Source organism: Electrophorus electricus, chromosome 7 (genome assembly GCF_041902795.1).
Source record: "Electrophorus electricus isolate QZ-2024a chromosome 7, ASM4190279v1, whole genome shotgun sequence".
Taxonomy (NCBI): Eukaryota; Metazoa; Chordata; class Actinopteri; order Gymnotiformes; family Gymnotidae; genus Electrophorus; species Electrophorus electricus.
In genome coordinates this window covers 21,241,712-21,365,989 of record NC_137503.1, presented here as the reverse complement: position 1 = coordinate 21,365,989, position 124,278 = coordinate 21,241,712, and the positions used below count along the sequence as shown (strand labels likewise).

Below are 124,278 nucleotides of genomic sequence, written 5' to 3'. Positions count from 1 at the left end.
ATCAGTCAGTCAGAGACATAGGAACACAGGAATACATAGGATCCACCACAAATCAATTATAAAGAAAATAAAGAAATAAAGCAATAAAGGAATAATAATAATAATAATAATTTTAAAAATCACATGTTCCTACCCATTTCTACCTCCTGGTCTTAGAATGAGGGTAGAGCATTTAGATAATCAGTTTAATTACTTTCCTGGTTTCTAGATGTTACAAACTACTAACTTTAATATATTGTCTAATTGGTTCATATAGGATTTCTGATAAACACAACTAGCAGTGAGTAACAATTTGTTTACAATTAAGCAACATACAGATGAGGTAATATGAGTGAATAATACAAATTAATGAAGGACAAGTAATGAACAGAATAATGTAACAACAGGCATTTATAAAACAACAGGAGCATACATCACAATTTGGAAATTATACTAAAATCACTATACATTATTGGTTGATTATCTGACATCAAAGTAGATTAAGTGGCTACTTTGTGAATATATGGGATGAGCAAAGTAACTGGCCCTGTTAGGAATTTGAGTCTAATGGAATTTATGGTCTTCCTTACTATACCAGGATGGTAAGAGCTTTTCACCTTGCCATACATCAGTTTATGATCATTAGAGGGAAGGGACCAGGTCATCTTGATAGCTGGGCCATTTTTTGCTCCAGGCACCAGTGTGTCCCAGGTCTGGTCTGTGGCCCAGGGGTGGTAGAGAGCCCTGCTATTGACTAGCTCAGAACTTCATCAGGGGAATTTATATATATATTACACTTTACACTTTATACTTTGCTTGCACAGCTGATGAATGACCTCTGTCTTTGTGTACTTCACAACAATTTAGATTTTATATATATATATATATATATATATATATATATATATATATATATATATATATATTACACTTTATTATATATTGCCATGGGACACTCCCCCCCACCAGTCACGTGGTACGGCCTGCTGCGTGCAGGGGTTTCATGCTTGTTTGTGGCCACACCCCCATGAGGGCATGCACCTGTACGGGGTTAATCATTAGTGTTTGTTAGTCTATTTAAACCCCTGTCAGTGCGTCCCTCACTGTTGGTCATTGTTTGTTTGTTAGTCGAAGCTTATGTTAGTATCCATGTTTGTCTAGACTGTGTTCATGTTACAATCATTGTTGTTAGGGTTAAGTGTGTTTATTTTCTCTGTTAATGTCATGTGTGAGTGCCACCGTTGTCTGTTACATATTGTGTTATTAAATGTTTCACAATGTCGAGGGAGTCTGTGTCTCCTGCTCCATGCCCTGCGGCACTCAGGCATTCGTTACATATATAATTTGCTTGCACAGCTGATGAATGACCTCTGTCTTTGTGTACTTCACAACAATTTCAATTTTATATATATATATATATATATATATATATATATATATATATATATATATATATATATATATATATTAATAAAGGCATTTTAATCTAATAGATTATGCTTCTAAGGCAAATAGAATTTGGGATGATGTTACAATATATATGAATTCATTTCCAAAAAACACAGAGTTCCTCACTTTACATGTGCTCTGCATATAGTATGCATCAAATCTATAATGAAATTTTTGTAGAGAAATGCTAATGGATTCATGATTGAGTTGCAATTCATGTTGATTTAAGATATGTAATGTTCAGGATGCATTCTGAATAATAATCTTTATTCCCAAAGCTAAGACTCTAAAAAGTGTAGTCTTTCTATTTAAGTAAGATAATTGATTCACTGCTTCATGGACCTGTAACATAGTTCTCCACTACAAAGAAAGCATCAGAACTGACTCTACATCCAACAATTACCAGGAAATCTTTAATCACATCAGCAGATCATCCTCCCCGGAATATTAGTCAATATGTTACTCAACTTTTACTCATTTTTTCATCTTATAAAGACTCCTGTTCCACTTAGTCAATGTGAAATAATGCCACTGTTTATCTATTGCTTACCAAGTGTTTATATTCTGGTTTTGGATTGTCGCTCTGGATTTGCTTGCTTGCGTACTCTTTTTGTTCTGTTAGTTTATGTATTTTGGAAAGTGTTTATTAATATGGCTCAGACACCCCTTCTGCTTATTGCTTCTTCCTGGCATCTACCCTGTTTGGTACGTCAGATATTAAAACTGTTAAAGCGATTTCGCAAGCATCTGTTTGTTCACGACACATTACAGGAACCAGAAATTCACTACTTTTAGACTCTTTCATGACAGCTAACTGACTGCTTTAATAGCTGCCTGATTCATTCCAATGGCTCCAGACCAGAGAATGCAGCATTACAGGAGACTAATCTTAACACAATGGTACATTTCTTTAACTCTTAGTACATGGAAAATATTATGGCTGGAGACCATCAGTGAAGAAGTTAATCCATCCCCTAAAGTAATCTTTTTTAGTTCACAGCTGTTGGATCCACTTATTTGGCATAATGCAGAAGGTACTTCTACTTATTTAAAACAGTGGCTTACGGGCATATTACACAGGCCATTAGAGATATTGCAAACAACACCCTAGTGACCTAACCTAGGCACCCTGTCAAACATCACATCTGGAAAAATGACTACCTGACTCCAAGGTGCTGTGTTTTCTCTTTGATGTCAGTACCTGTTACCATAGGGACCAGCAGGGTGGGAAGTCCTTTTACATTTTCCTTGGACTTCCTTGTAGTAGCAGTATTAGTAATAAAAGTAAAAGTATTTGAAAGATTTGGACATTATAACCCACACTGCAGTTTTCCCTCATTGAACCCCACGTGTGAACTAGCTCATGAACTACCAAACACTCCTTGAGTCCCTGAAACTGAACTTAAGCTTAATAATCTTTGTGCTGGCTGTACTGGAACCAACATAGATGCCATGAAATATTATTATTATTATTATTATTATTATTATTATTATTATTATTCATTTCATCCATAAATCTTCCTGAATATTTCATAGTCAGAATCTCACAGTTCCATTTTTCTGAATCATATTTACATTTATGGCATTTGGCAGATGTTCTTATCCAGAGCGACTTACAGATTAATATCAGACTAATTGCTTCATTGTGAGGTTGTTCCACAAACCACATTTCCTGTTTTTGTTTCCTGATGTAATCCTATGTCCATGTGCTGCCCCGAAGACCGGAGGGAAGAGTTCTTGCAGGCTAATTTAAACTAAGTTACCCATAGCATCTGCAGGGATCTAGATAGTGTGCATGGAACTGGAACCCATTTATACAAAAGCAAGAAACTGAAAAGGACATGTCCACTCTAAAGCCTCTGTTTTATCATTTTCATCAGAGATAAAACAGAATAATATTATTGTATTATCTGCAAGGGTCACACATGTTGGTTATTGTTTTGAGGTAGCTTCAAGTGCTGTGGGCAATGAATCTGTAAAGCTGCACTGGGGGGCAAAGGGAGATAAATCTCTGTACTGCCACACAGGAACCCTTCTGTTTCATAAGAGCACATATTTGGCATATAATAATTTATTTCAAGACTGAGCCACCAAATAGGGTTCAGTCCATATGGCAGCATATGGATGTTTGTATTCAAAATGTAAAAAATAGTACTTTTACAAATTTGTCAGTAATTTTACATTACAGACTTCAAAATTGTTTTCAGCATTTGGAGCCAAAAAAATAATACGCTGAAACAAGATCAACCGTGATTTGTGTCTCTACCCTGGTTAGATATTGCTGTGTGATTTGGACTATAACACCATAACAGAACATTTATTTGTGACACAGAGATATATTGTGTTCCTACCTTATCATATGCTACATGCAAGCAAATAGATAACAGAATTTATGTTTTCTAGCCCTCAGAGTGCAAACAGAACCTCTGTAGGCAAAAGGACAAAGCCAGACATGCAATTTTAAAACTCCTTAAAGCCTCCTTTGAATAGTATAATCTTGCTGAGAATGAAAGAAAGACAAAAGCATGAGGCGACTGCTGGGATCCCAATTATCAACATACTGGAAAGCTTCCAAAGAGAGTGTGAAAAGATCCAGTCCCTAATAAAACATTTATAAACTGAACAAATACCAATATCATAAATACAAACCATTTATTGACCTGGCATCTCACTACTTACTCAATGTTAGTTTTCTCCCAATCAAGTGCATATTGTGATTGAATGAAGAGACCAAGAATTCAGTTTCTCATGCTAACACCTCAGAGTAATGTACACTTTCCCCACAAACAAAAACACAATCTCTTAGTATCCACACAGATTGCAAATGCAGTGCACTCGTTTTGCAAAACTCTACACACACTCAGCTGGAAACCTTAGATTTAAGTGTAAGCATAACGATATAATTTGTAGAACCACATCAGAAACAATCAAAAATAATTTTACCAATGGGCCAAACATACATCACTTGGGCAAAAAGTAAGCAAACATTAAACAGTGACTTGGAAAAGCATAGAGGCGAAGAGGACGAGGAAGAGGAAGAAACCACAACATTACAAATAATGTGACAATCACACAATATTATACCCTCTCTTTACAGCAGACAGTTGTTTTGAAGACAGTGGTTGGTTTCTGAAACAATTCATCTGGAATGTTTTTTTTTCTGTATTGTAACTATTAAGTAATCAGGTGTTGTTATCTATCAAAACTATCTTTGATTTCCTTTATATGCATACAATAAAAAAAAAATAAAAGTAAAAAGAAGATTGTTGTTGTAATGACTTGAGCTGAGAGGAAAGATCTTTGTGTTGTCTGCCTCACACAGGATGTAATGGGGAGAATGTTCCACCCCACAGAATGCATTGCTACCCTCTTGGGTTTCTCTCAGAATAATTTCACATAAAATAGCTACACTCTTCTTTTGTTAACATTTGGTTGGAAAAGTACTTCACAAAAATCCTGTTTAGTGCACAAGCCGATGGTAACTTCTTCAGTTATGACACTGTATGCCTTTAAAGTGCCCATAATGTGTCATATGACCTGGTTTCCATGCTTCAGCTGAGAGACACTACAGGAGGCATATTATGTGCTTGTCTAAGCGAAACAGGTAGTTCCTATTAAAACTGCTAAACTTCCTATAATGCATATTTAAAACTAAATGAATACTAAAGTAGAATCACTTTAAATTGTGGATAGATATTTGCATTCTGCATTCTTTTCAGGATTTCCTCCAGAAGGCAGATGGATGATATTGCTCCACACAGTCCAAGCATGTGTGGGAGAAATTGTGATCAAGCTCCAACGTGTCAGGCACATTGAGAAACCAGAGAAGTATGAGGTGAAAACTCACAGCTGTGCTCATTGAGTTTATAAATTATAATCCATAGAAAAACCACCAGGAAAAAACTGCAAAATGCAGAGCAATGTCAGTTAAAAATCCAGTACACATAAGGTGACAGTTATTAATACAGTGTGAAACATTAAATCATAAGACATTTCTAACATTTTGGCCATTTAGGAGTACTAAATGTCCTTGGGGGATATGTGAATATGGCCCCTACTCTACTCCTTAAATTGGATGATGAATAACACAGTCCTATTGACATTTGGCGTGGGATTTAGTGCAAGTTTAGTAAGACCTGTCTCTAATCTAACACATTAGATCCTAAACTGGATCCTAAATCCTGAATAAAACTTAATAAATGCAGCTTTAAAATTAAAAGTAGATTTTTAGTTGGTGGCTAATGTTGTGGGTGTTGAACATGATAACCATACATCTATAAGGGTGAAACAAACCTGAAATACATATTAAAATGAAATACAAATTGAAATGAAAACTGGGTTCTGTTTTTCAAAAATCATCAGAGTGTTAAGACAATCTTAAATGGGAGTGAGTGTTTCGTCATTTAAAATGTATCTTTACAATGCTTTTGGGAAATCCAGTCCTGATCTCTATAGCAATAGAAATAATAAAGTACTGTAATAAAGTGAAATTCTTCATATTGAGGAGTTGTAAATGCTGTAAATATTTCTATTAGATCCCTGCAAGATTGTCAGTGCTCGAATTCGTAACATCCTGAATTACATTTAGGTGGTAGCATTTAGAGATAGTATGTCAGTGAGGTAGCATAACACTTTTCTCAATCTTTACAGTATTAGTCATACTGCACTGTGGGCTAGAGCACGACTGATGGAAAGCAAGAGCAGATCCAAGCTCCTTATGACGACAAACTCGTAATGCACTTATAAGAGGGTCTGGCAGCTCTGAGAATTCTTCAGTGAGAACAGGAACAGTCAGACATCCCATCTGAAGTGAATTTCCTTTCATCTTTGGATCTGGAATTTGGATTTGCTACTGTGTGATATAAGGTACGTCAGAACAGCTGGTTGCTGAAGTTCTATTTCATTATCTATGCAGTTGTATAGCCCTATTTAATGTTTTACAGACTTATAGTATTTTAGAGTGGTTTTCCCAAGTTACAGTTTTATAGTACCACCGTATTGCAGTTTTATATTAATTTCTTGATGTTCAGTGAATATGTTAAGCCTAAAGAGTTAGATCAGAAAAAGATTACCAAGACAATACAGGAGAACCAAAATTTGACACGTGATTTGACGTAAAAAAAGGTTAAGGTATAATTTGAATCTGTTTTTTAAAACTGAAGATAAATAATATTAATCATGAATATTAATTAATAGTAATAATATAAATACTAATCATCATATCACTACCCCATGCTTGAGCAGGAGCCATATGCTTTCTGCTGAAGCAGTGTTCTATTTATAGTTAAAGGTATATATTGTTATATATCAACTTAAATCATTATCAGATTTAACTTCATGAATTTCAGACATATTTGGACATGAATAAACATTTTGCTTAAATTCTTGTTGAAGATCTATAATGTATTCAAATAAATGAGAGTTTGTTATTATTTTGTTTATTTTTTTAGGTCTTAATGGAGTTAAACTCTTCTGCAGTCCTGGTTCCTGTTGTGGAATCAGAGCTGATCATGGATAACTGCAATTATACAGAAGGCTGGGCCTGGCTCGTCTCCCTCCAGCCTGGATGCCTCGTCCTCATCAGCATTATTGGAGTGCTAGGAAACGGCCTCGTTCTCTGTGTCTTCTGCCTACAGAAGAAGCCCTGCACTGTGGCTGACATCTATCTGGGCAACCTGGCTATGGCTGACCTGGTCATGGTGCTCTGTCTGCCATTTTGGGCAGTCACCATTGCTCAGGACTACCAGTGGAACTTTGGCCAGGTGCTTTGCAAAGTGGTCAATATGGCCATCTATATGAACTACTTCTGCAGTATACTCTTCTTGGTCCTGGTAAGCATGGATCGCTACTTGGCCCTGGTGAGACCCCTAAGTGCCAGCCGACTTCGACAGCCAGCCTGGGCCAAACAAGTCTGCCTTGGCATCTGGGCAGTGGGTGTCCTGCTAAGTATTCCATCCCTGCTCTTCCGAGTTGTCAACTACATTCCAGAACTAGACATGGAGGCATGCTACTTAGTTTATCCTCATCCCAGCTGGAGGATCCAGAGGAACCTAACCACCAATGTGCTTGGCTTTGTGATTCCCCTGTCCATAATTGCACTCTGCACCCACCAAATGGTAAGAGTCCTTAGAGACAGCTGTGTGGGATCAATGCAGGGAGTAGGGGTGGAGAGGAGGTCCGCTCACCTGGTGCTGACTGTGCTGGCTGTATTCCTCATCTGCTGGACACCTTTCCAGGTTGTGCGCATCTTGGACACTCTGGATTATTTTCAGATAATACCAGGGTGTCTGTTTGTGCACATTTTAGACATCAGTGAGCAGGTCTCCACCTACCTTGCTTATGCTAACAGCTCTATTAACCCTTTCCTGTACGTGGTTGTGGGGAAACATTTCAGGAAAAGAGCTAAAGGAGTGTTTAAAACACTCCTCCATCCTGGGTGGAAGGACAGTGCTACTAACACTACTTTTGCCAGTAAGTGCAGTGACAGCCAAAAAGACTCTGGTGTGCTTAAAAAAAGGGGTGTTTGGTAACTACAGCAGGGTTCTCCACATGTCCAACCAAGCAGTTAGAAGTGCAGCCCAACAATAAGATTCAGAGTTCTACTGACTTCTTTAAAGACACAGCAATGTTTATCCAAGCACCTTCTAAAGAAGTCTCTCAGAGCTGGTCCTCACTGTGTGGTTGTGTCTTAAGCTTTGTAAATGCTCCACTTTGTCACTACAACTACTGCAGTGCAGTATGTGATATATTTAATTGCAGTTATTTAATGTTTATATACTTTATTGTTGTAATGGATCAACCAGTGAATCAGCAATTCATTATTAGATTGCTTACTGTTTCAGGAAATAATATAACTGTTTTGACTGTTTCAGGTTAAACAATAAGGGCACTACTCAAAATGGGGTATGAATTATGTGACTTACCTTACATTGTAATAAAGCTGTAATAATAGATGATAATAAAGTTTCTCAGTGTCTTGGCATTCCATGGTGATCTGTACGTTCTGTACGTTAGACTCATAACTGGGCATGGACCAAAGCCCTCAATGCAACTTCACATGCAGCCAGGGCCTAAAACCTGACCACTGCTCCATTATTAAGGATAATTAAGGACTGCTCCATTATTAAGACAAAATAAAGAATTTTGAAAGGTTTTCTACCCAATGACTGGTGAGTCTATACAGCTAAGAACTACACACACTATATGTATAAGACTTGGACATTTGTAAAGCTGTTTTTTGGCAACATCTTTTGCTATATAAAGTGCTATATAAATACATTTGATTTGTTGTGATGTTTGCTAAAAGTTCTGTGATTAGTGAAGAGATAAACAGCAGTGCAGCTGTTTTGATGACCATGAATGTCTGGAGCATATCAAGTGCTGTGGTGGTAATACATCAGCCAAAAATCCTTTCCTGACTTTGTTGTGAAAGTTCTAATTTCCAACTTTTAAGAGTTGCAAACAGAGTTGACAAAGATGTTTTTTGACCTGGTGAAACTGAAGCTTGAAAAAAGATGACGAGAGAGCCAGTGTCTACACCACAGGCTAACAGACATATTGAAGGATACAGAGATGTTCAGGTGTTCTCACATGCTGCTGCCCACATATGCCAGCCACTGTTAAACTCTTTTGTCATCCTGGCTTTGCTAAAGATTTTTATTTCATGATGTTGGAAGCAAAAACGGACTAATCCTCCTTATAACTGGTGAATGCATGATTCGTGTAAAGGCATCCAGTCCCTCCAAGTTGTGTTGTCTTTCAGTTTGTTCAAAATTACCTTTCACTAACATGTACAAGGCTAGCCTTTTTTCCTGCGTAAACATCCAGTGAATACCAGGTCATGGGAAATGAATAAGATTATATCTTCCTAAAGGCAACAGGAACTGTGGTTAAGTAAATGACCTATCCCATCATTTAACGATATCATCATTATTATCAGTATTTCTGTTTGAATGCAATCATCTTTTATTATTGGTTTAAAGTCAGTTTATGGGAATTAGAGTAAACAAAGTAAAGCAGTACAGGACTTTTGCCTCCAGATGGTAGTATTTGATTATACTCAGTCTGTTTTACGTATATGCTTGCCATGCATCTAAGAAATAGCTGCAAACTGGTGGCTGTGTAGTTGTACTAGTTAAAAGCATGAATTAATAAACATAAGCAGAAATGAATAAACATAAACAGCTGGTTAAAGGCTAGGTCACATGGGATCCATTTTGTTTGCTTTAAAGGATGTTAAAGATGAGTAAAAACCTTTATCCCAAGCTATTTTTAGGATGAAATTCACAGGGGCTAAAATAAATGTAACATAATTTGATTAAAACCTAGTCAAAAAAGGTCCAAGAAGACCACTTTTGTATTTTTCTAATATATTGAGCTAAAAGCTAAAATCTTGTGAACCATTATTAGAGTAAGAATGTAGATTTCCAAAAAATAAAAAACCTAAAATGCAAGACATAACATATAAACATTTTATATATCATTGTTTTACTGAACACCTGAACATTATTATGTTTGTGTCAGTAGCCTCAGGCTTCAAGCACACTGCTTATATTTACAAAACAGGATATTCAGTTCACGACATTCTTTACCTGCCTGGGCTACAGGCAAAACTAATTGACTCATTTGTGTGTGTCCACTCTGTGGGAAGGATGAAAGCACTCTACATGTCTGCATAATAGATCCCAATCGATTGTAATATAACTGAGGGGGACCCATAATTGAGAGGAGAGGAATGAACCCAGAGACCTGCTTGACTGCTTTGAGGACTATCAGCTTGACCAGGTCTTCAGACTCCAGTCAAACTTCATCCTGTCTTTTCACATTCCTTTTTTTCCCCCTTCATCACAGCGAACTGAGATGGCAAAACAGAATTACCTTTCATATAGTGCCACCTAGTGTTCACAAAGGTTACTTAGTTTGGTTTTTAATAACAACACTAGTATCTATTTATCTACTAATTGCATTGTTATGCAGTGTAATAATATGCACATGAGTCATAAAATACTCAATGAATAAACTGGCTCTTAGTGCACAAGAATTGTTACTGTTCATGTAGTTTTACTTATGCAGGATTGAGTCTTTTCCATTAGCCACAAACACTAACTTCTTTGTCAGGCAAAATCTCTGTAGCTTCCTGGTATATACTGTAGTGATCTGGAGCTCTGCAGTTTTTAAAGTTTCTAAGGAAACACTTTAAGTTGGGATTTTTATATTCCTGTTAAAGATGGACACATGATGTTTGAATCCAATCTGTCCAGGGGTGGAATTCCACCTGAGCAGACAGGCCCAGCAAGAAGGGGGTAGGTGTTGCCATAGCAACCATACACTGGCAGTCTATTGCAGTCATATTGGAATTTGGCAAAATGTAATCTTTCTTTTTTCAGGCTATATTTTTTCTGTACAAAACCATGCATGTGTCATCTCTCTCTGACCGATAACATAGCCTTGGCAGAGGAACAAGCAAAAGTTAACAGAAGTTCTAAATATAGGCTGGATAATACCTTATATAATTTCTGAAACTTCCCTCACTCTCCTACTATACATACACTGTCCCTTCTTTTTTACTTACTGTTGCTGATGTTCCCTGATAAGCTCCTGATTTGCAGATCTTGAATCACAAATGGGTAACATTGAACACCCAAACATTTCCCTGTAGTTTTGTTTTTTTTTGTTTGTTTGAATGTTTGTTTGTTTTGTTTTTCTTTTTAAAACAGCATGTAAGAGTCACACTGAGTATTTTATGGATGCCCCAGGTGATAGCAGCAAAGAAGAAGAAAACCTTGGATATACAGCTGTGTGATAGAAAGAGAGAGAAACAGACATACAGACAGAGACAGGTAGAGAGAGAGAGAGAGACAGAGAAATTCAAGGGGAAATAGAAAACGAGAGGAAGACAGAGGAAGTCACCCACTGACTGGAACGGTATGTCTTCATATGCAGCAGCAGTCATAATATCAAAGTCTGACAGATCATACCAGTTCTAATGAAACATCCCATCTACCATATTCCAGTCATCACTGCTCTGATATACATACCCATCAGCCAGACAGCACTGTATAATGAGAAATTCACATTTAGCAAAACTTATTATAGTGCATTTCTGGGGGGAATTTTTTTTTTTTTTTTTTTTACCCAGAACTAAAATCTTCCATTCACAAGTATTAGAAACCCTTGGTAGCAAATTTGCATATTAACAATTATACCAAAAACTTTTAAGGTAGCAGTAATCAAACATCTTATCAACATACCTAATCTTGATTCCAGTGAGCTTTCACATTACAGAGCTATTTCAAATTTTCCATTCTAACCCACCTCTTTGGTAGTAGGTCCTGCCTGCACACTCTCCTCTTGACCACCCTCTTCTTTCTAACCTCCCTGTACTTCTTTTTTACAACAGCAATAAATGTCAAACTTGTCACCCACTCATCACCCACTATACCCTGCTTAACATCTTTATCTTTATCTTTGTATTTTAATTCTAATAAGTTTCAACTTACTTTTCTTTTAGCACAAAAAGTGCCTTATTTCTCCTTCTTTACTTTTGCTCATGTTGGCTCTGTGAATAAATCTAATGTGAGTTCAAGAAAGTAGTCATATATTTGAAATACTCAGCCTTCAGTACACATGGATTAATATTGCTGAACTACCCACCCAGGTAAAACCCCTGAATTCCTGACTGAAAACAAAGCAGGTACCTATTGTAAAAACTGATATAAAAAAAGTAAAAGACTAACTACACCACCACAGCCACACCAAAGACTATTAAAATGAAACAATAAACTCTACACTGATATCAAAATGTATCTCTACAAACTCTATATTGACTTACTGCTCATGACTGAGCACCAATGTTACCTAACATTTTATATACAATATTTTATTTTCTAATAAAACGGCAAGCCAACACTGAAAATGAAAGGCCAAACTATCAGTTAATGTCAGTTAACTGAAACTTCAGGCAAAAGTTAGAACTAGATGATGTTTGCATTCATCCATTTGCAGTTGACACAATATGATTCAATAAAGTGTATCAAACAAGCTAGATAGCTAGCAACTTATATTAACATACAGTTCTTTCTCTGGCTTGTGCAACTGCAACCTTCATGAAGATGCAAACAATGATAGGCATGAGGCAGGCAGATTGGACTAAATATGGTATGGTCCACTTTAGGGGTCTCTGAAATCATATTACAAAATTCTTCCAGGCATAAATATTGGAAATATTTTGTAATATTTAGAATTACAGGTAAGAAGAATAGATATGTTCTGACCCCGCTGAACTGTTGCTTTTACCTCTTTCTGGGGGATTCAAGAACTTGGATTAGGAGGATCAGAGCCCGCCCCCCCCCCCCCCCACCCCCCAATAACCCCTGTAATTTGAACCATCACTTACCCTCTTCATGAGATGAAAAACCAGCAGCTGGGTGTCACTGAGATGTAAGTGAACAGCTCACCTCCACCTCTGTCTGTACTCCTGCTAGCCTATGTTTATATGTTTGCTGTGAAGACTGACTAGAAATTACTTTTTGGTTCGCACCGATTAATCTGAATACTTCTGTGTAATGTTTATGCTCACTCAGATTCTTTAATCATTGTTGTATATTTTATTAGTCATTTAACTTAACTTACTATTATAAATTACATTTACATTTACATTTATGGCATTTAGCAGACGCTCTTATCCAGAGCGACTTACAAAAGTGCTTTGTCATTTACTCATAGAATATATCCAAGTACAGTATAGTAGGTTAGAATTAAACATACCAGTGAACTAGAATACTGTAGAATACAGGGATGAATGCTAATACCTAGAAGTGCAAAATACACAAGGTCTATCTTAAACAATGATAAGTGCTATAAACAATAAGTGCTAGAGTTTGTTAAAAAGCATAAATAATGCCCTACAATAAGTACTAAATTAGTCAGTCAATAAGGGACCAGTGTCAGTTGTCCTTTAAATATTCTGCAAATAGATGAGTCTTCTAATTACTATTCTTCTAACTCATAAATGCATAACTTCATTCAAGTTGGAGTTGTTAGTTTTCCCGTTTTAGCCAGAGGAGATTCTCCTGACCCTTGGTTCATCTCAAGGTTTCTTCCTCTAGCTCTCAAGAAGTTTTTCCTTGCCACTGTCACCTTTGGTTTCAGCTTTGATACAGTCCTTTGGACTTTTCATTAGCCACCTGGACCCAAATTCTTTGTAAAGCATTTCAAATATTTGAACTTGTTTGTTATCAATATGCTGACAATGTTTTTATACTGTACAGACATCTGGGTAGATTTCTAACATGAAGTAACTCTTAGTTGGAAGGGGTTGGAGGTCTGAAAGACAGTATCCTTCTCCACTACCAAAATTCCCAGTGGAACTTCAGCACTGTGATCATTTGGCTCCTACACAAGAGATATAAATGATAAGAGTTGTCATGCAAGCAACTCCACAAATGGTTAAATAGTTTCAAATAACTAATGGCTGAATAGGACAGCTGCCACTTGTGTACCTCATAAGGGAAGGCAAAATCTAAAAAAGCTTTTGTGAGTATAGCCAAGCATTAATAATAAGCAGCTTGTTCGTGGATGTATGGATCATGTCTGAAATAGCACCAGGGAAAATAAATGTAATTGAAATGTAATGTATAATATGGAAATTTCTCACATGTAACTGAAGACTGAAGAATTTCTTTTGCAAATAGTTCAAGAACAAAGCATATTCATACTTAAACAATTGTTGATCCTCACATATCACTCATTAACTAATTAATTTCATGTTTATTGTTTAAGATGTAGACATATATATTTGTCATACATGTAGAATATGTAGGAGAAGTCATATTCAGCTCAAAAAGTCTGTTTCAGTTGTATGCAGACAAAGAATGCATTTACTTCTAACGCTAAAATTAGTTAGCATATATTTTAACAACCAAATAATAAAACAAAAACAGCACATACAGTCACAGCCAGGGAATATAAGGTTGCTTTCCAAATGCACAATACAGCTGCAGCCTCAATTCTTGCTGCCACTTCACCTCTCTTTTGTCACTTTTGTCAAGTTTGTTGACTGAGAGCAGCCGAGTGCTAATGTTCCAGGGTATCCTCATGCTTGTGTTTCCTTCTAGCTCTATCCTTTTAGGTGTGCTGCCATAGCTATATCTGACATCTTTGTGCATCTTTGCACATTATAGTTCCCTAATTTACACAACCCTGTACCTAGACATGCCTAATAATCTAGTCTGCCAAGGTACACCTAGCCCTGATGTCATGATGTTACTGAGCCTCAACCCTTCTCAGGTGCCATGGCTACTCCTACCAACCCTTGATGTCCCCTGCTGTAGCCCACCACAACTCCATCCCAGCCAACTATTCTCTGTTGACCTTAATGGATGTTCTCATGTGGTATGGGTTTCAGACACATGCACACCATCTAGACCAGACTAGGATGTCTAGAAAACCAAACTAGACACTAATTGCTTTTTTTTTTTTCATTTTATTATTATTATTTATTTTCCTTTTAAAACTGTTACTACTGTGGTGACTGTTGTTGGCCAGAGGAGGATGCCCCCCCCCCCCTTTAAGTTTTGATTCCTCTCAAGCTTTCTTCCTCATGCTCTAGGGAGTTTTTCCTTGCCACAGTCACCCTTTGCTTTCTTACTGGGGGCTTGGACTTGGACATTTGTAAAGCTGCTTTGTGAAAACATCTGTTGTAAAAAGCACTATGTAAATACATTTGATTTGACTTGATTTGTTGAAATTAACTGCAAGTAAAATTAGCTAGTACTGGTAATGTTAGCTACTAGCTAGGAGGCTCCAAGTAACAAACACATATTAGCTAAATAGTATGACAACCTTTTTTACATGGCGGTACATTTTATTTTCCTGTCTGTGTCTTATAGATATCTACAATATCTCTGTCAATCCCTTTATCAGGTAAATTTCACATTTATATTTCATCAAGAAGACCTAACTCAGAAACTAGCCAGCTAGCTAATTCGATTGCTTAGAGACTGGATAATCTACACCTATAGCTAGCATTTACATATACATTTAAAGCATTTAGCAGATGCTCTTATCCAGAGTGACTTACAAAAGTGCTTTGTCATTTACTCATAGAATATCCTAGTACAGTACAGTAGGTTAGAGTGTCAGTTGTCCTTTAAATATTCTGCAAATAGATGGGTCTTGAGTCTGCGTTTGAAGACTGCAAGGGACTCTGCAGTCTGGACAGCAAGTGGGAGTTCATTACACCATCTTGAAGCCAGGACAGAAAATAGTCTCAATGCTTGTCATCCATGAGTCCTGAAGCAAGGCGTTTTAAGCTGAGTGATACTGGTCATTAATTGGTTATGTTGGAACTGTTGAATGTGACCTTCTTAAGTATTTTGATTGTCTGGAACAGAATGGAAAGAATGGGATCCAGCGGACATGTAGTTGAATTGCTGGAATCAGGAGTAGAGAAAGAGGATAAGAGAGGAGAAAAAAGAAGCCAGAGAGTTGGTTGTAGGGGAATGAACACTGGTTGGAAGATTGAGAACAGAGGAAAAGGAATGGAGGATTTCTACAACCTTCTCCTCAAAGAAAGTGATAAAATCCTTCGGAGTAAGAGATAAAGCGGAGGGGAGGGTTAAGGAGAGAAGAAGAAATACTGAAGAGCTTGTGTAGGTCAGATACTGATGATTCAAATTTTTCTGTGTAGTAGGATGGCTTTGCTGATGTTACTTCCAGTGAGAACTTCGAAAGGAGTGACTGGTATGAGCTGAGGTCTGAATCTAGGTGAGTTTTCCTTTACCACCTCTCTGCAGTCCTTAGCTTTCTCCTGAGTGTTTCTTGCAGGAGAGAGGGCACAGAAGATTAATCAATGAGGAGAGTATAGAAAGGAAAGTTTTAGTAACTGTATCCAGGGAGAGAAAAGAAAGAGTCAGGGTGAGGAAGGGTGGACAAAATAGTAGAAGTAATGGAAGAGGGAGTGATGGAGCATAGATTAACAAAAGGAGGAAGAACACATTGAGGACGTATGGGTGGAAAAAAAAGGGAAAGAGAGAGAGAGAGAGAGAGAGAGGGAGAGAGGGAGAGAGGATACAAAGTGATGGTCTGAGAGGTGGAGGGGATGTCTGATGTTGTGGTGGTTCTGGTGAAAATGAGGTCCAGAACATTGCCTACTCCACAAGTCGGAGGAGACTGGTCAAATGACATCAACAGCAGAAGGATGCAGGAGGAATGTAGCTTGTCTGATGGAAGGTTGAAGTCACCAAGGAGAATGAGTGGGTTTCCTTCAATGGGGAATTGATTCAGGAGGGCATCAAGCTTGTCAATTAAGTTATCTAGGGAACTAGTCGATTGGGAACAAATCTAGGGAATCAATTTATTTTGACCTGTTGTTTCTCTATAAGCTACCATGATGCCTTACCATAAACTAGCCAATCAGAGCAGGGTTCATTAACGACATAAACCAACTAAAAATGGGGGGGGGGGGGGGCGGTAAAACAACTGCTTGTTTAATATTAGGGCCAAATCAGGGTGAGAATGGGCATGTAAAACCACATCTAGGCAATTTTTTCCATTGCCAAAGTCACACGCCTTCTACATGGACATTAGAGAACATTTTTAAAATACTAAATAAATGCATTCTATAGCACCTTTAAGATTATTGAATATATTTGTGTCATTCTTGTGTCATTCTGTTTTCTTTTTATTAAGCTTGAAATAAATTGCTTAAATGGATGAGCTGTCCCTGGTGCTATGTATAAGTGGGTCTTGCAGTTTGCTATCAGTATATTATTTTGACAATAATATTTCTGGCTTTGTTTCATTTTGATTGCAATATATAAGGATTTGCAGAATTTTTTAAGTTTGTATGTGTTCAAGCATTTTAGACCAGATATTGGTTCCTGAAATGTGTCTAAGCAATTAAGAAAAACTGTAATATAGCACACTATATATATATATATATTTTTTTTTTTTTATTTTTTTTTTCCACAACAATACATTTTATAGAACCAGTGAGTTCTATTGTGACTGAAGACTGGTTTACATTAGGAAGCACCATGATCAGCTGTGTATCTAATATAAATATAATTCTTTTGGAGCAACTTCACTTTCTAACACAAATTAATTTCTTTTACATTTTTAAACCTTTTAAATCAGAACATTGAAGTAAATTTAGTGTACAGTTATGGCCAAAGGTTTTGAGACTGACACAAATTTTAGTTTTCACAATGTTTACTGCCTCTGGGTTTGTTTGGGGTTTTTTTTTAGATCCTTTTGCCAGTTTATATGGTATAGTGAAATACATTTATAAGCATTGCATACGTTTTTTTTTTAACATTTTTATTTTAAGCAAAGTTTAAGCAAAGACTTAATAATTACAGTGTTGAGCCTTCTTTTTAAGACGTCTGTGATTCGCCTTGGCATGCTGGATATCAGCTTTTGGGTAAAATCTTGACTGATGGCAACCCATTCTTGCCTAATCAATGCTTGGGGTTGATCACAGTTTCTGTATTTTTGTTTGTCCATCCTCTTTTTGAGGGTTGACAACAGGTTCTCAATGGGATTGAGATCTAGGGAGTTTTCTGGCCATGGACCCCCATTGTTTTGTTCACAGAGCCACTTGGTTATCACTTTTTCCTTATGACATGGCATGCCGTCATGCTGGAAAAAAGCATTGTTCATCACCAAATTGCTCCTGGATTGTTGGGAGTTGTTCTTGGAGGATGTTTTGATACCATTCCTTATTCCTGGTAATGTTCTTTTTGAGCAGTAAAAAAAACATATGAAATGCCTGAGCAGTAAAAAAAAAGCTTATGAAATGCTTAGAATTAAGTACTTCACTATATCATATAAACATCTGACAAAAGGATCTAAAAAACAGTAAACTTTGTGAAAACCAAAATTTGTGTCAATTTCAAAACTTTTGGCCACAACTGTATTTACAGTTGACATGCATAGCATTGTATTTGCTTTTTAGATAATGTGGTTAGGTGTATATTATTTTTAAACAGTATCATTTATGTATTTACCATTCTCATGTGCATGAATAGTTTCATTCATGCATGTATGGCTGAGTAGTGAAAATATTTATTTTCTTTTTGGTGATTTGCTGCAAACCTATCTCATATTCCAAAGAAGGGAAGTAATTTGTGGAAGGCCATGGATGACTTATTTATATACATGGAAACTTATTCAGTTTCAGGTTCTATAGTTTGCCCTATCATTGTAAGTTTTGATGCTTGATGCTGCTGTCTGGGTGGGAGGGATGACATTAATCTTTTTCATCTTTCTTTACTGATGTTACTGATGAGGGAAGTTATCACTAACTAATGTGGGCAGCACATTGAAAAGATGTGGTGCTGGGCTTTACATGTGCTGACTTGAACCCTCCACTCTTGGTAGCTGATAGAGGTAAAAAATTGTATACCTAAAAAGTGCACCTACATTATAAATTTTGATAAAATTGTAATTAATTTTACAGAGAGACTAGATAGAAGTAGTTGTAGCAATAAGTAAGTGTGTGAGTGTGTGGTTAGTGCCTCAGTGCTGTCATTCAGCCCTTATGTGTTGACATATATGAGTGACAGTGACTTTGTGCTTTTATTTCCTTACACACTTGTGATCAGTTATAACAATGCTCCAGGCACCCAGCAGGAAGGACACACACACACACGCACACACTGCAGCTGTCTTGTTCCCAATCACCTGCTTACTAAACGTGAGCACCTGTGCCTTGTTTTGTTCTCTCCTTATTTAAAGCCCATAGACACTCTCCTCAAGTACTGCACGTTGCTCGCCTGTATGGTGCTAAGAAGATGCACATCTGAGCCAGCATCAATGTCATTGTGCTATTAGCCATCATTACCAGCTATTGTTTTATTTTCTTTCTTATGTGGTGTTGGCTTGCCACTGTGCTGTTTATCATTTACGTTGTGGAGGATAAAGACCATCTACACCTGCACTCACACCTTGCTCCCTCCCTGCTATTGTCACAGAATGTGCAGACAAAATAGGGGAGCCCTGTGAGTAGTTTAGGCAGAGCTATTGGTGGTCCAGGTAATCACAATTGGGAGTCAACAATAAGAACTTGGTGAGCTTCGGTCCATGGTTGATTGTCTCACCTGCTATATAGAGAGCCTCTCTGTGGCTATAGGTGCCTGGGCTTGTGAGCACATGAAACTCTTGGCAGCCAGTGGGGTGCGTCACTACATTGCCACCCCCAAGTTCTATGGTGGGGAACCAGAGAGTTGCAAGGGATTAAAGCTTTCATTGGACTACATTTCGCCTACCAGCCCTGCTTGCCAGAGCATGCCAAAATCAATTCATTAGCATTTTTCACTCTAATGCAGTAGAGGTTTTTGGATTTGCATTTAATATTAACAATGTATATAGTTTTAGAAAATGTTTTATATTTAATATTGATAATGCAATATAGCAACTCTGCAAACTCCACAATTTTCCACAACAGATCTTTTCAAATGTTGAATAAATTCTCAGAGGTTTCTCAGTTAAAACATAGAGGTCCTGTGGAGATGAACTTGAAGTACATTCTTCTATTGTGTTTACCATGTGTTCCCAGATCTGAAATTGATCTGATTTCACATGAACCTTCCTAAAATGAGCACTATTCTTTAAAAAGGAAGAATTGCATTCTGCTCTAGCTGTAGTCCAATCTCACCTCTCCAACTGTACTAAAATTATAAATAAAACAGAATAAATTAGTTTAAAGTACTTATCAATTCATTAATGTATCTGTCTGGACAAGACAGTCATGTGGTAATACAAGACTGAGTGCATGGGTCTAAATATAACAAGGTTACCTTGGTGGCTGCATCACTAGTCAGAATACATTTGAGAGGCTTAGTCATGTCTTACAGTGCAAAAGCAGAATGCTGGAAATGAAGTTTTAACATAATCAAATGGGAATGCACTGTTTTTGTAATTATTCAGCTTCAAGTTTTTCGTGTTTGGGTTATTGAGGAGAACACTAAATATGGCATACAAACTAATGAAGTTCACCCTGTTTTCTTCAGGACTCTTTCACAAACACAAACAACAATGGGGTGGTGCAACTAACACTCTAGCCCTGTAATTTTTCAAATACATGAACTAGCGCTGAAAAGCAGGATGTTTAATTACTCCCCTTCCTCCAACATGTGTATATACCAACACTGCAAGTAGTATTATACAAATATTCCCCACATATCATCACGTCAGGTCATCCAACACAACCAATTTGACATCGTTAAAAAAGCATTCATAACAGGGATGGAATGATCACGGTATATCAAGATGGAGACTCGGTGGTCTCTTTACCACTTCACAGCTCACCCCACCAGTCCCCTTTTGGTAGACAGGGAAGCGAAGTTGGTAAATCCCTCAGCCAAAATTCCATCCACATTCAATAAGAGGAAGAAAAATATCCTGCTCCTTCAGGTGTATATTCACTGCGCAAAAGTGAAGGGAGAAGATGCAAACTTTGCCTAAGTAAAGTCCCACAACCTGATGCTTCTGTGTGTTCTAAAAAAACCCTCTTTTCTGGTTCCTGGGATTCCCTGTTTCATTGCTAGTCCATTTGTGATTGTCCCTCCCATTGGGCGATCAGTCCCAGCTACAGTCATCTGCTCTGCGAGGGACGAGCCCTGAAAACATGTACTATGCCCCCCTTTGCAGGGTATGCGCTCAACCAAAAACACACACGAAAAAAAAAAAAAGGAAAAAGGTTGATACATATATACACATTATTATCATATGTGATCATTACAAACTAATGTCTAATCTTGGTTCACCCTGTCAGGTATAAATCTTTATTGAGCTCAAAATGTGTTTACTAAAGCAGAGGTTTTGCTTTCTTAGCTATTTTTGCAATCATTTGGTTCAGGGGCTGTTATATAAATGGGCCCCTAAATCATTACAATATTCTTTTCCGATAAACTTTACAAGCTGGGTTTGTTTACCTACAGCTTATAAGACAATTCTCTTTCTTTAATGTGTTTGATTTTATCTCAATTTTATTCTCTATAATTAATGTCCATGACCTCCAAAGCTAGGATCTACAGACAAAACTCACATATGGAAAAAGAAAATGTGAATGAAACTATGAAAAAAAAAATTCAAGTACAGTTTACTATCAGCTATGCCTATCTTAACAGGCAGAATGTAATTGTTACATTTGTGCACAATTCACATTGCTGCTGCAGAATGAAGTCCAAACAACCGTGTCATTCATAACAGCAGGACCATAAGAACTGCAGTCTCTTAACCAATCACAACCCATCAATTATTTATCATTCCTCTCAGCATTGAATTCCTAGTCCTTCCTCTTTCTCTCCCATTTTTTGTGGTATTTGTGGAACCTTTACATGCATCTAACAGTTTGCAACACACACCTTACTGACTTCTGGAAAAAAATGCCTTAACACGGATGAAGAGACAATGTCACAAGCTAGAATGTACTAACCTCATTTCTTCTTACAGGTTTTTTCTTAGATCCCATCAGTTTTATTACAAATTACAAATCAATAAAATAAATTTTAAAATATGATGATAAAAAGCCTTGATCAAGTTAGATAACCAATAAAATAACAGACAGAAAATCGGCTCTAAAAAATAGAAAAGGGTTTCCCCCAAATTTCATTGTCCAGTCTTTCAACTCCAAAGCCAGTCCAGTCATTCCACTCCAGCAGACCTCCACTTTGACTATTTAAACATCCAGCCATTTATGTAAGCTGTGCATAGTGATGCAGAACAGGGGAAATGGTAAAAACAAACGCAGTTAAACAAAGTATGACTAACTAATGGCTTGAGATCCTTAATTAAACCTTGCATGTACATGTCTGAATGTTCTTTATTCTCGTCTGTGACAAGAAATGCTACTGGATCGGGGGACGAAGCCAAGTTTCCACACATGACAAACATCTGTAAGTACATATTCATGTCGTATATATTAGGAAGTAGAGTTCAGATGGGAGGATTAGAAGATATAAATAGGATTAAAGGCAAGACACAGGACTAGTTTTCTACCTTACTGTAGCCAGTGCTACTAGGAACACCATAGCTGTAAGAAAAAGAAAAAAAAAAAAGGCCCTGTACCATTAAGATACTCTGCAGGAGCAGCATTTGCTTTAAAGTCTTGTTTGGTTCATTGTCAGGGATGTGTTATATGTGCCTCTGTGAGCAAATCATTTAAGATAACTAAGGCTCTTGTGTGTTTAATTTAAGGAAGCAGTAAGTCATTTTTGTCTAACGATTCTTAAAATTATGAAACATCCATTATACTGAAATCTAGTTGCCTGGATGTTTCAAGGGTTTTGTACCACCCACCGGCGACTTGGGTGTTGATAGCATCTCCACTTTTTGGGCTGACAAACTGGGGATCACACCAGATGGGTTGCCTGTTTCTAGAGCAGGCCCTGGTGGTGCTTCCTTCTCTCCTCGTTTGGGTGCATGAGCAGGCACAAAGGCTCTAGGGCTCCAGGTAAGGGAGTTTGCATGCTTTAGAGCACCATCTTTGGGTGACGCCAGGGGCTTTTTGCTCTCAGAACCTGAGGTAGGATCTTCATGGAGGTCCTCCTCCACCTCCTTCAACGGATCCCCAGAGCGGTCACATTCCATGCTCGACCGGAGGCTTATGTTGTCCTAATCCTCACCCTTGCCGTAATCCATGGGGAGCAAGTACGACCCTGCACAGTATGACCCCCAAAATCTTACAGGGACACTGTCCATCGTTGTAATGGCAGTGAGTGTGCCCACCAGGATGGAAGATTCCCCTGTATGGGCTACACTGCTTCTTTCCCTTCTTTCTATTTGCCTTAGCTTGAGGCATCCCCCAGCAGTCCATGTTTCTGTGAAGTTGGGAAGTGAGGCAGAATGCAGAGATAAGCCATGATTTAGATGACACAGACGTTTATTGACACAATACTGAATGAAACTGAAAACACAAAGAACACTATGTTAACAAGGCAAACTCAATAAACGGTTAAACACAATAGGCGGTATATGCACATGCCACACTAGAGACACGTGCAAACACTGGGTCAAACACAGACAAAACTGATAATGAAACATTAAAGACACACACTAACAAGGATGATAACAAAGGACAGGTGTACACATGACCAATCAATAAGGGAGAGGTGTGGCAACGTAGACACACACACACAGACACAGACATGGGCAGGAGTCAAGAGGGCTGTGCCCTTAAAGCCAGGAGTGCTGCATGTTTAAATGAGTTTGATCTAAACCAGAATTAGTCATCTGAATAAAGAAAAGGATATAGCTATTTATTAGCTCTTATATTAACAACAGCAGTTACGATGGGTATGTTTGTTAGTTCAACACAACAGAGCATCTACAGTGGCCTCTGACACTGATGCTATGTGAGCACATCATACACCACAAACACACATGGCTGCATTGTACCCAACACAATTTTGGCACTGACCACAGTTACCATGGTAACCCCACTGCGCTGTATTGTGCATTATGGCAAAAAAATGTAAAATCTTAAAAACTCACTTTAGCTCTGTGTGTGTTTCTCACACAGTTGCTTAATTCTCTCTCCCATAAGATCAGAGAGATAACATTTCATAATCAGGATGTAGGGAAAACATAAAATCAGTAAGAACCTGTGTTTGGGTTATCATTGGAAGACTGAGCAGTGTGACTGTCAGTTGAACAGCCCTCCTGCATACTGGTCAGAACTGAATTGGCCAATTGGGATCAGAGCTCAGATATGAGCTCCTGCTTCACTGCTTCTGCAGCCTTCCAGTGACCATACACTATGTCCACACTGCAGTTGAGCACACAACCTTCATCATCAGTCTGCTTTTATTTGTTGGTTTGGAAAATGAGGTAAATGGCATTTAAATTTCCTCTAAAAAATATTCCAAAAGCAGGATCTTTGTTGTCCAGAAACATATTATATATTAAATGCCACAGGTCTCAGCTTCATCCTGCTTACAAACTATAGTCAATTATATTATAGCCAATAAACATGGTGTTGGACTCTCCATACCACAGTGAAGTGAATGTGTTTATTTTTTGGGAGTTAGTAGCTTACCTTAGGATGGGAGTCAAACTATAAATGTGATGTAACAATAGAACTAAGACAGATGGTAACAAATTAATCCACATAGGTTAGGTTTATTGATAGAATAATCCAGAGTCCATAAACAGGCATGTGACCCATACCTGATACCAGAGCATATAGAACCAGTCGTGGCCAAAACTTGAGACTAACACAAATTTTGGTTTTCACAAAGTTTGCTGCTTCAGTTTTTGTGGTGCAAATTTGAATTAATTGTTGTAAAGACAATATATAGAGATTGTGAAGAGTGATTAGATGAAATGCAATTAATTGCAAAGCCATTCCATGCCATGAAAATTAACTTAATGACAAATTACTGCATTCCAGCCACTGCATTTCATACCTGCAATAAAATGGCCTGCTAACAAAATTTCAGTGATCTTCTCAATATCTCTGGAGAAACTGTTACTGAGGACAAGGCAGCTGATATCACTCTGTCATGCTGATTAGAAGAGTAGACTGGTTGCTTTGAAAGGGTGGTGGTGCTTGAAGTTTTATTCTGTTAACCATGGTTACCTCTAAGGAAACACATACAGTCATCATTGCATTGCATGAAAAGGGCTTCACAGGCAAGGACATTGCTGCTTGTAAGATTGATTTAGGTGGTATCATTTATCAAGTCAAGAACTTCAAAGAAAGAGGTTAAATTGCAGTGAAGAAGGCTTCAGAGTGCCCAAGAAAGTCAAGCAAATACAAGGACCATCTCCTAAAGAGGATGCAGCTATAGGCTTGTGTCACCACCAATGCAGAGCTTGCAAGGATTGCTTGGTGTCAAGAAGGGCAGCAAAGAAGACACTTCTCTCCAAGAAAAACATCAAGAACAGACTGACATCATGCAGGAAGTATATTGATTGGACTGCAGAGGACTGGGGTACATTTATTTTATCTGATGAAGCCCCCTTCATACTGTTTGGGACATCTGGACAAATGATTGTCTGAAGAAGAAAAGGTGAATGCTACCATGAGTCCTGTGTCATGCCAACAGTGAAGCATCCTGAGACCATTCATGTGTTGGGTTGCTTCTCATCCAAGGGAGTGGGTTTGCTCAAAATTTTGATTAAGAACATTGCCATGAATAATTAATGGTATTAAAACATCCTCCAAGAGCAACTTCTCCCAATGATCCAGGAGCAATTTGATGAACAACGCTTTTTCCAACATGACGGAGCACCATGTCACAAGACAAAAGTGGCTTGGAGAACAAAACATTGAAATTTTGGGTCCATGGCCAGGGAACTCCCCAGATCTCAATCCCATTGAGAACCTGTGCTCAACCCTCAAAAACAGGGTGGACAAACAAACACAGAAACTGATCAACTCCAACCACTGATTAGGCAAGAATGGGTTGCCATCAGTCAAAATTTTGCCCAGAAGCTGATATCCAGCATGCCAAGGCAAATTGCAGAAGTTTAAAAAAAAAAAAAAAAGAAGGGTCAACACTGTAAATATGAAGTCTTTGCTTAAACGGGATGTAATGCTTAGAATTGTACTTCACTATACCATATAAACATCTGAAAAAAAATCTAAAAAACTAAGGCAGTGAACTTTGTGAAAACCAAAATTTGTGTCAGTCTCAAATTTTGGCCACGACAAGGGCAGGGACAGGGAAAAATGAGAGAGCAGTCCAAAATTTACAAAACCTGAAAGCAATCCAAGAGAGTGAACAAACCAGTAAGGGATCAGGCAAAAGCTAGAATCAAAGACCCCAGGAGAGCCCCCACAATACATATGGCCTAAGCATGGCAGTGTGGAAGTGAAACCATGCAGACTATATAGTCAGGTGCAATAAGAAACGAGTGAGAGTACTTATTTAAGGGAAGCAGATCAAGCGGGAGAGCTGTGATTGATGGATCATGGTGGAATGATGGCTGGGCAGGTGCATTCTGGTAGAAGTAGTCTGAGGCAGGAAGGGGTTGATATCAGGGCTTGAAGGGAGTGTGCCATGTAGCAACACATCACCAAATCTTGGATCCTAATAAATAACTCAGAAATAACTCATATATTTCCTATTCATCTGAAAATATGAAAATCATAGTGCAGATGATCAGCTTTGGAAACACATTTTATGAAGTTCCTGACACATAATTCATATACTTATGTTGCTCCAGAGACAGCTTAGAAATATGAAGTAAGTGCTGCAAGAGAGGAGATTTTTATATGCTGCACACTTCAGCACTCGGCAGTCCTGTTCTCTGAGTATCTGTTGTTTATTGCTTCATGTTCTACCTACATGCTTCCATTTCACAATAACTTACAGTTCACAGTGGAAAATCTAGTAGGAAGAAATGTTTACAAGATTTCTTCTGACATAGTTGCATCCTAAGACAGTGCCACGTTTTAAGTCAGTGAGGTCCAGAGAGTGTGAAAGTATATGTGAGCAACTGAAAATACACGAATGAAAGTGTACACGAGCAAGTCCAAAACAAAATGCTGAAAAGATATTAACTAAATGTTTATGATTAAATATAAGTTCAAAACAGGAATCTTTTTCCAGGTTCCCTTGCTTTCCAAGTTATACACTGGGATATCGGTGTATAGCCCATTTACATTGGGCTAAACCATTTCAGTAAGCAGATATAGTACAGGTTATTATTAAAAATGGATCCATATCTTTCAAGTAATTAATGTTCACTGAACAGTTTGTACTATAGGTAAGTTCCCATATTTAACTAGCCAGTTGTAATTCATATTTTGTTTCTTTCCTGTAAGTTGTAAGTACATTTGTACATTTTCATTATCTCTTACATGTATTTTAACTCTTCTCGTGCAGTTTCATTCTCTCACGTCCTCACACTTCTTATCATATTTAGAAGGCCATACAATATATTTAACCCAAAGAGATGTAAACTGTTGAGTATGCTGAGTGGCTGCTGTAATGTCCTGCTGCTGGATGAAAACACAGGAGGACCTTTTATGAAAGAAACGGTAGAGTTCGGGTCCAGTAAATCATTGCCCCAATTGTACATTAAGTACATTAAGTTCAAAAATTAAAAGGAAATCAGAAAAGCCTCTTTTACCTCTTTGAATATGAAGATATAATATATATTTGAATATATAAGGCTGTCAATGGCCTTATAAAAATATATAGAAGGCACAATCTTCAAAGAAAACCATCTGAAAATGAAAGTAGCAATTAGGATGCAAAAAGTGTTTTTTTATATATATTTTTAAAAGATTTTACCCAGACAGTAAAATTGGCAGTTTTAAATAGACCTTTTGGAGTTCATTTAAATCCAGTTTTACACCCACAGAGCTACAGTGGAATTAACACTCCAGGAGTACCAAATATAGTGCTGAAACTCTCAACTCCCTTAAGAACTCTTTATGTTTTAAATGACTAGAATGAAAGCTGCTGCTTCTGCTCCTAACACGCTAGTTTAAGATGTTGATGAGGAGGTCATCTGTGCTCAGAATAAACAGGAAGGCTTTCTGGTGTTAATAGGGCAAGTGGAGGGGGTGGGAGGCTGTAAGACAGTGTCGTCTGTTGTGTTTTCACTTGCCAGAATTCTTGTTGCTGACAAGGCCTCAGGTAACATATTCCAACTTTAGAGCTGAGAGTTTGTCTGTATAAAGAAATAGCTTAAGGCATAGTTTAAAGCATATATTAGAACTTCACTTGGACTTTTTTGCATTCATTTTGAAATCAGTCTTATAGGCTCCGGTACCTCCTGCTGAAACAAGGATGAATTTGAGAACATCAAAGACTCACACTACAGCTTCCCTAGAACTGACAGATTTAAATTCATTCAGGTAAAGTCAACAAATAGCTGTCTGATGTTTTCATATGTTTCCATACAGGATACCTCATCAAACACTTTAATTTTGGCTTAGCCTAATATTTACTATTCCCTTAGCCTACCTTGGCTGAAGACACACAAGCATCTATCTCAACACATTTATTCTTTCAAGTTAATTTTTACAATGTCACAAGAAGACGAATGCTGAAAGAACAATGAGGTATATCAATCCTACACCAACCCTATTCAGTTACTGATATATAATTATTATATCATGTTTACAGTAGACTACAAGAAGATGTTTGTTTCTCTGTTTTAATTAACATTAAGTACTGATAATTGCAGAAAATAGGTCTACACACAATCATCCAGTGCATGGTATTTCTGTAGTGGATCTGTTCAATCAGAGCATAAATCCTTATTTAAATACTACTGCAGACGTATCCATGCATGTTATAGATCTGTGGCTATGTGATAGATTTATAGAAGGAAGGCAATTATCATTGTTATATATATCACAAAATTCATATGTTGAAAAACGAATACATAGCATGATCAAATGAACTATATGGCATTGTGGGAAATCTGGCTCACTTAATTTATCCAAAACTTTCCTGTAAGAAAATATACACTTGATGAAGTGCTTGCACTTTGTTGCTCTCCAGTCTTTCAGTTTTCAGTGTATAGTGGGAGATGGTCACTGTCTTTTGTGTGACTGTACCATCTGGAACAGGGAGGAGCTGCTTATGCCCTCAGGCCTCCTGTCTGGGTGAATGAGAGAGTTCACTACAGCCTGAGAGGGTTCAGAGACCCTGCTGGCTTTGTTATAGCTCTTTCTACCTGTGTAAATATCTACCGAGTCTCATTGTAACAAGACTTCCGCCTTCAGAGATGTTGCATAACCCAAAATGCAATTTTGATTTTAACAGACAAACTAAGGGTTACTTAAACCAAGGAGAATAATATTCTGGTTTTGAATAAGTAACTTCAATGCTTATTATTATAGTGAAGATCACATTTGCTCCTCTCAACACACCTGCCACAATACCTATAGACTACATACCCCATAATCCCCCTGTTCTTTACCAGTCCCCTGCATATTTACATTTACAGCATTTAACTAATGCTTTTTAGTATGTCTGAGTGCAATTCAAGTAATGTACTTGGTAAGGGCCTTGCTCAGGGGCCTAACAGTGGAAACTTGGAGGGGCTTGAACTTGCAATGCTCAAATTACTAGTTAGCTCAGCCACTGAGCTACCACTGTCCCCAGGTAACTCACAGGGGAAATCAATGCACCACTGTGCTTTGATGAGTTTTTCTTGAGTTTTTAAGCCATTTTGGTTTTCTCTGTTGTGTTTTATCTTTGACTGTTTATTCACTATGATTTTGGATTGCCCCTTTTGTCTCTCAGTACCCCCACCTTATTTTTTTACTGATCATGTTCTTGACTCTAGTTCAGCCTGTTTACTATGACAATAACTTTTTTTAATTTAATTTCCACATACTAATTACCATTGTTTCAGCCAAATGGCCTTATTTCAGATATATAATGGTCCTTTGAACATCACCATAGTTATTCATCATTACTGAACGACAATTCGCAAGTTCTACAGTTCTTGATTAAGTTAAATCTTACCACAGAATTTGACCTATAATATATAATAATGTTATGTGCTTTCTTTCCCACCAAATAATTGTCATGACTAGTTTTATACTTTTTATATGATAGAATCTGTTCAAAACAGCCTTCAAACTATTGAAGACATTTTTTTTACATTAATGCTCTGACTATGCGTGATTCTTTGTTAGGACATTTTCACCCTGATGAGCTGTTATTTAATAACCCTGGTTTTTGCATCATTCTCCCCACTAAAGGTGTTATCAGTCTTTTGAAACCTGTTAATTAACACTCAGACACATGCAAGATAAGTGTCAGAAGGTGGGACCTTCAAGTGAAAAACTTAAAACTTAAAGTTTTGTGAATCATGCAGTGTTCCCATCCATTTTTCCTTTTTTTTCTGTGTGTGTTGATATGTCTGCTTAGTTCCAGTTTGATTATCTTGGTTACATTCCTTTGACCTGATATATGGTCTGGTGTTGGGGTGGCTAGACGTTAAAGCCATTGTCCATCCTGGCTAGAAAGAGATAAGTGGCCTGTGTATGCTATCAGACTTCAGTTGCTAATAACCCCCCCCCTTCCCCAAACAGCCTATTTTGGCTAGTGGTGTGTGTTTTTCACTTCACCTTTTTTTTTTTTTTTTTTTGTCTTTCTGATGGACAGGAGTTGTGGGCCTAAGTGGGTAATAGTGTGGTGTGTAATATTAGGACCCACAGAGAGTAGTTTCAAATCACCACAATGAAAAACTATAGCACAAAAGGATTATGTAGATTTAGTGCTTCAGACAATGGTTGAATGCTTCCTGTGAGACCTTGAGGATGCCATGGACTACATCTCTCAGCATCCACCTGTCAACAGCTCACCCATCACTCCACATTGATCCACCAATCACAACTCTCTTCACCACTCATCCTCTCATGATTATTATTCATTCTCACCTGCATCTTGTTTTGTTTATAGAGATTGTTCATATCTGTCACCTCATTTTAAAGTATTATAATTTGTTTTATAGTATGTGTATACCAAGCATTATCACCTGCATCTGCCTGTATGTTTCTGGCACTGGACTATTTCCCATTCGCCCTCTCATCTACCTTGCTTTTCACACTGGTTACTGACCCTCAACTGGATATTGACTATATCTTTGGACAGACCCTGTAGTATATCCAGCAAGTTATTTACTCTGCAAGGGTCTGAGTATTGTTTGTCACATTGTATGTTTTGCACACAGAACAACAAAATACCATATGCAAATTACAATGCACAACCCATTATTACAAATGGATTATTAAGTTTGTAAGCTGTTACATGTGATCCATCGTAAAATTTATTTTCTGGATGGTAGAAGCCAATGAGACTGGGCAAAATTTAAGCAAATTTGTTCTTGTGTTTTCTTAAGGCAAGGACTGCCATGCATATTGAATGTAAGTTGGTATCTGTCTTGAGATGATCCAAGGGTTATTCCAAATTCCCTAATAGAAAATAGTGTAGCCCAGTATGATTAGACTGCACAATAAGTCTTTGACGAGAAATACTACCTGATAGGGATCAGCCCACACAAAACTAAACAAACTACATTTACACTCACACAGACCAGTAATAACTGTCTCAGACGCTTGATCTAAAAGACAAATTAACTGTTGAAGATGAACTGCCGCTCTTACTTATGACATGAATAATAGAAATCTTAAATAATAGCTACAATTACTAAATAATGATTTATTATTACATTTAGGAGTGTCCTTAAAATTGCATTCGATTTAGACAATTAAAAATGTATGTAAAATGACTGTATGCAGACCTTGTAGCTCCCAGGATGTAACTCCAGGGTCTCCTCCCAACATTAAACTCATCAGTCAAATGATCATAAAATACGTGACCCTACAACAGGAAGGTGACCATTCTTTCAGTATCTCTAAATAGCTCTTTTCAGCAGATGGAAAAACAAACTGAAAGAGTAGATTCATCTGTCTCAGGAAGGTCACTATTTCAGAAGAGTAAAGGATATGTCTGTCATAAACATTGCTTCATTGGCGTAATACAGATAAAGTCAAAGCAAAGTGCCCATGAACATAAGTGAAACAATTCCAGGCCAGAGGTCATTCAGTAGTTTTATTTCCAAAAGGCACTCACTACATTGAATATAATGGTTGCACATACTGTGAACAACTTCCATTTACTGAGAATGTGCATCCCACTTCTGAGCTGTAACATGGACATTTAAAATATTTATCTTCAGAAGCATGTTGTGGTACAATCTCTACCACATCATGATAATATTAGCACAATAGCATGCTTTAAGTCTCCATGTCTTTAAATGATTTTTAATGCTCTGAACATTTTTAAATCTTGTTTGCATCTTCATCACAAACATCAAATCCTTTGCTGCATTCACACTAATATACTGCAAATGAGAAGACCATGTTGGGGTGTAAAGCTTAACAACAAGCACATTGCATCACAGCCATGTGATTTTAGTGACACATGTGTAGATGTTTGCAATAGGGAGGTACTGATATGCTCCACTTTGTGTAAGGGAATTTTTGGTGTAATACAATATGATAGACACCATATATATCAGACAGTGGCATTTAAATTTAGCACAAACACAAATTTAGCACAAACACAGGTATGTACACACTCATACAAAGACATGTTTTACAATAGTTTTACAGTTTACTGATATGAATTTCAAGTCAAAATGAAGTAAAATGAAGCTCTGGCTTGTCAAAGTGCTAATGTGAAAATGATTTATATGTAGTTTGTATAGAGAGTGATTACACTTAACAGAGGACACACAATTTTGCCTTTAAACCAGACTAAAAGGTACATCAATCCTGGTCTGTTCTGATGGCATGGTTTGACTTGTTTTTTCTACCTTGGCTTGGCTTGGCTTCCATTCCATTGTCATAAGCTGTGAAGTCACACAGGTGCAATGAAACTGGTGCAATGAAAGTGACTTTTTTTGAGTGTGAATGCAGCATACATTAGAGGTACTTCACAGAATAACTAGGACAAGACCATAAGCCCTGAGATTTTATTGGTTGTACCCATGAAATGAACAGCAAATTGAGGACAATTAATATCCAAGACCATGCACATACAACATTTTTTAACCTTGGTGAACTCTTCAGATTTTTATGCTGATCTTTGGGGAAATTGAACTTGGAAAATACACATAATAAATCTGTGTGGATGAGTCTCTCCCTATGTGTTGGAAGGACACTTCCAGTACTCTTGCTTTTTTGGCTAAATGATCTTAGGGTACTGTGCCAAAGTCTGTTTAGAAGGAGAGCTCAGAATAAGTCATTAACGAGTGTCTCAGACCAATATACATGTCATACATTTGCTACAGTTTGAAACTGGCATTTCTTGACACTTTGAAAGAATGGTTTCTTTAGTCCCTTTTAGCACAATTCAGTGATCTGTTCCTAAGAACTGGCCATGGTCTCCATCAGGCTTCTTGTCATGATATTTATTTAATCAAGTTGTCAGGACACAGCAGTTTGACAAACATCAAATGTGTGATTTTCAGATCTCCTGTAAGGAAAGGCTGAAATAAGGCACTTATATTTTCCTAAAACAACTTTCCTCCTCTGTCCAATTTAGGCATCCATTTGAATTTGAAACTCCTCACCATCTTCAAATGTCTTCTCACTCTCTACTTCTTTGGTCAGTGGTGGCACCATTATGAATCCATTTTGAGATTTGGGGCTCTCCACAAACAGTGGCAAATTGGTCAGACTGGTGTTGACCTCCTTTTCCAACTCTTCTTCCTCCATTTCCTTCTTCTCTTCATCCATGGTACTGTTCCCACCACAGAATGAATCCGTGGCTCTGCGCCCATCTCCTGGGATGTTCCTCTTCAGATCCCGGTTCTTATTGCGTTTGGCCAGCTTGGTGACGGAGCCAAGGCGGTTAAAGATGTTGTCCTCAGATGATGCCTGGTTGGGGTCAATGCATCGGTGCTCACTCTGCTCCACCCGCAGACGAAGGTTGTTTAGCTTGGTGTCAATGCTTTCCTGGGAGGAGGTTTTGAAGTGGTTGGTGTCCAGGATGTTGAAGGCAGCTCTTCGCTCAGGGGAGAGCATGTCTAGAGAGTGGGCACGCTGGTCCAGGCCAAGCTGTCGCCGTTCCATGCTCCTGATAGTGGCAGCTCGCTGAAGTTTGTCATGGACCTCCACACTAAGGCGACGCCGCGTCTCACGGAACTCCGCCCGCACATTAGCCTTCCATTCTGCTGCATGGGCTTTGATCTCTCCCACCTGGTAAAACAAGGCAACTCTGAATCCCATGATCAGCAGTACAAAAGATTCTGTCCCACACCAAGCAGGACCAGATTAATAGCTGTTTTTTTTTTTTTGCATTGGCTGTAGTAATGGCAAAGCTTATGCTTTTTTACTGGTGCTGCTAAAGATATTCACCTCCTCTTTTGTCTTCTTGGAGAGGACCCTCAGCCAATCTCCAATCATGCTCAGTACAGCAGCGAAGTAAGCCAGCCCAACCAGGATCCAAAACCACACAAGAGGCTTGTACCATTTATAGTACTCTATTCTTCTGTTTCCTCCTGCAACACATTCAAGTGACACATTGATTCAAGAACTAAGAACACCATTCCACATGTGCTCTAAATTAAATCTCCTGTATCCAAGGGGTAATAAAAAATACCAGGTGCCTATGAGGAGCAGTGTTTAACAGCACAATAAATTCTGCAATGGAAATTCGGTCTATAGTTGCAATAAACCTTGTCAGGTCTCTTTTATATCAATTTGCTAGCATGCACATTGGTGGCAGAGTGGCAGTTTACTGTAATATGGAAATGCAATGTGCAAATCTAATTTGAGAGAGCTTTAATTATAAATTAATAATAGCTGATGGCATTATGATGTCCTAGTAAAGCAGTTAATTATTATATAGTAACCATGACCAGTCTGAGCACAGAATATACTGTATAATAATTTAGAATGTTTCTACCTGCAACATAGTCACCGATGCCGACAGTTGTCAAGGTGATTACTACAAAATAGATGGCCTCGAGTGCAGTCCATCCCTCTATATGTTTAAAGATGACAGCAGGGATGGTAACGAAGACAATGCAACCAGCTAGAATGAAGAGCAGTGTGGAGGCCACACGGATTTTTGTCTGGCTGATCTGGTTGTGATTATGCTGGCGGTGGGGGGAATAGGCAGACAGAATGAGGGATTGGACAGTCAGCATGAGACATCAGACAGACCACAGAGACTTAAAACACCCAGTGTAAAAAGTGCTTTTATTCAGTTGGGGTCCATGGCTGCAGTGACAGTGAGCCCTAGGTGTTACTGTTTGTTTATGAGTCATGGTGACAAACTTGGTTATAGCCAGCTGATCATATCAGACCCCAGCACAAACACTGAGGCTCAGGTCCCAGGAATAAATGAATGCTGTTTCTGCATATTATAACAGGAACAACAGATGTAAATCATTGGCTTATATCACAGGCAGGAAATTAGCTGGATATTGAGTTAAAGGACAGCAGTTCACATTGTATTAACAAAGATGATTTAATCTGTATTTGTAAATTCATACAGTCATGCATTTTTTATGCCCATCTTCCCCTTATGGGAAATTACAATCCAAAGTATGCAAACCAAAATTTAGAATATAGCACAAATTTAGATAATGTTGTTCACCGATATAAGAATGTACTTGTTACTGGGTCTGACTTACCCTGAACATTTTCTCTACTTTGGCGATCATCTTCACAAAGATAGTCCCAAGCTGATCACCAATGCCAGCTAGGAGGAAACCAAAGAGTGGGATGCCAAATATGGCATAGAGGATACAGAAAATCTTCCCACCCTCAGTGCTCGGAGCAATGTTACCATAGCCTGGAAGAGAAAGCAGATAAAGGGGATACAATCAAGCTTGTTCAAAATCATGGAGCATGTGTTGTCAACAGATGTCCTGACTAGGCAGGAAATCACATAAAAACATGAGTAACCAAAAGTGCTTTGAATTTTAATCTTAGTTGTTGGTTTAGAAAATTCTTGTTGTATATAGATATTTCCATAGGCATAATATATATGGGACATATTTATAATCCCTGTGTAACACCCAAACAGAATACCAACAGGGCAGGGGCTTATGTTCAGACTTCTTTTGAATGAAGAAGTCTACTTTCTGCTCTAATTTTTACTCTACAGTTATGAATGTGCGGGTCTAGGTGTCTTTTGTTATACCCATATGTAACTAGATTCCCTCCAAATCTTAATACCTCGTGCATCTAACCAACCTGCAAACTGGAGGTTTATCACTTACCAGGTATCTTAACCATCAAAATGTAGTTATTATCCACACATAATACCGAATATCAATTGAATAAAGAATAGATTGACTGATTATCAGTGAGTATTTATAATTCTCTTAGGACTCCAAACCCCATGATATTTCCCCACACTCAAACCCCCAAAAACATATATAGCAGGCCTGATTCGGTGCTCAGGAATACTGAGACCAAAAACACGATGGCCTCTTCATTCTAACGAGTGAAAATAACATTAACCAGAATACTGTTCTGTCAGCAGACTTGCATCTAAAACATTCATATGCACTTGCTCCAACACTTACAGAATTGAAGGATTAGACAACCCCTAAGTTATCACAGTGTTGTACAAAAATTTGTTTACTGGATAAGGAAACTCTTATCTTACCATTCTCCTCATAAGTCTTTACTCCATCCCCCTCTCTTTTTCCCTCCAAAAAAACCCTTAAAGACCCAGTCACACAAACATGTCACTACTTCTACATATAAATAAATACATAAACCACTATTAAACACATATTTTTAGCTGTGCTACACCCACACCCTGAAAAGGTATAAAACTGTGTATTTTATGTATCCCATAAAATTTGTTGTTGTTATATATATATATATATATATATATATATATATATATATATATATATATATATATATATATATATATATATATATATACACAGTGTGTATTATCATGAATACCCTGAATATCACTTAGGATCAGCGCTCAAAGTGGGCCACTACTCACTGGTATGCAATATCTGTAAAAACATTAACTAGTGAGTCTACATTCTGTTTGAGTGTCAAAGGGCATGATGACTAATTGTACATATGCAGTCTAACATCTATCTCTGTCTCCTGTCTGAGATCCTGTCCACTAGTTGGGTGTCAAAGCTGATTTAAGATTGCACTGCAAATCCTGTCACATCTCTGTCTGTAGATGTCATTGATCATGCAGATGTCCTAGTGTGCTCTTCTGTGTGTGAGAAATGTGTGTGTGCAGGGCACAGCTAGCAAGCCATTGATAAAGGTGAGGTGATGTGGAGTGGATGAAGGAATGTTCACTAGAGATAGACATCTACAATGTTCTACAGTCCTAATTGATGTTAAAAGCAATGGTCAAGTTCTGAGTGTCTTGTTGCATTACAGTCTTACTCTATACATTTTGGTTTGTACTTTGCATGGTGTCTGGTATACCACAGAAGCAGCATTTAACAAATACAGTCCACTTGTGGTATGGTACATGAGTCTAAAAAAACTACAGATTTGTTTTTTGTATTGTTTATATGTAGTGTTTGTATTTTTTGCATGTACATATGTCTACCAATGGGTTGGAGAAAATTGTAAAGTGGAAAGAGACACACCTATGGTTGTGATCACAGTACCAGCAAAGAAGAATGCACTGCCCAGATCCCAGTAGCTGAAGTTGTAAGTGGTGTCTCCTATTGGACTCACTCCAGCACTGAATGCATCTATGGAGTGCTGGAGAGGGGGAAAGACAGAGAGAGAGAGAAAGAAATAAAAAGATAGAGAGAGAGAGAGAGAGAGAGAGAGAGAGAGAGAGAGAGAGAGAACAGAATCATTATAATCTGAGAAAGACCATATAATTGAAACGTGGTATTAGAAAAAATGACTTGGGGAAAGTAACAGTGTGCAAATATTCTACTTTTTCCACTTTTGCTCTATTTCTTTATTCAACAATTGTCCTAAGATACAATGGATGTGCATGCATGCTTTTGTGTAAAAAAGGCTTATTCCAGAAAGAACATACTGTAAATGATGCTTTTCTGTAGTCCAAAGACAACTGTTTTTCACATGGAGGAAAGCAATAATGAGTGTATGACAATGAGATGATTTGCCATCTCCGAGATACAGGGAGGCACCCAGCGGGCAGGTGGGCCAGGTGCTGGCACTGCCTCCTCCACTCAGCCCGTCAAGTTGTCTAGGCAGCAGATGGTTGACAGAGTGTGCCGAACAACAGGAAGCCATTCAGGTGTGAGAATTGGCAGGGGGTGAAGCTGAAGGGCAGGTAAACAAGGGCAAACCTGGAAAATTTCATCAGTCTAGACTAGCGACACTGGAGCAGCAGCTGCCTACTGCCACGTGGCACTCAAACACAGAGTTGGTGACCTCAAGGAGAAGAAGTAGCCAACTGAAAAAGGACACAGCATAACTTGGTTGCAACATTTGCCATGTTGACAGGCTTGTATTTCTTAAAATGCCTCATCTACAAAATTGTGATAGGAACTGCAAAGTGTTTAAAGCACTTAAAAATGTCCTTAGTAAGACGAGCACTTCACCTAAAATGTGTTTCTAGTAATGAAAGGATGTTCAAAGTAAAAAAAAGTAGCCAAAGGATCTGTAAATAAGAAAGGCATTTCAACCTCTAAAAGATGGTACATTTACTGATACGAAATCATTTTGAACATAACATCAGCCACTGTAAATTCAGTTAAGGGGCTTCAGAGGGTGAAGCCATCATAATGAGAGACTCAGTGCTGGTTGAGTTTTCATGCAAATCACTCTGGCAGACAGAGTTTGCCTTTTTGAAAATATTCACTGATGTATGATCACTATTGACCAGATAGAGCTGTTCTCTTTGGATTTAGCTCTGAATGACTTCATGCTCCCTTAAATGAAATGTTTTTCACTTCACACAGAAATCCCACAGTTCCACAATCCAACAGGCTGTGCTGATCTGGGCTGTGTTTTGAACTGGAATCTAAATTCAGAATACTTTAAATTGCATTCTGAATATTTATGATCAATATTTACATTAAAAAATATACTGTTCCCTTTGTATGACATAGCATTGACCTTATAATGAGAGAGCATCAGTTATTTTTTTCCTTGAGAAGATTTAACCCCAAGCTTGCAGACTATGCAAGCATGTCTCTCTGTCTCTCTCTTTATGTCTCTTGATTTCTGTATGTCTCCCATGGTGACTTTGGCAGAGATCAATCATAACTTAGTGGCCAGCTTGAGGCATTGCACCAATGTCCTACAAGTTATATTTCAGGTGGCATTCATGGCTCCAGGAGTCTGGACCAATATCAACCTTTAGGAATCTCCTCTCCTCCTTTTAGAACTCTTTGGATTTTCTCATTACTTTCGATAATAGGGCATACATAAGCATTTTACACAGTGGTGTGCAGTCAGGCCCTTCCAATTGCACACCACTAGGGTAATAAAAATGGGTATAATTAAAAATTAGAATTAATTAAGAATTAAAAGCGTCAACCTATTCATCTATTCATATGCACAACTTTACATATTCTTGGCTATCCAAGGACACCTTTCTATCTAAAAGTGGAACTAATCAAATCTGCTCATTGGTCTATTAGCAAAATACCAGGAAATCTGACCAAATAAATTTATGATTTTCCATAAGGGGCAGATCTATAGCAACCATGCTCTCAGCATACTGAAGGTGCTATGGCATCATTAGTAAAATGTCACTGTTTGTGTACATACAAGGGCAATATTTCATTGTATTAGTAAAAGTATTTTTATATCTCAAATTTCAAAGGTGAATTTTTTTTTTAAATGTTGAAACAGCAAATATGCTACACTGTCAGGGTATCTACTATTCTATCAGGAGAGGAGAACGAAACAAGTGGAAATTATTGAAAAGATAAATTCACTGTGTCACAAAAAGATGTTAATGAGTTTTAAAAAAGTTCATCTTATTTTCTACAAGCCCAATTAGATTGCTTTTATTTAAATAATTCTCAGAGGGCATTTATCCAATCGAGCTAAATCGCTAGAATATGGGGAGAAATTTCAACCTTTTTAGTCTTGAAAAATGAAGACAAAATAAAAAAGTTAATCCATGATTTGTCAGTTAATGGTAACACAACAAATGAGAAACAAACAATTGATCAAGAGGTTTTTAATTGTTATTATTCTCTCTATAAATCTTAACTCAATGAGATTAAAGCTGCAGTAGGTAACTCATATTTGATAATCTGTGAAAAATTCAGGCTCTCCACTTAGTCCTCCTAATGCCATTTGCAAGAAGTCAATGAAAACAACCGATCAGAGTCAGGGGGAGTGTCTGACAGAGTGTCAATCACCGCTTGTGCAACAACAATTTAACAAAGATTATACAGAAGATTACAAATGAAGAAAAGCAAGCAACAAAGAAAGAAAGACCAAACTCGAGATAAAACAGATAAACATCAGTTTCAGACATGGAAAGAGCTATCTAGGGAACTTGCCATTTTTGCTTGAAATTTCTGCTTGACAGGTAACCAGTTGCCCCAGTTTCATTTTACTTCTCACTAGGCGATGGTGGCATCCGTGTGGCCTTTTGTGGGTTTTTTTTGTTTTCATTCATGCCTCATCCAGGAGCCACATGCTGCACCTCATTCACCTGTGTGTTGATATGTAGTATTGTTGCCTCTTTATAAGCCAATCCAATACAGAGAGGATGCAATGACGCCAAAGCCACCACTAAGGGAGAGGAGCCTTAGATAGAGCCCTCTGCAGCCCACCACAGACGACCAAGGTGTTGGTGTCCGGAACCACATTGTTGCCAGGGAGAGGAGTATCCTGGAATTTTTGGGTGGGGCGGTAGTAGGCCCCTGGCTCCGCTCTCCACTGGCCAACCATTGCATTCCTAATCGCTATGTGGGCAAGCTGGTTAATCTGGAAACCATCCAGACCCTGTCTCTGTTCCTGCAGGCACCAGCATTGTGGTTGCTGCTTGACTGATGTGATGGAGTCCCGTCGATGCAAGAGGGCACCATCTCCGCACATGAGTAAAGTGACCCAGTTGACGTCAGGAGAGGATGTCTCCGCACCCGATCAATGCAAGGTTGCATCATGCACAATCAATGAAAGGGGACCCAGCGCCTCTGGGGCGCTCCTAGAGCGGCTGGCAAAAGGAGGACTGTTAGGGGAGGTGGCACATCTGGAACTGGGGCAGACGTGCACTCCCGTGTGTCTACTGGGGCCAAGGACACATCTACAGTGCCTGCGGAGATAGCAGGTGCTGCATCACAGCACCTTATGTTTGTTTGCAGGTGCATCACGCTGCGGGGAGCATACCAAACTGACCCAAGAGAGGCAGGGACTCTGCCTTTCTCCCTCATACGAGGAGGTCTCCCAGGTAGGCGGTTCCTAGCCCGCATTCTGTTAGGTGGGCACTGGGCATTGCCGAGCAGTGTCTGTGTGTGTGTGTGCACGGAGGCCTGGGGTTATCCTGGAATGGGAAGCGTCGGGAGCCGCATCCCTGAGGAGGGGTCACCATGGAGGACTGCTCCCCCCCACACACACACATCACGTGGAGTATATCAGACTGCCCTGAGAGAGACAGGGACTCTGCCTTGCTCCCTTGTTCAGAGAGGACTCCCAGGCTGGTGGTTCCTGGCCTGCCTTGTGTTAGGTGGGCACCGGGCATTGCCGTGTGGTGTGTGTGTGTGTGCACGGCGGCCTGGGATTCATTGTCCGGGCATAGGACACTTTGGGAGCCGTGCCCCTTGGGAGGGGTTTCTGTCATGGAATGCTCCTCCCCCACGAGTTACGTGGTATGGCCTGCCTCGTGCAAGGGGATTCACATGTGTCGTTTGTAACCACTCCCTTTGTAATAGCACACACCTGCATGGGGTTTAGTGTTCTGTGTCTGTGTGTATATAATCCCCTGCTAGTGTGTGCATTGTTGTTGGTCATTGTTTGCTGATGTCTGTTAATGTTTGTTTACCCACTGTTTATGTTGCTGTAGCCTGTGTCCAGTTAATGTGTAGTCATGTCCATTGTTAATGTTGTGTGTCAGTGCCACCGTCGTCGTATACGTTCAGTGTTAATAAACGTCTTTCACTGTCGAGGAAGTCTGTGCGTCCTGCTCCACACCCATTAGCACTCGGGCCATTACACTTTTTGAGCACACTTATGTTCTATTCTGTTTCATTAAACTGTTTAGTTGGAGACTGAAGTCGCATTTGCTTCCTTATTTTTTGCCCATTTTTTTGCCCATGACAGTGGTAAAATATCTTGGAATCATTGATATACATCTTTGTTGGAATTCTCCTATGTAAATTTGAAAGTCTTTCTATCTATATGCCTGTGAGGCTATATATATATATATATATATATATATATATATATATATATATATATATATATATATATATATATATATATATATATATATCTTCAAGTCTTAAAATACATGAATTCCATTTTATTTAATTTCATACTGAGTAATAAAACTATGTAAGAAAATCCCAAGAAAAATAAAAATTATTTCTACTGATTTATGTTTTTGTGTTATGCTCAGCAGAAAAGTGGCAGTTATTGTCACTATATGTAATTTAATTGACTGAAATACAAAGTAAGCATTTCATGCCAGTTCTGTGAGCCACCAATCTGTAGGAACTGTCTTGGCATTTTATCAAATGCTTTAGAACAGACGAAACGCAGCATGCATCCCATCCAGAATGGCTTTACCTTTGTGGTGAGAGGCTTGAGTCACCAGCAGCATGGTGAGGGTCTGCTGACTCACTGCTCATCCATACTCCTGAATCACAGCGTACTGCATTGATAGTGAGCCAAATCACACATAAAAGGAAGTGAACACATGGAGGTTCTGCCACAGTGACCTGTCCTGCTGCCTGTGGCTCCCTGCCACCTGCATCAAAGTCAGAGTGGCCATAAGTCAAATAGATCCTGACACAGCCACACCTCTGACACAAAACCACAGCCATCGCTGCAGCCCAACACTGCAACTCTTTTAGTTTCTGCTAAGCAAATACACAAATGCACAATGATACAGTTATTTATTAGATTAAGGGTGTTCAGACAGTAAACAGCTTTGTAAGAGGGGTTAATTCTGCCCCATCCCACCTCTAGAGGGATTCTCAAAACCACTTAATGGGTAACTGATTCATCAAAGTGAAAACACTTAATTTAACTTCCCATTGCTGCTAACAGCTAATAATCACTGCATAGATCATATAGGATTCTGCTATTGAATATGTAAACATGGCAGAAGAGTTAAACCATCACAAATACACTGTTCAGCCAGTGGAATGTCCTTCTGGAAGGTTCTTCACTGTTCCTGCAGCACATGGGGGACCCTGATAGGATCAGACATTAACTGCCTTGATGTTTATGCTGGTGTTCTCCTGGTGGTTTCCAATGGCCTCAGGGTTGAGCTTCACATTTTTGAACCCAATGGGTTTTAATGAGACCAGCATTAATCTCTCTGCTGCTGCTGCTTAGTTTTGAACACTGAATTGATATTGATCTGGCACATGATAAGACCATGTTTCCCTACTACTCTTCTCTCAGATAAATGATGCCCTGCAGAAATAGTTAATAAAACCCATGTTTACCTTAATGTGATTAATAGACTGGGTGCTGAACCACTACATTGTAGCAGTGAACAGAAACTTGCAGTAGCTTGCATGACTTCCTTTTCATTTAATGACGTGTAGTTTTTGTGGGGGTGGATGGTTGTTGTTGTTGGGTTTTTTAAGGAAAAAAAATGAATACATGCTTATTTGATGTCCAGTGTGTCTTATGCTGTACAATGGTGTTTTTCTGCTGCATGCATTTAATTTATCCTCAGCTGCAGCAGGGAGTCTTTGCAGCACTGAGTTCAATAATGGTAGGTCAGAGAACAGGTCCTAAGCATTCTATTATACAAGCCCCAATCACTGAAGCCTAAAAACCCTGGAGCTAGCGGAACAGCATGCTGAACATTCAGGCAAATAATAAAGCTTTAAAAAGTATGTGCAGAACCAGGCTGGTGCTGGGTGGAACCACAGGTAGTGAGCTTTCATTTTGCATGTTTAGCTGTCTTCCTTATTACAATGAGGAGAGTTCATGATGTATTTTGTGAAACCACATTCACTCCACAGTAGAGATGTGAGAAGGTGTGGCTTGTTAATACTCCCTGTCTCCCTCTGTCCCTCTCTCTCATTCTCTTATCTGCATGGACTACCACAATACATTAATAAACACATCCATAATGCTGCTGCCTTCCAATCAATCAATTTAATGTGAAAACTGCACATTAACTACAACAGCTTTGCTACATTACAACTGCCTCTACTCCCACCAAAGACTAAAATCAATACCTGCCTTACAGGAATCAAACTATCATTTTCCCTGCATTAGATGCTGTTGCTCAGGTCTGGCCATTATACATCAGTAAGCTGTAACTAGTTTAATGTTTAATGATGCTATTACTGATGATATTGTTCAGAAATGCTGTTTTATCAGAAAAGCACTTAGTGTGCTGGAGCTAAATAATGAATACTATTTTATAGAAGCATGAGTGATAGCTGTCAGTGTTCATTTAGGCCAAACATACCGCCTCTGCCCAACCAAGTGCACTGAACACAATGCCTTCATCCCACCCACCAAACTGAGCATTGTGTTCTGTGTTTCATCAGACACTGCTCTTTCCAGCTTGTTTCTTGTCTTGTTTCTGCCATACTGCCATGTTTACTTTATACTTATTTTTATCTGCTGACTCATTTAGTACTGCAAATTGAAAGAGTGAGGCTTGGATTAGCACCAGATTGATAGAACTCTTGTGTTACACTACACCTTAGACCCCACAGGAGACACAGATTTCAGGTCTAACAAAACAGTCACCATGGTTACCCCACGGGATTCATGGTTAATGTCTAAGCAGATTCATACAGTTATCCCACAGGACAAGCACCCAGGGTGTAATGGGATAGTTCTCATGCTTACCTTAATGAGCTCCTCCAACTCATTGGGTGTGACGCAAGGGTGCTTCTGGAGGAACGCAGCTTTTTCTGCTGTGATCGTGTCTTTTTGATTGCTCTCGAATGGTTGCTCCAAGGCACGGAAGGCCAGACCGCCAGCCACCAGGTAGGCCACCACTACTACGAACACAGCCAGCACCGTCTTCCACTTCATGACCGAGAGTAGGGCAGAGCCATCCGCCACCGCCTCCATGCTAGCCACCATGCTAACAGGCCGTGATACAGAGAGACGTGGCAAGGAGCAGCCCATAGGGTTCTGCATGGTGGCCACACTGGCCTGCACCAGACTAGTCTGCAGCATGCCAGGCTGGACCTTCTTTGGAGCTACCAGGTTGGTCTGTACAGCCACTGCAGAAGACACACAATCATAAATTAGGCTGGTGTGAGGCACAAAGAAATGAGACTATATCTTAAACACATGGTCAGTGTGAAGTCTAGTGTGACTAACAGTAATAGGATTATAAATTAAATAAAGGGAAGAGTGTTTCCATCAGGCATGTATGAAATTAATTTCACCCTAGGTACTGTATAGTAAATTTTGAGTCAGTGTAAACACATGACATGAGCACTCCACCAGCCTGCCTAAACACCTCTCCACCTGCCTAAACACAACTCCACCACATGTCCTCTCCAACCTAACTAATATTAGCTGTTCACATTAATGGATATCCATTCCTTTGCTACACTCTCTTTCTCTCTCTCTCTCTCTCTCTCTCTCTCTCTCTCTCTCTCTCTCTCTCTCTCTTACACACTAGAAGCCACTAATTAAAATTGCTCCCTTTGAAGTTGTGTAAAATGTTAATGAGCAGCTTTCTAGCATCTAAAGTGAATTCAAAAATTACATTTCACTGTCCACCCATTTTCAGCAGTCACTTCCAAATAACAACATCGTTTGGGGAGTAAAGTTTTGTATTTATGGTATTGTATTACACTGGAATTTCTTGAAACTGCATGAGCATAAGGTTTTGCTTGTACTGTACTGTTGCTTGTACTAAGTACTGTTGTTTGGATTCTAAAGATTGTCAAATGAATTTAAGCAAAACCAGCAGAAGAATTCTAATTCCTAAGAATTAGCCACCAGTTGTCCAAACATTTAGTAGTGTCACGGGAAGCTGAATCTGTCACTGACATCCGCGCGCAAACAGTAGATTTTTTATGGCAGAAAACTGTTTTTAGCACCTATACTGATCTCCAATAACTGTAATTTTCAGTGAATACATGTTATAAAAACTAGAAACTATGCATTACAGGTCGGTTGTGCACGAGTAAATTTCCTGGAGCGGCAGAAACGTGAATTACATGTATGATTTAGCGGGTCTCCACCAAGCTCTACAGCATGATGAGGTAATGTGTACGCTTCATTATGCATCACTCGTAATACTGCGTAACAGTCACTGGCTGTAAATATCTTAAGGTGAAAAAACCCTCGTGCTTATAAATTAATGTTTACATTTGTTCGGGAATAGAATTGCCAGGCTTTGAAACCCACACCGTAACCACGAAAATGAAACTGCCAGTCGTGTGCCCTGAGAGTTCATTGTAGAAAAACTGTCCGCATCGGCGCAGAAGCCGTGCTTCGAACTCGTGCACGAGTCAAAAACGCTTCTCTAAAACCTCTTAGAAACGCGGCAACCAGTGCCAGTCTACAGAGAACTGGCTACATGTGCTAACCGCGCTAGTCATATTTTTCATTAATGCAGCAAAGCATACAATGAAGCTACCCCGTCTTAACAAGCATAATCAATATTTAATATTTGTCGATTGAGTTATATGTTTTGTCATACTTTGAGTTATATCAGTTCACATTACTAAAATATTTCACTGCCTTATATAGTAATTAATGCTGCTATAAAGGTTATACCAAGATAAAAGTTGTTCTCGCGCTGCGACACCTTGTACAACATGAATGCCAAAGCGTTTTTGTTCTACTAGTAGAAAATACATCCTGTTTTTACATGTACACACTCCCAGTACAGGGATATGTACCCACCTGGCGGAGGACTCCAGTTGCTCCCTGGTTTCCTTGGGTTCTCCGTTGGAAATTTCATCGTGAATTACCGAATAATAAAATAACACTTTTAAAAATCTGAAAATAAAACAATTGGTCCTACAGTCGATTTACTATGTGAGTTTTTAATCGAGCCCAGACTGTGTAATGGAACGGGTGAAACCCCAACTTCATCTCTGGATTGGTTGGTTTAACGGTTCAAGGGAAGGAAGATGGTGCTGTGGGTAAGATAACTGTTCTCTGCGTCTGTCTCTCCATGGCACTTCTAGGAACAAGATAACGTACCACCTGTCTTTAGCTGTACTGTCTCTGCGTCTCAGTCCATGACCGCGGGTGAAACAGAAGTCCTTGCGCTGTTGGCGGCAGCGACGTTGAGGTTCGTGCCTACATCTTCCAGATTCTCCCAGAAGCCGCAGTCCTGGAATACTACACAGTGGGTTTCAGTGAAAAGATTTTGCGCGTGTCACCTCCTCAATCTCACCATCTTTTGCCGATACGCCAAGTGGTGAAGTGCTGCCAAGGCAGAGTGATTTTGAGTAGCTCATGCCACTCCAAGTTCAAATACATATAGACAAATTGTCTGCGCAATCTAGATTCTGCTCACAGAGGCGGCCATTGTTCCTCGCTTTGGCAGCTTGGTAGCTAAAGCAATCGTTTCTGTCTAATGTAATAACAGGAGAGGCTACAGGAGCCAGATATCCGCTGAGTGGAATATCTGTGTAGACCGCTAAGCCAGAAAGCTCCCTGCGGCAAAGCGTTCCTCCTTTTTCTCCTCCTTACGTAATGTTTTGTTTTGAGTTTTTGTGTGTCATTTCACGCCCCCCCCCCCCCCCACACACACACACATACACACACACCATTTTAGTTTCTTTTTTTCAAACAAACAAAAACACCTACGATTTTTTTCATGTTCGTGGAGCATTCACGAATCTCAAATACTTAGTTGCTGCTTTCAGTTATCTGCTGTAATGCAGACGGAGGGCAAAAAAACAAGTGTATAAAAGGCTCACATGTGGCTTTTATTCAGGTTTCAACATGTTTGTGGTAGATGATAATTTTCAAAATAGACATTTTTGTGTGTTGTCAAAGTAATATTTTAATGAAATTTACATTTGACATTTCCTGAGACTCTGGCAGTTAATCATATGTAGTAGGAGTGATCCTATGAAATCACAGTGAGCAACTGTAACAGCATGATCTGTATAGTGCAGACACAGATAAACAGGAATGTACTGTACTGTTACAGATGTTGATGAAGTAGATGGAAATGTGAGGACTATGATATGCCTCTATTGCTTTTCTTCCCAGGGGATCTATAGGTTCAGTCTGGATGTTGCTTAGCCTGAGCTGATGAAAAACTCCAAGCTCACACTGTGCTTGTTGTTACTTTCCTTGGCTGTCAATTTAGTCAATGCTGTTCACTAATCATTGATGTCCTTGCAGATGTCACCAAAATGCTGCACTGTGGGAATTCTGTTAAGAATTACTATTTGGGAATATTCAGAATATTTGCATTCCCTCTGCACTGCAGTTGAAGCACTATGAGACTGATTTTCTTTTTAATTTTTGACTTGAGTTCAATTAAATTGAATTGAATTGAACTGAACTAAAGTGAATTGAAGAAAGTGTGGACAAATAAAAGTGACAGACTCTGTCAGCTTTTAGCCTGGTAATAATCTAAATATTGAAAAAAGCTCTTTTTCTTATGTGCTGGTTGAGCACCATCTGCGAGTAGCATTGCCATAGAGATGTGTGGAAAGGAAGGGGAAAAGCACTGTCAGAGGGGTGGATTTACAGGAAGTGTATATATATACAATAGAAAAACAATGACAGTATAATGAATGGGCCAGTATGAAGAAATGGTATGTTTACATTACTTCTGATGAAAACAAACTAAGCAAACAAAAAGAATAAGTACACATTCTAAACAGGGCTATAGCCTAGCAAATGATCACCAAAAACGACAAATGCTTTGTCATTTCTGAAATAAATGGTTTATTTATTAGTTTGTGCTTTTTTCTCTTACTGCAGTTTTCAACTATAGCCCCCACTTTCAAAGGTCCTAGAAAGCAGCATCATTCAATACATTTTACTAGATTATCTGATGAAATGCTAATTGAACATTAGAATTTAATAGAAAGCTAAATTGCTGTTTTAGTACACTCTTTCATGAGATGGCAAAAAAAAAGATATTCAAATGTGTTATTTGTAACTCATTGGTGTGAGGCCCCATGCACGCTTGAGGCCCCAGGATGCAGACTATACAGCCTATACAGCCTATACAGTTAATCGGGCCATTACATTGCTCCATCGTTCTCCACCCATACCTCCTGCTTAAGCAACCTCAGAACTCACAGTCACAACAAAGACAGACACACAGGGTTAGCTATAAGGTTTAAAAAATTATGCAAAACAAAACTTGTCATGATTATTTTTATTTCAAAGGCCAGTATGCACTGACATATCCTGAAATGCTGAAAAATATGTTTGTTTGGTTTTTTTAAGGTCTCTGTACATAAACACTTCCCTTTTTGGTGGGAGATTGGAAATTAATGTGCTCATTATTTATTAATTATACCATACCATACATTCATATTTTCTGCCACTTTGCATTGTTTGTAAGTAGCTATGTATGGTAGTTCAGAGAGTCAAATCACAATAGTTTTTGCAAAGCAAACAAAAGTTGAAAACTACATTAAGCAAGAACACAAATTCATGAAGACAGAACACAATTACACAATTTTAAAACAATTACAAAAATGCAGCATGTGCAAAAACTCAAAAGCTCATATTGATGAAACATTAAATGACATCAAATTACCATTAGGCCAGAACACAACAGCACTAACTAAAACAAAAACCAAAAAACTCTGCAGTTAAGGTCACTCTCAATAGAACTATCAAAACAGAAGCTGTAGAAAAATAGAGGACACAGAGAGTATGGTAACCTGAGCTATAGGTTCTGAGATATGTGTTTTTTAAATGCTTAATTTTTGTAATGTTATGGTTTTGTGTCATTTTATTTGCTGTCATTTAGATCTATTTGAATATGTGCACATACATCCACCTGCACTAGTCATTAACCATCTCTTATTAACTGAAATGAGGAACTAAGGGAGGGGAGTCATGTTTGTATTTATGTTAACTAGCATAATCTTCTTCTCTGGTTAGTTCATTTCAGAATGGTGGTGGCAGTAGAATCAGCAGAGAAGCCCAGGTGTCTCTGTTCTCAGCTACTTCCTTCAGCTATTTCTGAGGGATCCTCAAGCATTCCCAAGCCAACCGGGAGATGTAATCCCTCCAGCAGGTCCCGGGTCTACCCTAAGGCCTCCTCCCAGTATACCTCTGGTGGAAGGCCAGAGGAGGCATCCTTATCAGATGACCGAACCACCTCAGCTGGCTCTTCTCAAGAGAGAGAAGCAGGGGCTCTACTCTGAGCTTCTCACAGAGCTTATCATGGAGAGTGAACCCTGCTACCCAGCAGATAAATATGTTTGTGTCTGCTTGAAATCTGCTTATTTCAGCTGCTTGTATCCTTGATCTGGTTATGTTGTTCATTACCCAGAGTTTATGACTATAGGTGTGGGTGGGGACAAAGACTGATAAATTCAGAGCTTTACTTTATACACTATATTGCCAAAAGTATTTGCTCACCCATCCAAATCATCGAATTCAAGTATTCCAATCACTTCCGTGGCCACAGGTATATAAAACCAAGCACCTAGGCATGCAGACTGCTTTTACAAACATTTGTGAAAGAATGGGACACTCTCAGGAGCTCACTAAATTCCAGCATGGTACCGTGATTGGATGCCACCTGTGCAACAAGTCCAGTTGTGAAATTTCCTCACTACTAAATATTCCACAGTCAACTGTCAGTGGTATTTTATCAAAGTGGAAGCAATTGGGAACAACAGAAACTCATTCATAAAGTCGTAGGCCACTTGACAGAGCAGGGTCAGCAGATTCTGAGGCTAGGTGTAAAGCGTAGGTGTCAAGTTAGATGGAGGGGGGATTATGGTGTGGCATTGTTTTTCAGGAGTTGAGCTCAGTCCCTTAGTTCCAGGGAAAGGAACTGTTAATGCTTCAGCATACCAAGGGATTTTGGACAATTTCATGCTCCCAGTTTTGCGGGAACAGTTTGGGGATGGCCTCTTCCTGTTCCAATATGACTATGCACCAGCGCACAAAGCAAGGTCCATAAAGACTTGGATGAGTGTTTGATATAGAAGACTGGCCTGCACAGAGTCCTGACCTCAACCCAACAAAACACTGCTGGGATGAATTAGAGCGGAGACTGCAAGCCAGGCCTTCCAACATCAGTGTCTGACCTCACAAATGCGCTTCTGAAAGAATGGTCAAAAATTCCCATAAGCACACTCCTAAACCTTGTGGAAAGCCTTGACAGAAGAGTTGAAGCTGTTGTAGCTGCAAAGAGTGGGCCAACATGATATTAAATTGTAAATAAATCTACAATACACATCCTAAACACTAGAGGACACTATACTTCATTATTTGTACTAGACGTGCCTAACCCTGCTCCAGAACATCTTCCTTCCTGTATAGTTTATTTCCAACCATTAGATAGCACACCTAAATCAGCTAAAGAATATGATCATCTTCTTAAATTCCCATGCGTGTTAGACTACTTTGGGACCCAGTGGGACCTGCAGGGTTTGGTAGCCCTGATCCACATGTTACTGATGTTATCTATCTATCTGAGGATCCTCACACAAACTACATTATCCTCAATTCATTGCTTTTCTATATTATGCTAATTTTTTTTTTTCTTTATTACAACACAGCTGAGCCTGGAATTGGAGAGCTACAGTCATGAAACTGTCTTGTGTTTTGTTTTTGGGACTGATCCATCTCCATGGTAACATTGATAAACTAAACATACAATGTCAGATCTATTCCTTTGCCCTCTATTGCCTTGTCTGAATCAGAATCATGCTTTATTGGCCAAATATGCTCGGTCATACAAGGAATTTGTTCTTGGTTACAGTAGCTCACCATGCACAGTTATGAGCTACTGTAACCAAGACCTAAATGATAAGTTTCTCTGAATAAGGAAATGTATACAAAATTATGAAACATTGGAGGAACATAATTTATCTTCCCCTACTGTGATCTGCTCTTAAAAAGTATGCCAGAATGACAAAGCTAGTCTCAAATCAACATAACTACAGAAATGCAGAAAACATCCTCCAAAATTTCCCCAATTGGCCACTAGATAGCACAATATGCTTGACTTACAAAGCACATTATATTAATCTGAAAGCAGGTTCCCCTATCCAGCTGGTCATGTGTTTCATTCACAAATTTGAGATCTTGCTCATATCAGTGGAAGAAATTAATTACTGCCTAAAGGCCTGGCATTTAATGAAGGCAAAACATCAAAATTAACCTTTTGCAAGGAGCCATTTCCTAAAGAGATGAATGTCCTAAAGTCATATGCTGTCAGTTAAGGATTTATCCATTTAACAAATTTAATTATATGATATTTGACAGTGTGACCCTTGTATAGTTTCATATATAAAAATGACTTTCACTGAGTGTCTTGAAATTAATAATAATATGACACTTATAAATGTAACTTATAGTTTGTTATTATAGAGGTTGAGTATGGTTGAGTGGATGGCTGACCATTAATCATTATAAATCATTTAATTATTTTATTAAGTATTATGGTTTATATTTAGTGCTGCAACATCAACATCTTCAATTTGTCTAAAGAAAACCCAAGTGCTAACCAAAACCAGCTGATATACACATATAAAATATAAAAAACATAATATATACATATAAAATTTTGGAAAAGTAAAACAAGAGTTTAGGGCAAAAGTATAAGAATTTAGGGTATGTGTACGTGTTGCAATCTGTATTACAATATTTACAACTTTCAATAATTTAGCCATTTAAAAAATAACAAATAATTCCAAATATGTCCTTCCAGATTCTGAGGGGGAAATTCTGTAATATTCTTATCTTGTACATGGATTAAAAGATATTAAACTTCCATCTCTGTGATGCAATTATGAATTCCATTAAAAATTCATTGGAAACACAGTGATAACTAAATGGCAAATATGATACAGAGGCTCTGAAAATCGTAAATAAAAAGGTGCGTTACTGAACATATGTGTTTTGTAGCTCATTCAATATGGCTCTGTTCAGGGTTCAAAGATAATCAGATCAGTTTTAAGTCTTGCTATAGTCTAGACCATGTCTGATCATCAGTCATTGGTCTAATCAGTCTGCAGAAGTGAAATGTTGCTCCTCGGCTCCACTCAAACCACAGTACCATGCACAGTGTATCTGCCCAGTGTTTACTCTGGAACTCCTTATCAAATACCATGAGGGTTCTAATAATGATATAACACCTCTGCCACCGTGTGTAACAGAATAGTGAGAACATAGCAGCACAGCAGTGCAGGGTGACATAACTTTAAGTTATGCAAACCAAAGAGTAGTTCACCATTTGTTGTTTTGTCTAAGCGCCTTCCTCTACTGACTGTGCATTGTTCCTCGTCCTCTTTCAGAAACAGATGAATGGGCATGGAGAATGACAGACATATTCCACCGCTCTACTTATAACACTTTTGATTACATTTGACTGCAACTTTGATTACATTGGATTGCAATTGGTTATAAAGTCTGTGCATCTTACATTTGATTTACACTGAGATAAAATATTACTTTTATTAATAAAAAAATGAAGTGCAGCTGTTTGAACAGAAAAAAAACATAGATAGAAAAACAACTTTCTTAGATTATACCATCTATGTATTTTATTGATCTTTTAAACTTATACAAATAACTTTCAAGTTTATATTTGATATATCTACTTTAATACTTTAACACATTTTAATACTTGTGTTTTACATTTTACAGAGTAATAAGAATTAAAGAGTAACATTAGATTACTACTACTTTTACTCAAGTAGAGGGTTTGTGTATTTCCCCCCAACCCTGTTAGTAACAAGCTGGTCATTTTGGTAGGAAAATATATAATAAATATATTTATATATAATAAAAAATATTTGGCTACAAAAGTTTTTACCACAGTGGAAAGAAGATATAACCACCAAGAAACCACTTGTGTGGAAAAAAAACAGTTTTCTATCTATCTATCTATCTATCTATCTATCTATCTATCTATCTATCTATCTATCTATCTATCTATCTCTACAGTAATATATGTGATTACAGCATTTTCACTGTTTTTGCAGTAATTTTCTCAGTTTTGTTTATTTTGTAGCTGCGATCACCAATTCAGGAATAATCTGATGTCTTTAAGAGCACTTATATATTAAAAATAATTCAGAACATCACATTTTAATATGTGGTGTGCATGTTTAAGTGTGTGTGTTTAACATATTTGCGTGTGTGTGTGTGTGTGTGTGTGTGTGTGTGTGTGTGTGTGTGTGCTGACTGAACACCATGCATTTTAATGCATTTCACCGTGTGAGTGCTAAAGGGTGATTAATGTCTTCATTTTCCATTATTAAAGATCAGAGCATGGCTGCACACCACAGATACAACACACATCGTAAATCTTAGCAAAATGAACAGTCAAATAATCGCTCATCGGAAATGAAATCTCCACACATTAATACTGCCGTCCAGACACACACACACTCATCACTCTCATCTTTTTGGTCTGATCTCACTCTATTCAGCACAATGACAAGGTAATTATTACACAGAATTGTAGAGTGCCTTATTGCAGCTCCTGTCCTTGGCTTGCATGATCGATGATTCCCTACAAGAGAGAGAAGTGCCTCAGACTGTCCAAACGGAGTCAGGTTTGTTCTACTGTGCTCCAGGGTAAGTGTGTTAGGCCTGAAGAGGAAGGGGTAATTTCTTTAGGTTTAACAAATATACAAAACCAACATCGAAAAGAAGTGAGAAAGAGAGGTGCAGAAACAAATAGAAAGAGAAAGAAAGGGAGGGAGAGAAAAAAAGAGAAAAACACACAAATGATCTTTAGAGAGAACCATACCATTTTGGCCATATTTAAAACTTAAGGCAGACAGCAGGGGCTGGGCTTAATAACCTGACTAGCATCATGTATGGAATGTATTAGAGCAGTGATGGATAGAGGAGATGGCTTTCATTAGCACCCTAATTTATCACAGATCAGGACTCTGAGTAATGATAGCAATGCTCTCTCTCCCCCTCACACTGTTTCTCTCTATTTTTCCCCTTCAGCTTACTCTTCTACACTATGTTACACTTTTAGTGCCATATAAACTAAAAACATTCACTAAAATGTGAATGTTTATGTGAATATCTTTGTGATAGAGTATTGTTAGTTTAGTGTCAGACTGGAGCTTTCCCTCTATCCTCCAGGTCACAAACAAAGTGCAGAAAAATATCATGTTCCAGCAGGAACAAAATATAAATGGTATAAAATTATAAAGACTTGAAATCCTGAGTTGGAAGTTAACCATAAAATAGTAACAGTACAGACAATAGACATATTGTTCTCTTTAAATTATACAAGGATGGACAAACCTGCATTTATATTGTTGGTTAACATAAAATTTTGGTTTCTGTCACTACTTTAGTGTTAAACTTTAACTCAGTATTCACTCTGGTTATAATTTTACCCTATTTTATGTTTACATGCTTATGTGATACAGAGACAGCATCTTTAGAATTTTCATATAATGTACATTCAGAAATAGTGACTTCCTTTGTGTTCAAAACAATTATGTAAAAGTAAAAGCAGGTTTTTGTCTAAATTTTGACCGCATATCCTCCAGTTATTCTGTTAGTAATATTTGTAGCTGGAGTGGTGTTAGAGTGGATATCTGTCACACATATGGATGATTTTTCTTTAGGATAAGGTTTCTGCAGGCAAACCTGAACAAGGCCATTTGGGGGTGAAACTGTCAGATGTGTACTATAAGTCACTCAGCAAGAATACACTCTCATGCTCCTTAAACACATCACAATACACAGCCTGCAGAGGAGGGTTCACTCCTGCTCTCGCTCTGTCTCCCAGGAAGTATGTAACTGAATATACATTGATGCTGTGGTGTATGTATATGTATAAGTATGGATTGTTCCAAACTCACACACCCAGTGCTGATCCTGCTCAGACAAGGCATAGTCTTCTTGCACACCTTTGCACATACACACACACACACACACACACACACACACACACACACACACATGCTACAATGTGTCCTGCCAACAACGCTGTTTGTCATTCATCAGCTTTGTGGTGAGAGTCTGGAGATGATATGAAGGCAAGCATGCATATGTGGATGGGTGCATGTGTGCACACACACCCATGCACCCACACCCATGCACACACATACATTCATACGCATATAAACATAACACTAAAAGAGAAGGGGTGACAGAAAGGTGGGGGCTTTTTTGCCTGTCCTGACATTGTTAATGATTCTCAGAAAGGGGAGGCAGAGGATGATGTCTGACAGTGCTACAGCTAGACCCGAACCATGATGTGTGTGTGTGTGTGTGTGTGTGTGTGTGTGTGTGTGTGTGTGTGTGTGTGTGTGTGTGTGTGTGTGTGTGTGTATGTGTGTGTATGTGTGTGTGTGCCTGCGTGTGCATGTGCATGTGCGAGTGTGTGTTTGTGAGTGTGTGTGTGGGACTGAGGGGGCCAAGACTGATGCTGGGGAGTCCTGGTTGTGTGTTTGAGGATGCACAGCCCAGAATGTGGCAATTTATTACATTGTGAGACAGCTGGGATGACACGGAGAATCAGCTGGTATTCAGATCACCAGGCAAAAATGGAAGGGGGAAAAAGAGCAAGAGAGGGGGACAGAGAAGAGAGAGAGAGAAAGAGAGAGAGAGGAGGAGGAGTATCAGGAAATATTGTGAACTGGAACAATGTAGCCTCAGGCATGGTGTATGCTTTGCCTACATCAAAATTGTTAGTGCATTATATTTTAAATATATACCCTCAATAATTCAGCAGTTGTGAATTTAAAAGGGCTATATGTGATTGCAGATGAGAGTGATGAGAGGAGAGAGGAGTAAAGCTCAGTTTCAACCTCAGAATAAGTAAAAAATCTGCCAGTTTCCAGTTTGCTCCCCTGGCCAAGCCGTGCTGCAAGAAGATCTGCATCATTATTATTATTATTATTATTATTATTATTATTATTATTATTATTATTATTATTATTATTATTATTATTATTTGAAATACCTTGAATATGTCACTAGGTGGCGTCGAGGATAAACCAGGTTGGAAAGTGTATACAAACATTCCGATGGATACTGAAGTATCTGAGGAGTGTCACTTCTCCAAAAATTAATAAATTTAAACGCGTCACAGATATCGTTTCAGGTCAATGCTGTGGATTTATGATGGATTATGAACACTACCGGTATAAAGACACTACCCAAATGCGACCTATCGCGTACTCTTATAAATTACGGATCTCATTATATACCCATTATAGACAAAGACTTTAGTCCTTGTGTGTGTGTTTGTGTTTGTATTTGTGTGTGTGTGTGTGTGTGTGTGTGTGTGTGTGTGTGTGTGTGTGTGTGTGTGTGTGTGTGTGTGTGTGTGTGTGTGTGTGTGTGTGTGTGTTTACTATCGATAGGCTAAATATTTGCATGCGAGGCCAATGAAATGATGTTTGAAGCTTAAATAGAAGTAATTGTTTAATTGTCTTGATAGGAGTATATTTTGGAAGGCAAGGTCCCCTATATGTGTCACGATTGTATTAACTAAAGGATTTAAAAGACTATGGGCCATTTAGCTAAAATGATATGTTACTGTGAACCTTTACATTTTGCACATTCTCTCTGCTATATTTTGCCTTATTATCTTAAAATATTGCGATTAAATAAGAAACAGCTAAACTCATATAAAGATATGCCCGTGAGACGTATATCGGACATTTATTCTGGACAACCTATATGACAGTTTCTCTTCTAGAATTAAAAAAATATATATATTTTGGTTCAAGGCTTGTAAATGGAAGAATCGTTCATCGCTCTTCTATTGTCATCTATAAGCGATAATGGGTAAATAAGAACTGATACGAAATAAATTAGATTTGAAAAAGCAAGCGATTCTTGATGCATTTTGTACATGAAAAAGAAAACCAAAGTACAAAATAATCTTGTTAGTTGCATTGCCTTTTTAAAATAATAAATGCAAATAATTTGAATAAATAGATTGGGTTTCTTTTTGCATATGTGGAAATGGATTCGTTTTATTTCAAAAGGCAGGTTTCATCATTATTTGAATAAGGTTATATTACAGATTGGATCATAGTGGTCTGGTATTATACATCAAACAAGATCCTCAACGAATGCATAACGTCGTATAATTCAGTGCGTAAATTCAATTTTAGCGCTTTTAGAAAGAATCCCTCCACCCACGACGTCAAAATGTAACACATTGTGGTGCGTCATTTGTGTGTGCATCCAACGTAAACACTCGTTTGACTAGTCTTAGTCCCTGCGCTCTTTCCATCTAAGATTCTCTCCCCTTATGCGCGAGTGGCAACACCCCCCGCGCTTTCCCGGGCTCAGTCATCGTCCACTCACGCCGACTAGGATACATTCAGTCTGCCACGTACTTATCAACGCTTCTCCATTCCGTGTAAGGGATGTAAATGGTGATCACGAGAAGAATTGGATACATTTCGTCTTGTTTTTTATTTGACACTGTGTTCAGACTAACGCAGGAGCTATCAAAAAAATGAGAAGCTTTCGGATTTCAGAAGTCATCTTACTTGAAGATACCTGGAACAGGACAATCTTACAAGACTGACCGATAGATAAACGGATGCATATTACTCCTAACCAGCTGTATGTGGGTTTTATTTGTAAAACAGTACACGTTTATTTGACTATTTGAAATTTTATTTCAAAATTGTACAGTTAAACGGAGCTATCCAAAACTCAAGTTATGCTTTATCAGATGTACGGATTACGACACCGATCACTTAAATCGGATACTCAAAGGAATTGAACTATTGAAACTACATCCGCGTTAACTCCGAACACAAGTGGCACTTCCCATTATCCGCACATCTGTACATGACCAGAACCTGCACATGCTGATGGCGCAAAGGGTGAGCGGCATTCAGTACCTGCTTTTATAAACACACTTCATGAAGTCAATTTAATCCCTCAGGCATTAGTTGTAGTTCATACCTTTATTGTCCTGGTGCTCTGTTTTTTAACTTTTAACTGAAGGCTGTAATAGCCCCTGTTCTTCCCTGGTGTAGTACGAAGACTTAGCCCACTACGGTGGCGGAATGGACGGTGTTGGGGTTCCGGCATCGATGTATGGAGACCCGCATGCTCCTCGGCCTTTGCCGCAAGTCCATCACTTGAACCACGGGCCACCTCCCCATACTAACCAGCACTACGGGGCCCATGCGCCACCCAGTCTCGTGCCCAGCCTCGTACCCAGCGGCATGGGCTCTGCTGTCAGTGATGTCCTTAAGAGAGATAAAGACCAGATTTACGGGTACGTTTAAAATGAATACGCTCCAACACTCTTCCAGTATCGTAAAAAATTGTTTGGATTTAATTTTTTAACCATTTTTGTTATATTACAAATAACAATATTACAGACATTTGGATATTAATATTAGTAAACAGATGACGGTCCCATGCGCTTTGCTGAACTTTTGCTGGTTTTTATATAAGGCCAGTCCTGTTGTAGGATTTGCAATATTTGCAATGTAATAATTATAAATACATTTACGTATAGCATTATTTTTAACCTTCTTCCGTAATGTAGGTTGCAAAAACCAAAAAAAAACCCCACAGAGTTCGGAATCAACAGGCCTATGTCCGCGTTGTTAAGTTGCAGGAGCACTGTATGATTGAGATGATGTTTGAGGAAATGAGCGATAATAGTCAGAAGATGTTTATGGGTTCGCTGATTTTAGGCACCCACTATTTCCTTTGCTGGCGCTGGTTTTCGAGAAATGCGAGCTGGCCACATGCACGCCCAGAGAGCCTGGGGTCGCAGGCGGCGACGTCTGCTCTTCCGATTCCTTCAACGAGGACATTGCTGTCTTTGCCAAGCAGGTCGCCGTCAAACAGTTAATCATGTAACAAAGACGATAATACAATTTATCGATCTGTTTAATTAGTTAACTTGCCAGTTTTCGAGAATTTTATCTAGTTTTGAATTATTTGTTGATTATTGTTTTTGATTATTATTATTTTGATGTGTTTGTTCAAAAAAGAAACTAGAATTTATAATAAAGTCAAATGTATATCTGTACAGGATACCAATAACGTTTTGTCTTGGTTTAGATACGGGCAGAGAAACCATTATTTTCATCAAATCCAGAACTGGACAACTTGGTAAGTATAAAACTGAACTAAACCGCTCTTGTCTGTCCATCATAAAGTAATTCTAATACTAGCGTTGCTAGTATGAACTGTTATGAGAAATAGAGTGGTGATGAGATTTTCGACAAGGCCGCATACATTGCCTGGAGACGCATGCGTTGGGACACACTCAGAACCAAGAGGGCGAAGGGAAAATCGGGCGCGAGATTTTCTCTTTTCTGAGACACCAGCCCGCCAAAAAAAAATCTGTTTTCTGGCTGAGTTCTATTCCTCGGGCTGTTGTCTTCGAGATGTTATTTTTAGTTTGTTTATCGAAACATATATTGTTTATATGATTTACATTCAACTTTCAATTACCAGTTTATTTTCTGTATTTAGTTTTTTTTCCCCCAAGTTTAATCTCACACTTTCTTTTTTTCTTTCTTTCTTTTTTAACCAGATGATTCAGGCAATACAAGTATTACGATTTCATCTTTTGGAACTGGAAAAGGTATATTTTGGATGTATAATCTGATTTATCTCCAGTCCTATATAAAATAAAATAAAATTGATCAAATCAATTTAAAATTATCATTTTTATAATTTACGTCAATGTGGTATTTGTACTCAGGTGCACGAGCTATGTGATAACTTTTGCCATCGGTACATTAGTTGCCTGAAAGGGAAAATGCCCATTGATCTTGTAATTGAAGATCGGGAAGGATGCAAGTCTGACTACGACGACCTCTCTGGATCGTCGACAAATCTTGCAGATCACGTGAGTTTTATTAGCCTTTTACGTGGTGATAAAACCATATGTTCATCTATATATCGGAAAATTCCGTGGCATGCAGTGTTGTCTTCTGAACGTTCGGTGAAATTTACTCGTGGCAAGTTTATATTTACAGCCAAATCAGTCAAGCCCCACTGACATCTTTGCACAGGCACAAAAAATAAATAAACACGCTGCCAAATGATCAAAATCTATAATTTTCTTTATTCCAAGGTTTATTTTTAGAATACAAACTGTTCACAGTCTAAATGTTTCACTTTGGTAATAGGTGGTCATTATATTGTTTCATATATGCCTGTGTATTTTGAAAGCTTTTGTCAGATTCAAAGAAATTCCTAGCCATAGAGCTTATCTCCAAGAATGATGAAAATGATGGTGGTGGTGGTAGTGGTGGTAATGATGATGATGATGATGATGATGATGGTGATGAAGTGCAGGTTCTAGACGTGGTGGTAGGTAGGGTCAGGCTGTGGGCCTTTTGCTCTGTAGTCTACCCCTCTGTTAGCCCTAATGATCAGTGTTAAATTTGCATGTGAATGTTCCATTGTCTTTGAACTGATTGGATTATTATTGTCATTGGGGAGGGGGGTCTTTGTGACCTAGAAACCCATGGTGTGGGGTTCAGAGGAGAGATTAATTTTTGCTACTGCTCCTAACCCCCCCCTTACACTTCCTACAACGCCCCCCCCCCCAATTTCCTCTTCACAAACACGCACACACTCACATACATACACTCATACACACACAGACATGCAAACACTAATGCACATACGCATAGACACACAGACACACACACACGCACAGCAGCAACATCACCTCTTACTGCCCCAATGTATTACCCTCTTCCTTCAGTCATATAAGCAGAGGAAAAGACAGACAACTTTGAAGACTTGTACTTAGATTATTAAGTGAGATATTCTGACTCAAAAAAGCTAAAACAGTAGCAGACTTAATCTGTGGCCACTCTCCATAGGATCACAAATTATAGTCCTGCCACTAAATGAGGTTACTCTGGATAAACTACAGTGAGGAGATATTTACAGCTGCTTTACTAATCTATATGAAACTTGATTAATTATATGCGCAGACAATTAATATGTGCAGACAATAAATAATGCTTCTCATCCTTATGATACTAAGGCTCAACACTTTTAATTATGATGGCTTTTATGTAACTATGTTAATTATGTAATAAAAGGACAGTGGCCCTTTGAACAACTACGTATCCCACCGCACCACATACACACATGCACATACACGCGCACAGACAAACAATAACCTCTGTGCATCCTAATGAGTAAACAGTGAAGAGTCTTATTCACACAGCTTTATTGTTCACTGGGCTTTTTCTAGGCCTGTTTAGAGCACTCTATCTGATCACCATCAGGCAAACAGCTGACGCTAAGAACATGAAGAGGCCAGACTGGCATTTGTGCTCAGGCTGAGCTGTTTGAGTGCTTCTGCCTGAGCTCTGAATATAAAGGGGCTGCTCTGGTCACTGGCATGCATTCCCTTCTGACAGCAACATGACAGCTACCTGAGGAACTTCTGACAGCAACTATACAGCTACCTGAAGAACTTTCCTAATCACATTTCTTGCTCTTGTACTCCTGCTCCAATTCTTCTGCTTTGATTGGTTCTAGGTTTGGAATTGTGTTTGTTTGCAGTAGTTTTATTCATCCAACAGAGGAAATATCTGAATAGGCAGAATGGTAACTTACATTATTTTGAGGTTTTCATTGAAAATGGACTTTCAGTACATGCAGTAACATCATTATTTATTGTACCATCCTGGCTGGCATTGATTTTGTGATTCGGTTCTAGCAGTTCTACTACTAATGTCTGACAGTTCTGCTAATATTTTGTTGTTCTTCTCTCCTTGGTATTGACACCAAACTGGAATGTAACCAGAATCCAGCTTCCTGGAGAGATTTAGATGATGCCCACTCCACTCCCTCGGTAGGCACCCCAGGGCCATCCAGTGGGGGCCATGCGTCTCAGAGCGGAGACAACAGCAGCGAACTCGGTAGGAACCCTGAAGACCTCATTCTATAAGCAAGTCATTCTTATAAGGCTCTGCTCACCTTGGGTTAACCATCATTAGGGTGAGTTAATTTCTTTCGTAATCCACTGACCATTGTTGGTTCTTTGAGAATTGCTCCCAGTTTGGGTGGTATACTGAACAATAGAGCAGCTAATTAGTGTTAGTCAACAATCAGCCCAAATATTCACATGAAAACACAAAAGAAAAGTACAATGTTGACATGTTAAAACCTTAGCTTGACTTTTTTTTGGTAAAAATCAGATGAATGTAGATCCCATGGAGTTTTGACCCAGATGGTTTGGGTGTTTTGATGTGATTTGGTGGCACAAATATATGCATCTGAGCACCTGTCTTTCATGTCTGCTTTGGAATTAATGGATTTAATGGATTTTTATGTTTTTCTGGTTGGTTGCCTGTATGGGTTTCACTCTAACATAAATTGTTCTAATGTTTTTAAAGTGCATTTCCCAGTGCTACTGTGTTATTTATTTGTTGGCTTGCCAGTTTTAGGCTTATTCCCAAAATGAACTAGAACAGACTGAGATGCGCTATTGGCATATATTCAGTGATCTATTCAGGGATTTACTGGCTGAAGTCTAAAATACTATTTTTAGCGTATATATTTCACCAGTACATGTTGAGGCTTGCTTGAGGAAATGTGTTTATGGCTTGTTTTATTATTGTGTGTAGCTAATGGTGTCAGGAAGAATAGCCTTTAAAACCTTCTTTGCCCCTGAGCCCATCAGGCATCAGTGGGTTGGCTACTGAGAAGAAGAATGGAAGGATACTTTGCAAGACAAGAGGAACTCAAAAAGGATGAAAGGAACCCCAACCACACCGATCTGTCTTTATCTTCTGCTTACAATACCAGAAAACACAATACCAGAAAGTACAACAGAAAAAATTCTTCAGCTAACATTACCTCTACATGGAACTCCACATACCTCAGATTTTACACTTAAACAGTGATATGCTAGGCATGGCAGCAATGCTACGGTGCTTTACGGTGTGTGTTTGTGTGTGCTTGTGTCTGTGTGTGTGTGTGTGTGTGTGTGTGAGAGAGAGAGAGAGAGAGAGAGAGAGAGAGAGAGAGAGAGAGAGAGAAAGAGAGAGAGAGAGAGAGAGAGAGAGAGAGAGAGAGAGAGAGAAAGAGAGAGAGAGAGAGAGAGGCACTGGTACAGACAAAACAGATCAGGAAAAAGAGAATTGTGGGGAAGGGGAAGGGGAAGAGCATGGGGTGTTGGATTTTTTTTCCCACCATGCTTTGTTAAAACAACAGCAGGGGACATCCAAGGTCTGTGGCCTTCTGACCCTGCAGAGAATGTTTTGAAGTATGGCGTGAAAGATGGAGGGAGTGAGGGTGCGAGTCACGGCATTAGCCAGGAGCCACGGCACAGGAGCACAGGGACAAGAACATCAGAGGCATGCTGTAAGGCCTACCTGCTGCTCTCACGGCGCCCTATTACTTGCCCGCTTTATCATGCAAAAAATGGGCAAAGTAAACACTCTTTACCCTGAGAAAAGACTAAGGGTCAAAGAACAGTCACTGCTGCCCATGTTCATGGGGTAGTGGACCCCTGCCAGTCTCAGTAGCTCTCAGTGTTCCTCCTCCATCAGCTGTGTCATCCTGCAAGTGCTGCTTGTAAGCACAACCTCCTGGCTGCACATGGACAGGAGTTGGCAATGGTTTCTCTTAATGTAGCTTTATCCTGCGGGAGCCCTGGGGGGCTGGAGTGTGCAGCCTGGAGGGCTGGAGTGTGCAGCCTGGAGGGCTGGAATGGGGTTGGGACTGTAAATCCATGGTTATCTGAGTCTCCTTTGCCTCAAGTGTTCTCTTCTGGGACCAACAATATACCCTCCATACTGTACCCCCTCTGTGTGACGTCACTGGTGAGGGAATGAGGAGTGCAAGGGGAGGAGGGGAATTCATACAAGACAATCCCAAACATTGAAAGCTTGCAGGGATGGCAGGCCCGAGAATGTCCATCACAAAGGACAAATCTAAACAAAAGGATGCAGAAAGAAATTCCAGGCCTCTGTGGTCTCTGTGCCCCTCAGTGACAGCAGAAGCTGTAGGAAGAGGAGGTTTGGATCTTAATTTTTAAACACAGCAGGATACTCACCACTGTTCAGGTAATCAATACCTAGTGATCATTAGATTCATCTACCAAATAATGCTGTAAAATATTGTCTAAACCATGTGTATCTCAATACATAATTTTACTGATTTTTTTTCTTCTCATAGCTCCCAGGCCTGCTAGCATCACAGCCACCTGGGAACAATAACCTGAACTGTCAAGAGAATATAATCAATATGCTTTAAGGGAAAACGATTAGTGAGGAAAAAATAATCTGCATTCGCCCCACTCAGTCAGTCAGGGCTGTGCTAAGTCAGGGCTGTGCTCAATAATTATCCAGGCTGTTGCGCTGGGGAGTGTGAATCATGGCTAGCATTAAGAAGTACAGCTAATGATAGATTGAGGTCGTGACAAGCTCATTAGGCAAGCAAACAGGATTTATTCTGTGATGCATGCAGGGTGGTGCTTATCAGCCCCCACTAGTGCCACTGCCCTTTGTTTTCAGGACACCAATCCATCTCCATCCATCTCTCATCTTTATGTCTGCTAAAGACTGCGATAACCTTAGATCATGCTTGCTCTTGGTTGGCAAATTTTTTTTACAAAAACTCACAACACCAATTCACATTCTCTCACATCGTGAGCACAAGAAGGTGAGCACAGTGGAGAATGGGAGAGCAAGCGGGGAGCCACTTCTCTGTATCTTAAGGTGCTGTGTTGTCTCCAGATGCCTTGAGGGCATAATGCAGCCTTCCCCGCAGCTGCAGTGGTCCCCCCTCTGTGCCGCGCGTGCTGACCACGGGCCGGCGGGCTGGGCAGAGCTCTCTGACACTCGAGCCTTTAAACCCAGCACTGTCACACAGGCTGCACAGAGCCAGTTGCCAGGGAACAGTCAGAAGCGATTAGCGTTAGTGGGGATCTGCCCCGCGGCCTTCCCTTTCTGGAGCAGCAGGGGAAAACGAGGGTAGGGGGCAGAGGGAGTCTTCCTCAGACGTAATGAGGTTCTTTCATTCTCTAGCCTTTATTCTTTGTTTCTTTTATCTTTAATTTTCTTTATTTTTTCTTTTTTTCTCTTTATGTCTTATACATTTGCATTGTATTTGCTTTCTTGCTCTCTTCATGTCTACTTCTTTTTTGTTTTTAAAATTTCTTTTCTTATTTGTGTTACAGTAAAAGCTATCGCTTGATGTATTAAAAATGCAAAAATAGTTTTAAAAAAATCAATAATTTAATGAACCTAAGCCACTGTTGCGAGAGTCAATAACAGAAATATTGATTATTCTCATTTTTCCCATAGACCATGGTGTTCTAAGAGAAACTCATGAATCACTGTACATTACTGTAGTCTGACTGAAATGTAATTTTACAGATGTTTAGGTGAAGAATTTCTAATGCCAATGAACAAACAAAAACTTTTCTGTAACAAGTCTTAGACTCTTTTCCTGCACTTGCATAATGTTATCAGTCAGGCCTCTGTCCACCCACCATGTGTCCGACAATCTGAATGTCATTATTCATTAGCTAAAATATTTATGCATGAATATGGAACATATAGGCTGCTTTGATTGATGCATCCCTAAAAACAAGGAGACACGGCAGGGCGAGTCTTAAGAAAAGTCGGGTTCCTGTCCCGCCTCGGGGGAGGAGTCCCTTAGATACATTATTCACATACCCTCCAGGCAGGCTTTCAAGGCATCTCTGCCCTCGGGCCAAGAAAAATAAGCATGACTGTTAAAAGTGAATCATCTCTGCTGATACACAACTAATGGAGGAAGGCTAGAGGGAGTGAAGGAAAGAGCAAAAGAAGAGAGGTAGAGTGGAAGAAAAAGTGAGAGAAAGAAATACGCAAAGGGGGAAAGAGAGACATGGTGAAGTGCCGTACCTGTAAATAATGCCTCAGACTCCAAGATCAGGGCTAAGCTATGAGGGATTTAATGACTGATCTAAAAAAAATAATCAAAATGACCAGTTAAACACTGCTTGGACTATATGATGAAAAGTAAGGGTTTAGCAATGCATCTCTAAATTCATAATCAAATCAACTGGACTCTAGGGACTAAGTATGCCGGGTTTATATACATTACCTTACCCAAACACAAATTAGGTTCTGGAGCCCAATAAACTAACCATCAACTTCTGAGCACTCGTTGACATGTCTGTTATTTACTCATTACCCATGAGTAATGAGGACATTTACATATCTTCATTACCTACGTGCTTATTTACATGTCCTCAAAGGGAGAGGATGAGAGAGAACAAGAAAAAGAAAACAATGTCTCAGCATTGTTGATTTCTGTGCAAGTTTTCTTGTTTGAACAGTCTTTGAGTTTTATATGCTTGCTAAAATGAACATTATGTAATGGTGAATACTCTCTCTCTCTCTCTCTCTCTCTCTCTCTCTCTCTCTCTCTCTCTCTCTCTCGCTCTCTCTCTCTCTCTCCATTTCTGTCTTTCATTTTGGAGATGGCCTAGAGAACAACTTAGCATCTCCTGGTACAGGTGATGAGGATGATCCTGATAAGAAACGCCAGAAGAAGAGAGGGATTTTTCCCAAGGTGGCAACAAACATTATGCGTGCATGGCTGTTCCAGCACCTCACGGTAGGTGGAGCACAACTAGCATCAGCCACTGATAATTCACTTACAATATCTATCAGCAGATAGCTAGTGGTAACCTTTTGCTAAATTGATCTTATAATACCATGCTAGATATTGTTGTTAGTTTTAAATCTCATTAGATTCCTTGCTTTTCTTTCTGCTAACACAGCAGCTCACAAATTACTCCAGTTTTAAGATATTGCTAAATGCTAAGAATGCTAAATGCTAAGAAAATTTTATAGAGGTCTTGTTTTACTTTAATATTAATCAATTGTGTTTGTGTACTGAAAGCTAAACAAAATTGTTTGGGGGAAGGTGTTGTTTATTCCAAAATTAATGAAAAATTAACTGTCAGGATTACATTATAATGCTTAAATAACAGTGAATAATAACACAGCTGCTTTCTATACTGTAATCTACATTGTTAAAGAATAAGACCTGGCCTTAGAAACATTGTGTTCTATATGCCTTCAGTTTAAAATGTATTTTTAAAAGAATGAAAAAAGTAATATATAGCCAAATGCATCCAAGAAAATAGTAGTTCAATCATAGTAGTTCAATCTTTTACAAGATCATAGCAAATAGTCATGAGAAATTAGGTTTATATTAATCAAAATTGAGCACAAAAACACCTCTGCATAATCTTGCCTTTGCAACTTAAAATTAATCTCTAACTGCAAATTAGCCAACTTCACTGTGCAACAGCAAGAATATACCATTGGCTAAATTTATGTTTGAGACCATTCTGGTGATAGCTAAACAAAGGTCACAATCGTTACTCTAATGTCACCACTTCCATTTGTTTCAGTCATCACTGAAAAGATCAAGAAAATTGTTTCTTTGCAACATGACAAAAGAAACTTGGTCAATTTACTCAGTTAATGTTAAGCAGTTATTGGGCTTTGTAATTCAACTCTTCACTCACAGTTATCAAACAGCAGTGGGGTGGATGGGCATGATGTAATTTCAGAGACACCCAGATTGGAATGTGTTAACATTTTCTGCCATCTTGGTAGAACACATATTTTGTTGTGTATTCGGGGAGAAGTATTCTGAGATTAATTTTTGTGTCATTTTCAGAGGCTGCCTTCTGTTTGTTACATCCAGATCAGCAACATGCAAATAAAAAATATAAAATAAGAGGGAAATCATTTTCAAAAGAATTTTGAGAGGGGGTTCTGCAGATCACCTAACACCTCTGGTTCTGTGACTTTGCTGCTATAATTGAAATATCTAATGCCACAGGTTCATATGGAGCTGGCAGGGAAGCTTCTTCAAGTACGCAACAGTGGACAATCCTTGCTGAACTGTTCAGACCTATGCCTGAGAAGTGTACAGCCTAGCAGGGCTGAGAGAGTCAGCTCTCTCTAACAATCTGTTTGCTTTTCCTTTGTCTTGTTCCTTTTGTTTTATTCTTTAGTTGTTTTCTCTGATTCTAAATAAGATTTAATCTCTTTCCATAGTATAACGTTTTACAGATTAAATAAAGCGTAATGGAATTATTCCCTCTCTACTCACCTGCACCTTTTCAAACTAATTTGTTAAGGAGGGGGTTTCCCATTGCAGGATGTGCTACCTCTCAAAAAGGTTTGTGTGTGAGGGGGAACTTAGGCCTGTGAAAGGTCTCCAGTGCAACACCCTGCTGCTCGTGCATTCATCCGCCTCTAACGGAGAATAAAAAAGAGCTGTGTTACGTTTTGTCTAGCTCCACTTCACACATGGGGCTGTGAGCTTTGGATGTAGAGGAACTCTTTACATATGGCATTATCTTACATCTTCTGTGACCTATACACGATAAAGGACCCTCTCAAGACTCAAGACAAAATCAACAGAGTACAGAGCAAACTGTTGTAACTGGTATGCTGGTATGCAAACTGTTATAACTGGTATGCTCAGTGGGGACAAGATGGTAGCCTATTCTTTGACATGTAAATGAGAAACAGGGGGATTCTCTCTTTAAACCAGGGTAAATAATGCATATATGACAGTGTATCCTAAAAAAGGTGAGCAGAGGAACAGAGGAGTATAGTCCCTGTGGAAGTGCCTGTTTGGTGCATGCCTCACAAAAAGGATTTTTGCACATCACTGAGTTGATATCTGTGCATATGTGTGTGTAAACATGAGTATGCCTATGCAGGTATACAAATGTGTGTGTGTGTGTGTGTGTGTGTGTGTGTGTGTGTGTGTGTGTGTGTGTGTGTGTGTACATATACTGGGTTGCTAAAACAGGTGAAACATGCAGTCATAGGTGGATCATGCAGAGTTTTTCTGTGTTTAAGAGTGAACCCCTATATTAGAAAAACCAATGATGGAGAGAAAGAGAAAGAGAAAGAGAGCATAACTTATCCTTTACCAGCTTCCAAAAAACATTGCTTAATGGGATGATGATACCAAAATGGGCACACAGACACAAGCACACACACACACACTCTCTGCACTCTCAGCCTGCCATCTGCTGCCCTGCTGTCATTCTCACAGGCTCAGAAGTAGGGACCAACAGGGGCCAGCTGGGGCCAAAACCCATTCACACTCTCACAAAGCCTTTTGTTGTGTCCCTTTCAAATCCACATGGTCATTTGTCAAGTAGCGTTAAGTAATGTCATATAATGTCACACAATACCATACGTTGTGGAGCAAGGGGTCTTACGGACAACACTGTGTGTATGACAGTGGAACGAAGTAACACAGAATGATATCATTTCCTGAGAGTTATTTGCCTGTTGAGTAAAGGTCTAGTTGGGGGTAGTGAACTACCTGCATCTGTTAATGTTGAATGTTCTTCCTAAAGGTAGTTTTGATGTCTTTGGCCTGATATTCACCAAAATCACCAGCAAGAATACTGATAATACTGACTAACTATATGAAGAAATCTGAAAATTGTTTCTATTTTATGTTTCTATTTTATGTTATGTTCTATGTTTCTATTTTAAATCTCTACTGTTTATGTATGTACTAACGTACTAAAACGTACTAACATAAAAATCTCTGTCTCTCTGCAGCATCCATACCCTTCAGAAGAGCAGAAGAAACAGCTAGCTCAAGACACAGGCCTTACTATCTTACAAGTGAATAACTGGTGAGCTACCACTGATCTATGACTGCTCTCTCTTTAGACTTACCTTCGGTTGGAAATAAAGACAGTGGGAGATCGTCTGGTCAGAAACCATTTATTAATGTAATAATGCTCTTATCAGATGGCAATAAAAATGTGAACAGGCAGGCATGATGATGGGCTGTAGCTTTGAACAGTTTGGAATCAGAGGCAAGAAATTGAGCAGAACAAATATAACATACTGGGACTCATTTGAAGATGGCTTTTTAAGTCCTCATTAAAAACCTCATTGGCTGCTCTATACTCGGAAAAAGTATTCTGGAAAGATTATTGGCCTATCTTAGACTTTAGGAGGGAGCTGTATGAAGTCTGAAAAAGTCAGTATTTGGGGAATTACAGTAGCTCATCTGTAACAATCAGCCTGGAATTGTTTAGTGAATCACTATTATATGGGCATTTATGAGATTCTACATTAACATGAACTGGCACACCATTGGGGGTGGGGGTGGGGAGAGTTGGGGGGGGCAACTGTATGTGTATTAAATTGCATTACTGCTCATGTGTTTCCCTAGTGCAAAAATACTATTGTCTAGCTTTTTGTTATGAATAACTGACATGTATAAGCATGTGATAAACAGTTTATATAACTCCCACTGGCTACAGAACCACAGACACACCCATGAATTATTTTTGCCGCCTGGAATTGTTTACTTGATGGAACATTATATTTCTGAGAGTGAAAGTGTTTGGTGAAGCAATTCTTAAAACCTTGGAGGGCAAATAAATTGCCCTAGAGATTAGGTTCATTTGTATTTGAATAATGGGTACCTTATAGATGATATATTGTATTATTGCTATTTCATCTTAATTTTCATATTTGCACAAATTAATAATTAAAATGAACCCCATGAAAGCTAAAAGAAATTGCAGTGAGTTAGAATGCAATTTTAGGCTGTGTTAATTAGAAATTAGGTCACGATTTTAATCCCCTCTCTTTCTATATGAGTGAATCAGCCTTATCAAGGAACTTTGTGTTCCTGGTACTTTTTACAAATGAAGGTCATATTATATTCTTCTTATTAAATTAAAAGTTTTGTTTGTTTTCATTCCTGCAAGGTTTATCAATGCCCGGCGAAGGATTGTGCAGCCCATGATCGACCAGTCAAACCGAGCAGGTAATCCTCACTTTCAGTATCACACACCTCTGAACTAGACAGTCTGTGATGTCACATTTTACATGCTCTCACTTTACTGTTTAGTGAGCCAAGGAACTGCTTACAGCCCTGATGGGCAGCCAATGGGAGGTTTTGTTCTGGACAGCCAGCAGCACATGGGCCTCCGACCTGCAGGTGTGTGAAACTACAACAGGTTCAAAAACAACACTGAGCAACACTGCTGTGTTAGGATATTTGTTTTACCCTATTTACTCCATTTATGCCTTCTACCTGTGTAGTAGCTGTATTAAAGAGGTTGGAAGGGCCTGGTGGTGCTGAGTTAGTTTGTTTGTTTTCTTTGGCAGGTCCAATGGGGGGCATGGGCATGAACATGGGGATGGATGGCCAGTGGCACTACATGTAACCTTCCACACAGACATGGTAGGTGCCTGGCACTCCTCTCCTCCATCCTGCTGCTCCTCTCCCACTCTCCTTGGCTGGAAAATCTGATTAGGGAATGGGTCTGATATTTGTCCTGCTCCTCCTGTTGCCCCATTGCCAATGCTCTCCATGCTGCTGTCACTGACACTCCACAAATCAAGATGTATAGGGGGCCGCAGGCAGTGGGCAGGGCACGCTTTATTTAATACCCACACTCTGGCAGCCAATGAGCCGCACTCTAATGACACTTACCTTGATTAATAGAGCTCTTTATATGGAAATAAGTGCCACGTCCCAAGCCCCGGCCACAGTGGGGCAATCATAACCCCACAGCCCCTCTCCCCCCAGGAACAGCCCCCAGTGTGATCTAATGGAGAGCGGTGAGAGAGGATGCACGCACACCCCTGGAAACACACACACACACATTCAGTTGAGTCTGCTATGCTATCTTGACATAGGTAAATGCAAACTAAATAATTTTCACACTATTTAATTGGGCTATTTTTTGTAATTGAATGATCAGAGCTTCAATCAAAGGGATGTTTTTCCATTCTTAATCTTGTCTGCAGCAACAACATATGCTGATCGGGGCAGTAATGAGACTGCTACGTTAACAGTCTTTTTTTATGGTAATCCAGATATCTACATGTGGCACAGATATGTGTTTATGTGCACACAGAGTGCAGATGTGTTTATGAATTACTAGATAGAACAATATGTTCAAACCACAGAATTATACACAATACAAAACCTCAGTGTTTAATTAATACAAAATACAACAAAAATGTTGAGTGTTAAACTCACAGTACCAGATTTCTCCTTATCACTCTTATCACTCTTCCATTTTTCCCTCAGGTCATAATGCCAGCCCTATGGGGACTCTCCAGCACTAGCCATACAGTGTTTGAGACCAACATGCAGTATCATCTTCATCAGATCACACACACACACACACACACACACACACACACACACACACACACACACACACACACACACACACGTACACGCACACAGACACACACACGCAAACACACACACATGCCCCTCACACACTATACTCTGCCTGATGATCTGTGGAATTCACAGACCCAATTGCCCTCTTGCACTGGCGACGACCTGCCCTGGAGAAGTTTCAAGATCTTGATATCCAAATGGAACTGTCTGGTGAGCCTAGAGTGCTCACTGCAAAAGGACTTCTGAAAGGCAGGAGCCAAAACTTGTTTGTTTGTAATGGGAGTTCTTTTTTTATTTATTTATTTGCTTTTTTAGCATGAGGACAAGAACATTTGGACACTTTTCTGAAGTGTCCCAAACTCAGACACAATTACTTGCATATTACAGTTCTATGCACAGATACACACACACACACACACACACACACACAAAAGTGCACACTCACATACACCAAGACTAATTCATACTCAGAAAGTCATTGTTTTCCGTGGTGTCATTTGGGGAAGATACTGGTTTGGAATGCAATGGAAAGTGTTCTGGTTAGCCATGCTTCTCTTTAACATGCCCCATCAGTGTTTGACTTTTTTTTTTGTTTTGTTAGATTTTAGAGGGATTGTTCTGCCTCATATCCATGGTGCAGTTCTGACTATAGAGGAGCTGAGGGTAAAAGGGAGAGTGTGTCACACACTGGAATACACCAACTCACTGTGGCACCTTTGCAAGTATTGAAACTCTCCCCATAATCGAGACCCTTTAGTAAGGATACGAAGCACCTACAGCTCAGAAGCAAAAAGGCTAAAAAAGGCTGAATACAAGTCTTTGAATAATGTGTATGACCATCAAGGGTGTTTCAATGTACAGAATTATGTAAATGTTACTTTAATACTCATAAATGTTAAAAAGACGTTTAAATCAAAATAAGTAAAAATGATGTTACTCTTTGTCAGCTCTCGCTTAGTTTTCTCAATTATGTGTGTGTATTTGTACATTTTATGTTGAGTGAGTGCCACACCGTCTACACAAGTTTCATTTTTAAAAAGCATGTGGTATTTCTACAAAGACAAGACCCAATTTCTTGTAATAAATAATTCATTTTCAAAATGCTTAAATAGTTTTTTTTTTTAATTTACTGTCGACCATTTTTATGCATTGGGAACGATATGCTTTTGTCCAGTGTTGTTTACCTATGTTGCAATAATCTGAAACTCCAATCAAAGGTTTACATATATCATAATTAACAATCTACATTGTTTTATATATATATATATATATATATATATATATATATATATATATATATATATATATATATATATATATATATATATATATAATGTAGGTGTAGGTGTAGGTGTGTGTGTGTGTGTGTGTACAAATAAAATGGATTATTTATTACTTCATTATTTAATTTCCAGTCATAGTGATACGAAAAAAGCCGTAAATTCGGGTAGTTTATTTAAAGTTTATTCTATCGCTTCGATGCAAAAATAGACAGACAGATAGGTAGCTGTATAGAGCTAAAAAGAAAAAAAATAACAGATATTTGCATGTAGGCTCATTACATGTGCCACAACGTAGACATATGACAGATGGCAAATAGATGTGATTTATATTTAATTTATACAGTTTTTGTGAGGGTTTCCTATTCTATTCTGGCAAAATGTCATTATGTTTGAGTTTTCAGTTTAATTTCGCAAATATTTCCTTATTTTGCGAATTTATTTATCTTTGTGAATATTTACTGTCTATGCCATTTCCCTAACATTTTGACTCCAAAGACTTCCTCCCTTGCAGTCGAGACGAGGTGTCGCGCGAGAAAAAAATGCCGTGCTTGGATGATAATTTGTCAATGTCATCTTCTTAATGATATTCGCTGCGCTATTGATGAGGAGAATTACATCAGCGCAAAGTAAAGGTTCATAGGCACAGAAAACCTCACAGAGAAAACTTGCATGTTTGATGCTGCTTTTCAATATTAATATCCTATGATTGTTTTTTTGCTGTTATTGCAAAATATATATTTACATGGCCACAACTAATTTTTCATCTTCTATATAATAGGAGTCCTGTTTTTAATAGGGTTAAGAAACTGTCTAACAGACTCATGTTAGATTAAACAGATTTTTAAAACGTTTAAAACGTATTCATTTACGGTTCAATTTAATAAAATCGTTGTTATTTTTAGACAGTTGACGGTCCCAATTTATCACCAAGAAATCCAGAAGACGTTATGGTGAATTAGCGAATCAAATCTGGTTCCTAATTTGTTTATTTATTTTTATCTTATATGTTTCCCCACGGTATATTCAGTAGTTCAAGAAATCGTAAATTAAGATAAGGGTACATGATTATAAATAGTCCGAATAATGCCGAGAATGCATTATTGCGGATATTATGCTGTTTCAGCTTTAACGCTGATAAATACATTATGAAAGCTGGCGGAAACAAGCGCGTAGGCTTGTACAACGAAATACTGGGTCAGACCCATAGAAACCAACCTCGCGTAATACAGACCAGGAAATTACTCTAGCCAGTAGAACAAGTGTTTAGGATTTTATCACGTCATTTACATTAAACATGTACAGTATATATATATATATATATATATATATATATATATATATATATATATATATATATATATATATATATATATGTGTGTGTGTGTGTGTGTGTGTGTGTGTGTGTGTGTGTGTGTGTGTGTGTGTGTGTTTAAAATGCTGAAATTGCAGGAAGCAACAAAATTTCTAAATAAGGTAGTCCATTATAATTGTCTCTGCAGTTTAAAAAAGCCTTAATGTTATTATTGCCCTTTGTGCCTCAGTTTGAGTAAAAACACTTTTAAATGTAATTTTTTAAGGTCATCAATTTGAGCTTCTGCTTTTTGTCTTTGCTGGATGTCATCTTTTTATTTGTAGTCTATAGTCTTTTTGTAGGGTAATTTCTACAAGGTCTGAAAAACAAGGCATTGAGAAGTTCTTTTGAGTCTTCACCACAGTCATAGAATTTATACTGATTAATTTAATCATTGTCTCTCATAATAATAATAATAATAATATTGCTATCAAGTAAGATAGCAAACAACTGAACATTATTTTTTACCTTAAGAGTACAGTAACATTAACAACTGAGAGTTTTCATTAAGGTTTAAATGAATGTGAAATTAAAATGAAGTTATAAAATTAAGTTTAAATTAAACATAAACTGTGGTCAAATATCAACCACTCCACACTTGCTAAATCAGAGTTGTCAAACATAATTTCCACTGTATATCTTTGCTTTCTCTGAAACTCTAAGTAGTCATGTTGAAATAGCTAGCTATGTGAGAATATGTTTATCTATGAAGTGCAGACTATCTCAGCATGGCTGGTGTGGAAATTCAGGGCTCAGAAAAGCTGGTCAGTGAGGATTCTTCTCAGCTTTATTTACAGCAATACGTGTGCCAGCAGGTCATAGGTCAAAGTTGAAATACAGGTCATTGGAATGGCACTGACAGGCTGTAGGCTCCATGCATTCTCACTCAGAGAAGCCTTTTTTTCATGTTTCATGTTTTCATGTTTTTCATGCAGCTCATTTCATGTTGGGCAAAAACAATGTGTTTGTATCTTTACCCCACACAGGAGTCTGTAACAACACTCTGACACCCAGAATGCACCACAGGGATAAATAAGTTTTACTTTTTTACTGATCACATGCCACAACTCAACCCTCAACTCCTTCACCCTGCAAAAAACATCACATTGAGCGACATGGTGCCCGTGTGACTCCAGCAATGGATTTGGGGTAGATTTTCATTTGTGTTTAGATCAGAAGGAAGACAATCCAGACTGGCATGCAGGAAGCTTCACTAGAATAAAAGTGACACATGTCAGTACAGGTTTTTTCACCTGACAGCCACATCACAACCTCATCTTTATTTCTAGTTCTCCACTCTGACACATGTACATCCTGCACACAGTAACTGTTTGAACCTCACCAGAAAGAATACTGGCCACTTATTTACTTGCTTCTTTAAATAGTTTTTGATGTTTTAGGACAATGTAATGAATTTGGACGTAATGAGTTAGGGGTGACTTTTTCAAAAGATATGGCAATTTGTGGTAATTTTTTAAATGCCAAATTGTAGGCAAAATGTGTGTGTGTGTGTGTGTGTGTGTGTGTGTGTGTGTGTGTGTGTGTGTGTGTGTGTCTGTGAATATATACATTTGAATCTTTATAGTACTTAGCCTTAGAGTGGAAATATATATCACACCCATACATCATACCCATGTTAAAATCAATGGACATAAAAGCAGAGCCACTTGCTGTGTGACTGGTGAGTTCTCTCATAGATATGTTTATTACAGAATGTCCTTTTGCTTATTCCCCAGTCTATCAAGTTGTGTATGTGCAATCACTTAGACATGTGTTAATGATTAGTTATATAGATATGTTGTATATGTTGTGTTATATGTTAACCAATTAGACATCGTGTATGTCCAATAAAATAAAACATGGAATGAACAAAGAGAACCTAAGGTATATAAATGATAAAAATGACATTAATTTTATTACAATGTCCAATTTTAAACATTCATGCAGTAAATATGGATTTTAATGTACAAATTACAGTAATTTTACTAGAACAATACTACACACTGCAAACAAACCATTTTCCTCCAACATTGTCCGTACAATAAAAAAAAAAGGAGATATGCATGCGAACGTGTGTGTGAGTGTGGGTTATGCCCTAGTCAGCACATCTGTTTTGTGTTAGGGCCCCAGTGTAGCAGGGAGGCTGACAGACAAAAGGGACAGGAGGAGGTGAAATGTTATAGGGAGGAACGGGGCAGGGCCCAAGGTGATCAAGGGGACATGACTGTAGTGTGGACTAGGGGGGAATTCACTATTGAACTGAAATCCAGTGTGGACTTCAGGAACATTGACATCTGAAGTGTACTATAATGTGGACACGAGAAAAACTGCTTCGTATCAGTCAGTCAACATCTATGTAAAAAAACAGTTAAATGTATTTATTTTGCTTTTATTTTACATTAGTCATGTTTAAGTTATTAAGTTTACTATGTTTTAATTCTAGAAGCTGGAGGGTATTTTACAGCTTTGAAAAGTACTCGAGCTGCTTCCTTGTACAATTGGGCTAATAGTGCTAATTTTATTATTATCATCATCATCATCATCAACATCACCATCACCATTATCATTGCTATCCCATTACAGCAGATAAAATCTTATGCTCAAACTCTGGACTGTGGTCATAACTCCATCACTATAATTTTCACACACCATATCAACCCACACACCCTCACCATGTCAAACCTTGCAACTAGTCAAATTACATGCCTCCCTATTGCTTGGCATCCTCTGAGTTCAGCATCTTTGCTGCTGTTAAACCCAACAGGGATACATTACTTTGGAGAACTAAAAGATGAAGATGACATTAAAGACATTTAACAACTGGGGAAGAAGGGCTGATGACATTGTCATCACAATAAGGCCATCTGAATTATGCCCTGTAGGGTGTAAGTGCAACACATTTGTAAATCTGATTTTCATTGCATGACAAGCTACATAAATGTGCACTTTTGTATTACATTTGAGGCTCAAAGAGGACATATACAGTCTGAGACATATACAGTCTTCTAGATCACAAAATATCTCTGTTCATTTAAGATGAGAACCATTAAAATAATTTAGTTTGGTATGAATATGAAGTGACCAGCAGTGAACATATGGATTGCCACCCATTTCCTACCATGCTAAAGAGTGCAGTTGCATTCCGAAACTGATACTGCTCATAATGATACTGTTGATATAAATACTGCTTTCTCGACTACTGGCTATTAGTGAATAATGGTGCAAGCAGGGTACTACTGGAGCTCTTTTTTTTTATCATTAATTGTTTGTATGGGTGTTATAATGTCATACTACACTATCAGCCTAATATTGCTAATACTAGGTTATATACTTCAAGTGCTTAATCAACCTGATATTGACTACTGCCAATACATTTGGTGCAACTTTACTAAAGAGTGGAGCCCCTCCCATTGGCTGAGAGAGGGTTTGTATCTGCTCCACTGTGGGGCATGTATATTTGGGCTTGTCATCCACACTTGTTTGATTCCCTTCATGCAAATCTGGAGCAATTACTCTGGAAAATAAAGATGGTTGCAGGCTTCTGCGGCCTAATGGGCAGCCATAATATGGGCAGTCACTCACTCACAGCAATAGTTCCTTTTTCATCATCATCATCAAGCTAGCACTGTGCACCATCTCTCATTAGGAGCAGCTAAGCCGCATCTTAATGAAAAAATCTTGAAAAATCACAAGGCATAATTTCCTTTTTTCCAGCGTCACACACAAACAAGTGAGGGGCATGATGAACAAGGAGCAGGTCATCCATCACCTTCGCTGTCAGCCCGAACGTGACAGGAACGGTCAAATAACGTTTAGCACACAGGACCTGGTATTGGGGGGTGGGGGTATGTGGGGGTATTACTACTGTCAGAGCTGTAATGGATTAGCCAGGGCCAAGGCCGCAACAGCCAATCAGAAGTGAACGTGGGAATTAGCATAGTTATCAGAGCCTGGCCAGTAGGCAGTAGGGCAAAGTGATTGACAGATGGAGGTGGTCGCCCAGCACACACACAGCCAGACTGAGGCCAAACAGAGAGGAGCCAATTATGGCACGATGCAGGGACATTCATCATTCAGTCGGACACCTGTCCGGCCTGCACAAAGGAACGCGCCTCCATCCCGGCACACGGGAGATGCTCATTAGATTGGAGCGGACAGGAGAGGGGAAGCAGGCAGCTCACTGTCAGAGCCCCATGCTGGGTGACAAATCGGAGAGAGGGTGGAGGTGTGCTTGGCCAAAGATCTGAGAGAGTGGAAAAGTAAAACCTTTCTATCTCCTTTTCCTGATCGGTTTTTCTCTGTACCACTGCCTCTCTCTCTCTCTCTCTCTCTCTCTCTCTCTCTCTCTCTCTCTCAGTCTCTCTGTGTGTCTCTCTCTCTCACATTCACACACACACACACATACACACACACACATGTACTTCAGCAAGCTTTATCTTTCTCTCTATTATAACCAATTAAAAACCTGCATATTGAACACATTCAGCCTTCTCGACAGGGAAAATGCTTTAGGCACCTTGTTCTCTTCGATTTAAAAAAAAAAAAGATTTAACCACTTTTTGCATTAAAGTACATTTTTAAAGACTTTGTTTCAGCAGCTAGAATCATTAGGTACAGTGTCATCAATTTATGTATAGAGATACAGATGAAAATGAGCAGCTGGTACATTAGGAACAGTCTCCATTGATGCCATGCTAAAACACAATGAAGAAATACTTTAGCCTAATCAGTTACTTGGTTCTAATGCTTAGTTCATTTATATATTCAATTTTACATAATTACTGGCATAACAGAGCCTAAGTTCCAACACACTGAGTTCTGTTCTCTATATTATATTAACAATGTAGATATAGTTGCATTAATTGTAATTCATTGTGACTGTGACTTTAGTACTTTGTACAGAACATTGGTACACAATGTTTTTACACAACAATTAGAACAACCAGCTACATCTCCACATGTCTCAAAAACATCAGGTCACCAACTCTCTTTTCTCCCAAATACTTATCACTCAGATTTATTTTGACAAGGTGGCCAATGGGTTCTTCCCCTGAGCAGGCCTTCAGAGAGAAACCTACCATCGCTTGGCTTCTGTTCCTGGGCCAGTGGCTCAGCAGAGAACATGTTTAATCACAATTCAAGCCCCCTGAGGGAGCCATCGCATCATCAGTCTCAGGCCACATTGGCAGCCTGCTCTCCCTGCACCCTGTCTACACAGGGCAAACAGTTGGCACTCACAGAACTTACTGCAGATCAGGTCTCATGGGATTCTGGTGGGGAGAGGGAGTGGGAGGAATTGATTTTTATCTTAGAGTCAGTCTGCAATCAAAATCTATGTGGATTGATCCTCATTTTAGCATACATCTGCAGTGAACATCAGTCACACGCTCCTATCTTGCCAAGTGCCCATGCTGGGAACTACACTGCATGTCAGAGCAGCATGGGTAGTGTAGGCCTGTTAGAGGGACATGAACACAACCCAGAGGAGATTTAGCTGATTTTGTTCAGTATGGGGGTTTCAAACACGCAGCAGGACAGTGGGTCCATGCCGTGATTGCCACACAAACATTACTGCAGCATTAAGCAGCACAGTGAACTTGCACAGCAGTGGAACACTGGATCTTCTCAAGAGAAACAGAAGTGTACCAATAAATGTAGAACTTATAATCAGTCAAATCTGTAAGTGAGATTCAAAAATAAACAGTCAACACACACAACTCCTTAAACCTTTGCACAGACACATATACTCATCACCTTCACAAACATATATCTGTGCATATATTCACATTAAGACTCAAAAGCAAACCCAAACTGGTGTATGTGCACTCACACACAAACACACATACACACCAACATATATACATCTACTGTGAGGTACACATCCACACATCCAAAGCTTAGGCTATGTTAATAAGCCTCTCCCTGTGTGTACTGATTACATCAGTATGGGTGTGTGGTGCAGTTGCTCTGTAAGTGAGTGTGCCAGTGGATGATGGATGACTGAGTAAATACACTACATCCCCAGAGCCATGATACGACCAGTCCAATCCCCCATCCATCTGAGCTCAGCCTCAGACACCTCATTTGTCAAGGAAAACCATTTTCTGTATAGCAGAGTGACCGAGCGCTGGGTTAGCACAGACTCCCTCATTACAACCTGGGGGATGTGGCTACACTGCAGCTTCATAGTTCAGGGAGGCTCCTGTAATGTTAAAGCATCCTAAACAGCTTATTGTCAGTTGATTCGCATAATGAACATTTGCATTTTTCTTGAATGAAAGGGTTTGGTTGCCCTTTGAAACATCAACACCTTTAGCTATGTATGATGTTATATTTATCAAATTTTCACCAAATGATCAACAAGATATTATCAAATAAAAATGAGTTATGTTTTATATTTTATTCTGATTACTTGAATAATCCATGCAATCTGATGTAGACATGCATGCATAGGTAGTGCATGTGTGCAGACACTGTTTGGCTGCTTCTTCGGGTGCTTACAGAAACAAAGACAGAGGTCCGTCGTCATTAATCTTAGTCGGTGGCCAGTGCTGCTGCAATCTGCATGACCGGGCCAGTGACAAATACCACTGTGTGAGTGCAGCGTCTGATCTCCTGGACTTCATCTCCCGTTAATGTCACATTCGTCCGGCTGAGCTTCTCTCACTGTGTCCACCTAAATTAAAGCACACCCACATGCAGCTTAATTGTACGGACAAGCGCATCTTCATGTGGGTGACTAGGCAGATGCTTGCAGGACTCAATCATTATTTTCATTATATTTAGATTTTTGTTTTTTGGTTTTTTAGTAATTTAGCAATATACTCTGTTTAGCAGTAACATATCTTACCATATGTTCTGTGCAAATAAAAACTTGCAAACTTAGCTTTTAGGTTGGAGTGGTCCAGAGCTTTCCAGGACAGAGATGAACGTCTAGCACTGTGTGTGGTGGTTCTTGCATAAAGTCTGAGTTCCATGAGAATGCATATATAAAATCACCCTTCTGCAGCCATCACACATGCACACACACACACACACACACACACACACACACACACACACACACACACACACACACACACACACACACACACACCCTTATGTATCTTTGTTACACAACACTGCCACCTATTGGTTACTTTCAGTAGCTCTGTGGTTTTATGAACTCATGCAGAATTTAGACAAAGGGTAAATGCCTAATACATTGTCATCCTATTTTAAACCAAAATAATAATATATATGAAGCAAGATAGCCCATGCAGTTTTTACTGGTATCTTATTTCAGGGATGCCAGAGTGTTTGCTTAAAATCCTGACATACATTGCACCCTTAAATTGCATTGTAATAAATGTTCCTTGAGAAAAGACTCTTTGGTTTTCCTACTACTTAGAAAGAAATTTCTTCTGATGTCAATGTCAGCAAACTACAACAGGGGGGAAAGTAGTAAGCTAAATTTAAACAAATTGTAAGCCAAATTTTTCCACATTTTTGTTGCCTTACATATTTTAGATATAAGAAAATGAGTATTGGTTCCCTCATAGCTGAATAACTAGCTATATATACACCTTATAATAACCCTAATAATGATGACTGCATTTGAATGAAAGTCCTTTGTCCTTTCAGTGTTCCTATGCTCTTGAAGATCTGCCTCACCTTAACTGAAAGGTGCTCCAGTTGCAGAGGCTTTGTAGTGAAGCGCATGAACCTGGAAGGTTTTTTCTAGCAATAAAACCTCGTAATTTTATGTTTATTTATATTGTTACCATAAATCAACATTCTGAACTACAATTATCAACACAAGCATTGGTTTAACTTACTACATTTGGTTGAAATTGAGCAGGCCATGTGCTCTTACTCTTGGTCTTTAGTCTACTGTCTCTTGCCACCCCTCACTCAGGAGATGTATGTTATGTCTCCTTCGACACACTACCTGTGTGTGATTACGTTATTTTGTTCTTCTCTTTATTAACTGTTTTCATGACTGTTGTTGGTCATTATTACTGTTACATAGTTTTTTTTTCAAGCATTTCATTGAACTCTTCAGCTGGAGACTTATATTTGCTTCCTTGTTTTTTCCTGCATGTTCTACTCACATGACAGAATGATCCTTTTTTGAAGCAGCAGATTCCATTTCATTTTCTTTTTGCCTTTTTGTGTCTGCATATTGTGTTGACGTCCCCCCACAGCAGATTCAACAGTCCAGCGGTAAATAAGCCATGATCGAACACATGGCCATTGCAAAAGCCTTCTAGATCCTGCACTTGAGGACTGAACCACCTTGGTTCCAGGGAGGGGGGTTCCCTGGAATTTCTTTGGGGGTGCAGGAGTGGAGGGGCTAGTTGTAAATAAGTTTAATTAGTTTCTTTTCACTTAAATTTTATTCATTGTTGTTCCAGATTTGACCTAAAGCTCCTAGCTACTCTGTTTATTTTTTAACAGGTTAGAGATAAGGACATCAGGGGTAGGGACACTTACCTGTAATATCACAATAAAGGTAAGATTAGCATTGGCAACTAATTACCTATCAGTTCACCTGTTAACAAGATTACCTTGACTTAAAAGATACAGACCAATAAAGCCTAATATATTTTCATGTACCTGATTTGTACAAGTAAATGGTTAACTAATTTGTTGGCCATAGGCATGATGTAAGCAAATGTTGATTAAGTTTTTAGAGCAGTTTCATTTTGACTTTAGTAGTGACTGTAAGAAAGTTGAGCTTTTAACAAAGTCTTTTAACAAGTATTGCTCTGTGATGCTGGAAATAGTGGCACCTTTAAAGACCAAGACATGGGTGAAATGGGTGCTATTCTACTTTCTCCATGGTTGATGGACAACGTCCATTGTTTTAGGCAGCAATGTCACAGAAAAATTATGGAAAGCCACCTGGTTAGCAGTGCATCATATATCTCAAAGATCAAATTTTTCTTTCAGTGTATTATTAAAGGAAGCCCGAGCAACTTACTTTGCTAATTTCAAAGATAAATCTAAAATCTTATTTGATACTATAAATTTCATTATTACCATATTTTCCCATATATAATTGTAATAGGTTTCTTTCATTTTTTGTTAATGAGGTTTTGGCAAATAGGTCCAGTATTCAGCCTGTGACCTGTTCAATATTAGTCCTCCTTCACGTCCTAGTGTACTGTACTCCTTACAACTTGTTAGCTTGGAGGATCTAACTGATCTGATAGGGAGAATAAAGCCTTTTTCCAGCCCTTTGGATGTAATTCATTATTTTAACAGTTTTACCTACTATCGGCCTGGCAGTACTGTCTATTATGAATTTGTAATTGTCTGCAGGATCTCTTCTTTCCTATTTTGAACCTGCATTCAGCCTGTAATGAAAAAAAGCTAATTTGGACACTGCTGTGAACTATAGGCCGACAGCTAAGCTCCCGTTTTTTATAAAAATATGAGAGAAAGTTGTGGCCAAACAACTTTCTGTGGCTTTGGAGTAACATAGTGTCTATGGCAAGTTTCTGTCTGATTTTTTGAGATGACACTCTACTGAGACTGCACTTTTAAGTGTCTCAAATTATATTTCAATGGCTTCTAATGTGGCTGATTATACAGTACTGGTGTGTAATGGTGAGTGGTTAGGAGGCAGACGCATGTGCGGAGAAGAGCGAGATTTATTAAGGGCAAATCCAAGGTCATAGTCAGAGTAGTCCAGGGTCATAGAGCCAATACAGAGGGTATGAGGATACATTATACACAAAACAAGGGCTAGGATAAAGGAACCAAAGGCACACAAAGGCAAACTGGGGAAGCAGACTATAGCAAAGACACTAGGAAGAACTAAGACTAACAAACATGAAAGCTAGAAGAAACATATAGGTACGGAGTACAAAACTTAAGAAACAGGCAGATAGAGGCTATCAGATATTAAGACGTTCCAATTCATTTCTAACAACCACAATGAACACAAACGCACAGATTCAAAGAAATAATGAACAGCCAAGACACAGGCCACACAACAGGGTTTAAATACATGGACTTAGCAAGACGAGAAATGAGGGACAGGTGTGGAAAATCAAACAAGGGGAGAAAATGAAATTATGGAATGGAATTAAAACGCACAAGGCCGGGGAAAACATGGAACATGGAACCTGGGAGGGACTAACCGTGACATGGTGGTATACAACCTTAGCTCTGCGTTCGACATTGTTAACCACTGTATTTTAATTAAGAGGTTACAGGACTGGGTGAGTATATTATTAAGCAAAGCCTTGGACATTTTTCCTCTGCTGCCTACTCTAGTATACATAATCTAGGTGTTTTAGTTGATCAGTCACTCTCATTTGATATGTCCGCTTGAAATTGAGATCTATAGTCTCAAAAACGATTTTGAGATGCTCATACATGCTTTTCATCTTGAATTGACTATTGCAATGTTCCCTTCACTTAGCAGACCTGCTTTAAATGATCTGCAGATGATTTGGAATGCAGCTGCAAGACTACTCACTAGGTAGACAGCCCACATAACACCTTTACTGTTTTATACAGAATCCAATTTACGATTCTTAATATTACATGTAGAGCATTGCAAAGTCAGGCCCCTACTTGTGACTGACATCTGAGTCTTTCCTCATGTATCACCTCACTCTCTCAGATCAAGTGAACTAGGTATTTTATATGTTCCACTTATTCGTTTAAAGATGCGTGGAGATGGAGCATATGCGGTGGTAGCTCCCAAACTGTGGAATGCCTTTTCTTCTAGAAAACTTGCCATTTCTGTTGATTGTTTTAAAGAACAGTTAAAGATACATATTTTTAAACATGCCTTTCAGTAAATCTATGGCATCAGAATTGTATATGTGTACTGTTTGCTGTTTTACTGTTGTATCGTGGTTTCGTTGTAACATGTCTTACTTGTGGTTTTACTATCCTGTAATCTGACTTTGTAAAGTACTTTGTGACTCTTGTTTGCGATAAATACTATATAAATAAACATTACTTACTTATCTGTGAGGGCACACTACAGCAGCTTGGATGATGAGAAACTGGACTCCTTAGTGTTGACAGTCCATGCCAGAAACCCAAATGCAGGATACACTTACATTTAGCAGATGCTTTTATCCAAAGCAACTTTACAATTGTGACCAAGTACAGTTTGAGCAATTGACAGTTAAGGGCCTTGCTCAGGGACCCAACAGTGGCAACTTGGCAATGGCAATCTCCTGATTATGAGTTCAATGAGGATATGGATCACCAAGCAAAATAATTTTAGACTGAAGTCAGGAAAATGGTTTTGGTGATGAATAACAATTTTGGAGTTCTCCTGAGCCTTTGTTTGTTTGTTTCTTTATTTTTATTATTTGTATTCTTAATTTATATAATGAATGTTGGTGTGTCAAATAAGAATCCAGCTTCAAGATCTCTCTGGCTTTCGTCAGTGATGCAATTCAGAGGTCTGGGCTTCTACTGAGGTAAAAGAAACAACAAAAATTCTTGAATCTCCTTTTGAAGACTATCCTGCATTGAGTCTTAGCCTGTATAGGTGACATATGTAACCTATAGAGCAGGGGTGTGACTAATCACAAATATTACTAATTATCACAAACAGGCAGACATTCTTGTAAAAACTGGAAACATTTTAACATAAAAAATCTGGGGTTCACAAGAGAGTAGTCAGTACACAAAACAGAGTCAAAACCACAGAAACCACATAGAAAGACCAGCCAAAGGGGCCAGCCTGTCATCAGAAAACAATTCAAATCCAAGACCAAAAAATGCAAAAGAATCCAAACAACAACATATTTATCAGACACTTGTACCCAAAGCAACTTGAGGGTTACGAGCCTTGCTCAGTAACCCAACAATGGCAACTTGGCAGTGGCAGGGATAGAGCCAGGGACCTTCCCATTACAAGTCAAGTACCTTATCCACTGAGCTACCACTGCTCCTAGAACAATAGTAGTGGCAATACTTCACAAGACAAGAATGAAACTAAAGCGTCTTTGTAGGGATTGTAAAATAGGAAACAGGTGAGCTGATATTCCAGAGCGGATGATCTACTGATATTCTCATGATAGGCTGATCAAGACAAGACTGATGACCCCTGTTACAGAGACTCACATTGTACCTTATGAAGTGTTTGTTGCCAAACTTATATTTTTGTGTGCAGGGTGATCATGGAGCAGAAAATGTTGATAATTATGAATGAACCCTTTTCCTTTTACATAACCAGTCTGATGGCAGTTTTTATTTTTAACCAGGACTGGGCATTTGTGGGGTGTATTCACAGCAGTCACCAGCTGCATCTACAATGTGCTTCATCATCTAGAGGATAAGAGTCACCTTGATCTGTCCAACAGCCTGCACATCTTTTTCTGCCACTGTGCCTTCCTTCCATGCCTGCATGTCCTCCTTGACATACTCGGAGAAGGCTGGGATAATCATCCTCTTTACACAAAGGGCAGCTTCTCTCCCAGTCAGCTGTTGCACCTGGATCATCAGAAGAGTGTGATGAACTAAGCATGACTTTAAATTTGAATAGTTATCTTCAGTGTATCTATATTGTTGTTGTTCCATTTCCTGAAGCTGAAATTTTATTTAACAGAATATGAACCCTCCACAAATAGACCTGGAAAGCAGTGGACTTCTGCTAACTGATTCCAACTCTGGCCCCATCTTATCTAAAAGACTATTAAATGGCTGAATGGCTTTCCTAATGCATCTAAAATTCTTAAAACATCTCAAACAATTTAAAACATTTACAGTGAAGATGTTACAACTAAACCAACAATGTATTTTAACAGGAATTGACATAAAAGATCTTGATAAGTAAGAAGTTGCATATTTAAGCATATAAGTGTATATTTATGGAGGAATATATGTCAGGAATATATGGAGGAAGGGCAGTGGGGCACAAATGGAATATAGCGGTTTAAGTTTTTTCTTTCCTCAGATAACATGCACACATGACTAAGACATCAAAGAGGAAAAGAGAGCCCCTTTCCATAAGCTTCTTCTCCTTCATAATTACATTAGTCCAAACCAACTGTCATTACAAGAAGTACAACCATCCAAATCATCACATAATTCTTTGTAGCTTGTGTAGTGTGTATGTGTAGTGGCTAGCTTGTGTAGTGTGTAGGTGTAGGGAATAACTTTTGTTGTGTGTAGGTGTAGTGACTAGCTTGTGTAGTGTGTAGGTGTAAGGGACTAGCTTGTGTAGTGTGTAGGTGTGCTTTGGTTTTTCTCTGGGATTATCCTCTGGTTGGTTAAGGTAGGCTCTGAGTTCACTTACTTCTGCCTTACATTCTGTTAAATTCTAGGCTAGTTGTTAGTTGCTTGTTAGCTGTAATTACTCACTACAGGGGTAGTTTCGCCTTGGTCTTAGGTGTGAGTTTTGTGGGGCGGATTCAGCACTTATTGAACTTTATTGAACTGAGTTAAATTAGGACGACTTCACTACAGATGTATATGTAATCAACACCTGAAGAAGGCTATGTTGTGCTTTCAATCAGTTCATCTACATCTCATCTACTGGACTTCGCAAATTCATCTAAGTATCTTCTTCTCATATTATCTCGATCTTTCATCTCATGCATCCACAAATCGAGCATCTGAATTGTGTCTCAAAATTTCTGTCCATATTTCCACAGATCTCCTCAATGCTATTATCACAGATGTCACAATCTCAGCAACCTCATTTACTCACAACGATCAGCACCATCACAGATCCTGTTGGCAGGAGGGCTCTGGAATTGCCACTCTGCTGTCCATAAGGCTGACTTCATCTCAGCATTAGCATCCCTCCACTCCCTATACTTCCTTCCTCTAACAGAAACATGGCTCACCCCTGAGAACCCGGCGACTCTGGCTGCCCTGTCCCCTGCCTTTTCATTTACACATTCTCCGAGGCGTCTTGGCAGAGGTGGTGGCACAGGTTACTAATGTTCTCTACTCTTTCCATCTCCTCTTTCATGCCATTACAGTGTCTTCCCCCACCAAACTTCATATCATTGTCAGGTACTGCCCTCCAGGTTCCCAAGATCACTTCATTGATGAGCTTGATATCCTCCTGAGTCAATTCCCCATTGAAGGAAATCGACTCATTCTTCTTGGAGACTTCAACCTTCCATCAGACAAGCTGCATTCCTCCTGCATCCTTCCACTGTTGACAGCATTTGACCTCACCCTCAACCACTCTCCTCCAACTCACAAAGATTCCTGTGTACACACTTATTGTGTGTACACAGGAATCTCGTCGTTCCCAGAAAATACAGGATCCCATGTATTTTGTCAATGATGAGATCCCAGGTAAGCGCCAAGAGTCTACCCATTTTGACCAACGCTGTAGGCAGGCATGGCCTGCATTGCAAGACGTGAGTAGGTGGAGTGAATGCACAGACAATTCATGGCTAAAGTACTCAATGTGCACTAAAGCACAACTGTGAACGCCCTATCGCTCGCATGAGCCTTGGGAGCCACCCGAGAAGGTTTTGTCTCTGTGTGTTCCTCCTCGGTCACCCAACCTGTATCTGTAGCTATCCCACAAGCCACCCAGTGTGTTCCTGTTCCCGACATGAGATGCCACCTGTCCTGATCCAGTTCCTGTTCCTGGGGAGAGAGACGCCGCCCATCCTGTTCCAGTTCCTGTTCCAGTCCTGTTCCTGGCATAATGGATGCTGCCGCCCAGCCTGTTTAGGGATGCCACTCAGCCTGAGCCTGTTCCTGTTCCCAGCATAGAAGACATTGCATGTCTGTTCCTATGGCTAAGCATCTGGATCTGACAAACCTCTGCTGATCACCCCAGACCCGCCACTGAATGCCGGAGCCATGCACCCAGACCTCCCAGACCTGCCACTGACCACCTGAGCCATGCCCTCAGAACTCTCCGAACTCTGTGGGCTATAGTTGCTGCACTGCTGGACCCCCAGCCAGGCTCTGTTCCCAGTGTAGAAGATGCTGCTCTGCCTGTCCCCAGGTTATCACCCTGCCAGTTCCTGTTCCTGGTGCGAAGGACACCATACAGCCTGTTCCTATTCTTGTTACCAGTGTGGAAGATGCTGTGCTGCCGCTTCCTTTTCCTGGAGTGGAAGAAGCTGCTCTGCCTGTCCCCACGCCTTGTGTCAGGCCTGTCTCCATGTTTGCTACTCAAGACTTCCTTGTGCCCCTAATAGCTGCTACAGGTAGCCCCTGAAATGCTTAGGACTCCTTTGGCTAAACCTGTCCGTTCTGGGGCCCTTGTCTGTTTTTGTTCCTGTCCCTTTGCCCCTGCTCTGTTTTGTTGCATTTCCTCATCCTCCCTCTTGACACTTTTGTCTTCCTCAGTCCTTCTGTTGTGGGTGTTGTTCCTAGTTCTTGTTCTGTGCTTCTGCTCCTGTTGCTCCTGTTTCTGTGTCTGTTCCAGGTTCTTGTCCTGTTCCCATGGTTCTGTCTGTTCCTGCTTCTGCTCATGGGTCTTGCTGTTCTGTCTGCTCCTGTTCCCCTGGTTTCTGTATCTGTTCCCTTGTCTGCTCCTGTTTAGTCTCCGATTTCTGTCTGTCCTTGTGTCTTGTCTGGGTCCTGTCCCTGCTCTGCATCTTGCCCGGTCTGCTTGTTGGTATCTCATCCTAGTCCTATTTGTGCCTTGGGTGTTCTGGTTTTTGCATGCCCCAGTGTTGCATGCTTTGGTGGGGGGGGTTCTGTTATGAATGGCCACCCTCCTGGCGTCACTGTTTCCGTGGTTCCGTGTCATGTCTGTTCTCCTTTACATCTTAGTTGTTCTGTTCCTTGGTCTGTTTTTTCATGCCTGTTCCTTTCACCTGTGTCTGATTTTGAGTTAACTAGTTCATACATTTAAAGCCTGTCTGGTTCCCTGTGTCTTGGCTGTTCATTGAATGTCTGTCTGAATATCTGAGCCTGTGTCTGAATGTATGTGAGTCGTGTTTATTTTTTCTAACCTGTATGTTAATTCTCACCTTCGTTTGCTCAAGCCTCCAAGTGTTTTGTTCTAGCGGCTGATTGTGTTTAGTTGTTCATTTGTATCCTAGCCCTTGATCTTAACATGTATCCTCATACTCTACATGTGGGTAAATTGACCCTGGACTATCCTAACAACCATGACTTTTGATTTGCCCCTAATAAATCTTGTTCTTCTCTGCACTTGCTCACATTCTGTCTCACAGCAGTATGCATTAGCGCTTGATTATTTTAAGACATCTCTTTGACATGGCTGGGTTTCCAGGTAGTAATGTGTTTTTAGGTAGGTTGAAAGTGTCATCACAAAGAGCATGACCAAACATGTAGTTAGCCAGGGTCAACACTGTTCCTCGCATAACTGCCAACATCTCTGATGCAGAAGCAATACTTGGTATGCACACCTGCTAAGAGGACAATGCAGAATGTCCCTTTGCAGTTGTAGAAGAGTGATCCAGAGTTACTGGGGCCTGGATCATTATATGTTTCTCATCAATAGACCAAACAGAGTTTAGGAAGGTCCAGCGTTTGTTGCACTGTGATGCAGTCACTCCAATCCTTTGGGACTGGCATGTAATACACCACCAGGGAATCCCAAATGGCCCTTGCAGCATCTGCCACTATGTTGTGGCCAACATGGTAGCTGAAAGCAATCCACTGTTGCAAGATACCTGTTGAGATATGTATCAGCAGTAAATTTCAAGGCATGTTTCAAGTTTTAAGTTTCAAGTTTGATTTATTTGTCACATACATAGTCATACACAGTATAACTCGCAGTGAAATGGTTTGAGAGTGCTCTGTCCAAACTGAGGGAAAATATATATCTATAGGGCATAGGGAAAAAAAAAAAAAAAAAAAAAAAAAAAAAAAAAAAAAAAAAAATATATATATATATATATATATATATATATATATATATATATATATATATATATATATATATATACAAAATATATTACAATGTATGTACAATATATGTATAATATATTTATATACACAATGTACAATATATATATGGATATGTACATATGTATATACACATTGTACAGTTCCATCTTACAATTGACATATTTACAGTTACATGGTTGTGGTGGTCCCCACAGTTTATCAGTTTCCCTGATTCAGGGCCCAAATGGCCTGTGGGAAGAAGCTCCTCTTCAGTTTCTCTGTCTTGGTCTTCAGGGAGCGAAACCGCTTCCCTGACCTCAACAGAGAGAAGAGCCTATTGTTTGGATGGGTGGGGTCCTTCACAATCCTCCTGGCCTTGGTCTGGCACCGCTTGTAATAGATGGTCTGCAGGTCAGGAAGTTCCATATGAGTGATGCGCTCTGCTGAACGCATCACCCTTTGCTTGACTGTCCTGCTTGGTGCTGCTCCCAAACCAAACTGTGATGTTGCCCGTGAGGATGCTCTCGATAGTGCAGGTGCAGAAGTTCCGCAGTACCTTCGAGGGCAGTCTGAAGTCTCTTAGGTGTCTGAGGTGGTAAAGACGCTGACGAGCCTTCTTTGCCAGGGAGTTGGTGTGGCAGGACCAGGACAGGTCCTGCGAGATGTGAACGCCAAGGTACTCTCTCCACCGTGGTTCCACTGATCTTCACAGGTTGGTAGTGCCGCTCCTGCTTCTTGCTGCAATCCACGATCTTACTGATGTTTAGGAGGAGATTATTTTCCTGGCACCAGTTTTCCAGGTGTTTAATCTCCTCCAGGTAGGCCCTCTGATCATTGTCCGAGATCAGGCCCATGACAACGGTGTCGTCAGCAAACTTCACAATGATGGTGGAGCTGGAAGTGGCTGTGCAGTCGTAGGTGTATAGTGAGTAGAGCAGGAGGCTTAGGACACAACCATGAGGAGCTCCAGTGCTGAGGGTGAGGGTGGATGAGACACAGTTGCCCACCTGTACTGATTGTGGTCTGTCTGTTAGGAAGTTGGAGATCCAGTCGCACAGGGATGTATGCAGTCCTAGATCCTCCAACTTAGTAGTGAGTAGAAAGGGGACGATAGTGTTAAATGCTGAACTGTAGTCAACAAACAGCATTTTAACATAATTACCCCTCCCTTTGTCCAGGTGGGTCAGTGTGGTGTGGAGCAGATGTGCAATTGCATCATCAGTGGAGCGGTTGTGGCGGTATGCAAACTGCAGCGGGTCCATGGAGGCTGGCATTGAAGATGTGATGAAATCTCTGACTAGCTTTTCAAAGCACTTCATCACGACTGATGTGAGGGCAACAGGGTGGTAGTCATTGAGGTTGGAGGGTTGAGGTTTCTTCGGGACGGGGACGATGGTGGATCGCTTAAAGCTGGATGGGATGATACTGACCATCAGGGAGAGATTGAAGATGTCGGTGAATACTGGGGCTAGCTGGTCTGCGCAGGCTTTGAGGACTCTCCTGTAGATACCGTCTGGTCCTGCCGCCTTCCTGGTATTCACCCTTTTGAACACTCTCCTCACGTCACTCTCCGTGATGATGAGAGGGCGCTGTTCTATGGTGGGCTCTGCGCATGTGCCGTTGGCTACACCAATAGCACCATTTGCGTTGTTAGCATTAGCGATGTTAGCATTAGCGCTGCTAGATGTAGCGAGCAAAGAATGTGTTCAGCTCGTTCGCCAGAGACTCATCCGCACTCATCAGTCCGGAGGGTGGGCTCCTGTAGTCCGTGATCATCCGTAGTCCCTGCCACAGGGATCTAGAGCCACTCTGCTGGAACTGTGTCTCTAGTTTCCTCCCATAGCGCCACTTCACCTCCCTCACCACCCTGCGCACTCTGTATGCCACAGACTTCTACTCGTCCATGTTCCCAATGATGATCCCCGCGTTGTAGGCAGCAGTGCGAGAGTTCAGAGCCTCACGGATGGTTTTGTCCACGCAGGGCTTCTGGTTGGGAAACTTCTTGATGGTGGTTCTTGAAATCATGTCATCCACCAGTTTCCCAATAAACCCCACTACTGCCTCCATAAACTCATTGACATCATCAGTGCTGTGCCGGAACATGTCCCAGTCTGCGTCATCCAGAGCGTCCTGCAGAGCAGCCACCGATTGCTCTGTCCAGCGCGTGACCTCCCTCTGAACCGGAGCTTCCCGTTTCAGCCTTTGTTTATATTTTGGTATGAGGACGATGGCGGCGTCATTTTGTCATTTTGTAGTGCTTCTATTTATGCTATTCCTGCTTATATTGTGAAAACAACAAAATTATCATTACAATAAAAAACCCTATGTTTAGATGTACAATTTACTATCAACAATAAGTACAATAAAACTTCCATTTTAAGATTACTTATGAATATAACTACAAGTAGACAAACTCCATGAGGTTGCTGATCATGTGCACATCTCCCTGCTCCTGGAGATCCACCAATATGTTCTGATGCTGCATGTGTAACTGATCCAGGACTGGCAGCTTCACTCATGGAAAGCAGAGGGCATACTGAAAGGGGACCCTGAATCCTTGCTTCCACTCCTTGCTGCTGATAGCTTCACTTGCCTCTTCTTTAAGTCTAGCGTTTCCTTATTAAGGTCAAGCTTAACCAAGAAAACCAAGCAGAGTATACACCCATCCTGTATAGGCAGGAGCCAGAACTCATGCATTTGACTCAGACCCCACACCACCACCATCATAATCAGAAGCCACTTCCTCCTTCTCATGTCAACTTGGCTGCCAAGTCGGTGATGAACTTTAGTTGGACCACTGTCGCTTCCCTGTCACCTGGTGTGCTGTGCACAGTGTGAGGGAGCACCACCTGGTAGCAGTCACACTGACAACTGGTGTCAACGATGGCAGTGAGCTTCTTTCAGCTTACACTGCAGTCAACCTAAAATCTGTGGCAGCAGCCAATCTTTATAGCTGTGGCATCCAAACTGAAAGTTGTTCCCTCCCACGGCTACTCACCCCTTGCTGAGCAGCCCCGCTTCTATTTCACCACTGGCCTTGGTTCACAGCATTAACTGACATGGTGTCCTGTCTTCCTGCACTGCCAGCACACTAGCCGCTCTTCCGACATTCGCTCAGGAGCCACTTGGCAAATCATCTTCTCCTGCAGAGCAAAAAGTTCAGTGATTAATTAACCCTCTAAGTTAAATTATTTACTATATGAGTAGTATTAGTTTCACTGACTAAACTGTCTACAACAAAATCTACTGTACAGTGAAAATGCTAATGAATAAAATGAATTCCAATAAACAAAATAATTTTCAAAAATGTTTTTATCTTTTCTCCCTTGCAGTCATTAATGCATTTGAATCAAACATTTTGAATGAAGGTATAATGTGCAAATTTTCATCAGAAACATCGTATAAGCTATAAAATGGTTTATGTAATCTAAACTCAGACATTTTTATTATGCTCTTTTCCTCACTTTGTAATACTCTGAATAAATAATGATCAAAATTATCTGTGAATAGCTTGTTTTTCAATAAATAAATGTGATCTTCAATCAAAAGTATCACTTATTTGACAAAACACTTGCATCTTCTACTGCACTGCAAATAACAAGTCTAGCTTTATACTCGACACCATGAGGGTGAAGGTTTCCCCGTGAAAATAAATAACCATCTGATGCTTTCTAGCAATTTCTAGATTTGTTTTAAATAATCTTTAAATATCTTGTGTTTGGCTTCAAATAATAAGGGGCCAGTTTTCCTTATAAAAGATGGATAATGGATAATTTAATCCGACATGAGCAAAAAAAGTGATGACCCATAAATTTGGCCAAGCATCAGATGCCTATAATTTTATAGAGTAATGGACTTGTGTTCAAATGACAAGTTTTTGATCTTTAATAAAAAATTGATTGTATATGGGCACTGTGGAAATACTGGAGTGATCTCTGTTAAAACCCTGTTGTAACACACAGATATGAGTGGATAAACCCGTCTCATACTGTTGAAGCAAAAGTTGATTACAGGAAAGAGCATATATTTCTGCATTTAGTATGACCACTCTTAATGGTAAGGAACTGTATTTTGTTTTTTTCTTAAAGTGGCCCTAATCATAAACAAGCATAACAAATATCTTTGTTATGTCAATATCGTCTGCTGGCTTATATTGATTAATATGGAAATCAAGAAGAAGTAATGTTCACATACCAAAGTGGTGTAAAATACTGTGAAGTCTCTACCATAGTGATCATCTGCTTTACCATGTGGGACTTATATTAGGTCATCTGGTTGCTGTTCAAGGACACAGTCAAAACTGGTATTTCAAGTGATGGAAAAGCATTACATGGACCAAAATAAGATTTTACAATATTTTATTTTATTTCTTCCAGCTGTTTCTAACAAAATTAGCTTTAAAAGTATATTTAATTGACATCAGAACAGCAAAAAAATGTAAATTATTTTGATACTTAAAAGAAGAATGACAAAATACCGTTGGCTTTTTTTACTTTCTGACAAACATTTCTGATTGAAGCACATGAGCGTTGCGAGGTAATCAGATTATGCATATCAAAGCAAAACAAAAAATAGGATGTTTTTGTTACCAACTAATGACTTTCACTTGAATGAAATGTGGATGCTATCCTTGGTTAGGTTTGTGATGGCTAGGAACGTTTAATTCAACAGCAGTTTCCATCCGTCCATATTTAAAAGACGGAAAATGGATTGTTTTGGAACGGTGCGGTTGATGTCTCGTTGAAATATTACATTTTGGAGTTTTATTACACATACCAAAGTCATTGCTGTAAGTAATGGAAATATCGTTGGAGTGTAACAACAATGTATTGTGGACGTAAATATTTTTGCTGCTGTTTATCGCAAAACGTGACACAATATTAGCAGTTTGCTAGCTAGCTACTTACTTACCTACCTACCTAGCTAGCTAATCGTTAGCTAACTTAGTCATTACAACGTCAGGACTAGAAAAAGGGTTGCCAATATTTCTTAACTGAGGTAACACTGAAGCTAATGGTTTTCACCATCTTATTATATTAAACAGAATACAGAGCTATACAACTGATTTTCAGTCGTTAATTATTAATCTCTTGATAGTTAACTATAGGTTAAATATTATAGTTTAACTGTTGATTTAGTTTATTGTGAATCAGTTTATTGTGAATCTGCTGTACGAGGACTTAAGATGTATGTTTTATCTTGGCCATAATACCTCTGTTTTAACTTAATTTAATTAACATGTGAATTCTCTTTTTCAGCTCAACACTCAAAGGGTTCTTAAGATCTGGGAAAGATTGTGCATGCACAATGCAACATCTGAAGAGAATATGACACACCAGTGTTCAGTTTGCTTGAAACAGTTTGATTTTGTTTCAAAACTTCGACGACATCAGCTAACACATTCTGGACAGAGACCCTTTACTTGTTCTGTGTGTAGAAAGGCGTTTCGACAGTCAACTCATTTGAAGAGACACCTGGAGAGTCACATGAAGCTTAGAGATGCTTCACTGTATACTTCAAAAGATTCCCAGGTGACCTGCATAAACTCTGAGGGAAGTTATGGCCTTCATCTTGGACCGCAGGCGACCATTTCAGATCAGACTGAGATATCAGAGAACAACCTGGTTGAACAAAATATATGGTACAATGCTGTGTTGACACGGAGTGACAATGAATGGAAGCAAGTGCCAGTTGAGAACCATGTAAGAGATCACGGACACTCCCTCTCAATGAGCCCTCATACCCAGCAGCAAAACTATGCTGAGGGTCGTATTGCAGAGAAGCAGATGTCTGACTTTGTACAATGGAATTACAGTGAGCTCACTGACATGGCCGAAGCAGAGAATGATTGCCCTGAGAAAGACCAGTGTTCTGAGTCAAACAGAACTCCAGACCGCATCCAACCTGGATTAAGTATTGAAAAACGGGAGCAGCCCAGTATAATTTGCAGTTATGATGTGCAATCAGAGAGCATGACGAGTGGTTCTTACAAAAACATAGCACCGGCAAAGATGCTCAAAATGACGAAACCCCACCAGTGTTCTGTGTGCATGAAAGTGTTTTCTGCACCTTCAAAGCTTAGGCGGCACATGCTGATTCATACGAGTCAGAGGCCTTTTGGCTGTCAGTTATGCACCAAAGCTTTTCGTCAGCTAACCCATTTGAAAATTCACATGACGACTCATTTTTCACAGAGAAAAATCAAAGTGAAAAGTAAATCAGAGAATGTTGATATCAGTAGCATCTCTCAGTATCAGGGTCATCCACTCATACTCAGTACGAGCATGAGTACACAGCAGCCTTTAAAGGGACAGTGGTCTGAAGAAAATGAAGCTCTTGAGGATGATTCGGCAGTGACCCCAACAAAAGAAAATGGCACAAATGTGGAGTTATTTTCTAAAGATGCTGAAATGGTGAAGTTAAACAATCTAAATGTCATAGAAAAATTGAGTAAAAGTAAAATAGTGCATGAATGCCCCCTGTGCCTCAAGTGCTTCAGTGCCCCATCCAAACTAAGAAGGCACTGTCTTATTCACACAGGTCAGAGACCCTTCCAGTGTTCTTTATGCTGCCGTGCATTTAGGCAGCGGGCCCATCTGAAAGCACATTACAGTGTTCACATTGTTCCCAGGAAAAAAAGGACTTCTTCACTTCAGCTGCATAGATTCATCAGTCAGACACAGACCTGTTCCAATCAGGCATCGAAGGCTAAGCTAAAACACTTTGTATGCAACAGTCTCAGCAGAAAGTTAAGATCAGCAAAACACTTGACTCTCCACCAACCAAAGCAAGTCAACTCAGTTGATAAGCTCAAAGCAGCCCCAGCTGCCATGAATAAGGGTGTTAATTTGTCACCTGTTGGAACAAATGACAAAACTGTTTTAGGACAGGGTTCAGGTTATAAGTATACAGGAACCAGAGACAACAGCAAACAAGGGCACTGCTGCACAGTGTGCTTAAAATGCTTTAGTGCACCATCGAAACTCAGGCGTCATATTCTGGTCCACACAGGGCAAAGGCCCTTCAAATGCCTGGTGTGCTGCAGGGCGTTCACACAGAGATCCCACTTAAAGGTTCACAGATGTAAAGGAGAAAGCAGAGGAATATTTAATTGTACTTTAAGTCAGAAGAAAGTAGACAGACAGGGCCTTCAAGACTCCAATGCTATCCCAAGTATCTCAGAGGTCATTGTGAGTGGTGAGGAGCCCTTTATATGTGACAGCAGAGAGGGAGATGCTACAGACGATATAGCTGATAGTTCAGCCAGCTATACAGCACCTCCAAAATGTATGCCAGGAGATCTTGCACCTCTCCCATATAGAGCCATACCCAGTGAAAATTTGGCCTGTTCTGCATTTGAAACTTCTCACCACACAGACATAACGAATCAAACTAAAGAATGTGGCCACCAATGCACAACATGCATGAAAATATTTGACTTCCCTTCCAAACTCTTAAGACATTCACTAATTCACATGGAAGTGAAGCCATTCACATGCACAATCTGTAGTAAGTCATTTAGACAGCTTTGCCATTTACAGAACCACCTGAAAGTTCACACATTTAAAAGAAAAATGTGTCAAGGGACTTACAAACGAACTGCTAATTTGAAGGCTACAGCTGTCCCTATGACATCAGAGCTTTTGAATGAGATAAATAACTGCTCACAAGACTCAGAAAACTTTACAGTTCCACAGAAAGCTGATCCAGACTGTATGTTTGTGAAAAGCAGTGAAGATCAAGCACTGATAAATGATGACATATCCCATTCCCACACTGTAGAGGGAGTTCCCACACCTCTGCCATGTCCACAAGATACAGAGACCACCAGCTTTCCAGGAGAAGTCAGAAGGGACTGTAGAGAACAGTACACAGTTCCCTCTGCTGAGCTTTTGTCTGAAAACTCATCCAAACAAAAAGAGAGAAATAAGAATCAGTGTATGTTTTGTCTGAAAACGTTTGACTTTCCCTCAAAGCTTTCTCGACACCTGCTGAGTCACACAGGGATCAGACCTTTTGAATGTCAGATTTGTTACAAGTCATTCAAGCAGCTCAGTCATCTACAGTGTCACCAGTGGGTCCACAGTAGAAAAGACAGAACTATGATCGTAGGTAACTTGTTGAAACATCAGAATTCTGTCTCTTCTGCTTGTGGGACTGTGTCTGGTGCTTGCACATACACACAGCAAGTTCATCATCAGGAGTGCAGTTCTCAAGAATTTGATGCAAGTAATCAGTGCAGTGAATGTATTGCTTCCAGTTCAAATACTGCAAACAGCAAGATCAAGACAGAAACGAATGTTCAAGGGGATAGATTTATTCACCCCACATTCAAACATGAAGCAGACACCTCTATGAGTCTAGTGTTGGATGGTCTGGAACAAGAAATGGTCCAGTCAATTGATCCTGGTCAATATGAGCAAAGATTGGAGAGGAAGAATTCACAGGGGAACCACTGTTGTGTTCCTGAAGACGGTTCCAATAGATCTCCTGCAGACTCTGACTGTGGCAGAGTGGGCTTCAGTTATGACCAGCCAGAGCAAACATGGCTCAGAGGGCCTAAAGAGGAAACTGCTGAGGAAGGTTCGGGTAAACACATCACAGAGCCTCCAAATGACCTTCCTATCTGTCCAGTCTGCAGCTGCTGCTTTGCCACACTAAAGAAACTACACACACACAAATGTCCAGTCCAGTGTCCTGAAAAGAGACTCAGGAAGTCCTATCAGTGTGCAGTTTGTTTCAAAAGCTTTGAAGCTCCATCTAAACTAAAGAGGCACTATGTGATTCACACAGGCCAGAGGCCATTCCAGTGCAGTGTGTGTGATCGAGCCTTCACCCAGTCAGGGCATCTAAAAACACATATGTTGTCCCACAGGTAACAGTTCTGTACTGTTCATAAGGGCTTGCTTGCAACTTTGTGTACATTCACAGTCTACTGGGTCATGGACAACTACATATCCCTCTTAGGCTAGATTACAGAAGCAGTGGACATTTGTGTTATTGTTGTTGTTTAACTTTTGTTTTTTAATTTTATCAGATACTTTTAATTTTTAATCTAAATGATGTTAATTTATTACCTTTTGGATGTTATGCTTTGTTTATAATATATGCTTGGATGGTATACAAAATTGAAATCTTTTTAGATCATAATTTAAATATCTTTGATTCATATTTGAGATATAATGACTTGGATACTTTGTGAAGTTGTTGTGGATAATAGAAATAAATCAATAGTAAATGCCAGACATGTAATCATAATTATAATTTGTGGGCTTTTGTTTACTTTGGCCCATGAAGTTCCATCCTTATGCACTAGAGGGCACAAAATGTCTTTCTAAACAAATTTTTTAACTGGAAGCAAAAACAGCTCACCTGAACCTAACTCATGGGTTGGTGATAATGGGTGATAATATTCAAACTTGGGTATGTTATTTTCAGATTATTTAAAAAAAAGGGGGGGGGGGTCTGTATTTATGACTGAATTTAACACTTCATAACTAATTTCATGCTCGACCTGCAACACCATGGTACTGTATTCCATTTGTGATTTCTTTCCAGTCTCTGATGTATGTTTTGATATAAAAGTTAATATAAAAAATATGGTATATGTCAAATGTCTTTCTATATTCTTCAAGTATTACATGCCTACATGATTATTTTTATTACTAATGTTTAACTTTTACCCTAAGATATCTTTAAGGACTGCTGTGCCTGTAAAGGCTGGCTAATAAAACTTGGGGTTTAGGTAATAAATTGTCATCTCTGATGCACAACTTTATGGTATTGTAACTGATTGTAGCTGCTCTGTATGGTTGTCTCTAATGTACAGATTTTTACCAGGGTGTGGAGTCATGAAAGTCTGCCAGTTTCAGAGGGCTCTAGTAGCATGACAAATCAATCTCTGGTTGATTTTATAAATATAATCAGTCCTAACAGTAAATATATTTGATAATCAACATGGTGTCTTAGAGGTTTTTTTTTAAGTTTATTCTTTATTCTCTTAATAATCTGACCCATCTAAATCAAGAAGTGAAGAGGATTACTAGGATGAGTCTGAAATTATTTAAATAATCTAATTAGATGTGTAGCAAGACAATTTTGCTGTGTTTGACTCAATGTTCCAAATACTAAGCCCAATTTGGAAAATTCTCAGCAGAAGTGGAACTGTTGGAACATTTTATTTACCTGCAAATATGTTTACTGGCTTCATCAAACACACCCAGGCACTAATGCCATACACTTTTCTCCACAAATCAGAAGGAGCAGACACAGAGTATGCCTTAATAAAATCAAATGGGCATTATTATCACATCGGATAAATTAGGGTTCTGAGAATCATTTATAAACTGGAACAAAACTTTACACAAACACCGAAGGTCACAGTCAAGACTAACTTATACTGACTCATATCACCAAATATCATGCTGCACAGAGGTGCTACATAGGGATGTTTAACATCACCATTTCTATTCTTTCTGTAGATACCATCAGCAGCAACTGTATGACGAAATACAACTGTATGACAAAATACAAATATCAAAAATATTGAGACCCACAATTCAGAAACCCACAATATATTACTGTTTCTGCAAAATCTCAGTTTTGCAGACTGTTCAATCAACTGAAAAGTATTCCAGAATCTCCAGTTATTCTAATGATTTGATCAGATCACTCCCCATTCCCCTATGAACTCATCACATCACATATTTGGCCATCAAAGTCTCTATCCAGCTGTCAGAGCTGAGTAAACTGAATTATTCACAACTATAAATAACCTTCAATGTCTATTTGTCTAATTGAATTGTATTTCAATTGTTTAATGTCTAATTTAATTGACTACTATTACAAAAAGTAACTATTTATTTTGAATTTTTCCTATTCAGCCTACCACCTCCTGGCTTGAAACTAGACTCCATTATCTGCAAATTTTACTGGAAAATAAAACCATCTAGAATCAAATTACAAAAATCTAAAATTCAGGGAGGGCTTGAAGCTCCTTACTTTCGGCAATATTTTCTTGCTAATCATTTACAGTACATAGTCAAATGCATAAAACCCAGTCAGACAAATGAATCATGGAGAGAAGTAGGACAATCTTTAAGCGACAAAAGCAAATAGATTTATGTTTTATTAGTCCATCACTCAAATACCACTCCTATTTATGATAGTATAAAATTTCAGAAGCTCACAAACTCTAGATTCACACAACAAATACCCATATGGCACAACACTGACATTCCAACAACCAAAAAGATACCAAATCCATACAAATAAATTGTAAAAAGGTATTATGCATTTTAGAACATTTTTTCGGAACAAATAACTGCCTCCTCACATCTAACTCAGACCACACGTGACATTGTAAGTAAAGTTTCTTGAATACCTCCAACTCAGATCTATCATATGTTCAATAATCAGACAAAGATTATTAGCTATTAAAGATATTAGACCCTATCTGTGACGGAACGAGGCTTAAGCAGGATGCGGGGACGAGACACGTTAAGACAAACGTTTTATTAACACAAAACACCTATACTTAGCACACATGCTATAGTACATCAAACACTGACAAACATATGACGACACACGAGACATATATATGCACACTCGACGATTACACACAACAAGGATCAGGTGGGCGACATGAGAGGGTGTGGCACTGCAGACTAATGAACACACACACATATGCACACAGATGTTTGAGGAGGAGGGAGGGGCCGTATCGTGACACTATCAATTTCAGACCTTCTCAATATTCCGTCCTCATACAAACTCTCACCTAGAGGACTTCACAAACTCAGCTAAGTATCTTCTCATATTATCTCAATCCTTTATCTCATACATCCACAAATCAAGCATCTGAAATATGCTTCACAATTCCTGTCCACACATCCCACAGATCTCCTCAACACAATCATAGATGTCGCAATCTCAGCAACCTCACTGACTCACAACGCTTCACACCATCACATATCGTGGTGGCAGGAGGGCTCTGGAACTGCCAATCTGCTGTCCAGAAGGCTGACTTCATCTCAGCATTAGCATCCCTACACTTCCTGGCTCTGACAGAAACATGGATCACCCCTGAGAACTCGGCGACTCCGGCTGCCCTGTCCTCTGCCTTTTCATTTACGCATTCTCCGAGGCGTCTTGGCAGGGGTGGTGGCACAGCTTTACTAATGTCCTGAGAGTGGCGTTTCACTCCACTTTCCTTCTCTACACTTTCCATCTCCTCTTTTGAATTTCATGCCATTGCAGTGTCTTTCCCTTCTTATCATTGTCATCTACCGCCCTCCAGGTTCCCTAGATCACTTCATTGATGAGCTCGACATCCTTCTGAGTCATTTCCCCATTGAAGGAAATCCACTCATTCTCCTTGGTGACTTCAACCTTCCATCAGACAAGCTGCATTCCTTCTGCATCCTTCTGCTATTGACAGCATTTGACCTCACCCTCAACCACTCATGCAAGGGATCTGCTTCCTTTCATCTCTGTCATCATCAACAACTCCTTATCTTCTGGATACGTGCCTACTGCATTCAAAACTGCCAGGGTGGTACCAATCCTCAAGAAGGCCACACTTGACAGCTCCAACGTTGCCAACTACAGACCGGTATCACTTCTCTCTTTCCTCTCTAAAGCCCTTGAACGAGCAGTTTATAATCAATTGTCTCTTTTTCTCACCCAGAAGCAACTGCATGATCCCAATCAGTTGGCACATTCTACACAAACGGCCCTCATAGTGGTGACTGAGAAACTTCATGCCGCTAAAGCTGCCAAACAGTCATCTGTTTTGATTCTTCTAGACCTTTCAGCAGCCTTTGACAGAGTGAACCACAACATTGTTCTCTCTGTTCTTTCCAGGCTTGGTGTGACAGGCTCTGCTTGGAGATGGTTTCAGTCCTATCTGGATGGATGGTCCTATCAGGTGACATGGAGAGGATCCACATCCAAACCATGTAGACTCTCCACTAGTGTTCCACAAGGCTCAGTATTGGGCCCCTTTCTCTTCTCTTTGTATACTCGTTCTCTTGGTGATGTAATATCTTTTCATGGTGTCTCCTACCACTGCTATGCTGATGACACTCAATTATTTCTTTCTTTTCCACCCTCTGACAAGCAGGTCTCCAGACATATCTCTGCATGCTTGACTGACATCGTGTCATGGATGACAGCCCACCACTTGAAGCTCAACCCCAGTAAAACTGAGCTTCTGTTCATCCCAGGTACTCCTAACCCTTACCATGACTTTACTGTTTCCTTTGAGAACTCCCTGGTATCACTATCCGAAGCTGCCCGTAGTCTGGGCATAACTTTGGACAACCAGTTGTTGTTCTCATCTCATGTTTCTAATCTAACCCGGTCTTGCAGATTCCTCCTCTGTAACATACGAAGGATTCGACCCTTTCTTTCACAGGAAGCTAACCAGGTGCTTGTGCAGTCTCTTGTGATCTCAAAGCTAGACTACTGCAACTTGCTACTTGCTGGTCTTCCTCTAAGAGCCATCAAACCTCTACAACTTGTCCAGAATGCAGCAGCACGACTGGTCTTCAATCTTCCGAAGTTTACACTTTACTCCACTGCTGCGCTCCATTCGTTGGCTCCCTGTAGCTGCACGCATCAGATTTAAAACCTTGATGCTTGACTACAAATTCAAAAATGGACCAACCCCTTCATACATGAGGTCAATGGTCAAGGCCCACAGCTCACTAAATGCACCAGAAAACTATATACATGCTCACACGAGTATGTACACACACAGAGATAAATCTATAAGTCAATGATGTAAACAGCTATCCAGTTGTGTTGTCTTTTATACCACCTCACAAAAAGGAATAGAATATATAATTAAACAAATAAATAATTTCACTAAACAATCTTCCTTGCATAGGTCAATCTGGTCTTTGGGACCACCAGTAGCCAAACTCAAAAGGTCATGTGTGAGCTGGCGTAAAAGAGCTCAGAGAAAAAGAGGGCCATGATTAAACAGTGTTTTAAATGAAAACCTAAGTACTTTGTTCTCTAGTCGAGATTTCACTGGCAGCAAATAACTTATGGAGAATGGGAGTGTAAGGACACCAGCAGCTGAATTTTGAATAAATTACAGATTTTTAACAGTTTTCTCACTGATATGCCCATTAAGGGAGGATTAACATTAACTAGATGTGAGGTTATTGAAGCATAAACAAGTTTCAGCCTGTTTAAGGTGGCATAATCATGCAATGTTGCATGTCTGAAAGAAAGCACTTTTAGTCAGTGAACCAATATCCACAGATCTTAGTCACTTTTGCATAACATTAGAAATTAAGACTTACATTTTATAGCACGGAGTGGTTCTATACATGTTATAGTACATATTATAGCAAGGAGTGGCTCTATTCATATTACATATTGTAGCAGAGAGTGGCTCTATAATAGGTCAATCTATTAATTTTATCTAACTATTTATTTAGTGATTTAGTGATTAATTGAATATAAATATTTGCCTAATCTGTATGTGATAACTGCAAAGTTTCCAGCTCCTTCTAGTCTTTTGAATTTTTATCAAGTTCATGCGATTGCAAAATTATTACTGTTCTGATAAAAGCATAAATGCTTTAATTATGAAAACACAGAGAATGGTGCGAATGCTGACATAAGAACGGTATGTTAATTTACTATTCAAGTCATTTTGTAAATCTGCAGTTCCCTGTTCAGCACTAGTTGTGTGCCAGAGTTTTGTTCTGTGACTGTAAGGGTCTGTAAACCCATTCACTGTCTGTGTGCTTCCTGTCTATCTGCATGAAACTTTACTTATTTCAGACTGTGGCTAAATATACATGAATTGAGCTGAGAAGCAGCCCTGGTCCTTGGATTCAATCCTTTCTGCTGCATTCCTCTGCCAGTCATATTTTCACTGGCTCAGTGTTGCTTTAATGCCATTTGTTGATGTGTTACAGCTCAATATCAGTTGGTTTGGTGCCTTTTAGTGGTTATTTCCATCAGAGCTACAGCACATCCTCATGGCTAATTATTTGCCATTTAACAAATTTGTGGACTGAATTTATTGCCTAAACAGATATGCCTAATCAGATGAGACCATCTTGTTTTCCATAGCTGTTAGACTGAATAAAGTACACAGAACTGTCTCTTCTTAACTTCAAAGATGAGACTTCTTATTGTATTATTTTCAAATATGGGGCAATGACAACAGCCTTGGGGCTTCTCAACACCCTTTAAAAGTCCTAAAAATAATCCTCTTTTTTCAGCAACATTTCTGATGTTGCAGTATTGAGCTGCAGTTCCTGATGCCCACATAGACTTTTTCATCCTTAGGTTTTTGCACAACTGCCAATTCCACTTGAGCAATGCTCAGGCAGAGAGATAGAGGCAGCATCTCCCTTTCAATCCCCATCCTTTTTCAGACAACCACTAGCAACTCCATAAGGGTGTGACAGTTCCAAAATAAGATCGTGATGGGGGAGGGGTTTATGTTAACATAATGACCCATTCCAAAATGTGTGTGTGTGTGTGCTGTTGGGATGGAAAATTGACACAAAGTGTATCTCTCAGCAGGTCCCTGCCATATCAACTTGAAACAGTGCTAATGCCTTAGTCCCCTAAAGCTTTATCTCTCTTCAAACATGACACTGAACCTGGCTGGAGATGTGAGCAGGGCTGGGCTACTGCCATAGCTGGTGGCTTACTGGATGGCAATGGCTAAAGTGGGTGAATTGCTGGTCCACAGCAGCTGGCACAGTTCATTGTGCCCTAAGCCATTTCTGGTTATAGTGTTCATCACTAGAGAAGGATGGTCTAAACTGTATTTCTACAGTCATGTGGTAGTGGGGTTAATGATTAGTGGTTCTCTCAAGAGAGTTTAGATCAGGTGGCAGATCAGTGCACTTGGAGAAGGTGTATGTAGTTTTCTTCCTGCAAGAGTGGAGCTGAAGTGTGATAGATCAATTTCACTGGGGAGTGATGACATTTACACTGGAAGAGAATGAATAAAAAGCACTGTTCTGATGCAAATGGATCTCAAACTAGTAAGTCAAAAGGGAAAGGTCCCTTTAATACAGGAGACACTGAAGCAATATAATGTAATTGCAATATATGTTTAAATGTGTACTGGAAATATTAAAATCATAGACTAAGACTGGTAATTGGCTGGCAGAAATATTCTGAGGTAATCCATAATTATGAGATCTACAAAGAGGCTAATTCAGAGAAAACTAGAACTCATCTGCAATAAAGAACACTGGGAAATCAAGAAACTTATCAAAGTAATAACAAAGTAACACAAAGCTTATGTGTATATAGACAAATGCTGTTATTGGAAAGCCACAGGTGCACACAAAGGCTAGCGGCACAGTTATGGTGGAAACATAGCGATAAGGTCCAGGCCGTGGTGAATAACCAGTGACACCCTGAAGTGACACTGCACATCTGGGTGAAAAATGGTTAAATTCTCAATCTCTCTGCATTCCATCATAGGTACGTGACACATGACTCATGTTTTTGTGGAAAGCCTACATGCAACACTCTGTGTGACCCTGTGCCTCTACTCAAGGCTCTGTTCATGATTGAGTTACAAAAGCAGGCATTTCATCCTGGCGGCTGCCTCTTGGGTCCCACCACTGCTGCCCATCTACAGTATCGCCAGTATTAATAGAAAATTAAGTGTGTGTGGTAACAATCCTTTGGAGCAGAGGTCAGAATTAAAGGCATCTACTGAGGTAAAGAGGCTGGGTTATTTTGACTGGGCTGTGCTTACATTGGAGCCTTGTTTGAGAAGGTTCTATAGTTTCAAGGCCACCCACCCCACCTCCCACCCCCTACACTGCCCACTGCGACCACTAGCAGCTGCCTCTAAGCAAACCAAAGACAGTGTACACCACAGGAACTGTGACACCTAGGCCCTAATAAAGACCACATGAAATTATGATATAGATCAATTTCCCCAGTGAAGTGATTGGTATCTTTAGAGATGACTTTGTAAACAGATTTCACTTTATTCAGTAGTTATTATTGTTTTTGTCACGGAACGCTTGCCTCCTGCGAGGCACGTGGTTTGGCCAGGCACGTGCAGTAGGAGGGTCATGTTCGTAGCCACACCTGCACACACCTGTATTGTGTTAGTCTTTGTGTATTTAAACTCTTGTCATTGTGTGCAGTGTTGTCAGTTATAGTTGGCATAATGTGGGAACGTTAAATGTGTTTCTTGCCGTGGTTAAATGTAATCGTGTTTGTTCAGTGGTAACTGTGTGGCGTTCATTGTTTGTAACGCACGTGAGTGCCGTCGTCTTTATGTTTCAATTAAATGTTCGTCTATGTCGAAGAGAGGCTGTGCGTCCTGCCCCTCGCCCTGCGGCACTCGGGCCACCACACGTTACAGTTTTAGTCTAATAATTATAATGTATGCTTGTCAAAGGTTTGGGACAGAGTCATTCAGTCTTATGCTATGTCTGACCTTCACTGAAGAAATGTGGTTGTACTCATTTTTACTCAATGAACTTTACTGATAACTCACTCAACTGGATATCACACCAAACTAGACAGTTGAGTGGTTGTACTGTATAAGGTACTTTTTATTTTGGGGAGGTAGGAGTATGTGTGTAATGAGGGGGTGGGGTAATTGTGAGTCCTATAACCATGTTTGTCCACATTGCCTCTCTCATTCCACAAACACTCTGACAGTTGCTCCACAAGTGTCCCCAAAACCCCCTTCTTCTAAGTGCAGACACACATGTCATTTTATTAGAAGCCCTACAGTAGTTTTCTGAGGAACAGATGTTAGAGAACCAGGTGTTTAACACATACCTCCACTGGAAAATACAGTCAAGCACACACCATACCACACACCTACTACACCACATACTAGCACTATGGGCTTAATGACACACAGCAATAAGTGATGATACTTTGTATATGATAGTATGTGACTGAAATATGTTATTAGGACATCCAGTATATGACACATCACTTTGCACAGTATTGTTTACTAATTATAATATTCTTGCCTTCAAACAGATGTTATTTACATTTATTTAACCCCTGCAGGGATTAATGTTCTTGTAGTGTGAAATTGTATGTGCATGAGAGAGCAGAGAGTGAATATGAATGGTGACAGGTTTGTTCAGTCATGCTGGTCTGAGTCTAGCACTACATAGGAAAATGTCCAATTATCACAGTGGCACAGGTTCAGCATTCCACAAGGCTCCCACTGAAATACTTGGCCCTGTTCCAGATGTCCAAACAGAGTCCAAGTTAGATTCCATTAGAGGTGGAAAGTCCCATAATGATCTCAGTTACTTTTATTGTTGTCACGATTGTCTGGTAATCCAGCAGGAGGGACACGCCCACTCCTGCTCAGGAACACGCCCTCTCCTGATCCCAATCCGATACCTATTAATCCTACTAACCTGTTCCTTTTTTCTTTCCCTCACTATTTAAACCCGCAGGTTCCTGAGGACAGTGCTTCGCATTAGTGAACTATCACAAGAGTGCAATGCTACTTCAAAACGCCTTTGTTTTTCTTTTGTCACTGCTTTGCAATTGTTTAAGTTATGGATAATAAAGAGCACCCTCTTTCAGCCTCGCCTCTTGCTCCCTGTGCCGCCGCCGTCACAATTGTATAGTCAATAATAAATAATGACTTGTACTGTAATTAACATTTAATAACTCTGCCATGGTTATGACTTAATAACTTAGCCTAATTTATTGAAAGAAAGTTGGTCTCATTTGAAAGTATCAGGTAGGGGCTAGCTTTGGTAAAAATGTAATTTAACTAGGAACTTCCAAGCCCAGCTAATAACATTTTAAAATCAGGGGACCATTTGCTAATGTTTTGGCCCCACTTGGGCCCCATCAGGGTTGGTCTTCTTGGAAAGGATGAGTGCTACATGTGATTACAATTTAGTGGCCTTTATATCTTATACAACTCCAAAACAGTTTATAGAGGCTCTGTGTAAATAATAATGCTTCTCTGTTAGGTATACACTTTATCTTTTCATTTAAATCTCTAATGATGATGATCTATTATCACCATACCAATAAATAAAGAGTGCTTTCTGTCTTCTACAAAAAGCTTCTCAAGTATCACAAGCAGATACATACTCTAAGTAATCTGAAAAATGTGACCCTTTGGTAATAATGTTGTGGTTATAGGAGCCTGTCACAATTAGTCCTTCCCATCTTCCATGTTCCATGTTTTAAACCTGTACCTTGTTTCTACCTTGTTAAGTTCATGTATTTAAACCCTGTTGTGTTCCCGGTGTCTTTGCTGTTCATTGTTTATTAATGGTTGTCATTCTTTGAATACGTGTGTTTATGTTTATTTGATGGTTGCGTTTGTGTTCGGTTCATTGTGTTTGGTTTAATGTCTGGATGTTTGAAAGCCTGTCTGTTTCAAATCCTTCGTTTATTATCCTGTTTTGTTATCCTAGCCTTCGTGTTTCCTAGCCTATGTTATAGTCTGCTTTATGCAAAAACAGAAACTTCAGTGGATTAAAATTACAAGCAACTGTTTGAACGTGAACATACTGCTTCCAAAGATTGCACTGCTCTGCTTAGGCTAAATGGGCCCTTTCCACGGAATTATGCAGCACATTTTCAAGAGTCAATCAGATTGCAATAAACACATCCAAATACATCCTGCTTGTTGTTGCATTAAACACCATTGTTTTTTGTTTTAACAACAATTTTTTGCTGATTGATTGCTCAGATATTTATTGTATTTTTTTCCAGGGTTACATTTACAGTTCTATGTATTTGGTTAGTTCTATGTTTTATTTGTAGCCTGATAAGATAATGTCAGTATAAAGTATATTTAAAATTACACTGGATTCTGGATAAATGATGATGCTCTCTTCTTTTCAGAGCAAAGCAGGCAGCCTATAAAAGAGTTACTTACAGCTTTTACTGATATACAGGACACCAATGTTGACACCATGTTCAATTTTAATATTGTATTGGTACATATTCTATTTATGCATTATTACATACACTAATGGGAAAATGTCTGCAACTTTGTCATCACAGCTGTCTTCTAGGTCAAGGGAGGGTGAAAAATCAGCACTCGATCAAACCATGTGATTTGAACACCCCTGTGCTAGGTACAGGTCTATTAGCTACATCACTAAACAGAGCAGTTATGCATGTGATAGACTGGTCAAACTGTAAGGCTAATCATTGAGACACAAATGGGCACATGAAAACAAGACATTGGTCACAATTCCTCCTCAGAACAGTGACTCCAGCATGTCTAAAGTGCTTAATACAAAGAGTCAGAGACTATTATAGCCAAGGACAAATCATGTTACACTAATATTACTCTGCATCAAGACTGGTTGATCTGAGTGCCTCTTTAAACTTTTACATGAGAAAGTATCTGCCTGCTATTTACCTGATATATTAGCAAAAACTAATTTAAGAGCCTGGATTTTTCTCTTTCATAGATTTGCCTCTATGTATGAAACAATGTACGTTGATTTGCACTATTGTGAAATAACAGTGTTAGCTTCGAATGATGTTGCCAGTGTATTATAATAGGTTTGTTATAGGTCAGTTGAGGAAAAGTATAAAATTACTTCCACACCTCAGCATATTATTCCGCTCATTAATACAAATCCATTCTTTCTCTTTTTCTCTCTACAAATTTACTCCTAATGTTGATCCAGTTTTTAACATAGAAGCAAATATTTCATTTACAGTAAGATGCTCATCATTTTTATTATGAAGAGAATAATAATAGTACTTAGCAAATCTTTTGTGCACTAATGCTCAAACCTGTTGTTTCATTATTGTTTTGGATTATGTTTTAGGAATTTAAGTATATAATGATTATTTTCCTTTCCATTCAAATATAAGTTTGCAGTTTATCACTTACTACTGAAGTGACGTGCTGATATGGAAGGTATGTACTATAGCATAGCGAAGCTACCACTTAAGTTCTTATTTGTCTATTTTGATTGATTGTTTCTGGCGTGTTGAAAATTAAGGAATTTCACGAAGTGTCCCCCACCATGCTTTACCAGTCTCTTCCCATACTTGGGCCGTCAGGCTGTATTCCAGGATGAGGGGTCTCTCCTCTCTCCTTCCATTCATGGCCACTTTACCCTCAATGGCGCAGGAGCTATCAAATAAGGAGAGGGAAGGCCACGGGCGCCTGGGGCTGTATAAATGAATGAAGGTTCAGGGAACTCACTCTCAAAGGGAACCAGCTCTTGGTGCAGATCTGGAAAAGTATGGCTTAAACTGTCATAGTTGTCAGACATCTATTAACTGTCTGAAGTTGAAGCCAAGATGAGCTAATACAAAGGAACTATTAGAATAAACACAGTCAATCCTGTCATAAACGGAAATAAATTATACACATTATTAGATTGGTGGTACTAGCGATAGTATTAGTAGTAGTAGTTGAAGAATAGTAGAAAGTAATGGTGGTATATGTTGTCAAAAGAAATCGCAAAACTTGCAAAGACTAGCAAAGGGCCAAACATGACACTCAACAATCCCCCCCACCACCCCCAACCCATTCAAGTTCCAATATGACCTGTACCATCGCAAAAAAATATATATAAATAAATAAAAAATAATAATAATAAAAAAAAAGAGCAAGAGCATCAGGCGGGTTTTGAAGCAAGGTGATCAGCGAAAATGCCTACGCCACATAAATTGCCCGCATTTGGAGAAACACACAGGGAACAATAGCTCTCATTGGAAGTTGCACAGTCCACCGTGTTATACCAACTCTGATGAACATTTATGGGGGAATGGACGATTCTCGAACGCCTTTTGGAAGCAGCTGTTCAGCAGCACTCTACTATGATTGGAAGGTAAGCAAATGTTGATTATTGATTTATTCTTTTTTAAATGCATGCAAACATATAAAGTGAGTAATTCAGTAGTTTCAGCACCCAAACGCAGCAATATGCTTATTATATGTGCTACAATTAAATGGGTTGGTAATTATAACGACAGTTTTGTGAATATATACTAACAAAACAGCAGTAGCAGCGCTCTGGGCGCACGGTCTATAATGAAGCTCTAGTTTACTCTCGGTTGGCTCCCATAATCATGTCCATCACTCTACATTAAATATAAATAAACCAACATTTAAAATTGTTCAATTGTTTGTTCTCAGGATCCTCCTGACGGTGGTCGTCATCTTCCGAATTCTAATCGTAGCAATAGTAGGGGAAACAGTCTACGACGACGAGCAATCCATGTTCGCGAGCAACACATTACAACCGGGCTGCAACCAGGCTTGTTATGATAAGGCATTCCCTATTTCCCATATCAGATACGGGGTGTTTCAGATAGTTATGATGTGCACCCCGAGTCTATGCTTCATCACTTACTCCGTGCACCAATCCGCCAAACAAAAAGAGTGCAAGTACTCCACCGTCTACCTGTCTCTGGATAAAGAACCCAATTCAATAAATCGAGATGACAGCAAAAAGATTACAAACACAATTATTAACGGATTTCTTCAAAATACGGAAAACTCCACCAAGGAGGCAGAACCCGGTTGTTTGGAAATGAAGGATATTCCCAATGTATCCATTAGATCTACGAAATCTAAATTGAGACAAGAAGGAATCTCGAGGTTTTACATCATCCAGGTAGTTTTCAGAAACGCGCCAGAAATAGGATTCTTAGTGGGTCAGTACTTCCTATATGGATTCAATGTCCCCGCGGTCTGCGAGTGTGATCTATCCCCTTGTATCAAAGATGTCGAGTGCTATGTTTCAGGACCCACGGAGTAACAGTGTTCTTGGTCTTTATATTCGCCGTCAGTGGAATATGCGTAGTTCTCAACTTGGCAGAACTCAACCATCTTAGCTGGAGGAAAATTAAAACGACGGTGCGGGGTGTGCAAGCAAAGAGAAAGTCAATTTATGAAATCCGGAATGGACTTGCCCCGATTTAGCATGCCCGCACTCAATCTAGTGATTCGGCGTACGTGTAGGAATTAACGGGCTCACATTTTTGTGGTCTTCTTTAGATTACATCGTATATTATAGCGGTCATAGCGAATAGACTATTAAAAACTATCTTATGTGATTGTACTGAATGTCACATAAGCAACTTTTAGTAGCTACTACTTTTACTTTGACTATTATACAAGATACAATATCAATATCATATAGTCTAGACTGTGTTACTGGGACGCACTAGTAGGCGAACAGATGGCAAACATGCGCTGCACCAAATATGATTTTGAAAAGACAAATGCATTCTAAAGTGCTGTGAAGGTTGTCGTTTTCGTTTTCGATAATCCAACCGTTGTCCTCCTTTTAACGACTGAGATTCGTAACGTCGTGTTGCTTACCGATTGTTTGAAGTCTATTCAAGAACTATTTATTTAGCCTATATGCTATAAAAATCATCCCTGTTATGTGTTTAGAAGATGGAATGGATATCCCATGATTTTGGTAGCACCGAGTACCTTACCGTGAGACACCGCTCCACTGCTTAAAGATGATGTTCAGATCGGCGGTGGAGTCTGTTTTGTTGCAGACGCTAACGTATGTAACTTTTGATGTGTGTGTGTGTGTGTGTGTGTGTGTGTGTGTGTGTGTGTGTGTGCGTGTGTGCGTGTGCGCGCGCGTGTGTCTGTATGTAGTGTATTATGCCTGTATATTAAATTTATATTATTGTAGGCTATATTTTAATCCTTGACATGAATTGGGACATGGGGTCTGTATTCCAGGTGTGGATATCCAAAAATGTGGTCCTCTTTCCCTTTAATGTGTAAGGATGTGGGATTAGGGATATCAAATAATTGATCACATCATTTTCCATTAGCAAAACATATTCCTATATTCCAGGATGCATTACAGTGAACTTTGTGTAAATTGCCCCAGTTACCAGGTAAAACTAAAAAAAAAAAAATTATAATCACTATGAGACCTATGTGCTGTGCATTGCTTTCTTACCCTCTATTATACAGCTGGAATGTGGAAAGCTGCTTTGGTTCAGATCTCAGGCAAAGTCATGTGCTTCTGCCCAATGCAATATCTTAATCTACTTCTCCACGTGCATTGATTAGCTTTTCATCAAAAATTCTTGTCTGTTTGTAAACTTTAAAACTGGTCAGCCCCATGCTGTTTAAACCTTTCTGGATGGAGAGTGACCCTTCCAGTGGAATCAGAATGAAGATGACAGCATCGTTAATGGCAGTAACGTTCACTTAGGGCAGGTTGGGGTTAGGAAATGTCCTGATCAGTACACTAGGTGCTAGGAAAGGTCCCCACACTGAGGGACTGGGAAATTATCTAGGAAGGTTTGCTGCACCAGATGCACCCATTTTCATGGATCAGCTGTCTTTCACCTTAGGTCATGGAAAAACTGCTAAATACTGCATCAGCAGCTCTGCCTGGCCCTCCCTCCCTAAGCAGATCAACCAAGCCAACCTGAGAGGACATGCCTGACAAAGATGACCAAGATGATGACAGAGAAAGTGAAGATGACAAAGTCAGGCAGAGAAAGTGAAAGATGGAAGGACCCAACAGTACAACTTGGTGCTTAGCAAACCTGAGAGTCTACCTCAGTAACAGATGGCCTCATTCAGGTTAAAATCCCATGATTGACCATCAACTCAAAATATTTATGTGAAATTAAGTTTTTTTTAATATGTGCAACTAAATAAAGTCAAAATGAAGTGCCATAAATTTAGTTAGTTTTATTTAAGTTCTTCAAGTTCTACTAACAATGAAAGATCCATACAATCTGTTGCCTTTTTTTTGCTTTCAAATTTCTACAATACATACATTTTTACACTTAAAATTCCACATCTGCATTTATTCATATTCAGAGCAGTTGACAAGCAGCAATCAGTTTTGCATATATCATAGAATCTTGATGTACCTAGCTGCTACCTTTAAATGAAAAACAAATAAAATTATTATTGTTGTTTTTGTTGATGATGTTTGTTTCTTTGGTTTTTTAGAAGTATAAAGTGGTCAAACCTAAAGGTCAGTGCATTATTTAAGTACTATATACTGCACAAGATCTTAAAATGCACAGCTGATTTAAATGTAATAACACATTTTTCATATTTGTAGCTTGAGCTGTAAAGAATCATTTCCTTTAGGTAACTGATAAGTCAGTGCAAAGGTTTTGTGTTTCTCATCAAGAGTGCAAAGTATGACCATTAGCTAGTTAGCTAACCATTTCAAAATATCTAGCAATGTAAAGCATTTCTACAATTTTAGTATTTTACTACTACAAACGTGTTTGAGATGTTAGTAGATTATATATTAAGTGTTTATTTTTATTAGATCTTCCTAATCTGAGCATGGGTGTTGAAATCCCCTGGTGCTCTCAATGATGATGGTCATGTAGCTTCACTGGCCATCAGAACTGAGCTAAAATAATGCTCTGAAGTCTGAAGAATAAAATAGATTTTGACAAAACCATTGAGTTTAGGTTATAATTTAGCTAGAAAACAAATGAATAATTTTAGAAAATGTAGTAACTATGAACACCACACACATGGACAAGAGTGAGCAGGAACATATACCTGCATGGACAACTCGCATGGGTATGGGCACACCACCTGGCCAGAAAGCTCTCAGTACCGTTGGAGGTCATCTGGGCAACATGCCCAATCTTTCATTATTTTTGAGGACTGAACCAGAACCAGAAAACTTTTGTGATGATCATGATGAAAATTCATAGTATCTTCAGACAACACTATAGCTGTTACGTCAGCCTGACTGACTATCCATCCGAAATCCTGTCTGACCTGAGACTCGTGCTGGGAAAGGGCAGATTATTGAGGACAAATAGTTATGCAAAAACTAATGCCTTGATTGATCTTTCAGCCAGTTCTAAACCCTGCTTACCTATAGTGAAGTTAAAGACTAATCAAACTCAAATTTGTTAATATTATTAGGGTTAGACAAGCTAAATAAAGACGTCCTGTTTTACTTCCACTGCAAAGATCATTTGCACCAGCAGATGTTTCTGTTGGCACTACTCACAAGTGCTGTTCACGTCTACTTAATGTCAACTAATAAAAGTCCCATAAATCCCTTTGAAGAACACTGCCTGAGGATAAACATGCCTGCCAGCCTGAGGAAATAAGGAGTCCTTCTGAGAGATACTCTGCATGAGATTTCTCCTGCTGTCAAATTCTCACAATCTCTAACACAGGGTGGTTGTCTGGATTACATGCTGTAGGAACTTGTGGGAGCCCAAGTGAGTTGGGATGAGATTTTTTAGCAGATAACAAACCAATTCATGAAAGATGTGAGAAGAGAAAGAATGAGTACTGCAGGGGTTTCTCAAATGCCTTCGAAATCTGAAATTTAAGAAATGAGTTTAAAGTGCATATTCACGTCCACCCCTTTTTAGTTTGATGTCTTGAGGCAACACCAACAAGAGCTGCTCAAGTGCCGCAGGGCAAGGAACAGGATGCACAGAGCTCTCTCGACGTAGACAAACACTTATTCGCACAAAACACGAACAATAAATGATATGAAACTCACAGGTAAAAAGACTTTAAAGGTGTTAGCAAGATAGATGGCTGTAAAGTTTGCAATAACAAGCTGTTCAGACAAGTATAGGACCAATTAATAATTTTAAAGTGCGCCAACTGAAAACTCATGTTGTTACATGTTACATCATTGGCTAGTACTGCTTGTCTGACTGGACTCACATTGTTATGGTAACATACATGAAGTGGTGCTCTACTCATGAGCATAATTTTGGATCTGATTAGTTGTGGTGTGAATGTAAATGGAGATTTGCTTCACACTGTTGAGTAGAGCGTGTATATAAATAGCTCACTCTTAATCGATAATCAGAAAGAATTAAATTTGACTAGCAAAAATCTTGGCATGTAAATGTAGCCTGTTAAAATTTAAACATGGAAATTTCAACAATGCATTTAAATGCAGATCCTTTGTGTGACAGGTTCTTTTTAACAGGGGCTTAAGAGTCATTCAATGGCTTTGTAAGAAGCCTCAAGAAGTTATCAAATCAAATCATCAAATCAAATTTATTTACACTATATTGCCAAAAGTATTCACTTGTCTGCCTTTGTACACATATGAACTTGAATGACATCCCAACCTTAATCCATAGGGTTTAATATGATGTTGGCCTACCCTTTGCAGCTTTAACTCTTCTGGGAAGGCTTTCCACAAAGTTTAGGAGTGTGTTTAAAGGAATTTTTGTCCATTTTTCAAGAAGCACATTTGTGATGCACTATGAAGATTTTCTCATCCCCTGATGTTGGACGAGAAGGCAGGCTCGTAGTCTCCGCTCTAATTAATCCCAAAGGTCCTATCGGGTTGAACTCAGGACTCTGTACAGGCCAGTCAAGTTCTTTCACACCAAACTCACTCATCCCTGTCTTTATGGACCTTGCTTTGTGCACTGGTGCGCAGTCATGTTGGAACAGGAAGGGGCCATCCGCAAACTGTTCCCACAAAGCTAGAAGCATGAAATTGTCCAAATTCTCTTGGTATGCTGAAGCATTAACAATTCCTTTCACTGGAACTAAGGGGCCGAGCCCAACTCCTGAAAAACAATCCCACAGCATAATCCCCCCTCCACCAAACTTTACTGTCACGGACTGCTCCTCCCCCATAAGTCATGTGGTACAGCTCGCTACATGCAGGGGGATCCACATGTACTGTATTTATTTGTGTTGGGCGGGGCCGATCGAGTTGAAGATCGAGTTGAAGAGACCTGTGTCCAAAGACAAGAGAACCTGAGCTCTTCCGCATCTGTGGACCTGCCAGGAGGAGGACTGGAAGGGTTAGCTCAAAGTCCCGGAGGGGGAGTTCCACTGGGACGCTCCAAGATCGGCAGGAGTAAGGAGGACCATCAGGGGAAGCTACACGTATGGAACCAGGGTGGACGTACACCCCCACGTGTCCGATGGGCCTGCCTTGTATTAGGTGGGTGCCGGGCTTAGCCGTGCTGTGTCTGTCTGTGTATGTGCATGGCAGCCTGGGATTTGCAGCCACAGAGGTAGACACTTCGGGAGTCACGCCCCTTGGGAGGGGGTTCTGTCATGGACTGCTCCTCCCCCATTAGTCATGTGGTACAGCCTGCCACATGCAGGGGCATCCACATGTACTGTGTTTATTTGTGTTGTAACCACCATCCCCAACCCACCACCCCTCCAGGTACAGGATTTAGCGTTAATGTCTTTTTAAACCCCTGTCCGTGTGGGCTCCCATTGTTGGTCATTGTCGCTACGTGTGTGTTTAATTAGATCTGTGTAGTGGTAACATTGGTTTGTGTAGTTTCCGTTAAGTGTACATATGTTTTCGTTTAATGTTAAATGTATGGTTGTGTTTATTGTGAACGTTGTATGTGAGTGCCACCTCTGTTTCACGTGTTTTGTGTTAATAAATGTTTTGCATGAAGGAGGAAGTCTGTGCGTCCTGCCCCGCACCCTGCAGCACTCGGGCCAGCAGCAATGTTACATTTACACTTGGCACAATGCAGTCAGAGAAGTACCATTCTGGCAACTGCCAAACCCAGAGTCATCCATTGGATTGCCAGACAGAGAAGCATGAGTTCTCACTCCAGAGAACATGTCTCCACTGTTCTATAGTCCAATGACGGTATGCTTTACACCAGTGCATCCAATGCTTTGCATTGCATTTGGTGATGTAAGGCTTGGATGCCGTTGCTTGGCCATGGAAACCCATTCCATTAAGCTCTCTATGCACACTGTTCTTGACCTAATCTGAAGGCCATGTGAAGTTTGGAGGTCTGTAGCAATTGACTCTGCAGAAACTTAGCAATCTCTGTGCACTATGCACCTCAGCATCCAGTGACCCCGCTCTGTCATTTTATGTGGCCTACCACTTCATGGCTGAGTGGCTGTCGTTCCCAATCACTTCCCCTTTGTTATAATACCACTGACAGTTGACTGTGGAATATTTAGTAGTGAGGAAATTTCATGACTGGACTTGTCCTGTCATGGTACCATGCTGCAATTCACTGAGCTCCTGAGAGCGACCCATTGTTTCACAAATGTTTGTAGAAGCAGTCTGCATGCATATGTGCTTGGTTTTGTACACCTGTGGCCATGGAAGTGATTGGAACACCTGAACACTTTTGGTAATATAGTGTATATAGCGCTTTTTACAACAGATGTCACAAAGCAGCTTTACAAATGTCCATGCCAAGCCCCCAGTGAGAAAGCTAAGGGTGACAGTGGCAAGGAAAAACTCCCTAGAGCATGAGGAAGAATCCTTGAGAGGAATCAAAATTCAATGGGGGGCCCATCCTCCTCTGTCTGAAAAAGGTCACCACAATAGTAACAATTTTAAGAGGAAAAAAAAAATTATATGAAAAAAATAAGCAATTAATGTCTAGTCCAATTTTCTGGAGGTGCTAGTATTGTCCCGATTGGTGTGGACGCGTCCAAAACCCATCTCACAAAAGAACGTCCATTAAGGGCAACAAAGAAGTAGTTGGCTGGGGTGAAGATGTGGTAGGCTACAGCAGGGGACATCAGGGGCTGGTGGGAGTAGTCATGGCAGCTGAGATGGGTTGAGGTTCAGTAACATCATGACAACAGGGGTAGGTGTACCTCAGCAGAAAGAGGAAATAGATTATTAGGTATGTCCAGGTATGAGGGTGTGTAAATTAAGGAATGATAATGTGCAAAGATGGACTATGACAGCACAGCTAAAAGAATAGAGCCAGAAGGAACCACAGGCATGAGGGCACCCTGGAACATTAGCACTCTGCCACTCTCAGTCAACAAAAATGACAAAAGAGAGGTGAAGTGACAGCATTTACAGGAAGGTTATTTCATAGTGTGGAAGCTTTGTAGGAAAAGGCTCTACCCCATGTGGTAGATTTTCTTGTTCTTGGTACTAATAAAGAGCCTGCACCTTTTGATCTAAGCAGACATAGTGGATTGTAATGCACTAAGAGTTCTCTAAGGTACTATGGGGCAAGACCATTCAGTGCTTTGTAGGTCATTATAAGTATTTTATAATCAATACAAAATTTTACTGGGAGCTCAGTAAAATAGCTAAGATAGGAGTGATGTGATCAAATTTTCTAGTTCTAGTAAGAGCTCTAGCTGCTGCATTTTGAACTAGCTGGAGCTTGTTTAGGCACTTTGTAGTACAGCCTGATAGAAAGGCATTAAAGTAGTCCAATCTTGAACTGATAAATGCATGGACTAGCTTTTTTGCATCATGTGAGGAGAGCATGTTCCTAATCTTTGAAATGTTCCTAAGGTGGAGAAAGGCGGTCCTAGAAATATTATTTACGTGAGCTTCCAAGGAGAGACTGGGATTCATAATAACTCCAAGATCTTTAACTGTTAGGGAAAATGTGATTGGGAGACCATTGAGGTTCATTGAGTAATTAAAGTGTGAGAAGCTAGCCGTCTCTGGGCCTAATAGAAGCACCTCTCTTTTTGCCAGGATTAAGTGAGAGAAAATGTTCCTCAGCATTTAGTGTCATCCTTTATGCATTCGTTAATAATACTAAGATGTTATATATTCTCTGGTTTGCCTGAGACTTATAGCTCAGTATCATTAGCGTAGCAGTGGAAACTAGCACTGTGTTTATGTATAATGTCACCTAGAGGTAGCATGTATAAAGAAATAAGAAAAGGCTCTAGAACAGATCCTTGTGGAACACCATAGCTAACCTTGTTATATGCTGAGAAGTCTGCATTTATGTTAACAAACTGGTAGCAACCAGCTAGATAAGATTTAAACCAGGAAAGGGCTATGCCCCTAATCCCAACAACATTTTCGAGTCTATCAAGTAAAATGTTGTATTCAAGTGTCGAATTCTTTACTTAAATCAAGCAATATAAGCAAAAAGACATAACCCTGGTCAGAAGCCAACAACAGGTCATTACCTACTATAATCAGTGCTGTTTCTTTATTATGATTAGATCTAAACCCTGACTGAAAGACTTCATGTATCTGGTTATGATTCAGATATGATCTTAGCTGCTGAGCTACAGCTTTTTCTACGATCTTGGGTATAAATGGAAGGTTTGAGATCACACAAATATGGAAGTTTTGAGTCTCACACAAATCACCATTTGTGTACTAAGGTGTCTTGGAGTGTGAGTGTATTTTTAAAAATTATTTATTTATATTTTCTTTATTTGGAGCTGTAGGGGTGAGTGCCATTTTCTTTTGCACTTTTGCTCCTGTTTTCTTATTAGGGAGTTAGCGATGTTATGTTGTACTTTTTATTCTTTTTGTTTAACAAAGTGAGTTTCCAGGGGGTAGATTAGCATTTTGTTTGTTATGTTGGTTTATGCTCACCCTGGTGTTATGCTCATGATTTTGTGATTTTGTGTGACAAAGATGTAATGATAAAAGGAATTAATCCCACTGCAATTTTTGCGTTGCTGTGTTTTTTCTTTACGTTGCATCCTTTTGGCCTCAGACCATCAAGCCAGTACAATAGGGCCATAAAAACGAATAATGTTTGTAACCAAATAAAATCACATGGAAAAGTGCACAACGTTCTGGGAGCCCTCAAAATTGGAGAGTGGAAGGCAGATGAGCACTGTCTCTGCT

The 124,278-nt window shown here is 39.4% G+C and overlaps 5 protein-coding genes across 7 annotated transcripts; 4 read left to right on the top strand and 1 right to left on the bottom strand.

The window, feature by feature from the left end:
* The first annotated feature begins 6,884 nt into the window (after window positions 1–6,884).
* On the top strand, window positions 6,885–8,164 carry si:dkey-63b1.1 (B2 bradykinin receptor). The gene has a single exon (XM_027000795.3). It carries the CDS (start codon window positions 6,885–6,887, stop codon window positions 7,956–7,958), a length of 1,074 nt encoding a protein of 357 aa, XP_026856596.2. The 3' UTR covers window positions 7,959–8,164.
* Window positions 8,165–31,949: 23,785 nt separating this feature from the next.
* Window positions 31,950–47,664, bottom strand: kcnk10a (potassium channel, subfamily K, member 10a). Of its 2 annotated transcripts, none has more exons than XM_027000851.3 (7): window positions 46,886–47,664; window positions 44,861–45,243; window positions 37,516–37,633; window positions 35,560–35,720; window positions 34,827–35,019; window positions 34,277–34,419; window positions 31,950–34,117 (listed from the first exon to the last, which is right to left on the bottom strand). In XM_027000851.3, exons 1-7 carry the CDS (start codon window positions 46,941–46,943, stop codon window positions 33,458–33,460), a joined length of 1,716 nt encoding a protein of 571 aa, XP_026856652.1. In that variant the 5' UTR covers window positions 46,944–47,664; the 3' UTR covers window positions 31,950–33,457. The 2 variants fall into 2 exon arrangements, with proteins under 2 accessions (XP_026856652.1, XP_081574346.1); XM_081718220.1 differs by having other exon boundaries at window positions 47,189–47,663.
* Window positions 47,665–58,425: 10,761 nt separating this feature from the next.
* meis2b (Meis homeobox 2b) lies at window positions 58,426–74,497 on the top strand. 2 transcript variants are annotated; one of them, XR_014124656.1, is made up of 14 exons: window positions 58,426–58,986; window positions 59,143–59,387; window positions 59,815–59,956; window positions 60,188–60,238; window positions 60,666–60,716; window positions 60,837–60,983; window positions 62,910–63,024; window positions 67,584–67,720; window positions 70,717–70,793; window positions 71,886–71,944; window positions 72,029–72,118; window positions 72,289–72,364; window positions 72,934–72,993; window positions 73,220–74,497. XR_014124656.1 is itself a non-coding variant. In XM_027000812.3 (13 exons), exons 1-12 carry the CDS (start codon window positions 58,969–58,971, stop codon window positions 72,345–72,347), a joined length of 1,191 nt encoding a protein of 396 aa, XP_026856613.1. In that variant the 5' UTR covers window positions 58,426–58,968; the 3' UTR covers window positions 72,348–72,364; window positions 73,220–74,497. The 2 variants fall into 2 exon arrangements, 1 of the variants encoding a protein (XP_026856613.1); XM_027000812.3 differs by lacking the exon at window positions 72,934–72,993.
* Window positions 74,498–97,460: 22,963 nt separating this feature from the next.
* znf770 (zinc finger protein 770) lies at window positions 97,461–102,678 on the top strand. The gene is made up of 2 exons (XM_027000765.3): window positions 97,461–97,547; window positions 98,017–102,678. Exon 2 carries the CDS (start codon window positions 98,059–98,061, stop codon window positions 101,635–101,637), a length of 3,579 nt encoding a protein of 1,192 aa, XP_026856566.3. The 5' UTR covers window positions 97,461–97,547; window positions 98,017–98,058; the 3' UTR covers window positions 101,638–102,678.
* An 11,693-nt stretch (window positions 102,679–114,371) lies between these two features.
* gjd2b (gap junction protein delta 2b) lies at window positions 114,372–115,925 on the top strand. The gene is given in 3 exon segments (XM_035524616.2): window positions 114,372–114,573; window positions 114,882–115,501; window positions 115,504–115,925. Coding segments are annotated over 3 exon segments (897 nt in total). The 5' UTR covers window positions 114,372–114,502; the 3' UTR covers window positions 115,710–115,925.
* The last annotated feature ends 8,353 nt before the right edge of the window (window positions 115,926–124,278 follow it).

Bases quoted from the DNA above. Each gene is read 5' to 3' on its own strand.
- si:dkey-63b1.1 (XM_027000795.3), top strand. From the start codon at position 6,885: ATGGAGTTAAACTCTTCTGCAGTCCTGGTTCCTGTTGTGGAATCAGAG.
- kcnk10a (XM_027000851.3), bottom strand. From the start codon at position 46,943: ATGAAATTTCCAACGGAGAACCCAAGGAAACCAGGGAGCAACTGGAGT. The intron at 45,244-46,885 runs GTGGGTACATAT...TGTCTTCTGCAG, and splicing joins CAACTGGAGTCCTCCGCCAG to TGGCTGTACAGACCAACCTG. The intron at 35,721-37,515 runs GTGTGTCTCTTT...TTTCTCTTCCAG, and splicing joins TACTGTGATCACAACCATAG to GCTATGGTAACATTGCTCCG.
- meis2b (XM_027000812.3), top strand. The intron at 67,721-70,716 runs GTAGGTGGAGCA...GTCTCTCTGCAG, and splicing joins GGCTGTTCCAGCACCTCACG to CATCCATACCCTTCAGAAGA. The intron at 72,119-72,288 runs GTGTGTGAAACT...TTTCTTTGGCAG, and splicing joins CATGGGCCTCCGACCTGCAG to GTCCAATGGGGGGCATGGGC.
- znf770 (XM_027000765.3), top strand. From the start codon at position 98,059: ATGCACAATGCAACATCTGAAGAGAATATGACACACCAGTGTTCAGTT.